Source organism: Acomys russatus, chromosome 26 (genome assembly GCF_903995435.1).
Source record: "Acomys russatus chromosome 26, mAcoRus1.1, whole genome shotgun sequence".
Classification (NCBI taxonomy): Eukaryota; Metazoa; Chordata; class Mammalia; order Rodentia; family Muridae; genus Acomys; species Acomys russatus.
Window position 1 is genome coordinate 49132140 of NC_067162.1, and position 143671 is coordinate 49275810.

The window sequence follows — 143671 nt, forward strand, 5'->3', positions numbered from 1 at the left end:
CAAACAAACAAACAAAGCACCAAGTACTGGTGCCAAATTATGAAGAAGGAGAATTGCCCTAACAGGGCAAACCTCACCCAAGATGGCTACAGTTCACCAAGGAAGCCACGGGCCTCAGCGATATCATGGGACATTGTGGGACTGACAGACCCACACATAGGTTAGGGGGTCTTCCCCAAAGTCCTCCTTTGCCCTACCAACACAGGGTGTCAACTATAGCCCAGCATTAAGGACCACACACAGCCTTTTATACCCATCAAACGTTGAGGGGGGGGGGGACGACGTACAAATACATATTTTCAAAAGTGACAAATACATCTAAGTTTAACTCAACTTACCCTTGTTTCCCAGGAGAATGGGGCCGAGTGCTCATCTTGCCAAGTTATGTCCTGAAATGAAAATTCCAGAGTAAATCTAAGGCCCAAACTCGGACCGTCCTGTGCAGACATCCATCCAGGCATACAGGGGACCTACACACAGGACCTCTCAGTGCTTGACAAGGCCAGCACTGGAAACGGTGCAGCCAAGGCTGCCAGTCCCTCCTGCCTAACAGTATCTTAGTAAACAAACACCAGTGAGACCTCAGCTGACTCAAGCCAGGATGGAGGTTGCAAGAAATGGAATGAAGCCTCTATTCTTAGGAAAGACAGAGTTCAGTCTCAGCCCCACCAGGGCCAACTATGATCCAGGGCTAGCATGCAGCCTTCTGAACCTGTCTCCTTGCTTCTGTGAGGGGCTCACACACCCTTTTAAACCTGTAGGAAGGGCACTGCTAACAGAATCAATGAACAAAGCATCAAAGGCCACGCAGGCCTCTAATCCTAACACACAGCTCAGCACACACAGAACAAGTGCAGAAATCTTCGGAGCAGTCACAGGATTCGGACCCTGGGCTTGCAGGTCCTGTTTGCTAGCTTGAAGAAGGGGCTTGGGCCTTCTTTCCACACCAACAGAGTAACTGTCTGTGCCTGGCTGCTATGGGGACCACCATTTATGGCCGAAAACACGGGGCATGCTGGGTAATACGGAAAGTAGAACAAAAATATAGACAGAGACTCATGTCTGGCTTCAAATTCACTATCTGCCCAGGGATGACCTTGAACTGATCTTCCGAGTGCTGAGATCATAGGCGCACACCACTGTGCCTGGTTAGGTAGCGCTGTGGAGGGAACCCCAGGCTTCCTGCATGGCACGCGAGCATTTTGCCAACAGAACTACATCTAAAATCCCCGATAAAATATGTAAACTGAAAGTGACATTAATACCACGTCCATATCCCATGGTCCCCAAACAACCCCAGGTGATCGGTATCACTCCATGGAGTACCTGGGAAATCATGTTCCTTATCACCTAGCAACCAGGTGACCTGGCTCCAACCTCCATAGAGAGAGCTAGTGTGCCCACAGACAGGGCCCTGGCCCAGACTGGCCTCACAGATGGCAGGAGCTCCTAAGGAACACTTGCAGAGACATCAGCCATCTAGGCTGCAAGCCAGCAGCTTTCCTTAGGCACACCCCTGCTGAGTGTGAGGGGCAGCTGAGGTCCATGGTGGCAGCCTGCTCCTAAGAAAGGGTGATTGCAGAAAGCAAGCTTCACAGAGCACCCTAGCACAGTAAGCCTCTCCCGGGCCCCATCCCCAGAACCCAGGTTCTGCAGCTGTGAGCTCCGGAACTTTGCACAAGCTAGGGCCTCACAAGCCCCGATCCAAACACCTCAGCCCTTCCTGCTCCCAAATCATCCCCACGCAGGGAGTGGAGCCTTGGGTCTTCTGGGATGGAGCTGCCATTTACAGACGGGAAGTCCCTTGTACTGGGGGGATGAGTGGTTGGTGGCTGTATATCCGGTAAGGATTACCCTATTTGTGGGTCCTGGGGCTGAGCACAGCAAGCTCCTGCTCAGGCCTTTCCCCGGGTGGGTGTGCAGAGAATACAAGGACTGCATACTAACACCAGAGGAAGCCTGCTCACTTGGATACAAGTTATACCAAGAGCTCATCACAGAGAGTAAACCCCAGACCTGGGTAGGCTGCAGCAATAAAGTGGGGCCACGTAGTAAGAGAGCCAAACGGCACCTCAGCTGTGTCACAGCTAATACAGCCTGTCATAAATAGCCACTGGTCCTGAGCAGTGGTAATAACACACACAGAAACAGACATGGAGAGAGATATGCACATCTGGCAACATCTGTTGGGTCTTGGCTCCAGAACTGACTTCTGCTGCCTTTTGAAAAAGAAATATTTATTTACGTGAATGCGTGTCTGTGTGTGAATATGCACGCATGAACGCAGGTGCCCGCGGAGGACAGCAGAGGCATCACACTGTCCTGGACCTGGAGTTACAGATGGTTGGGAGCTATTGCACATAGGTCCTCTGCGAGAGTAGCGAGTGTTCCTAAGCACGGAGCCAGCCATCTCTCCAGCCCACTTGGCTACTTTGCATTACACAATCATCAGGGGAAACTTGTAAAAATGAGAACAGGGTCACTGCAATCCACTTAGGAATTTCAGCTAAATCCCAGTTACTTCCAACGTCTAAATTCCGCCTCTCCAAAAATGGCCACGGCTATCCGGAGGAACGCTTGAGTCAAGGCAGATGTCCTCATCCCCGCAGGCCACTGGGAAAAGAGGAAGTGAGTTAAATGGCCCAAAGGCCTCTGAAGTTCTGGGCTCCCGGGACACCATGCACTCCTCACAGCGCAGCATAGGCAGAAAGCACTGCCTTCAGTGGCACACGAAGCAGGTCAGTGGGACAGACACTGTTTATTCTCTGTGTGACCGTGCGAGAGGTGAAGGAGGTTCTCTGGCTAATTCATTTCTCCACTGAGGCCACCAGCCCGAGCCACTTTAGCGGACAGAGGCACTGAGGCAGGCACTGGACCCACTCATGTGCCACCTGGCCTGACTTCCAATGGGTTCTATAAGGTCGGTTGGTCCCTGTGAATCTACAAAGTGAAGTCAGAGGCTGCTGCTGTGAGAGGCGAGTGCCAGCAGGACTCCAGGAAGGGAAAGGCAGGGCCCAGTGCTTGGTGGGGCCAGTGCCTCGGTGGTCAGTCCTGGAATTCCATGGGGGTCACAGGCAGCAAGAGGTCACTGATACTTCTCCTTAACTTAGTGTCAAAGTCTCTTAAGGGGCAGATTCCTTAGATTTCTGTGATTCTGAGGTCATAAAAAATAATAAAGCACTTAGCAGAAATAAATCTGCCAAACAAAAATGTGGCGGGAGCTCTGTCATCAGCTGACAGTGGTTACGCCCCCAGCCACAGACTGAACTGGCACCAGGGCAGCCTCCAAGGCCCCCAGCACAAACGCCAGCAGAATCTCAAAGTGACAGCTCCTGCTCCCACACACAGACACAAACTCACATTCACAAAAAGACACACTCACGTACAGATATTCTCACACACACACTCCTACACAGACACACTCCCACACATAGATACGCTCCCCCCCACCAGCCGTGCACACATAGGCACAGTCACACACACTCCCACACATAGACACACTCTCACACACAGACATACACACAGGCATACTCAGACACACTCCCACACATAGACACACTCTCACACACAGACATACACACATAGACACACTCCCACACATAGACACACTCCCACACACAGATATACACACATAGACACACTCCCACACATAGACACACTCCCATACATGGATACACTCTCACACACAGACATACACACAGGCATACTCAGGCACACTCCCACACATAGACACACTCTCACACACAGATATGCACACATAGACACACTCCCACACATAGACACACTCTCACACACAGATATGCACACATAGACACACTCCCACACATAGATACACTCTCACACACAGATATGCACACATAGACACACTCCCACACATAGATACACTCTCACACACAGACATACATACAGTGACACATACAAACATACACAAATAGGCATAGTCACACAGGCACACTCCCACACATAGATACACTCTTACACACACATAGACACACTCAGATACTCAGACATTTTCACACAGATACACCTGCACACAAACACACAAACATACGCATACTCACAGACACACACACACACACACACACACACACAGACACTTCCATATATGGACACACAGACATATACATATACAAACACACACAGTGCTTCCTCTTCCATTTTCACAGTAAGTAGGAGGCAACCAAAATATGGCCAGGTGCAGGCCTGTGGTAAGATCATGGACTCTCAACTCTAGGGCAGCTGGAAAGCCTTCAGCCTGCCTCTCAGGCTCCCAGAAACAATGGAGGCACCAGCGCGCGCACGCACACACACGCACACACACACACACACACCCCTCAGACCTTAGGACAATGCAGTGGCCTTCCCTCCAGTCAAGCATTACCCTCAGAATCAGAATCCTGCTTAAAAGAGACAAGGGCACCACCGGAAGTCAGGCTGGGCCTCTGTGGAACACAGCACAGAGTGTGCCTACCACACATCACCACAGAACTGAGACCACAGAAGCATGGAAACTGTGGAAAGGCCCAGAAGGCAGCAATCAGAAGCAGGCACTACACAGGAGGCCCCGCTGGTCCTCATGGCACAGCAAGGGCTCCAGACAGAGGCACTAAAGCTAGCTTTACCACTGCCGTCTCGGGCACATCCGCTCTGCCTGTAAAATGCTGATCCAACTCATGTGCCTCGGGAGGAGGAAAGCAGGATTACTGTGTGGGTAACACAGATACGCATACTCTTCACGTTATTCTAAGTGAAGTAAGCCAGACACAAGAATAAATATTCTTCTTATGGTCCCATCTACATGCAATACCGAGTAGGAAAAGTCACAGTGACAGGTAGCAGAAGCTGCCGGAAGCCAGAGGTGGGGTGTGGAGAACCAGCAGTTATTGTTAACTTGTACTATTTTATTGCATAGGATACACAGTTTCATTTCAAAGTAACACAAATAGCCAGGCAGGGCCTGGAGTGGCTTAGGGTGACAACCTCCTGAAACATGTGAAGGTGGAAGGAAGGAGAGAAGCAACGTCCCACAAAGCTTCCTGTTGACCTCCACATGAACACTGGCACACATGCTCACACACATACAACATGCACAATAAAAATCATAAACCAAACAAACGGCACACGGCTGGGGCCGGGATCCCTGTGAGTTCGAGGCCAGCCTCATCTACATAATGAGTTCCAAGCCAAACAGAAGTACAAAGTGCAACCTTGTTTCAAAAACAAAACAAGAACAAATGTGGCTGGGCATAGCAGAGCACCCTGTTCATTGGAACATTCAGGAAGCTAAGGCAGCAGGATGGTGACTTCCAGACTAGCCTGGGCCACACAACAAGACTCTGGGTCAAGAATAATTAACTAAATAATCTGGAAATGGTGAGGACGGTCACATGTATAGAGTAACACTGCACACTCAGAAATGGTTGAAACTGGCTCGGGAATGGCGCTCGCTTAGCTGGCTACCTTCCTAGTACGTACTAAAGCTCTGGGCTGGATCCTAAGCACAAACAGGGTATGGTGGTGCACACCCACAGTCTCAGCATGGAGAAGTGGGGACAGGAGGATCACAAGTTCAAGGTCATCCTCAGCTACACCGTGAGTTCAAGGACTGCCTGGGAATCGTGAGACGCATCTTTTCCTATTTTGTTAGTTTTTGAGACAGTGTTTCTCTCTATAGTCCTGGCTGTCCAGGACATAGATAGACCAAGACAGTTTGAAACTCACAGAGGTCCACCTACCTACCTCTGCCTCCCGAGTGCTGGGATTAAAGGTGTGGGCTACCACCACCTGGCCAGAGAGCCCTTCTTAAAAAAGAAAAAGAACTGGTGGCAATGGAAAGTTTTGGGTCGCAATAAAGAGGTCCTGGAAGGAGGAGGAAGGGAAGACCTAATGACTGCCTGGGAGCTGCCAGCCTGGCAGATTGCAGTCTGTGATTTCAACTCTCCTGGGAGAAGAGCCAGAGAGAGTGTGACCAGGTATGTAAAAGTCACCCTGTGTGCAAAGGCCCTCTACAAACACTGCTCAGCTTCTCGTGGGCTCCCTCCGCACTCCCCTCCCAGGCAGTTCCAAGGCAAATGAGAGCTCTCCCAGGTCTGCAAGGGCGGCTTTGTTCTTGGTGACATTTGAAGATTACACAGTAACTACTGCAAAGCATGCTTAATCACAGTGTTTCAGAATTTCAGTCCATCCTGCCTGTCCACTGTACACACCCTGACCACAAAGCAGACTCCAATGTGTTACAGTTAACGATCACCATCTGGGAGGACTGTTTGGTTTCCAAAAGTGAGAATCCCAACTATTAAGTCCCAGAAATAGGGTCGGTTTCCTTGGTGACTCAGAAGGCAGTGTCTGCAGTCACAAGGTGCCCGGGGAACCATCACTGGTCACTATGGGACAAGCAATGGCACCGTGGTGCAGGCTAAAATGCGCTGTCAGGCAGAGAGAGCAAGATCTGACCGCAGAGAGGAACAGAAAGTCCCCTGTGACAGTGGTCACCCTTGGGTTGACGCTGGGTGGTCTAGAGACTCAAAGACTCAGTGCAAAGACACAGAGCCTATCTCCTGACTCACCCACAAGGACAGTAAGGACAGCTCACAGCTCATCCCGGTCCAGCAATTAAGAACACTTCCTCCTCTTTCAGAGGACCTGGGTTCAACCTCTGCATGCTCGGATTGGCTCTTAACCATCTGTATCTCCAACTCCAGGGAATCCAGCACCCTTTTTAGGACTCTGTGGGCATGAGACACACACATGCTGCACAGACGCACAAAAAGAGACACACAAAAAGAAAATAAGGGCTAGAGAGATGGTTCAGTGGTTAAGAGTGCCGCCTGTTCTTCCAGAAGTCCTGAGTTCAATTCCCAGCAACCATATGGTGGCTCACAACTATCTATAATGTGACCTGATACTCTCTTTTGCAGATAAAGCACTCATATGCAATAAATCTTTAAGAAAAAAAAAAAAAGCCGGGTGTGGTGGCGCACACCTTTAATCCCAGCACTTGGGAGGCAGAGGCTGGTAGATCGCTGTGAGTTCGAGGCCAGCCTGGTCTACAAAGCGAGTCCAGGACAGCCAAGGCTACACAAAGAGACCCTGTCTTGAAAAACCAAAAATAAATTAATAATAATAATATAAAAACTAAAAAAGAAAGTGTTAAAAAACAAAAAACAAAATGGAATGAGAGCTGGTAAGATGGCTCAGTGAGTAAAAGTACTTGTTAAACTAGCCTGGTCAACTTGAGTTCAATGCCCTGAGCCCTTATGAAGGGGTAACAGTCCAAAGTTGTCCTCTTCTTATCTCCACCTACGTACTGCAGTATGCACACCCACACACCACATCATCTTCCTGTGTATGAGCACACATGCACACACACACACACACACACACACACACACACACACACACACAGTGCATTAATTAAAAGAAAAGAAACAGGGAGGAGGCTAGGAATGTAAGTGCCTCAGCAGTAGAGGGCTTGCCTGGCACATACCAGACTCCAAATTTAGTCTCTAGCATCGTAAATAAATGAAGGAACTAAGCAATGAGGCAATGGGGCTCTCCTTCTCTCTGATGCTCACAGTGACAAACCACATCCAGGCCAGCATGGTGGCATGAGTCTAAAATCCCAGCTGCTCTGGAGGATGAGGCAGGAGGATTCCAAGTTCAAGCCCTGCCTTGAGTTCATGGTCAACCCAGACAACCTAGCAAGATCTTGTCCCCAAACAAAAAAATTAGAGAAAGAAAATGCTGGGCTTTAGCTTGGTGGTGGTGAACTTGCTTAACATTCTCCAGCACAGGAAAAAAAAAAAAAAAAAAAAAAAAAAAGAAGGATGGGAGCTCGAAAAGAACTATTAAAATATGCCTTTAAAGAACCCAACTGCAGCTGGGCTTGGTGGCGCACGCCTTTAATCCCAGAGGCAGAGGCAGGGGGATCGAGGGATAGCCAAGGCTACAGGGAAACCCTGTCTCAAAAAAACAACCCTCCCCCAAAAAGAACCCAACTGCCCTTCTGTGTTGACCGGATGGGCATTCTGGTCTCTTAGGCTTGAAGTGTATTTATCTCTGCTTAGGTAAGGGAGTGCAGAGTTGAAGTTCCAAAGACAGAAAGCCCTGGGGACTTAGCCTGGGACACATTCCACTAGGGACACCAGTTCAGAAACAAAGGCCTGGTCAAGGCCAAGGCCAAGGCCGCCCCTCACGGAGATTAGAACATAGACTGGGAGGGAAGTCAGAGGAGGAGAAGGAAGGCCACTGTCACTCTTTTGTTAATTAGTTTTGAGAAATGGCTACATTCTCCCAGCACCACGGCAACTCTCGTCAACCAAAAGATGGCTCTAAGAACTCCAGTGTGCTTCTTGCCCTCGCTGAATGGCACAAACTGATCCTTTCGACTCTGCAAAACCAGTTTCCAGGCTGCCACTGGGTCACCTCCCATGGAAGCCAGCATCGGAGGCGCCTGGGAGGGAAGCCACGTTTGCTGGCTCAGCTCTGGGCACTGGGCCAAGTGCTATCAGGCTGGGGAGCCATCAATCTGCTCTCGGAGCAGGGGGGACAGGGACAGGGCCTCCCCTCCCAGCCTGTGCAACTGCATCTGGACAGTTGTCAGTGCCAGCCTGCAGCCCAGCACAGGGCCCAGGCAGAGGGACACAAGGGACCAAATTTACCTCGTCCTCATTTCTAAAACACACTAGCTATGCCAGACAGGAGGGGGTGGTGATTCACACGTTCCACCTTCCCCACAACTCCAGTCCAGAACATGGAGGAATCACTCTCTCTCTCCCCAAAGGATGAGAGCCAGGTCATAGCTCAGCTGAGAACACATCTACCGCACAAGCAGGAGGATCCAGCTTGCTCCCCAGTGGTCAGGCACGACACTGGTGTGTTAGCATATACACCTGTGACCCCAGTGCTGGGAGGCAGAGACAGGAACCCTAGGGCTCACCAGCTTCCAGCCAGCCTAGCCGAACTGGTGACCCCTCAGCTCAATAGATTGTTTCAAAAACCAAGGTGGGTAGCTACAGAGAAACACCCTAGATTTGGCTTCTGCAGGCGTGTGTGTGTGTGTGTGTGTGTGTGTGTGTGTGTGTGTGTGTGTGTGTGTTGTCGCTGAAGTGGGAGAGGAAAGAAAGCCCTCTCATGTCCGAGACCCAGAAATAAGCATCTGGCTAAACTCACCTAACCAAAAGGACAATTCCAGAAGGATCCAGGAGAGGCCTGAAGCAGGGAGGAGGCAGAATACTAGGAAGGCCCCAGGCTCCTACAGGAGGGGCATGTGGCAGGCAGCTACTCTGCAGGGGAGGTTTGGAGCCATCTTGTTCCAGGGTCTTAAAAATCCAGCCTCTAGAGTCCAGATCCAGGGCTGCAGGGCTGCTGACCCTCACCATCACACCTGCCCAGCTCAACCTACCTCACAGAGAGGAGGCAGAGGCAAGCAGACACACCACTCACATCTCTGCAGGGGTCTGTTTGGACCGGAGAAAAAGGCAGTGCCTGGAACCCCAGAACTCACCAATGTACTCTCAGCCTGCTAGGTGTGTCAAGGAGTCGGTGTTGGGAGCAAAGACTAGATGCAACAAATTCCTGAAAATTCAGAGTTCTGGGTTTGTTGGTTTGTTCCCTGTGCCAACAGTGGAGTGTACAGGTGATCCCTTCTCAATCAAAAACCTTTCCCCTCCCCAGAGAAGGAAGAGAGCGGCCACATAGGTAAAAGGATCCATCAAAAAGCATGTCTTAATGAGCTCAGGAAAATTTGTGAGGCAGAGGGAACATCCCTAGGGTCTCGGCCTGTTCCAAAGCACTGATTGCACATCATGCTTCCCCCGTCAGGGTGGTACCCTGCTGCTGGCAAGGCCAACCTTGAACCCGGGCCCTGAGGCTCCAAGCCTCTTCTTTGCTGCCGCAGAACAGAAGGGAAGGAGTTAAGGGAACACTGCAGTTGGGGAAGGAGGCTGGCAGCCTCAAATAACCGCGGAGTGCACATCTCCGCTCAGATCAGTCCATATAGCAGGGATTCAATGGAGCTGCTGAAAGCTAATGGGGGGGCGGTGCTTAAGCACCCTAATCCCAGCTGCCTCTATGACAGTCTAGAGAAACACTGGCTCAGTTGATTCCCAAAGTAGCTAAAATATTCTTTGCTTCAACACTAAAAGCAGAGACCACTATCTCTACAGAAGACCAGGTTAAACTGTCAAGGCAGAAGGGGATCTGAGTTCTGGCCAAGCACTCTCTCTCTCTCTCTCACACACACACACTCTCTCTCTCTCTCTCTCTCTCACACACACACACACACACACACACATACTCACTCACTCTCTTTCTCTCTCACACACACACACACAAAAACACATGAGGTGTTGGGTCGCTGCACCTGTCCTATGCACACAGGCAAAGGAGCCCCTGACTAAATCCGGAGTCACAAAGATCTGTGATCCTCAGTCTGTAATTAGGGCCCTATTTGTTCCTGAAAGACATAAAAACGACTAGATGATACTAAAAATAACGATAGTAGATGACAGTGAACAGAAACGACTAGACAGTGTTACTATGAGGGGCACAATTTTTTTTTAACAATTTGTTTTTATTTTAACGCATTAGTGTTTTTGCCTACATTCATGTCTGTGTGACAGTCTGAGATCCCCTGGGTCTAGGGTTACAGACAGCTGTGATCTGCCACATGGGTGCTGGGAATTGGACCCAGCTCCTCTGGAAGAACAGCGGTGCTTTTCAGCCCTCCAGTGAGGGACACTGACATTTATTGGCAATGGAGGATACAATTCAAAGAAACAGGCAGCATCCTTTGGGGTCATGGGAAGGGCTGTGGAAGCCTGGCACCCTTTCAGTGGCAATCATTCAGTCTAGTGGGACTTATGGTCCCCTGTGCTGTTAAACTGTGCACTACTGCAAAGGAAACACACACCCTGGCTGATGTTCTACAGACTCCCCTGAGCCTCAGGCGGCTTGACTCTGCTACCTGGGCTGAAGCTCATCAGGGACCCTGGAGGTGTACACCCCCCGGGCCCATCTCGCAGTGCTGTGATTCAGGCTGGAAGGCCCTGAACGGCTTGTAAATTCACTCAGCACAAAGGTTCACTTGACGCAAATGTTTGTGTGAGTGTAGGTCATTGGTCAACCTTAGGTGTTGTCCCTCAAGATGCTGTCTACCTTGTTTTCTGGGACAGGATCTCTCATTAGTCAGGATCGTCACAAATAGACTGGGCTGGCCAATGATCCCCAGGGGTCTGCCTCTATCTACCTCCTAGCACAGGAATCACAAGTCTGTGCCACCAGCTGTGTGGTAGATAGAGATCCCCCAGTGCAGGCTGAGTCTTTACTGATGAACTATCCCCCCCCCCCCCTCCCCATGTGCTTTAAACTAGTCCAAACCAGATGAGGAACTGGATAAAAAAAAGAGTGGTCACAACTCTCCTTGCCAGTGGCCCTGGCTCCAGTGTTCCTTGGCTTTTTGATATACTCGGGGCTAGTGGCAGCCACTCTCGGCATGTTTAAGTACTCACACGGCTGCTTCCTCTTAGATTTATATACCTGAGACACGGCCGGAGAGGAATTGCCTGCCTGCTCCTCACCTGGATCCAAGTGCAAACTCCATCCACATGTCTTTAGGGAGATGCATATTTTCACAATGAAACGTTTCAGCTCCAGGAATATATTTTAAGATTTATATTTTCATCTCCTACCACACCCTTGTTTTTCCTGGCAAAGCCCTCAGAGTTTCAAGTGGGATGGAGAGCAGACGGCGGTGTTGGCAGATAGCTCTGCCTTTACAGTTCCCTGGCAGTAGTGGCGGAGGGGTTCGGACTACAAGCGTTCTCAAGAGTTCTGTAGTTACAAACCTCGATGGATACCTGGCCTGAAAAATCTGATTGAAATCTCATTCTTAACTGGTATTCCTTCCGCCTGGCACAACTTCCCCAGGGAGCGGGGGTGGGGTGGGGTTCGGGGTGGGTGGGAGGAACAACCTAGTCTCTCCTCTCCGCCTCCTAGGAAACCGCCCCCACGCAAATGGACTCCCACAACTCTGGCTGCTACTGATTTTGTCCTTTAAAGCAAAGTTGAGTTCCTGAGGTCCAAGTACACAGGGCTCCAGGGAAACCATCTCCAAATAAAACGCTAGGTCCCTGAGAATCGCAAGCTCCTGGACCTTTGTGCCTACGAGCAGGGTCAGCCTGGAACAATTCCAGTAGTTTCTTTCTTCCTCCAGCGTCTAGGGCCCAGGTTTTGGAACTCAGGTTTGCTGGAGGCATCTAAACTTCTCCTGTGTTTGACTGGGAACCGGGGCTCAAATGTTAAAACCTAAGCACTCTGCACTGTGGTCTCCTAGGGACACGTCCCACCTCCCCCGCCCCCTGAGGTTCTCATACATAATAAACACTTGCAGGCCACTGAGTACCTGGCGATCAGGAACGATGGACGCTGTTCGCTGGAATACTGGGAAACTGAGGCTCTGAGTCGTACGCAAACTCATCTGGGGCCAGGCTGCTAAGGGCCTCATCAAAACCCAGGTTCCCGTGATTTCGTCTCTACGGTTCCCACTTTGTCTTTAAAGATCCCTGCTCCCGGAGATTTCCGAACTCCGCCTCGCCGCCCACTCCGCCCCAAGTGGCCAGTCCCGCCGCACCCACCTCGTCGCCGAAGCGCACCAGCTTCTGGCCCGTGGGCCCGCGCAGGCCCGGGAAGCGCGCCGGGTCCCCCACGTCCCCCGCGTCGGCGGCCGGCGCAGCGCGCGGCCCCACCAGGCAGCGGTCGATGATTTCGTCCTGCTGCGCGGGCGGCAGCCGCGCCCACTCGGGCCCGTACTTCTCCCGGATCTTCTCCTTGTCCTGCATGATCTTCCTGGCCATGGGGCTCAGCGACGAGAAGTAGGTGAAGCGCTTCCGCTCCCGGTCGTCCAGCGGCCGGTTCCCGCTCATGACGGCCGAGCGCGAGGCCGCGATCGCCGCCGCCATCGACGCCATCCCCGGCCCGCGCGTCCCGGGCTGAGCGCCGCCTCCCGGGCCGCCCGCGCCCCGCCCCGGAGCTCCGCCTCCGTCTCCGCCCGGAGCGCCGTTCCTACCCCACCCGCGGCGCCCGCCTCCGCCCCTGGCTGCGCTCCGCCTCCACACCTTCCCGGGACGCCCTTCCTCCCGGCCACCCACGCCCACCTGGTACCTGTCCCGGCCACGAATCGTCCCTGAGCCCTGTCAGTCAGCTCCTGAAGTCCCGCCTCCACTCTGAGGCCCTTCCCCACCTGGAGCCCCGCTCCCACCCTGAGCTCCACTCCCCGAGCTCCTCCTCTCGGGACCCTTCAATTTCCTCCACCGTAGGGACGCTTTGGGGGACCCTAGGGCATCTCTGGGGCGGCTACAGAGTCCCCCGCCCGCACGCTGCGGTTGGAGATGGCTACTGACGTTAACTCCCGGTAAAGACCGCCATGGCGCCACGTGGCACTGATGACAAAGGAAACTTCTTCCTGCACGTGCCCAACCTGGCTCTTAATCATCCTCGCTCCTTTGCGGTCTTGCATTTTCGGGTTTGCGCTGTGTTTGCTGGGCGGCGATCTACCACACTGAGCCGGGGCGGGTGGGGGTCCAGGCAAGGGCACTGACCCACCAGTCGTCAATGAGGAGACTGGACTCCTGCCCCTTATAGGCTTTCAGGAAAACTTCTGCTAAGCCTGGCATACGGGCTCCGGGTTGTAATACCAGCACTGGTCAGACCTAGGTAGGAGGCTCATGGCAAATTCAAGGCCATCCTGTGTTATATATTGAAATCCTGTCTCACTACCACCAATTCCACAGAAAGAAAGATCCGTGCTTTTATGTTTAAAAATAAAAGATATAAGTCAATCAGATAAAATAATAAGGTACCAGATGCCAGATATTATGTTGTGAGTTTATTAAATAAGCATGGGGGGGGAGAAAAGGGGGGAGGGGTACTCCAGAGAGAGAGAGAGACTGAGACAGGAAAACAGAAAGGGGGTCAAGGGGTAATAGAGGAGACCACGTTGTCATTTTATATGGCCGTGGGCAGGGCCACGCCCCCGTGGCAGGTAAGCAATGACGTCACAGGTAGGCCGACTGAAGCAGAAGCAGAATCCTAACTCCTGCTAAAAGATGTCGGTCAAGATGAGGGAAGTGCCCCAAGCCCCAAAGGTCTTTGCTTCTCTGAAGAGCTCCAAACCAAGTCCTCTCCAGGCCCACGAAGCCTTTGCTTTCTGATGCTTGCCGCTGTGAGGCAGCCCCCTCCCGGCAAACACACCCATGTCAGTTACATCTCAGGACTGTGTCTTTAAACGTCTGAAGGTGGAAGGAACCGGCAGTCCATCAGCTTAAGTGAGGGACAAACCAAAAGTTTAAACTTCCAAAAATGGCCACGCTAAGGCTGGAATCTCAGAAATCACAAGAACTCCGGGAGCTTTGCTATCAGCAAACAAACTGAAGAGGATGGAAAGTTTCCACAGGGAAGCAGATGTTTCCCCAATGGGAACCAGGCTTGCTATGATAAAATTTCTCTTTGCAGGCCACACAAAGCTACACAGGGCAGGAAGGACTGTGTTCCCATTTGTCCTTACTGCCTGATTTCCACAAGACTGAAACAGATCCACGGAAACATGCTGTCCATTCCTGAAAAGCGAAATGCCAGCTGCGGCTTAGTCGCCTCTGAAGTAGCCCTCTCCTGACACTGAAGGCAAGTGCAGAAATAACTTGAAAGGCCTTGATCTAAATGGAATGTCACAAACGTGGCAGCTCCACAATAAATGGTATCACCGCTGGCTTAGGGTTTCTATTGCTGGAATGAGACCAAAACCAAAAAGTGAACTGGGGAGGAAAGGGTTTATTTTACACTGCTCTTCATCATCAAAGGAAGTCAGGACAGGAACGCAAGCAGGGCAGGAACCTGGAGGCAGGAGCTGATGCTGCGGCCATGGAGGGTGCTGCTTACTGGCTTGCTCCTCATGCCTTGCTCTGCCTGATGTCTTGTAGAATCCAGGACCACCAGCCCAGGGATGGCACCACACACAGTAGGCTGGGCCCTCGCACATGGATCACTAGTTGAGAAGACGCCTCACAGCTGGATGTCATGGAGGCATTTCCTCAACTGAGGCGCCTTCCTCTCTGGTGACTCTAGCTGTGTCAAGTTGACACACAAAGGCAGCTGGTACAACCACTAAGAATGCTATCAGGGTATGGGAAATGTGGCTCAGCTTGTAGAGGGCTAGACTAGCATCCATAAAGACGAGGTCCATCCTCAGTACCCTCAGACATAGCGACACATACATGTGATCCCAGCACTCGTGTAAGGTCGGGGCAACGGGATCCTACGTTCAAGTACATTCTAGCTACCCACGCCGTCCAAAGCTACCCTGCACTGTGTGACCATCTGTGTCCAAGTGTGTGTGTGTGTGTGTGTGTGTGTGAGAGAGAGAGAGAGAGAGAGAGAGAGAGAGAGAGAGAGAGAGAGAGAGAAAATAGGCATGGTAGTTCACACCAGGGACCCTAGCATTGGAGAGGCTGAGGCAGGAGGACTGCCATTAATTTGAAACAAAACTGGCTTGTACCATGAGTTTCAAGCCATCCTGGGCTACAGTATAAGATTATGTCTCAAAATAAATAAAAACAAAAATCTCATCAGTATAACAGAGAGGATAAAAGCAAAGCCAGCAGATGACAGCTGGTCTTTCAGGATGTGAAGGTATAAGCCACAAACATGGGATGCTGACATTTTGGTATTATTATTAGTGATTTAAATGGGACTGTAACAAGTCTCACAGGCTCAGTACACTGGCCCCAACCCCATGGTGTATCTCTGCTAACCTCCTTTTCATAACACAAATAAAGCTTAAAGAAGTGTTCCTGAACTGGGCGTGTCCAGCTGTGGACGGATCGTCTATACTGACCTAACCCATGAGAGACACAGGGCCACTGCAGAGGAGAGGGCAAGGACACTGTTAAGAGATGAGTGAGAGCTGGGTGGTGATGGTGCACGCCTTTAATCCCAGCACTTGGGAGGCAGAGGCAGGTGGATCGCTGTGAGTTCGAGGCCAACCTGGTTTACAAAGCAAGTCCAGGACAGCCAGGGCTACACAGAGAAACCTTGTCTCAAAAAAACAGAGAGAGAGAGAGAGAGGGAAGGAGGGAGGGAGAGGGAGAGAGAGAGAGAGAAAGAGAAAGAGAGAGAGAGAGAAAGAGAGAGAGAGAGAAAGAGAGAGAGAGAGAGAGAGAGAAAGAGAGAGAGAGAGAGAGAGAGAGAGAGAGAGAAAGAGAGAGAGAGAGAGAGAGAGAGAGAGAGAGAGAGAGGAGAGATGACTGAGAGGAGCTGTGGTCACCTGCATGAGACCTACACAAGATGGAGCCAGTCCAGAGTCCAGCATGGATGGAGAGGAGGCCTCGAGGCCCCAGGCTTGGTGAGCAGTTAGTGGTTGCTGAGGGAGGTGTAGTCACCTCCCCTTTAGGTACGAGGCTGCTGGCGGGTTGGCCACGCCCCAGTGGGTAGCCTCACACCCGTTCACATATGGGTGGCACTGACTAGACTCAGGGTTAAGAAAATACAAAGTTGAGACAGAGACAGGATGTGGCGCTAAGAATTGGGTAAAAGTAATGGTGGATGGATAGTATTAAAATACATGGTATAAATGAATGAAAGGTTTAAATAATAAAGATATTTTAAAAAATAAAGAAGTGTCCTTGCATTTAACATCTGTGTGCTCGCCTTGAAACTGTACAGGAAGGGTCATTAGTTTCAGAAAAATTGGCCTCATGCTGTTTTCAATGCAGCTGTGAGGCTGGGGTGGTGGTTCAGTGGTTGAGAGCACTGGACCTGAGCAGAGGACCTGAGTGTGGCTGCCAGCACCCACCCAACAGCTCACAACTGTCTGTCACTCTAGTTCTAAAGGGTCTGACACCCTCTTATGATCTGTGGGCACAGCAGGTATATGGTGCACTTACATACATATAGGCAGACACTCATATGTACACATAAAACAAAATCCTCTTTAAAAAAAAAAAGCAGTTAAAACAAAGAAAGAAGGCGAGAACACTTTCATTAAGTGTTTTGAAGAAAATAGAATTCATTGCCAGGAAGTTTCTAAAGGAGTAGAGCCCTGAAGCCAGCTGTAGCCCCAGCTACTCAGGAGGCAGGAGTGAGAGAACCAAAAGACCAGGATTGCTCATGCTTGCTGAACAGTGAGAGACGGCTGGAATGGGGAACGAGGAAGCCCTTGGGTCTAAGGCTCCTTTCCCATGAAGCACTCAGCACTTTAGAGTGCCATGCTTGGCTGTACCACTCTCTGAACCCAGCAGTGTCTGCTTTATTCTTCCAGGTTGGGAGGAAAAAAACAACCATGTGAGAACATGCGTTGCAGTTTGGATGTGCACAGGCTTGTAGGTGCCGCTGTTAGGGGGCCTCTGGACCTTTAGGAGGTGGTCATAGTGGAAGGCGGGTCATGGAGGGTTAGCCTCCATGTTTTATAGAGTGGCCTTCTTTATCCTTTGCCTGACTCCTGTTCAATCAAGATGTAAACAAAGCAGCCTTACTCCAAGGGCCATGCTTTCCTAGCTGTGCTGGGCTGTACCTCAAAACGTGGGCTTCAAGCTGCTTGGTTGAGAAAAGTAACTGACAGACCACAAATGCCAGAGAAACACCAGATGTGGGGCTAATTTGGGATAAGGGAGACTGCAACGGCAGCGCAATATGAGGTGAGTGGGACAGATGCACAGCCTCCACCAGGGTGCTCTGCTCATCCTGGGCCAGGACCAGGGCCAGACAGGCAAGGCAGCTGTCCTCAGGATGGCCAGGGCCAGACAGGCAAGGCAGCTGTGCTCAGGATGGCCAGGGCCAGCACAGGCAGGAAAGGCAGCTGTGCTCAGGATAGACAGGGCCAGCATAGGCAGGCATTAGCTGCAAAATTTCCACCAGAGATTTTTAATCACATGCTTCATTCCCATTTTGTTTGAGCGTTGAAGATGAGGGTCTTGCCATGTAGGCTAGGATGGCCTCACTAATGATCCTCCTCACCATCTTAATGGCTAAGGTCTCAGAATGTGCCTCTATGCCCCGTCTAAACTTCCTTTTGACAGGGTCTTGCTCTGTGTCCAGGAGGGCCTGGAATTTGTGATCATTCTGCCTCGTCCTCCTGAGTACTGTGATCTATATCTTAACAAGAGCCTTAGCTATCATGGAACTTTCTAGATTCTGTTTATTTACTCTCCGTGGTCTAGAGGGTGCAGACACAGTTAACACGTTGCAGCAGGCATGCCATCTGTACAGCCGGGAGCTTCACACACTCACAATGTGATCTGGGCTCACCTGGGAATTTCTGATCAGATTGGTCTTTAGTGGGAATCAGGCACCATCAGAAAGCTCAGTGCAGCTGCTGGTGCACTGGCCTAGGACCACACAAAGAACCCCTGTCCTAAAAGCTTCACCTGCAGCCCCATGCCTCCAGCAGGCCAGGACAATGAGGTACCTTACAGCAGTTGGCTTCCGCTTTCTGGTTGCCCTCTGTGATTAGCCCGGGGGATGTCGACAGTGGAGGACAGAGCCTGTGCTGACACTTCTCAGTGAGGCTTAAAGTCAGTCCCTGCACTGCACATGAGCTGCATCACCAGCCTCGTGGCCCAGGCACCGCGTGAGTACTTCACCTCTCACACCTGGCCCTCGCCTCAGCCGTGAAGGGCCAGACAACCCGCCTCTCACTATCTTCCTGAAGATCTCTGCGTGTTTTCTCCCTCATCAAATCAGGCTGTTCTTGGCACCCTGGACCAGGCAATGTGCTGTGCCAGTAGCATCCACATGTCCTTCACTACTAGGAAGACGGACGGAGAGAGGCATGGCCACATGGGGCGCAGCATAGTCTCTTCTGTCTTTTTGCTCAGTGGAAGAGGAGGAGCCCACATAAAGGTGTTCACTGAGCTAAACCTGCGTTTTCTGGGTAGATGTATTCTGCCTCTAGGGCTGGTGTGTAGGCGTAGGCCAAGCACATGTGGTGTTTTCCTTCGGAGTCTGAGACCTGGGTAATAATTTTCCTACTGCACTTGCTGGTTTTCTCTGGAGACAGCTTTTATTTTTTAAAAAGATTTATTTATTTCTTATGCGTACAGTGCTCTGCCTGCATGTACACATACAGGCACCAGATCATATTACAAATGGTTGTGAGCCGCCATGTGATTGCTGAGGATTGAACTCAGGACCTTTGGAAGAGCAGTCAGCGCTCTTAACCACCTCTGAGTCATCTCTCCAGCCCTGGAGGCAGCTTTTAAAGTTGAAACACACACACACACACATAATGTATGCATACGTATGCATATATGCATACAAATACTTTTGAGACAGGGACTATATTTATAGCTCACGTTGTCCCGAACGTGCACAAATCCTCCTATTTCAGCCCCTGATGGCTAGGGTAATAGACATACGCTACCACAGCTGGCTTAGAATCCTTTGTTTTCTTTCTTTTTGACAGAGTCAATTATTCCAGAGTGACCTTGAACTTACCACAAAGCTGAGGAACCATCCCAGTGGTCTTCCAGGAACAAGAGCCCTTAGAGACAGGCCTCAGATCACCCTAGGGTGCTACCTCCTTGGCTACAAACAGAACTGCCCATGATGCTTTGTTGAGCCCTGGGGAATTTGCCCCATATATTCAGGGAGCTCCTGGCCACTCTGCTTCCCAGGCCTTGTAACATCAAGTCACATCACCTGAACAGGCAGAAGCTGGGACAGGAAATACAGACATTGAAATGTCGTAATTCGGGGTCAATGGGCTAAGTCATAAAGAACCATATTCTGAGCCAGGTGTGGTGGCACTCCTCTTTAATCCCAGCACTCGGGAGGCCAAGGCATGCGCATGGCTGTGAGTTCAAGGCTGGCTGGGGTTACACAGAGAAACCCTGTCTCAATAAACAAAAGAGTACAAGGCCAGCAAACAGAACCGGATTCTAGTCTGGGCTGATGTCAGTGTGCGCTCCCCCGCTTTCTGACACAAGGAAGGTCAGGGTTTGGCCTGACTCACAGTCTGAGGGCCCAGTCCATCATGGTGGAAGGGTGGGGCAGCTGGTCACACTGCATGCTGACAGGAACTGAAGCGGGTGGCCAGCACAAGTCCATGGGCTGCTGCGGCTTAAATTCAGGGTGCGTCTTCCCACACTGGGTGAGCCTTTCCGGTAACATCACAGACACGCCCAGAGGCAGGCTTCCATGTGGATTCTAAATTCAGTCCGTTGGGCTGGTGAGGACACGAGGAGTGAAGTGACTTCAGGGAGGGGACTGGCACTCCACAGGAGGGGACACAAGAGCCCTCCCCACCGTGTGGGGCCCTCAGCAGACGGCTCAACTTCCAATCACGATGTTTTAGTGAACATGGGAGGAAACGTCTGATGAGACTGAAGGATTCTGATTTAAGCCAAAGGGAAGTTTAAAGCCCAGATGTTCTGTTTCCCTCTGTAGATGCCATCCCGCCCTCCCACCTCAACTGCAGACAGCCTGTGAGTTAGGCCTGACCTGCACAAGTCCCTCAGAACACACCCTGGGATGGCCTCAGAAGATAGAGGTTTGAACTGTACAGATACAGGTCTGTGCTCCCCGCCCCCACCTTGTGCCAGAACCCTCTGTTAGCATTACCACACAGAGGCCCCTGACTCAGGCCCAGCTTGTTCCCACTGGATTCAGCGGTTTCTCTAGGCCTCCCTTCTGGTTTTTGGGCCATTTGTCAGGAGGGGATGGAGCCATGAGGGCAACGTGACCCCTGGCCTTTGGAGACACTGTTGTTCAAGACTGTGCTAAGCACTGAGTGAAGCAGTGGGAGTCTGGGTCCTCAGTTCCCAGTGAGTCCCCGGCAGGAACGGCCCAGCACCATCCTGTCAGCTCATCAGCGGCTGCGGAGGTCAGAGACCTCTTAGGGTGTGGGTCACCTGCCCTGTCTTAGCGCAGCCTCAGTGAAGATGCCCGGCCCACGGGTATGGACTCTGCCTGCAGAATGAGTTAGTCCAGCTCCCTCGGGTCACCTTGGGAAAGCCACATCTCCAGGACAGGAAACTACAGACAGTGGGGCTGGGCAGACATGCTGCCTCCTGCATAGGCCCTCAGCGGTTCTGCCCTCACTTGAGGATCACCGAGGCTCCGGGTGGTGGGGGTCCCGGGTGGTGGGGCCCAGTGGCTGAGTGCGCTACCCTGTGGGAGGCCCTGTGCTCCATCTCCAGCATCTGAATAGGCCCCTAAATAACACAAAGGCCACAACACAACCGCAAGAATATGAAACGAACCACGGCTTGAAACTGCAACAGTTTAATGGACCGTCTCACTCCATCCTTCACCCAGTCTGAGAAAACAAGACGCTTTCTAACTGTTCTTCACCCGAAAGCGAAGCCAGCTCACACATAAACAATGCAACCCAGCGCCCAGGCTTGGCAACTGACAGAAACTGCCTCAGCTTTTCTTTCCAACACAGAAAAGTTCAGTGACTCTGTCTGGACGCTGGCAAATACTGTCCGTGTTGTGCAGCCAGCGCTTCTGGCCACAGGTTGTGGAACCATGGGTGCCGGGCCCTTCCACATTCTGGGGGGCTGAGGGGCCCACGTGTGGAAGCATGGCAGTAGCGAGGCACCCCACAAAAGCGCACAGGAAGGAAGTCAGAGAGTTCCTCAGACTTCCTTCCTCTGACAAGTAAAGACAAGCCCTGCTTGTTGTTGGCTTTGTTCATCTTAATGATTAATTTTTGGTTTTTGAAGTAAACATTTTCTGCTGTAAGGAAGGAGCAGTATGCCTTACCACACAGGAACCAAGCGGCTGCCATTAATACACATACTTCCCTTCCTGGTCAAGTCGCTTTTCCCCTAAAACCCGTTTTCATGATTTCTGTTACGGTTCAGAAAAAGGAAAGAAAATGTTTTCAAGTATTCAATTCCTATCAAAAATTGGTATCAAAAGTAATAAAGGACCTAATTCCATAATAATCCCATGTTTTAAAAAATAACTTAGGAAGCAAGAGCCTGGCCCTTCACACATCCTCTGTGCAGCTAGAGCTTCTTCAGGCAGCGTGGGGCGGAGTCCGTGTTGAGCACCTCGATCATGGACCTCAGAGTCGGGAATGCCTCTGACACTGACGGCAGGGTCTTGTAGGAAGGAGAGATACTGGAAGAGAAACACAGGGAAACTGTGGCTATCACCACTGCCCCACAGGAGGGCCACAGCCTGGGCATAGGCATTCCTTTGAGGAACTCTCTAGACCTCTGAGTCTCTCATGAGAGACAATAGCAGAAAGGTGGAGGGCAAGGCAGACACCTCCACAGTAGTGGCCTCATGCCCTGAGCTGCCTGGAGGCTCAGCCAGGACTTTGGGGAGAAAATGGCACTTTAATGTGCACATGAGTGCTCACCATACGTCTTCCTGTGGCTGCCATGGCTGCCATGCACGCTGAACCTGGACTCTAAGGACACTGGCCTCAGGCCTGGTCTTGTCCCTCCTGACTGTCACTTCTCTAAGCTCCATTTTCCTTATCTGCAGCAGTTGACAAACCCTTAGCTCTGAGCTCCCATGAGCCTTGAGAAACATTACATACCAGGTTTGCCACCAACCACAACCGTACATGTGGCTGTGTGGTTTGTGGGAAGATTTGCCGAAATTACTAGGTAAAGGAAACAGGACCGGAATTCCACCTTGTCATCACATCCCCAGACCCAGGGTAGACGGGTGAGCTCGGAACAAGACAGACACAGACTCCTCAGTTTTAACCCAGCTCAAACGGCCTAGGAGGTGACAGAATGGGTGTTGTCGAATAGCAAGAGGCATGCGAAGACTGAGCCTTGCTCAAGCCTGTGCACTCTCCCAGCATCCCTGGAGGTCGGGTGTGAGGCAGCTCGCTGGACTGTAGCACATGGTGACAACGGGTTGGGGTGGGGGAGTGCTCCTTCCTGCTGGAGCTCGCCACACAGCCCCTGCCTAGGCTGCCACAAAGCACCAGCTTCTGGGAACTGCAGTGCCATAAAGTACGAGCTTGTGCTGCATGTGGGTCGCGGGAAATGCATGTGGGTCGTGGGAAATGCATGCTTCCAGCCCACTCCTGGACCCTGAGCCAGAGTGAGAGAGACAGAGAGGGAGGTGAGGGGTAGGGGGAGAAACTGGTTATATAAAAGAGACACGAGTAGACTTTCCTTCACATACCTTTTCCCTTATTATCACTCATTTTAAATTAATTGCCGTGTGTGTGTACGCGCACACATATATGTCGTGGTCCTAGGTTGACACTGAGACTCTTCCTTAACTACTCTCCTCTGTATTTACTGAGCCAGGGTCTCCTGCTGAACTCAGAGCTCACAGATACAGGCTAGCCTCACCAGCCACCTTGTTCTTGGGGTCCTCTCTCTCTCTGCAATCTGAGCTCTGAACTTACAAGTGAGCTACCAGAACCACCCAGCACTTTATTGGGTCCTTGAGATGTGCTTTATCCACTGAGCTCCCCACGCCCATCTCCCTCACTCATTTTCACCTGCAGCCAACGTCTCAGGCTGCGCGCACAGCTGCCCAGGGCAGAGGCGGAGGAAGGAGGCCCTTCCCCAGCAGGCCGCCCCCACCACAGGCACAGTTACCTTTTCAAGTTCATCCAGCTTTTTGCTATTTTGCTGAAGGCCTCAGAGCCAGGGGCTGTCATAGCTTCAAAGTCAACTAACTGGAAAAGAAGAGAATCAGGGTATGATGGGGCACAGGAGGCACGGTGTGAGGTCTAGCGCGCCCCATAACCACAGCCCAGGGGCAGTGTGGCCATGCATGCTGCGGCTGTGCATGCATCTCCCGCCGGCCCTGTCTACCTTTCCCTTTGGGATCTTCCCTGCCACTTCTTTGCCGCTGGCCATCAGTGCTCCCACGATGACCGAGTAGGCGATGACACTGTTGAGACAGAACAGACATCAGCCAGCCCTGGTCTACAGTCACCACGCTAACCTCCCTATGGTCTTCCACCAGAAAACAAAGTCTTACATAAGAATTCTTTGGATTGACACTGTAAGTGTTCAATTAACAATAGAACTCAGAAAACAAAACAAAACAAAACAAAAAACAATAGAACTCAGTTGTGTTTGTTTTGAAAATATTTCTACTTTCCTACGGAAAAAGCACAAGGACCTTGAGGCTTGTCCACAGGAGCATCGCTTCTGAGGGACCGCGTGTCCCAGTCAGCTTGTTTCTGAGGGACCGCGTGTCCCAGTCGTCAGCTTGCTTCTGAGGGACCACGTGTCCTAGTCATCAGCTTGCCTCTGAGGGACCGCGTGTCCCAGTCGTCAGCTTGCTTCTGAGGGACCACGTGTCCCAGTCATCAGCTTGCCTCTGAGGGACCGCGTGTCCCAGTCATCAGCTTGCCTCTGAGGGACCGCGTGTCCCAGTCGTCAGCTTGCTTCTGAGAGACCGCGTGTCCCAGTCGTCAGCTTGCTTCCGAGGGATCGCGTGTCCCAGTCAGCTTGCTTCTGAGAGACCGCGTGTCCCAGTCATCAGCTTGCTTCTGAGGGACCGTGTGTCCCAGCCGTCAGCTTGCTTCTGAGGGACCAAGTGTCCCAGTCATCAGCTTGCTTCTGAGGGATCGCGTGTCCCAGCCGTCAGCTTGCTTCCTGCTTCATTCTCTACTTTTGTGAGACAGGCACACACCAGCCTCTCCCCTTGGACTTAAATTCCCTTGACTGCTGGTCAAGGATGTTATCTTTCTGTTTTTCTTTCTTCTTATTTTTTTCTTGAGACAGGGCCTCACTATGTAGACCAGGCAGGCATCAAACTCACAGAGCTCCACCTGCCTGTCTCTTCAGGGCTAGCATTAAAGGCGGGTGCCACTATACCCAACAAGAATGTGATTATTGGGGGTGGGGGTAGAGGTGGGTTTTAGAGGAAACCATGGGAGCTTATGGTTTGTAGTGGGCTTTAGAGCCTGTCTCTGTGTCAGGAAGTATAAGCCACAGTAAAAGCTCAATGTGAAGCCATCATAGTACAGGATAGCACTTACCTAGATCCTCGAGACAGGGGCATTAAATTATAAAAGTAATAAACTAAGGATAAGATTAAGTTGCAGACAGCATCAGCCTCCTAGGAGAAAGGACAGAGGTCATGAACTTAGACTCCCATATCATACACATACGCACACTTAACACACACTTAACACACACACACACACACACACACACACACACACACAGAGGAAAACCTACCCCAAATTCTGAGGAGAGGAGAAGCACCTTCCCCTTTGCTGTCAGGTCTTTATAAAGTGCATCTATCTCAGCGTGGTACAGCTGGGTCCTCTCTTCTGTGGTCTGAGTTTCCACAGAAAATAGAATATTGCCAACCCTGAAAACACAAGCAACTGTCAAAGGTGTGCACGCCACAGACCAAACAGAAACCCGGAACAGCGGTGTGTGTTCTGTGTGTCTGTATGCTCTCAGTGGCTGCCCTGAGCGCCAAGCCCCTGAGCTAGGCCTGCCCAGGCTCTGTCATCAAGTTCCCAGCTACTCTGTCCACAGTGAGGAGCAGGGACTGCAGGAGGCTCACAGAGGCTCACACACACTGCTCCTATCATGAGGAGTGGGGACTGCGGGAGGCTCACACACACTGCTCCTACCATGTCTGCAGTTTAAGCTCTTGCATGTGGCACCACTGCAGCTGTGATGGTAAACTCACCTGCAGAACCTTCTAGTATTTAAATCCTTCAGCTGGAGGGAGGGAGAGGTAAGACCAGGCTTGGGAACATAGCATAACTGGGCAACAGTTCAAAAGGGAAGATTTCTAATGTGGAAGACAAGGGTAAAAGCTGAAAGCTTCATGGGAGAAGTGGCCTGATGTGGGTCTATCCTAGTTCAATTCTACGGGACACGCATGCACGCACATATGCACGCATGAACACACCGTGAAGTAAGAGGGGCCTAGTGGGAAGAAAGGGTCCCGTGGGAATAGTTGGGGGTGGGGGGCAAGTCAGGTAACATGGAGTGAGAAAGATTAAAAGCCATAATATACATGTATGAAACTGTCAAAGAAAAATTTCTTGTGTTTCAAGACAGGGTTTCTCTGTGTAGCCTCGGCTATCCTGGATTTGCTTTGTAGACCAGGCTGGCCTCGAATCACAGAGATCCACCTGTCTCTGCCTCCAGAGTGCTGGGATCAAAGGCGTGCACCACTGCTCCGGCAAAAAAATAATTTTTTAAAATGCTTCTAAATCAGTGGCTGTGAAAACCATCTTGAGGATGTGAGAGTAAGGGCAGAGTTACAGGTCACAAATGACAACTGTAACCTCAGCCTTTCAAAGCTTTACTTCTACTTTTTAGGTTTTTTGTCATCTGTATGCAAACTTTCCACTAAGATGGCACCACCCTGTGGCATGCACACACCCATCATCAGTCCTTGCATAGCAACCAGGCCTGCCTAGATCCGTGATTTCCTGCCACTGGACAAGCTCTCCACAGCCTCTGACACTCAGGCCGAGGGGCTGCGGGGACATAAGGGGTTGGCTGCTTGGCCAGACATACGCTGTGACACAATTCACTGCAGAACACAGTGCCACCTCTGGTCGCACATACTTGTCTCCCGTGATTGTGATGGTGAAGCCGTCATATTCCTTCCCTTGATCTTTGAGGCTGGGAACTTTGGTGTTCACAGTGAACCCGTCCTTTGTTTTGGTATTAAACTGCTTTTGAGGGAAAACAAAAATGTATGTTAGTTGCAGTTATAACACTGCAGCATGGCACTGTCACCTACAAACACGTTGGGCTACACTCGCAGCTCCCCTGGGCTGCATGTAGCTCACAGCGGCAGGCTACACATGTAGAGTTCCAATCTGCCGGAGCTCTGACTCAGGCCTAGGTTTTTCTGAGGCATTCAGATAGAGAGACCACGTGCTCTCTCTTGACAGGCAGTGGCTAAGAACACCTCTCGCCTCTTCAGATGCAGCAAAAGCCCTCAGAACCCCAGCAGCACATCACACATGCACACAGAGCACCAGGGAGCTGCGGGGTGCCCTAGGAACCCCAGCGGCACATCACACATGCACACAGAGCACCAGGGAGCTGCGGGGTGCCCTAGGAACCCCAGCGGCACATCACACATGCACACAGAGCACCAGGGAGCTGCGGGGTGCCCTAGGAACCCCAGCGGCACATCACACATGCACACAGAGCACCAGGGAGCTGCGGGGTGCCCTAGGAACCCCAGCGGCACATCACACATGCACACAGAGCACCAGGGAGCTGTGGGGTGCCCTAGGAACCCCAGCGGCACATCACATAAGCACACAGAGCACCAGGGAGCTGTGGGGTGCCCTAGGAACCCCAGCGGCACATCACACAAGCACACAGAGCACCAGGGAGCTGCGGGGTGCCCTAGGAACCCCAGCGGCACATCACACATGCACACAGAGCACCAGGGAGCTGCGGGGTGCCCTAGGAACCCCAGCGGCACATCACACATGCACACAGAGCACCAGGGAACTGCGGGGTGTCCTAGGAACCCCAGCGGCACATCACATAAGCACACAGAGCACCAGGGAGCTGCGGGGTGCCCTAGGAACCCCAGCGGCACATCACACATGCACACAGAGCACCAGGGAGCTGCGGGGTGCCCTAGGAACCCCAGCGGCACATCACACAAGCACACAGAGCACTAGGGAGCTGCGGGGTGCCCTAGGAACCCCAGCGGCACATCACACATGCACACAGAGCACCAGGGAGCTGCGGGGTGCCCTAGGAACCCCAGCAGCACATCACACATGCACACAGAGCACCAGGGAGCTGCGGGGTGCCCTAGGAACCCCAGCGGCACATCACACATGCACACAGAGCACCAGGGAGCTGCGGGGTGCCCTAGGAACCCCAGCGGCACATCACACAAGCACACAGAGCACCAGGGAGCTGCGGGGTGCCCTAGGAACCCCAGCAGCACAGCACACAGAGCACCAGGGAGCTGCGGGGTGCCCTAGGAACCCCAGCGGCACATCACACAAGCACACAGAGCACCAGGGAGCTGCGGGGTGCCCTAGGAACCCCAGCAGCACAGCACACAGAGCACCAGGGAGCTGCGGGGTGCCCTAGGAACCCCAGCGGCACAGCACACAGAGCACCAGGGAGCGGCGGGGTGCCCTAGGAACCCCAGCGGCACAGCACACAGAGCACCAGGGAGCTGCGGGGTGCCTGTAGCAGCCAAGACCTGGCTCACTGTGGCAGCTGCTCTGCGTTTGTTTTTCCTCCCAACTCAGCTGGCGGCAACCCTGCCTGCCAACAGTGCAGCAGTGCCGGCTCCTATAACCCAGAAAAGCACTCTGTGCTCCTGCAAGCGATCGAGCCCTCAGAGGCGCTCAGCACTCTCTCTCTAGCTGGGGAGTTTTATATGTACACACTCCAACCTTGCAGACCACGGGTTGCTAGGGAGTCCTCAGAGCTGGCCAGGGTCTCCAGGAACACAGCTTCAGGGGCCAGTTTTGAGTTAAAACTGTGACATTCAGAACCGGCAGGAAACAGGTCTGCCTTTACTCTAGAAAACGCCTTCCTAGTTCAGCTACGTAATGCTGTCCATGTTTCTCTAGGACGGGTGGACCTGGAGCAAGGCAAGCAATGACAAAGGCCTTCTCTGGCTTCTGGTGGGAGGGTTTCTCTCACAGCAGGCCACAGGAGTGCTGGCTGGAGGCCCAGAGCAGGGTGCAGCTGGACATGGCAGGCTGGCAGGGCTGTGAGCTGAACCGAGGCGGGGGCACCTTTCTTTCAGGAATGGCTCTCAGAAAACAAGTGCAGGTGCTTACTGTACGACAGCTGGAGCCTTGCCACAGACACGAGCAGGTTTGGACACCTACTCACAGGAAAGGAAGCATGCCTGGCACAGCCACTGGGCCACGGAGTGGCAGAGTGGAAGGGTGAGGCCAGCCCCTCGACTTCGGTCCATGTTCCCGGCTAGTGAACCATCAGCTGGGCCCAACTCCTTCCTTTTCCAAGTCCTCTGGCTGTCTAAGTCGCTCCATGCTTTGCCGAGGAAGCAGAGCTGCATGTTTCCCACACACTTGGAGCACACACAGACCAACACATCCAGAATCTGGCTGGAGCCAGTCTGAAGGGGCAGGCTCCTACAGACAACCCAACCAGAACAATGCTGCCATCCTCTGGCGAGGCGTTAAGACTCACCTTAGCACACTTGGCTTTCCTGTCCACTACTGGGTAAGCAGATTTTGGCTTCCACCTGATGTTTTACTGAATTGTAGTGACTGAAATCCACAAGAAAGTCACTGAGAAGCTGACCCACTGCAGTGCCAGTCTCCTCTCTATGGTGTGTCCTGCCACTGTGCCATAACACTGACAGTCACCACCACACGGTGGGCTTTAGAACCCATCTGAGATTCTTCTTCCAACAGATCTGTCATTGCCCACGATGTGCTGAGATGTGCCACAGCTATGGCTTTCCTCCTCAGCTTACTTTTGCCTCCTTTTGTGAGCTTTTCAGTTGGACTGACATCTTGGTTCCGCCTTTCTATGTCAATGGGGCACCTCATTTCCATCTTTTCAGAGTGCATTTCAAATTAATATAGACGTCAAAATTTACGCTGTTTCTGTTTGCACAGTTGGGATCAAACATGGGCCTTGGGTGTGCTGGGTGAGCGTGCCAGGTGAGCGCTCTGGCATCATTCACAGGGAGGCACCTCTCCAGGAGCAAATGAAGTTGGGGGTGTACAAAGGGGCTGCCCACCGTCAGGGCCGCAGCTCAGCCTCAGGAGTCACAACTGTGGCCACAAGCGCAGTTTGAATAAATCCATTTCCAAGTCCCTCTTGCTTCCTGAACTGACTTCTTGAAAATCAGTTCTGGTTGAGTCTGGTTTGGTTACCGCTTACAGTGTCATGTAGGGATTTCAGATGTCATCCTTTACACATTTTAAAACAGCACAAACATTTGCTTCCCCCCTTGAATTATTGCTTGTTTTCTCTTATACAATTCCTCCTGAAATATATTTTCATTTTTAAAAATTTTATGTGGATCTGTGTTTTGCCTGCACGTATGTCTGCACAGCCTGCGTGCCTGGTGCCTGCGGAGGTCAGAGGGGGAGTCAGATCTCCTGGGACTGGACTGACAGATGAGCGTGAGTCACCATGTGAGGGCTGGGACTGGAGCCCAGGTCCTTGGGGAAATAACGCCAGTGCTCTTACCTGCTGTCCCTGGCGCGGCCCCACCTGTGACTCTGGTGAGACGCTTACCTTCATGATTGGAAGAAGGTCTTCCACTTTATGCACCTTTTCCAGTGCTTCTCTGACCTCCAACAAGCCCTTTGGATTATTCGCCCTTGAAGAGAGAGGGGCGGAGCAGAAGCGAGGATGCAAGAGGTATTAACACAGAATATGACAAGCCGGTCAAATTAAAATGCTAATCTGCTCCTAATGACAAGGAGCTCAGCACTGTGGCCTGTATAGCCCAAGGCTGCTCACGACAGGGTCATCCACCCAGACCAATAACACTCGTGGGAAAATCACATCTACCCACCAACTGTTCAGACTCTCCTGCTCAGTCAGCATTGCCTGAGCAACAGGACGTTGGCCCGGCATCGGTATTACGTGTAGTCTGGATGATGTAAAGCATGTGGAAGCACATGTGTGGGTCTGTGTAAATGTCATGCCATCTAACGGAAGGGGCCTGAACATGCAACCTTGGGATCCACCACTGAGGATACGCAGCAGGATGAGTCAATCAAGCTAACAGGTGTGGGACTGCAGGTGCGGATGCCATTGATCAGAGCGGCCAACACACAGGCGCAGGCTTAGCACAAGCGTGACTGTCCTGTCCCAACTCTGCTGTGGTTTTACTCCTAAAGCTGCCTGCGGGGGTTCCGCACGGGCCTGATACTCAGCTGGTGATTCCACCGCTCGAATCTGAACTCCTGACTAACGGACAGCTCAGCGGCAACGGGGAATGCCGCAGTGCTGCGTGTCAGGCCTGGCCTGTTCAAGCCGGATCGCCAGCAGCCTTTCAACTTCTCGGCTAACTCGCTTGGCTGCTGGTGGTTCAGTTTTCAGATTTCACGGATATGCTATACGTGGGAATCAATGCTTGACAGCAGAGGGGACGAGCGAAGGCTTACCCGTGATAGACAAGGATCCTGTCTTTAATAAAATGAAGTATTTTCTCAAAATATTCCAGATATCGCATATTAATCACTTGACCCCTGCAAGGTAAAAGTGACAAAATTAACCACCATTCTACAAAGGAACGTAAAGATCAGTTAATTCCGAAAGACCTGAGCTACTTGCTCTTATCTCTGTGGGAGAGGCACCGCAGCCGGAAGCAGGCTCTGGGTGCCTGTCCTGGCAGAAAGGGGCCTAACAGGGGAAGGGAAACCCTCAGTGTAAGGCTCCTGGCAGGGGAAGGGAAACCCTCAGTGTAAGGCTCCTGGCAGGGGAAGGGAAACCCTCAGTGTAAGGCTCCTGGCAGGGGAAGGGAAACCCTCAGCGTAAATTGTGGTCAGACCTGATAGCAACTAGCTAAGGGGACGTGCCACTCCCTGGGTAACAGGCCGCCCAGCAGCCTGGCTCTGTGCGCATGTCTGTGTATCTTCGGCCACATCTCCTCACTGTTTAGGCCTGTTCCTTCCCTCTGCCCACGGTAAACACATCCTTTTCACATCCCCACGCCCTGGCTGGTTTTCCTTTAGGCTCTGGCAGGCTCTCTGCCCAGGGACACCAGGCCCGGCTCCCAGAGCACCCTTGTGTCAAGGACGTGATGCAGGCAGGACTTGTCCCCAATCAGGCCCCTCGGTCTCCAGCCCCACCGCGTCTCCAGAGACTCTCAGGCTAACAGGGGACAACATGGCCTCAGCTAGAAGTGGAATGTGTTCCCTGTGGTGCTCTTCCGTCAGGCCCCTCTGAGCCACTGCCGCGTTCCCCGCTGCACCTCAGAGCATGTGCAGCTCCTTTGCAGGCCCCTGCAGGGGTCACACAGATCTGAGCCCCTACACTGGTTCTCAGACCTCAGACACGGGGTCACACGGATCTGAGCCCCTACACTGGTTCTCAGACCTCAAACACGGGGTCACATGGATCTGAGCCCCTACAAACACGTTTCCTTTGTTCCCAGCCTGTTGCCTCCATGACCTTCCACGTGCGCACACCGGTCAGGGTGTCCCCTCTGTCACCACCCAGGAAAGGCTCACCATTCGGCTTCTACCTACCATGCCAATGTCAGTGCCAAGACTTCCTGGAATGCACAGTGGTTGGCAGCTACAGTGGAGGAGTCCCAGTGGGTTCCTGGCCAGGCTGACAGTGGGTTGGTGCACTGCCTCACTGTCTCTCTTGAGACAGTCTGGCCACGGCTACTGGATACACCAGGTGACCCTTCTCGGGACTCTCATCAAATCCTGATCGGGGCCCTATGACTCAAGAACCACTCAGCAAGAACACAGTGGCCTCAGTTACCTGACTAAATCTAGCTAGAAGTGTCACAAATCATTCCGTGAGAAACTGAACGGAGCCAATTACAAAGGGGAAAAAAATGATTTCTAGAAATTAAAATGGTAAGAATAAAAAAGACTTTCACACTAAAACTTAAATGTAAATGTCACATGCTGGCCAGGACTCCAGATACGACACAGTACTATGCCTGCCAATTTATGGACGCCATGTTCACTCAATGACAGGCAAATGCTGTGAGCACCCCTGCCGTGCGGCTCCTCAGCGTGTATGTGTTCATGGAGCTCAGCCCACACAGCAAGGAAAGGCGAGCGTTCACCCAGGTGCCTAGCTCTGCAGGGCTCAGGGCCACGCAGAGGCTCTTGGTTCACCCAACTCTAAGCAAGGAGCAACCTCATTAACCGGCCCTTTGCGCTCAGGGTGGAGCCCGGCCACGGCTGACCCCCGAGGAAACCATGGCAAACACTGGACTCTGTCTTGTCAGTTCCTATGTGCTGTTTCATGGCCTCTTGACACCTGGGCCACAGTTCATGAGTTCACCCTTTGGCATGGCATACACCGCTTGTGTGCAAATGGACCAGCAGGAAGGGACTCATGGGAGCTCATGGGTGCAAAGCTACCCTGGGTGTGGTCCCTACCAAGGCCACCAGGGCCCATCTCATGCTGATGCAGAATGCAAACAGGACAAGGCACGATGGCTCCCACCTGATTAAGTTGATGTGGTTGTTGAAACCTCTGCTGAGACTTCGAGCTGGCATCTGATCCAGCCACAGTACAGGCTGGTCTGGATCCGCGATCCTGTGAAACAGAGCTCATTGAGGGCTGACACCTTACCCACAGCTTCCGGGGTAAAACTAAGGTTGGGTCTCTGCAAAAGTGAGGGAGGAACCCTTCCTGTCTCAGCTTCTGAAAAGAGTGTGCTGCCTCGCCATACTGGGGAAGAAGCTGGAAAAGGAGCCGGGCGTGGTGGCACACACCTGTAATCCCAGCACTTGGGGGGGTTGGGGGCTGGGGCGGCAGGAGAGGGCAGAGGCAGGTGGATCACTGTGAGTTCGAGGCCAGCCTGGTCTACAAAGTGAGTCTAGGACAGCCAAGGCTACACAGAGAAACCCTATCCAAAAAAAAAAAAAAAAGCCCGAATGGTCAGAACCACCCTAGGAAACACCCCAAGGTGGTTCCAGAGAGAACCAGCTGATGGGAAGACCCACCCTACACAGACCTGGCACCATGCTGGGCTAGGGGCCGTACTCAATAGGACAGAGTGAGTTGAGCAGTAGCAGCCATCTCTTTTTCGGGGCTGGATGCCAGGCAAGCAGCTGCCTCACACTGCTGCTGCCATACCGTCCTACCACGATAGGAGGCCTGGGCCGGAGCAAAGCCTCCCTCTCTTAAACTGTGTCTTATCACAGCAACAACAGGAGCTAACATGCTGGGCAGGCACATGTGCACTAGAGAGCCCAAGGCGGTCTGCACCTGAGGGACAGGCTATAGCTAAGGATGGAGGCTCGGGAGGCGTCACCGAAAACATGGTGCTCACACAGGCCATGGAAACTGGGCGCCCTCTATTTCACGAGCATGAGTGGAACGTGTTCTGCAGAACACAGGTGACAGTGATTTCCACAAACGTCAGAGGAAGAACTCATCGTTGGACTTATAGGGCTTAGTTTTGTAAGCAAAGTGGGGATTCAGAGCTCTGGGTGAGAAAAGATGCCTGGCCTGATAGGAGCCCTTCCCTGTGTCCCTCACCCTTAGGCTACCTTCTCCACTTCACGGCAATGTCGAACATGTCCCTCCACTGCATCAGCCTCGTCTTCCCGTTCATGCGAACCTTGGAGTTGGTCCAGGTACGGTGTACAGCCTGCATGACTTCCAGCGCTGCCAAGCCCATGGCTAAGGGAGGGACACCAAGACAGAGCTCACCAGAACCCTTCCCAAGGGGCAAGCTCTCCTTTTCTCTCAAGCCTTGGTGACCACATAAAGTACCAGAAGCAGCTGCTGGGACAGCGAGACTGCGCTAACCACGCTACTCACACTAAGGAGCTGGCAGAGCCCCAGCTCCTCCCACCTCCTATAGGAAGGAGGCAGTTGTCCTGGCTCAGGTGCCCAACTTCAGTGAGGGCTCAAGAGCCTTGCTCCTGTCTGCATGGCAGCACAAGCCCACTGAAGAAGCCTCTTCCTCCAGAACTCACTGTGAACTAATCCTCACACTTCTGTTCTGGCCACGTGGAAAGCCAAGTACAATAAACAATAATTTCTAAAGAAAGATGATGTGGCCTACAGACCCTGGGCCAGAGTTATTCCATTTCTAGAGATTTCCAGCATACCTCTGTGTATCCTCTTGTTGGGCAGGAAGCCAGGGGTTTCGTACTGCATCAGTGAGCCCAGGCGGTCGGCTACACAGATCAGCTCCTGCACTTCAGGCTTGTAGCCCTCAAAACTCTGATGTAGCACATCCCTGCAGGAAACGTCGAGAACCAGATACAGACCTCTGCCGCACACACCTGCACCAGCCTCCTCCACTGGAGCTCTTCCACGACACGCACGGGACCAGGCCGTCTTCCTCCAGCTCCGCATCCCATCACACACAATTAAAAGGAGCAATCTGAGTCATGTGCCCCTCCTGCTGCCACACGCAGGTCAGTACACCACCAAGGAGCGTAAGTGGGGGCTCAAGGACCTCTGACTAGCATTTGTTCTGTCAACTCCCAGACACAGTGTGAAGTGCCCCTTCCAACAAGGAGTCAAAGCTTGCCCAACTATGTCTTTAACCGATCCTAGTTCATTGACACTTATTGCAGTTACCAGAGGTCTGAAGTGACTTCAGCCTGTTTTCCTTTTTGGCCCCTGTGCTGGGTGCTTGTATGTCAACCCCAGCCAAGTTAAAGTCATCTGAAAGGCGGAACCGCAATTAAGAAATCACCTCCACAAGATCAGCCTGTAGGCAAGCCCATAGGATAATTGTTTTGGTGACTGACAGGGGAGGGCCCAGACCACTGTAGGTGAGGCCACCCCTGGGCTGGTGGTCCTGTGTTCTATAAGCAAGCAGGCTGAGCATGCCAGTGAGCAGTGCCCTCCATGGCCTCTGCCTCCAGGTTCCTGCTCTGCTTCAGTTCCTGCCCTGACGTCATATTCGATGATCAAAAGTGCAAGCAAAATAGACCTTTTCCTAGGCAAGTTGTTTTGGTCACAGTGTGTCCTCATAGCAATAGTAGCCTGAACTAAGACAGAGCCCAGCCGGGTGTTGTGGCGCACGTCTGTAACCCCAACACTTGGGTGGCAGAGGCAGGCAGATTGGCGTGAGTTCAAGGCGTGTCTGGTCTACAAAGTGAGTCCAGGATAGCCAATACACAGAGAAACCCTGTCTCAAAAAAAAAAAAAAAAAAAAAAAAAAAAAAAAAAAAAGAGGAGGGGGGGTGGGGGAGAAAGAAAAGAAAAAGAAAAGCAGCTATGGCCTTAAATGACTCATTAGCTTTGGAAAATTCTTGGCCACAATTCTTTCTAACACCGATGCTCATCCATTCTCCGTAGCTTTAGGTGCACCCACTCCTCAGGACTGTCTGTGTCTTCTCCAGCTCATGTCCTCCTGCCCTGCCCATCCCACCACCCTCCGTCCTGCAGTGCTGTTTCCTTGCAGTCACATCTTACGGCTCCTCAGCCTAGTAAAGTCCTTACTACTTCTTCTCTTCTCCTTCTTCTTCTTCTTCTTCTTCTTCTTCTTCTTCTTCTTCTTCTTCTTCTTCTTCTTCCTCTTCTTCCTCTTCTTCTTCTTTTGGTTTTTCGAGACAGGGTCCTGGTCTCACTTTGTAGACCAGACTGGCCTCGAATTCACAGTGATCTGCCTGCCTCTGCCTCACAAGTGCTGAGATTAAAGAAGTGCGCCACTACCACCCAGCTTAAAGTCCTTACTTCTGTGACAACATTTTCCATCCCTAAAACTGGTCACTCATTTAAAACCAACCTGGCCACATCGGACAATCTCCCATTTCTTGTTCATGTTTGCAACTGAGTCATAGGGGTTTTTTTTTGTTTTTTGATTTGTTTTTAAGATTTATTTATTATGTATACAGTGTTCTGCCTGCATGTATGCCTGCAGGCCAGAAGAGGACACCAGATCTCATTGTAGATGGGTGTGAGCCACATGTGGTTGCTGGGAATTGAACTCAGGACCTTTGGGAGAGCAGACAGTGCTCCCAACCACTGAGCCATCTCTCCGGCCCCCATTTTTGATTATTTATTTATTTATCTATTCACTTACATCTTGATCACAGCCGCCCCTGATCCCATCATGGTTTAAGCATTTTAGAGTTATCTTTTGCCTGGTTTCAGCAACTTCAGCGCGTGCAGTCCTCAAGGCTCAGCTTGCCAGTCACTCCTTCACTGACCCATGCACGTGGTGGGCAGTCTGAGGCTTGGATTTCATTCTCGTGGTCTTAGTTTGTGGGACTATGGGGGCCCAAATGGGTATGGGTTTCCTACCAGGAGGAGTTGGCAGCTACGTCTGTGGAGGTCCTAGAATGCCTCCAGCATGGGGTCACGCTAACTCCTCAAAGGCTCCTGTTCTCATGCCTGGCTGGCAGGGACACCATCGGGATGCCTCTCTCTAGTCATTTCTCAGCTCTAAGGCCATGCTGGACCTCTGGTGCTGACCTCAGCTCTGGCTCTGCGCTGTAGCCTGGCTGCCCTTCAGCGCACACTTTTGCCCACTAGAGCTGTTCCTCAGCTGGCCCTGAGCTCCTCGTCATCCTATCCTTCCTCCCTAGCGCTTAGATTATAACTATGTACTCCCACACCTGGCTAAACTTTCATATTGCTAAACAATTTGCTCTATAAGTAGCAAGCAAAAATAGCAATGTTTGTTAAAGATTGCTCATAAGCCTCCATGCATCTGAAGGGTAAAGGCTGCCCACACTGAGTGCCGGAGGTCAGGCTAGCAGGAGAGGCAGCATCTCTAAGGAAGTGGCAAGGTGTCTGATTCAGTAAGAGACCTACCTGGCGACACACAAACTGCCCAAAGAACTTAGCAGGACCAGGGGTGAGACAGCATTATTGATAAGAACTTCAGTCCTGGGGGCTGAGGCACTACGACTCTGAGGTCAGCCTGGAGCGAACACACACTGAGGCCCAGTCCCCGCCCAGGGCCTCCAGCTGGGTCCTGGATGGCTGCCGCCCATGCCACCCTGCACTTACTTGATGTGAGGCTGCAGGCCAGGCTGCTCTTCGTAACCATCGATGAGAAAAGGCAAGGCTCTTGGCCCAGTGGTCCTTGAAGCTGCCTGGGAGATCCGTATCAATGCTGTATTCCGTCAGAGGGGTGTCCAGGTGAGCGTGCAGATACCGGGAGTACTCTGCAGATAGGAAAGGAGCTGCCAAACCCCGACACCGCTGAGGAAGCCCTGTGGGGACTCTGGAGGACGGCTGCAGGACTACAGAGCCTGCCGCCGCCTGGAAGCGGCCAGCTCAGGGTCTGCCTTGACTACACTTTACCACCTTGGCATGGCAGAAGCCCAGAGCCCGCTTTCCTGTCTCAGAACCTGAAGCCCAAGGGAAGCAGCAGACAGAGCACAGGCTCTGTCAGCTCAGACAGACAGAGTGTGCAAGCTCACCACAACCTGACTGACACCTCAGCGCTCAGTAGACAGTGTGCCTGCCCTGTCAGGGTGTCACTCCCACTGGCAGCTCTGCAGAGGCAGGAGCAGCGTGAAGGGCAACCCATGGGGAAGATGCGCTCTGGGCTGGTGATACTTGGCCCAGTCACTCAATCTTCAGTAGGTTTGGGACAGCATGCGTTTATCAATCTATTTTCCCACTATAAAGTCTATCAAGTCCAAATGTTGAACAAGTTTGGCTAATAAAGATTCACCTGCAAACTGGGATGCCCTGTGATTGTAAAATACACCCAGGGAGCCAGGTGTGGTGGTACATCCTGTAATTCCAGCACTGGGGACGGCAGGCCGACTGATGTGAGTTCAAGGCTAGCCTGATCTACAAATGAGACCAGGACAGCCAGGGAAACCCGGTCTTGGTGAGAAAAAAAAAAAAAGATGTTTATTACTTTTAAAATTATATGTCTGGGAATGTGTGTGAGTGCATGTATGTGTGTGAGTGTAAAGCATGTGTGTGAGCAGTGTGTGTGTGTGTCTATGTGTGTGTGTGTCTATGTGTGTGTGTGTGTGTGTGTGTGTGTGTGTGTGTGTGTGTGTGTATCTGAATGTGGATATATGCACAAGAGTGCAGGTGCCCTTGGAAAACAGATGTTGGATCCCCTGAATCCAGGTAGCTCCAAGTTGCCACACGTGTTGCTGTGGACCCACACTTGGGTCCTCTGGAAGAGCGGTTGTTCTCTTAACTATTAAACTATTTCCCTAGACTTAGACCGTGACATTTCTAAAGAGGCCAGTCATGATGGCTCATGCATGTAATCTCGGCCTCAGAAGGCTGGGGTAGGGGGACCAGCATGGGCTGCACAGCGAGTTCTAGTCAGTGTGAGCTACGGGATGAGATGCTATCTCAAAAAGACCAACAAGCAAACACACCCTCTAAGAAATAGGTTTTTTGGTCAATTATATGCTGAATTGAACATTAAGAATTTTTATTAAATTAATTTATTTTTATCAGTTAAATAAAATAACCATTAACTCTACTTGCTTGTTTTTCCACGTCTTTCAACGTTTTCTTCACTTTACAGTTTGGGGGACGGCACAGTGTGTGGGAGCCTGAGGGCAAAGTGAGGACTCAGCCACTCAGAGGATGGGCTCAGTGGCAACCATCCTGACCCACGGAGCCCTCTTGCATGTCCTATGCTTTTATATTTTAATGTGTCTATTAAAACCTTAAAAATATATACATGCTTGCTTTTTTTGTTTTACAATCATGCTCTCAAGAGCTAATGAAAAAGACAAAATATGTGGGTGTGCAGGCAACAAAAAACAGCTTCCTTAATAAATGGGGAAATTCTGTGTGTATGTGCATGTGTGTGCGCGTGTGTGCGCGTGTAACTGAAAGGCACACACATGTGTGCACTGGTCGGTCTCTTGTCTACTTGATACAAAACCTAGACATATCTTGGAAGAGGCAATCTTTTTTTGTTTTTTGTTTTTTGTTTGTTTTTTTTTTGAGACAGGGCTTCTCTGTGTAGCCTTGGCTGTCCTGGACTTTCTCTGTAGACCAGGCTGGCCTTGAACTCACATCAGTCTTCCTGCCTCTGCCTCCCGAGTGCTGGGATTAAAGGTGTGCGCCACCACTCTAGCTGGAAGAGAGAATCTTAACTGAGAGACCGTCTCAGTAGCGTCAGTCTACGTGGCATGATCTTGATTGACGACTGATGTGGAGGAGCCCCATGCACTGTGGGTGGTCCTGAGGTACATCAGAAAGCAGGCCGGCCAAGCCCTGAGGAGCATGGTGAGCAGCATCCTCCATGGCTTCGGTTTCAATCCTGCCTCCAGGTTCCGGCCCTGACTTCCCTCAGTGATGGAATGTGAGCAAAATGAACCCTTCCCCCAAAGAGCTGCTTCCGGTCACGGTGCTCAATGAGAGCAATAGAAACGCTAAGACAAACGTGTGTATGTGCTGGGAGAGGCACGTGTGTGTACTGGAAGACGTGTGCGCGCACATGAGTGTGGAACCATAGGAAAATACGTGTGTGTATAGGAAGGTGTGTGTGTATGTGTGTGTGTGTAAATAAGAATTGTGTTTGTGTGTGCGTGTGTATAGGGAGATACGTGTGTTTATAGGAGGATGTGTGTGTATCCATAAGGTGTCTGTGTACATTAAGGGGTGTGTGTGCATAGGAAGGTATATATAGGAAGGTGTGTATCTATACATAAACGTGTGGAGATGCTTTGGAAGGTACATGTATGTATACACTGGAAAATGTATACGGAGAAAAGGCAAGTTTGTGACTAATTCAAGAATTGCTTCTTTTTTTACCAAACTGGGTCTCTCTGATACAGGAGGATGTGACACATGGGATGAAGGGACAGAGATGCCACGTAACTCAACAATGAAAAGCCTCAACCCACGCAGGTGCTTCCTGTCCTGCAGTGAGACAAGAGGGCATAAGACATGCTATCCACAATGAATCTCACATCCAACTAGAATGTGTTTTCACTCAGGTCAAGCTGTTGTTTTAGAAGACCTGTGGGTAAGGGAGACAGAACACCAGGCCTGCCTAGGAAGACACTGAGGCTCCAATAGCAAGAGACGCCGGGGACAGGACGCCCACCTTCAACGCCATCTCCGCACAGAAGCAGCAGGGCACCCACAGCTCAGCGTGGACTGGAAGTCCCGCCATCCCGCTCACCTCGGAGGTACTTCACCCGCAGGTACTCCGGGCTGGCCTTCTGGCCGGGGAGAGGGTCGTTCAGCATGACTTTTGTCTGTGCTTTAATCCCTTCATAGAACTGTCCCATTGCCACGTGGCTGAGCCCCTTCATGTACTGGCACACTTCGTTGTACGGCTCCAGCTGCAGGCAGCGCTGTGGGTTGAGACAGAAATCTGCAGTCGTGTCACCTGGGTTAGGACAGCTCTTCCTTCACCCCAGAAACCGTCCTTCCAGGTTGAGTCAAACTACACACAGGCTTCTAAGTTAGTACAGAGCCCAAAATGAAGGGCACTCCCTTCTTCTCCCCTTCCCTCCTCCCTTGTAGACAAAGGTCTCAAGGTAGCCCTGGCTAGCCTAGAACTCACCATGTAGCCCAGGCTGGCCTTGAACTTAGCAAGGGTTGCCTGCCTTGGCCTCCAAAGTGCTGGAGTAAAGAGCGCACTGTGCCCAGGTTCCTTGTGTATGTGCCATGTGCAGGGGTCTGTGGCTTTCAGCAAGGTCCACCAAACTCTCCCAAGAGCCAGCGAGAAGCCCAGCTTCGGCTTTGCCTGCTGGTGAGGCTCACCTTAAAGTTCTTCAGGGCCTCCTGCAGGCTGCCATGGTGGTACAGCATCATACCCCGGAGCTGCAGGGTCTGCACGTGGTTCTGGTTGAGCAGCAGGGCCTTCTGGAAGCTCTCGGTGGCTGCTTCAAAATTTCCCAGCTCTCTAAGGATTGAAGGACCCTGGTGAGCACTGTGCAAGTGGTCAGCAACACCAGCATTGGAGTGCAGGGCCTGAGGTCTTGAGGGAGGCGTGTGTCTCGCTACCTGAACACCTCACACAGCTGTGCAGTCTTCACACGTAGGAATCTAACACATTACAGGACTCTAGGAAAAGTTAACTTACTGACTTCCAAAACCAAATGTTTATTCAAAGTCCTGTCCTAGTTCATAACAAGTGCCGGCCTGCAGGATGCTGGTGGGTGACAGCACTCCTCCCACTTTGGGGAAGAGTGCTTGTCCCATAACCATACAAAAGTCAGATCCATAGGGATGAAGCTGCACCTCACTGGCTACTGGGGTTGCTTCAGTGGATGGGAATAACTGTCTATAAATTAGAAATATTTTTTAAAGACACAATGCCTCCTTACATCTATGTAATCATTTTACACACGCTTCCAACCTACTTTCAGTGTATATTCCTAACAGCTCTGTAGTGTAGGAACCTCACTCTCTTAGAGCCCAGACAAGCCCAGGGGCATCTCAGCTAGCGGGAGCCTCTCAAACCATCCCATCATACAGACAGACAGGCTCTGCACGTGAGGGTGGAATTCCGCTGTTTCTCAACAGCTTCTCCCCTGTGACCACAACGGCCCCTCTACAGGTAACAATCCCCGAGAGCCTACACTGTCACAGCCGCCGAGTTCCAGTCTCGGGGGCGTCTAGTTCATGTCTCCACTGTTAACCATGTCGCTTGCCTTTCTGATCAGTGGCGTTGCTTTTTAAAATTGAAGTACTCTAATAATGAGGAAACACACAGAACCAAGAGGTGAGGGCCTAGCCAGAGCTTCCGGCCTTGGACTCCTTCCCACGATCCGGACTTCTCCACCCACAGCCTGGCAAGTGACAACGGTTTCGATGACCCAGGACCCGGAGTGCCAAGCACAACACAATCTATAGGACTGACACTCAGAGAGTTATGTGTGCTGACATGGCCCCTATATGGCGACACACATCAGGGTTCCTGAGACGGAGCTCCCTCACACCCCAGAGGAGATGCCCGCAGGTGTGACAAAGCCTTCAAGGCCCATGGTGGACATTTCTTCTGGGATGCACGTGCCAGTGTGTGTCACTCACCTGTAGGCCTGTCCCAGACTTTTATATGCATCGATAAAGTCAACTTTCTGTCTCAGAGCTTCTTTGAAGGCCTCAATGGCTTCCTGTGGAGAGTATGCAGACAAGAAGCCCGTTTATATTACTCCGCGTGAATTGCTAAAGGGTTACTTATATACTGCGCCTGCTTCTGACAGACATCTTAAATAAGGCCGGGGAGAGGAGAGGCAGGCAGTACAATAAACTGTTGGCAGACTGTGATTCTAACAGTAAACACATGTATGTCCACCGACAGCCACACGCTGCCCCTCTCAAAGTGTGGCAGAGCTGTTGCCTCATCTCACTCAGCAGAACCTGGAGTACTAACGACTTCTCCTTCATAAGGGATCCTCTCCTCAATGCGTAACAGCCCAGTGAACCAAGGACACTCAACAGCTAGCTCTGAGAGGTTACTCAAAACAACAGCTCAGGGCACTTCAAATGAGTCAACAAGACAGAGAAACTGCACGTAGAAAAAGCAAAAAGAGGCTCCTGGGTTGGCGGTCAAGATTCCTTGGATCACAAGGGAACGGTGAAAGAAAACACCTCACGAGGCTGAGGCGCTGGCACAGCTGGTGCAGCACAGCAGTGGGCATGTGCGGCTGAGGCCCGAGTGCTGTGGCACTGAGAGCAACCCGGAGCACACTTGCACCTGCCCAGATCTAATGTGAGAACTGCTACATGAGGGCACCATTCTGCTCACAGCTACACAACCTAAGCATGTGTGCCCACTACACCTGCACTCTCACATGACATCACTGTTACTGTAATAAAAAATTATAGACATGACACTTTCCCAAGGACAAGCCAAATAAAAAGTAGCCACTGCAACTTGAAGAGAAAGACTTGACTCTAGACAACACCTGTCTGTCCAGTTAGCTGTTGGTAGAAGAGCACCACCGCTGCCACATGCCTCGCACATGGGAGGCACTTAGTGGATGTTGGATGGTTTGCACGCTTAAGATAGTTTTGCAAACAGCACAATTGCAAGACTTTAAAGAGCCACCTGTTTCTGCATCCAGGGTCAATAAATGGCGGGGCAGCATGGCCAGAGGGGCTGGCTTCAGACTCTTGCAGCAATGGTGTGGACAAGGAAGTTCTGGTGAGGGCTCTTACGACTCTGAATGTGGCTACCGAAGTGGCCTGGTCTTCATCTTCAAGGGCTTTTATGATACTTTTATTCAACAAACATATATTGAGCACCTACTATGTACCAAAGCAGTGAGCGGGGCAGGTACGAGGGCAGGTCATTATCTCTGTCCTCTGAGAACACTCAGTCTACTTGAGATAGCAAACCAATCATGTAATGAGTTATTAGCATAAATGTCACACGCTAAACAGACACAGGAGTGAGGCTCTGGGGATAGAGAGAAGTAACAGGTGCTTGGTCTGGGGACTGACAGCAGGTAGGGAGAGAACACAGTGCTATGCAGTGCACAGCTCAGAGCCAGGCATGGTGGGAAATCACAAGAGTGCACACAGGTGTGAGTGCACACAGGTGCGAGTGGAGAGAGACAAGGACAGAACCCAGCTGGCTCCTGGCAAGGTATCCGAGTGTCTTGGAGAAAAGAAGGTAACTATGGCAGAGCTGGGGGGGGGGGCGGTGGGAGGATGGGTAGAGTAGAGAAGAGAACCCAGGTTGCGTCAGTGGGCATCTGGGCGAGAGATAATGAAAGCTCAAAGTGAGTGTCCCTGAGGAGAGGACTAAGGGTCAGATTCAGGGACATTTCTGAAGGCCGAGACAGAATCTGCTGTCGGTGAGGTAGGCAAGACAGGGGAGTTCTAGGCTGTCTGGGGAGCCTGAGAGAGGGCAAGTGCAGTGCCGAGGAGTACAGGGACAGTAGGGACAGGGGCTGGGGCGTGTGAAGCCTGCAGTGTCTGTGGACATCACGGGAGATGCCCAGCGAGCATCTGCTGCCCACTCCACTTACAGCATGCGTGGACGCCACAGTTCTTCAAAGTCTGATTCTCTTCAGTTTTAAGTCTTTGGTGTCAGGGTTCCTGTCTAAGCACTGCTCAGCTCTCTACCTCACTCTGCCAAAGAGGGACACAGCAGAATCAAGATTTGAAGCCATTGGGAACAAGAGGCTAGCTCACATATGAGGAGGCCTCAACCGATGCCACCATTTCCACTCCATTGTCACCATCCTCCAGGTCACAGCTTAGGGTGAAGAGCTTAAAGTGTCCTTATGACATGGACTACACAGCTGGGGAGTCCTTGCTGTCACATCCCAAAGGCTAGACCAGCACACTACCGCTGTGTCGTGTGCCTGGCTAGGTATGGAGGCGCTCATGGGAAATCAGCATACGAGGAAGCTGAGGCAGGAAGTTTACAGGCTGAAGATGGCTTGAGCTGCACAGTCAAGCCCCTTCTTTAACAACTTACAGAAATAAAAAGTTTTAAAATGTTTAATATCCTTCCAAAAAGGTACTTCCAAAATAAAAACACCAGCTACTTAATCAATTTCTAGATTGCTACTGGACTGAAAAGCCCTGTGGAGTCTGAGGCCGATCTGTGCATAGCAGGGTCCTTCTTTACGTCTGTAATCACACGGACTACAACTCTGGAGGATGCTGGTGGGACAAGAGGGATGAGTGCGACCCTCTAACCCACTTGGACAGACAAACCAACACCAAGAGCCCACCCCCTCCCACTTTTCCTGCTGTCCCACGTGTGCTGACTCAGCACGGAGGGTAAGGCGGGACGACATGACCCAGTGGCCTGCAGAGACCCATTCACTAGGGACTTGGAATGCTCAGAATGACGGGGCTGCCTGGTTCTTGTCATGGGGACCTGGATAAGCGAAGCCAAGCCTCACTCTTGGAGCTCGTTTCAGGAGACTGCCCCTGTGCTGTGCCGCCTTATCTAAGCAGTGCAGCATGAGGGAACACACGGAATGGGAACTGGGCGGTCTCTCGCATGGGCCTCTTTTCTCCTTCCTGGGGCTGCCTCTGAGTCCAGCATGGTGGCCTGAACCTTTTCATTTCCAGAGGCTGTGAGGAAAGATAAAGAACGGAAGGGGCTTGCTGACTAGATGGGCGCAGGCGAGGGGTCCTCCACCCTCACGGGGCCAGGGGAGTCTTTCTTCTGGATACTCTGGCCTTGCACATGAGATGTGAGGAACATACAAGGACCTGGCAAAGTTGTCTTTTGGTGTTCAGTGGGATGGGAGTTTTTAAAACGCATACATAAAACATAGATTAAGTTTTTCCTGATAAAATAACTGTAGAAATGCTTTTCTCATGGGATGCTACCAAACTGTGGGGGCAGGGGCACTCTGAGAGGAGACAGAAGGCGGTGCCTACTCTATGGATATGCAAGAAGCTGAAGAGCTCAGCTAGGTGCACAGCGGGTGCTTAGCAGGGCGCAGAGCATGAGCACAGCCAGGGCTGCAGGCCACACACAGTGCTCTGTCCCTGTTACTTCTGAGCAGACTATGCAACAAGTGGTATCCTCAACACTGAGGACTTGCATGTGGCCTCGGCCACACCAACCTGCCATCCCGCACACACATCTGCAGTCCTCCCTGGGGATGACATGGATGGCTCTGGGATCCTTGCACATACTAACATGCATAGGGTCTCTGGTCCTCAGATAGGACGGGGCCATGGTTGCATGGGCCCACCATGCAGCCTCCGAGCTCCTTCAGGCTTCTCTGGATGGCCTGTGACAGCTAATACACGGTGGTTGCTGCTGGTGCTGTCACTACATCATGCTATTTAGGCAAGAGTGACAAGAACAAGCCTGTATGCTTTCCCCTGAGTAGGTCAGGGCTGTGGGTGGCAGCTCTCAGGGTAAGTAGCTAGTGGGCAGCGCATGTGTGCAGGGCAGGGTGCATGGCAGAGCTATTTGTGCGGTGGGATGGGCCTTCTTCTTGCTGCAGACACCTCCCATCCTGCACAGTCTTCAGCCCTGTGCTCAAGGTAGCCATCTCTGCACAGCACTGCTCTGTCCCACAGTGTGCTCTCGAGCAAGGCACCTGGCTGTGTGGCTCTCAGGCCAGCCTACCTTTCATCTAGTGCCCTGGGTTATGCTGTACTAGGTTCCAATAGTACTTAAGGCCTTGCATGGCACTACGGCCCAGGGAGGAGAGGAAGCAACTCTGTAATCCTGCTGTGAAGTCTGCTGCACAGCAGGGTCCCCAGAGTTACAAGGACATGGGATGGAGCACCCAGGAGGAAGCAACACACATACATACACACACACCACACACACACACACACAACACACACACACTCATCAGGCTAAGAGGCTTGAGTGTTCACAGTGCCTGCTCGTCCCACTGCCCCGTTACCCTCCCTCGTCCATGGTCAGACCATTAGCCTCAGCAACATTCTCCTCCCACTCACGTGGCCCCAGTAGCTGGGTCAAGTCTCCTCAGCCACAGTGGGAATCTACAAAGGCCTCCTAACCAGCCTCCCATCCTTCTCACCTGGGCCACACTGACAGAACCAATTTCTAGATCCCAGACTTGGTACTCACTATGATTTCCCCCCAAAGCCACAACTTACATTTCCTCAAGGCCCATAAGCTTGAGCCAAAGTGCTCAGCTCTGCTCCAGAGGAAGGCTCGCTCTCAGCTGCCCGCCAGCCTTCTTATCTGCCTTCAGAGCCTCCCGCTTGGCCCCTCCCTCTAAGGACCAGGCAGACAGCAGAGCCCCACAGACTACTTTCTCAAGGAAATAGCTAAGGCACCTGACATGTCATTTTGGCACAATCTAAGTCCCTCTTCCCTGCAAGTGAAGTGTGCATGCACATGCATGAACACACACACACACGCACATACACGCGCACACACACACAGGCACACACACATGTACACATGCACACAAACACAGCTAAGAAACCAGTGACATTCTGAGATGCGTCAGATCATCGCCTCTAAGTGCCCCTCCCCCAAGCGAAGCAGGCACAGCAGCGCGGGCGCGGGCAGCTTCACCTTCAGAAGTCCTCTGTGAAAGAAAGTTAGGCCTTTGTACAGCATGGCTGTGGGCTGGTTCTTGTTCAGCTCCAAGGACTGCTGAAAGTCCTCATGGGCTGTCGCGTAGTCCTAAGGGAGGAGGAGGAAAGATAAGATTGTGCTTGTTAGAAATTGGAACGTTCCGGCTGTGGACGGGCAGAGAGAAAAACCCCAACGGGTCCTGTGCCCTTCTCGGCCTTGACAGAAGCGCCACGGCGAAGCAGTCCACTGAACCTGCTAACTGCTAACTGGTGTACACGGAGGCTGACTTTTAGGCCTTTTGTCTCAACCACAGAAAAAGTCTCCTTTCAAATACCAACGCAACCATCTTTTCTCACACTGGACACTTGTGAAATGACCAGGCTGTGGTGCAGCCTCACTGTGTGTTAAGCTGAAGCTCTGGGCTACACACGCACTGCTGAAGTCCTGCAAGCTCACAGACACCTGTGGTCTAGGAGTCACTGTGACAGAAACAGTCTTGCTGGCTTCACATCACCTAAAAAGAAAGGTCTGGAAGCCTTACAGGTTCAGACTAGAGCGCTCGGCCTGAGAACCAGCTGAACTCAAGATGTACTCCAACTAGAAGCTAGGACACACACTGCAGCCTTCTCATGCCAGTCTAGAATTTGCTACTGCTGACAGCCCAGACATGGAGACACAACCAGCCTTATTATCCTCGCTTGTGTTTAATTTCTGCCATAGACAGTGCTCTCACAGCTACTTTGTGGCACTAACATTAAACTGAGCCCAGTCTAGCGAAGAGCGGCTCTGAGGTGACGGCAGAAGTGAGGTGCGGGGCGATCGCTATGGGGCAGTCACCTCAGACATGAAGTGCAGGGTCCCCCGGTGCCGGTACAGCCGTGCCGAGGGCTGAAGCTGGATGGCTTTAGTGAGATCATTTACGGCTTCAGTAATTCGTCCCAGAGGGGACAGAATCTAGAAATCCAAAACATGCGATCAGGAAAAACCCCGTGACCGGCCCTACACTGTCAGTGTCTTACTTTCTCAATTCCACAGAAGCGTGCACCACTCACACAGCTGCCGGCAGCAGGCTGCGAGCCACAGCCTCCTGCGCACACAGGCGGATGCGAGGGGGTCCACTGGTGCCTGTTTAGCCAGGGGAGGCTGGATGTGGCTCAAGCAGCTGCCCTGCCCTGGACTCCAACCTGGACACACCAGATTCTCAAAATCCTACCCTACGCCAACTTTTTAAGTAAAAGATTGGCACATTTGGCCACTGGGACAGACAGACAGACAAGTCCCTGTGGAGCGAGAACTGAAGGATACTTCCCAAGATCCAGGTGCCCTGTCAGGCCCTAGCTCATCAGCCACACTCAGCATCACAGGGAAATTGCCCCTTTTGGTCCAGGCAGCATGGCAGCACGCAGAAGGAAGTCAGCACGACAGAGGCAAGGCCAGCGGGTCGCTGTGTTCCTGATCCTCAGCAATCATGGTTCCGGCAGCTTTCTACCCAGGATACTCTGGGAAGGCCATGCTCACCACGTGTCCCTAACTGGTCATGGGCCCAGCAGGGGTTCACCACAGCCTGGGGGAGCACTCAGGAGGGCACACCCAAACATCAGCATGGCTTCCAAAGTGGAAAGAGACAGACATATGGTCCAGAACTGACCACAGTGTGGGGTGGGGCTACCACTTGGGAGAAAAATCACCCTTCTTTGTTTATTATATTAACCCCTAGGTAAACTATCACAGCTTGGCATAACTGCCATACCCACAGTAATGGGTTAAAACAGTTTCATCAAATGCAGATTATTTCAGGAAGCACAAGAGCAAAGTGTCCTGCAAATCAGTTCTGAGGCAGGCAAAGGCAGGCTGCAATTTAGCATGAAACTCATGACGCCGCGACTGCTGGCCGTGCCATGAATATTGCTGCAGCGACTGCTGGCCGTGCCATGAACATTGCTATGTAATTTTTAGACAATGGAAAATTATTGTTCTAGTCATCAATCTCACTGTAGATAAACAACTAGCTTTTTCTTGGATGCACAAAAATTTAAAACCTCCAAGTCTTAACTGAAATTCTGGTTTATCAGAATCACTTCAGGTAGCCCCAAAGTCCTGAGGGAGACACCAGCAGGCCCACCCAGACCTGGTGGGACATAGTGGCCAGCCCTGGGAGACACCAGCAAGGCCACCCAGACCTGATGGGACATAGAGGGACAGAGAACCCACCACTATGCAAGGGTCTCTTACCGTGAGGACAGCACCATGGCCACCCATGACAAGACCAAAAAAGGATAGGAGAAGAACTGAGAAAGATTAGATTAAAACCAAGTCCCCAGTGCGACATAAACACACTACAGCTCAAGGACAAGACCTAGATGCAGCCTTGGAGTGACTGAGCACTTGGGGTTCCTGGACTTGCTACTTTTCCCTTCTCAGGAGATGAGAAAGTCACCCCATATCAAACAACTGACTGCATTCACACAACTCCACTAGCACGCGTGACCCCCAACAGCTCAGTCTACTGCAAGAACACAAGGGTTTAAAACAACGAAGGGAAGCCTCACCCCACGCAGCCCAGCACGCTCCCCAGCTTCCATGTAGGCCACCAATGCTGTCCACTTGGCAGATGCCACAGGGACCACAGGGACCCTCCCCCGTGCTCTGCCTCCACCTTGAGATGTGCAGCAAACCTACCTGCTCTGGGCTCTGTGGAGGCAGGTCCACCTCCTAAGAGCTGGACACGAGCATGTGGGTGCACACACTCAGGCACAGTCACACTTTTACATGGGTGCACACACTCAGGCACGGTCACACTTTCATGTGGGTGCACACACTCAGCACGGTCATACTTTCACATGGGTGCACACACCCAGGCATGGTCACACTTTCATGTGGGTGCACACACTCAGGCACGGTCATGCTTTCACATGGGTGCACACACTCAGCACGGTCACGCTTTCATGTGGGTGCACACACTCAGGCACAGTCATACTTTCACGTGGGTGCACACACTCAGGCACAGTCATGCTTTCACGTGGGTGCACACACTCAGGCAAGGTCACACTTTCACGTGGGTGCACACACTCAGGCACGGTCACCCTCTCACTCATTTATTCACTGCTTCTCCCTCCTCCCTTCCACCCCAGTGGGACAACTGCTTCCAAGAGCTACATATCTCCCAGCTGTTAGCCACTTCTGTTAAACTGTGTCACTTATGTCTGCAATATGGGGATGTGATCTCTTTAATGAGTATCCACTGAGGAAGAAGGCGACACTGTAACCACATTTCCACACCAAATGTCACTCTCACATGGTGCTCACTCCATAGCTGCCCGGGTCTGCCACCACACTCATGGGCCTCAGGAGCTAGGTTGGCACGTGATTAAGCATTAAAGGAGTGGTAGAAGTTTCAGCAGTGAAATCAGGGGAAGCAGCCTGGGTTTCAGCTAATTCGTAACGAAGGGAAGAAGAAAACCACACTCACTTCAGCTCGCTGCTCAAATACCTCTGGACGGTCAGGCTCCAAGGCAATTACCCGGCTCAGTTCAAACAAAGCAAGCTCAGCATTCTTAAGGTCCTTGAAAAGGCATTAGTTAGTGTGAGACACACGGCCGCTCAGAACAGTGGCCGTAGTCACCCGAGAAGCCGCTGCTCAGAGGTCAGCGCAAACGTCCAGTGGTGCCAGGTCAGCTGCTCAGCTCACTCAAGTCTCCCCCACCCTTCAGGAAGTGGCACCCTGAACCTGGATGCTCACCACAAGTTCACAGACGGCAGGAATTATCTAAACATAACCTGTCTAGTCCCGTCTAGTCCCCAGGGTGGGCACATGGGTGCCAGCCTGACAGATGACACCCACCAGTTTTCTGTCAGAGAAGGACAGAAAAATATCAAATGCTGATGAAAGCCATGAGCCCAGAACCTCTCTGACAGATTAGCTAAATTCTTTGAGCATGTATAAGCTGATTTTATACTTGAAAATGCACTTTTAAGTTTCCACTAAAGGCACAAACAAGTTACATTTTGAGCTGCAAACTTAAGATAGAAGGTCACGCGGCAGCCTGCGCCTGGCCCTGCTGACCTATGTCTGAAGTGATTTTGTACCTTCAACACCATGGTTACCAAGGCCGAGTTCATCTGGGCCCCCTGTGTGTGTCTCATAAGAACACAATAATAACGGTCCTAGCTATTGTCTCCAACCCAGTAGCAGCTCAGTAGAATTTTTAAACTTTAATAGTTAAAACTATTTAATGAAATATTAAAGGCATGATGGTTTTTGTTTTGTTTTGTTGTTTTTGTTTTTGTTTTTGTTGTTGTTGTTGTTGTTTTGGTTTTGGTTTTTCAAGACAGGGTCTCTCTGTGTAGCCTTGGATGTCCTGGACTCGCTTCCTCTGCCTCCCGAGTGCTGGGATTAAAGGCGTAGCATGATGTTTTTAATGTAAAAGTTACAGATCGATCGCTCTCCCTCTGAGGTCTAGTTCACACGATGCCTTTAGTTGAGAACCACAGAAAGGTTTGTGCACAACACTGTAAATGTGCTGATCTTACGGGCACAATCTTGGGAAAGCACCTTTACAGCGTGGTGGCTTTTTAAAGAACAGGGCTTACTGTAGCCTCCACCGCCTTCCAAAGGGGAAAAGAAGGAATAACTTGAGTGTGGTTACAAAGTCTTCCCTATCTGCAAAAATCATAAGCTGTAGCAAATAAAAATTAACGTCCCAGCCGGGCGTGGTGGCGCATGCCTTTAATCCCAGCACTCGGGAGGCAGAAGCAGGCGGATCGCTGTGAGTTCGAGGCCAGCCTGGTCTACAAAGTGAGTCCAGGATGGCCAAGGCTACACACAGAGAAACCCTGTCTCGAAAAACCAAAAAAAAAAAAAATTAACGTCCCAGCCGGGCAGTGGTGCTGTGCGCCTTTAGTCCCAGCACCTGGGAGGCATGGGAAGGCGGGTCTCTGTGAGTCTGAGGCCGGCCTGGTCTCCAGAGTGAGTTCCAGAAGGCCAGGGTTACGCAGAGAAACTCTCTCTCGAAAAACAACAACAAAATAATAATAAATAATAAGTGCTACATGTCAAAGCAAAGCAAAACAAAGCAGCCGCGTTCTTTATGTAGTGTGCCACGCTGCGAAAGGTCCTCAGGCTGTATGTCCCCCTGTGACAGCCAATCCTGCTCTTGGCATTCTCGGAGTTGTCCTGGGAGTGCAGTTAGAGGCTCGGCTTTTCCTGTGGCCAGCTCTTCCCTGACTTGGGGAACAGGGAGCCTGGTGGGCAGCCTTAACCATGGCACTGGGGTGATCGTCCACCCTTCTTTCTTATCTGTGTTCTGCCAGAGCGGGTGAGTGAGAAGCAGGGTGGAAACAGCTTGGGTGCACCGCGCCACATGGGCACGTGGCACCGCATGGGCACGTGGCACCACATGGGCACGTGGCACGCGTAACTAGTACATACTCACATGTAGTCCCTTCTTTCCATAGGCTATCCCTCGGCCATAAATTGCACTAACCAGATCAGGCTCCTCCTAGTCAGACCAAAACAGAAACACATCAAAAACTAGAAACAAACAAAGCAAAACAAGAGTCAGTTTCTGCTTAAAGCTAATTAAGACCTCAAGAGACAGCACTGTAGCTTTACACTAGCACGACCCTGGGTGCCTCTGCAGTCCCAGATCGGAGGAACCCTGTAACATGCAGCTCGCTGAGGAGACATGCTGAGGACTGCCGTGCACTGAGGCATGACCACACAGCCCTGGAGGGAAAGGACCTGGCACTGCCACGAACGACCATTTCCTTCATGGCGCATCTTACTGCAGACACTGCCTGCTCAACTTCTTTGTGATTGGCACAGCAGCAACCACGTCTCTCAGAGGACCTGGGAGGGTGTGAGCAGGTGGTTTTGTAATGCCCATCCATGCTGCCTTCAACAAACCCAGAGTCCCCTCAGCCACAGGAAGGGCAGCAATGCACTCCAGAATGCACTGACAAGCCGTGAGAATGAGACATCTGACTCTGTGGCCTGCTCTCCCATTCTTCCACTACTTGCAAGTCACCTGCCAGGGCTAAGGGCGAACCCCTGCAGTCCCTCCACAGAGGCCCTGCCGCCATGCTAGGGGCGTGGCCTCTCTTCTGGCTATCTATGCAGAACCTCACTTCTGGACGCTCTGCTACAAGACCCAGGGGTAACTGGAAGAGCTGCACAGAATCGCTCATGCCAGGCCTGTCAGGGGAAATGCTGCTCAGCTTTGGACCTGAGGCCTGTGTCTCCCCACACTAGTGACAAAGCGCACCTCGACATCCAGCCGGTAAACACAGACACATGGAGGAGAAGACACTCAGTTCTTAGAGGCTGCTTAAGCAGAATAAGGACCTGAGACTCAGGGGCCCGAACACCAAAAAGTCTCAGAGACTCAACCCAACAGCTCTGTCCTGCTGGCTGCAGGGGGCGAAAGAGTCAGGCCTGTCATACAAGTCTAGGGAGGACAAGGCAGGAGAATCTGAGTTTGAGGCCAACCAGGGCTTTACATAAGATCCTATCCCCACAAAAAACAAAACAATGACAACAAATCAAAAATCTAAAGAGAGCGGCAAAAAGAACAAGCTACCTTTGTTAATCTTCCATGGCAGAACCTTACCGAGGTTGCTCCTGGCTCCCTGTGATCTTGAGGCTGTTGTCTAAATCCCTGTGTGGCTGCATGCAGGCTGTGTGTGTGTAATCCCTGTGTGCCTGCATGCAGGCTGTGGGTGTGTAATCCCTGTGTACCTGCATGCAGGCTGTGTGTGTACAATCCCTGTGTGGCTGCATGCAGGCTGTGTGTGTGTAATCCCTGTGTGCCTGTATGCAGGCTGTGTGTGTGTAATCCCTGTGTGCCTGCATGCAGGCTGTGTGTGTGTAATCCCTGTGTGCCTGTATGCAGGCTGTGTGTGTGTAATCCCTGTGTGCCTGCATGCAGGCTGTGTGTGTGTAATCCCTATGTGCCTGCATGCAGGCTGTGTGTGTGTAATCCCTGTGTGCCTGCATGCAGGCTGTGTGTGTGTAATCCCTGTGTGCCTGCATGCAGGCTGTGTGTGTGTAATCCCTGTGTGCCTGCATGCAGGCTGTGTGTGTGTAATCCCTGTGTGCCTGCATGCAGGCTGTGTGTGTGTAATCCCTGTGTGCCTGCATGCAGGCAGTGTGTGTGTAATCCCTGTGTGCCTGCATGCAGGCTGTGTGTATAATCCATGTGAACCTGCATGCAGGCTGTGTGTGTGTAATCCCTGTGTGCCTGCATGCAGGCTGTGTGTATAATCCATGTGAACCTGCATGCAGGCTATGTGTGTGTGTAATTTCTGTGTCCTTGCATGCAGGCTGTGTGTATAATCCATGTGAACCTGCATGCAGGCTGTGGGTGTGTAATCCCTGTGTACCTGCATGTGGGCTGTGTGTATAATCCATGTGAACCTGCATGCAGGCTGTGTGTATAATCCATGTGAACCTGCATGCAGACTGTGTGTGTGTAATCCCTGTGTGCCTGTGCCAGGCTGTGTGTGTGTATAATCCCTGTGTGCCTGCATGCAGGCTGTGTGGTGAATCCCGTGTGCCTGCATGCAGGCTGTGTGTGTGTAATCCCTGTGTGCCTGCATGCAGGCTGTGTGTGTGTAATCCCTGTGTGCCTGCATGCAGGCTGTGTGTGTGTAATCCCTGTGTGCCTGCATGCAGGCTGTGTGTGTGTAATCCCTGTGTGCCTGCATGCAGGCTGTGTGTGTAATCCCTGTGTGCCTGCATGCAGGCTGTGTGTGTATAATCCATGTGAACCTGCATGCAGGCTGTGTGTGTATCTGCTAAGAAGGGGAAGGGCCAAGTCATAGGGTCACGGAGGATGCAGGTGCCAACGATATCTTAGAGTAATAGTTAGACCTCGAAGGTGTCTAGAGACATTGTACGCACAGGAGAATTTCCAGAGTAGCAAGGACTCTTGTGGCAGTGGTGAACGCCACACATGACCCCATGTCCTGAGAGCATGTGTTCCTGGTGATCATTCAAAACAAACCAATGTCTATTCACTCACAGACAGAACACACATTTTAAGCAACACAATCTGTAGAAAACCAAGAAGAGCCATGCCTTTCCTGGGCTTATGAAAGACTGTGAAGGGCACCAAGGCTTGTCCCTCCACACTAAGGCAAGAAGCAGAGGAGCTGGGGGGGGGGGGGTCAGACATGGTGCAGGAGGAGGAGACAGGCCACCACACCCCCAGAGGACTAGAAGGAAAACTGCCTGCCTGCTTCCGCAGAGATTCCCACCCAGAGGCAACACTGAGAGGCCAGAACAGAAGTTGGGCCTTGAGGGGTCTGGGACATGTTCACAGGGCTCTCTCTCACAGAAGCCCCGGCATCCTTACATTTGGACTCAAACCTGAGACGTCTCAAGGCAGCAGGCCTAGGCTCAGATTTGCTGAGACTCAAATATACCGAACAAGCAGCTTTTCTGCAATGAACAAACAGTTCACCGTAGGTAACCACAAAGTGAAATCAGAAACAGGTACAAATAAACAGTTACCCTACAGATGTGACTGGCTTCACGGAGCTGGCTCTCAGAGTGCCATCTCATGCCCCTGAAATACACACATGAGTGTGCACACACCCCTCCAGCTCTCAATGTCAGCAAACCCAAACAATATTCTATCTCACACTGCCACCCAGAGTACACATGGGCCCACACAGTGTTTAACACATGTATGCACAGACAGACATACACATGCATACTGCACATGGGGATCAGGGAAGAATCAGTGCGTCAGATTCATCCATGCTGTCCACACGTTACCAGCCTCCTTCTCTTCCCAGCCATTTCCCAGCAGCTGGCCTGGCTCAGGGTGACAGCGTCTGCTCCCAGTCACCTGGGACACACCTCAGCCCTGTCCCCAAGAAGCCTCTTCCATGCCAAGACCTTCCCTGACTCTCCAGGGCGTCGTAGTGAAGTGTAATCTCTCCTCTACCACTACGGTGTGCTCTGTGGGCATCAGTCACTCAACTACTAGGAGCCTGCTGGTGGTGAGTCGGGGTTTCCAGCCAGGAGACAAGGCGGAGCCACAGTACGCCTGCTGTGTGCCAGGAAGAGCCAGTGAAACCAGCACCCAAGGGGAAGGATGCTTGCCGTCTTGGAACAGAGCCAGAGAACCACACACAGGAGCAGGGCTACACCTCACTGAGTAGTGAGTACAGAAGGAAATGCAGAAGGAATCCCTGAAGAGGAGGGGGCTGTCGGTCAGCTGAGGACAGTGGAGAGGGGAGGGCATCAGGAAGAGCCCAGATCTCCACGCAGACAGAGGGCAGGCTGACAGGCAGGACTGTAGTTTTGGTTCAAGGCTTGGCCGTGGAGGTAGGCGGGAGCAGGTAGGGGAGCATACTGCTCTGGGGCACAGCTGGAATAGTGGTGAGACACTAGCCAGAAAACAGCCCCATGGGTCCCTGGCTAGAACAGCACACACAAGCAGAGAGGTCTGGATCTCTGCTGGAGCCAAGCAGGGTGATGGCGTGAGGAGAGAGCAGGTGTGTGGCGTGTGAACTCAGGAACTAAACTGGAAGGACATACAGAGCTGGAGGAGGGGGTGGGGGTGGGGGGTTCAGGGGAGGGAGCAAGAGAGAGCTGTGGAATTCTGAGTAAGATGGCCTTTTGGAAGTCCAAGTGGAAGTCAGGCATGGTGGGGCACTTGGGAGGTGGAGGTTAAGGCCAGTCTCAGCTACACAAGTTCAAGGGCAGCCTGGAACACTTGAGACCCTGTTGCAAAACACCAAACTCACCTAACCACCTAGACTAGGAAGGAAGGAAATCCAAGGGGTGCCAGACACAGCACTTGGGAGACCTAGGCAGGAGGACCCCTCCAAGCTGGATAGTGCTTCACGGGGGGGGGGGGCACAAGGGGGTAGGGGGAGAAAGCAGAGAAAAGATAAAAATGTAAAGATCAGAATAAAAGGGAAAGAGAAAGAAAATGAGGAGAGCTCGGAGGGTCTGGGGTTGTAGCAAGGACTAGGGTCCATCCTTGGTGCTTTCCCCATCTCTTCAAAAAAACCCAGAACAGCCTCAAGTCACACTTTACAGTCAAGTCAAGTGGCAGCGTCACAGGACCTGCTGATATTAAATTGTAAGTCTAGCACATCTTAGCTGGGCATTAGCTGGGCATTTGCCAGGGGTGGGGTGGACGTGGGGAGGGTGGGGTGGGGAGGGTGGGTGGACGTGGGGAGGGTGGGGTGGGGAGGGTGGGGTGAGAAGCACCACCAGCCACTTTCTTTCTCGGAGCCTCCAGTCTCGCTTTGGGTCTGGCTTTTATTTCCACCGACAAAGACCACACCCCGCACGAGGTAGTTCCCCCCTGACAAACACCACTCGCCCTCTCAGGAGGCAGCTCTCAGCTGTGGACAAGCTGGAGCAGCCGCCATATCCCACACCTGGGATTGAAACAAAAACATGTTTACCTATCATAAACCAAAACTTCCATGACAGGGCATGGTGCTCCAGCCTGCAATCCTGGCACTGAGGAAGTTGAGGCAAGAGGCTTGCAAGGCCAACCTGGACTTCACAGCAAGAATCTGCCTTAAACAAACAAACAAAAAACCAAGCGAGCAAGCGAAGGGGCTCCAAGGACAGAGCCTCAGTATCCCATCATCATTTTCCACTTGTACACCTGTTGCCCATGGAAGTCCTGTCTCCTCATCATGCCCAGAACCTAGTACAGAGCGAGTCTTACCACAAGTCATATTTATTTAGCAACAAACACGGGCCATGCATTGGACCGCCAGAGAAACCTCAGAGGGGGTGAAAGACATCAGGCTGAGGGTCTCTCTAAGCCTGTGCTAGCCAGTGTGGAGTGGGGTTATCAGGGGGCCAACTGCAGGGCGACCTGAAGCAGACAGGGCTTTGTCATGGGTACCGTCAGGAAATGGCTCATCGGAGCCTCCAGCTACCACAGCAGAGACATTTTTACAGCAATACAATATTTTAAACCTTTAAAAAAAATGCTGCTCAAAAGCTGGTCAATTATGGTATTCAAGTGCTAATTAAAACAAGAGAAAAAATAAAGAAGAGGAGTCAGAAGAAGAAAAAGAGGAGGAGGAGGAGGAGGAGGAGGAGGAGGAGGAGGAGGAGGAGGAGGAAGTACAAGCACACTGACAACTCGTCGCCTGCAGCAGGCCCCTGGGAGGTTAGCTGCGCCCGTGCAGCCCTCCTCCTCACCTTCCCACATGGCACGCATCCCTGTGAGCAGCTGTGCAGCACCCGTCCACTGAGCCTGCCTTTTAGAAAACACTTTGTAACAACACAGAAGGACATATGACAACTGTACTACTCCTAAATTTAAGTACAGATAGTATTAGTTTTAAAAATAGGAATAACTTTGTATTCTTATATTATCTATCTTTAGCTTTACATGTTAACAAGACAAAGATTTCATTTAAGTAATGTAGTAGTGGCTTTTCTTAAAAAAAAAAAAAAAAAAAAAAAAAAAGGAAAAAAACATTTCTAAAAACAAGTTGAGATCAGAGCATCGAGGTTTCAAACTACTGAGCAAATATGAGCAGTGTAATCCTGTTTTTTAATGTGCTCTTCAGCACTTTAAGTGGGCTCAGTGGAAACTAAATGCAATCCCTATCTTCCTTAGTGTATGCAGCTAGAGCGGCAGGGGATACCTGCTCAGACGGTGCAGTCTACACAACCCTACCTTCCTTAGTCTATGCAGGGGACACCTGCTCAGACGGTGCAGTCTACGTGCCCTTCTCATGCTATAGCTGACAGTGTGGTGACTTTCTGGTGTACACATGAGGGGCTGCACATGGCCCAGAGGTCAAGGGCACTGGCTCTGGCTGTTCCTGCAGAGGCCCTCGCTTTGGTTCCTAGCACCTACACAAGGTGGTTCACAACTATCTAGCACCACTTCTGGCCTCCCAGGGCACCAGCCACACACTGGTGTAGGAATACACAAGCAAGCCCTCACACACACACACAATTCAATAAAATAATCTTAAAAGCAGAGGTGATTCTTTTTCCTACCATGAGGCTTCTAGACGCAAACTAGAAAGTCAGTGTGTTCAGAGTGCACCGGGAGAATCAGCGTATGAGCAACACAACACAGAGCCCACACATAACATGCTACCAACAGCACAGGGTATCTTCAGTTCTATGGGAAACCAAAGCTGCGCTAGGAATTTGGGTCTGACACAGTGGGATCAGATCCGCACAGAGGCTCACGTGGCGCCACCAACTGTCCAGGCTCCAGGACACTGCCCAGCCCTCCAGGGCCAGTGAGGCACAGGAACCGGGCAAAGGCTCAGCATTCCAGCCCATGGAAGAGATGCTGGGACACCAGTGTGGAGTCAGGCTGAGATCAGCATTCCAGCCCATGCTGCTGGCCCGTGTAATTCCAGTACTGTGGAGGCAGAGGCAGGAGGAATGCTACAAGTTCAAGGCCAGTGCAGGCTACAAAGTGAGACGCTGCCTCAAATGAAAGAACAGAGGCATAAAGTAGTCATGTGCAGTGCAGACTGACACTTACTGGCCTGCTTATGAGGTCGGCTGGACAGGATGCCCACACCTGTGATCCCAGGACTCAGGAAGTAAAGGCCAGATGGAGAGTCTGAGGTTACTCTGGGCCACACAGTGAGACCTCTTCTAAAAAATAAAAAGAAGAAGAGGAGAAGGAGGGGGAGGAAGGAAGGAAGGAAGGAAAGAGAAAGAAAGAAAGAAAAACAACAGGTAACTGTGCTCCATTAGAGCCACAAGACACAAAGAGGATTCCTTCCCTTGACAACAATGGGAAATAAAGATGAGGGTCATGGGAACACCTCAGGCTCAGGCCTTGATGGCAAGGAGCAGATGACGGGAAGACGTGGAGCTCACATCTTGGTGGTTTGAATAGGACTGGCCCCATAGACTCCTGTGTGTGAAAGCTTGGCCACAGTGAGCAGCACTGTTAAGAGATGTGGCTTTGTTGGAGGAGGTGTGTCACTGTGGGGGTGTGTCACCATGGGGGTGTGTGTCCCCGTGGGGGTGTATCACCATGGAGGTGTGTCACTATGGAGGTGTGTCATCGTGGGGGTGTGTCACTGTGGGGAGGTGTCACTGTGGGGGTATGCCACTGTGGGGGTGTGCCACTGTGGGGGTGTGTCACTGTGGGGAGGTGTCACTGTGGGGGTATGCCACTGTGGGGGTGTGTCACTGTGGGGGTATGCCACTGTGGGGGTGTGTCACTATGGGGGTGTGTCACTGTGGGGAGGTGTCACTGTGGGGGTATGCCACTGTGGGGGTGTGTCACTGTGGGGGTATGCCACTGCGGGGGTGTGTCACTATGGGGGTGTGTCACTGTGGGGGTGTATCACTGTGGGGGTATGCCACTGTGGGGGTGTGCCACTGTGGGGGTGTGTCACCATGGGGGTGTGTCACTGCGGGGGTGTGTCACTGTGGGGGTTGTTACTGTAGGGGTGTGTCACTGTGGGGGGTGTTACTGTAGGGGTGTGTCACTGTGGGGGTGTGTTACCCTGGAGTGTGCTTTGCGATCTCAGATGCTCAAGCCAGGCCTAGTGTGGCATTCACTTCTGCTGCCTGTGAACGAAGCTGTAGAGCTCTCAGCTACTCTCCAGCACCATGTCTGCCTGCATGCCACCACGTTTCTCACCATGACAATGATGGACTAAACCTCTGGACTGTAAGCCAGCCCCAATTAAATGTTTTCCTTCATAGGCATTGCTGTGGTCATGGTGTCTCTTTAAGCAATAGAAACTCTAAGACAACAGCCAAAAACTCTGGAACTCAACCTTCACATACAAGTGATCTCACCTATATAGCAACTTTTCAACATCCCGCCCCTGTGGTTAGCCTTGCCACTTCCTGTAAGTGGAGTCGGGTGTTGCTGCACTGTGCTGTAGTCCACAACAGTCTAATAGGTCTGCTGAGTGTTAATGAACTCAAGAAAAGCCCACATCTGTGTGGGGATTGCTATCAGCGTGTGATTTACGTAGGATGGTCACTGGCTTTAAAACAACTGCAGCATATCTGGAGGGGCCTATGTGTAATGGGTAGAAGCGGTCAGCACCAGCAGAGCATGGACAGATCCCTTGGAGACCCTTGGCCAGTTACAGCTTAGAGAGGGCTAAAGCTGAGCAACAGCAGGTGTGTGCACTGGGTAAAGGTGGCCTTGTCTGTTCTGCACTGGGTAAAGGCGGCCTTGTCTGTTCTGCACTGGGTAAAGGCGGCCTTGTCTGTTCTGCACTGGGTAAAGGCGACCTTGTCTCTTCTGCACTGGGTAAAGGCTGGCCTTGTCTCTTCTGCACTGAGTAAAGGCGGCCTTGTCTGTTCTGCACTGGGTAAAGGCAGCCTTGTCTCTTCTGCACAGAGTAAAGGCGGCCTTGTCTGTTCTGCACTGGGTAAAGGCGGCCTTGTCTGTTCTGCACTGGGTAAAGGCTGGCCTTGTCTCTTCTGCACTGGGTAAAGGCGGCCTTGTCTGTTCTGCACTGGGTAAAGGCGGCCTTGTCTGTTCTGCACTGGGTAAAGGCTGGCCTTGTCTGTTCTGCACAGGGTAAAGGCGGCCTTGTCTGTTCTGCACAGAGTAAAGGCGGCCTTGTCTGTTCTGCACTGGGTAAAGGCTGGCCTTGTCTGTTCTGCACTGGGTAAAGGCGGCCTTGTCTCTTCTGCACTGGGTAAAGGCGGCCTTGTCTGTTCTGCACTGGGTAAAGGCGGCCTTGTCTCTTCTGCACTGGGTAAAGGCGGCCTTGTCTGTTCTGCACTGGGTAAAGGCGGCCTTGTCTGTCCTGCACTGGGTAAAGGCGGCCTTGTCTGTTCTGCACTGGGTAAAGGCGACCTTGTCTGTCCTGCACTGGGTAAAGGCGGCCTTGTCTGTTCTGCACTGAGTAAAGGCGGCCTTGTCTGTTCTGCACTGGGTAAAGGCAGCCTTGTCCTTCTGCACAGAGGTAAAGGCGGCCTTGTCTGTTCTGCACTGGGTAAAGGCGGCCTTGTCTCTTCTGCACTGGGTAAAGGCGGCCTTGTCTGTTCTGCACTGAGTAAAGGTGGCCTTGTCTGTTCTGCACTGGGTAAAGGCGGACTTGTCTGTCCTGCACTGGTAAAGGCGGCCTTGTCTGTTCTGCACAGAGTAAAGGCGGCCTGTCCTTGTTCTGCACTGGGTAAAGGCGGCCTTGTCTGTTCTGCACGATAAAGGCGGCCTGTCTGTTCTGACTGGTAAAGGCGGCCTTGTCTGTCTGCACTGGGTAAAGGCGGCCTTGTCTGTTCTGCACTGGGTAAAGGCGCCTTGTCGTTCTGCATGGGTAAAGGCTGGCTTGTCTGTTCTGCACTGGGTAAAGGCGGCCTTGTCTCTTCTGCACTGGGTAGAGGCTGGCCTTGTCTCTTCTGCACTGGGTAAAGGCTGGCCTTGTCTCTTCTACACTGGGTAAAGGCTGGCCTTGTCTGTTCTGCACTGGGTAAGGGTGGCCTTGTCTGTTCTGCACTGGGTAAAGGCTGGCCTTGTCTCTTCTGCACTGGGTAAAGGCTGGCCTTGTCTCTTCTGCACTGGGTAAAGACTGGCCTTGTCTGCTCTGCACTGGGTAAAGGCTGGCCTTGTCTGTTCAGATGCTGCCTTCTGCACCAGCAGAGCTCATCACCTGTCTCAGTGTTTTGTAAACACTGTTCTCCATCACCTTCTGATTGGGTGAATAAAGAGCTGACTGGCCTATAGCAAAGTCAAGAGAGGAAGGCAGGACTCTGGGAAAGAATCAGGCATTAAGTGGCTGCCAGGCGGACATGGAGGAAGACAGAAGAGCTGGGACCAGAGACTAACATGGACAGGTAACGGGCCACATGGCGGAACATAGAATAAAAAAAGGCGATAATTTAAGTTAAGAGCTGCTAGTTGGGGAGCACGCCTAAGCTAAAACCGGAAGCTATTATAAATAAATAGAAGTCTCCATGCCATTATTGAGGGCTGGGACAGACATAGAAAGTCCATCCATACGATTCAGGTGTTTGAGAAAGGCAAGGTTCTGAATTCTGGATGGGAAAAGAGATCATGGGATAAAAATCAGTTCCTCTACACCAAGAAATTGGCAAAAACTAAATTTGTCAAAATAAAGAAAGCAAGAGACTGGTTTATGCAAAAATCCACCCAGCTAAGAAAGTTCTGGATAGGTGGGGTTGGCATCTGCTGCTGCCTACTTGTCCAGAGTCCCAGTGCATCAGAAGAACCGACAGGGAACTAACACAAGCCTGATACAGGAAAGCTCTAACAGAAAAGAGGACTGTGGTTTTCACTAAAACTTCTGGGAAAATGGTAGCATTTGTTACTGAATCTTTGAATTTTCAACTTAGTATAACCAACCATATGCTATGAAGAAAAGGGACAAAAAGCCGGGCGAGGGGGTGCACACCTTTAATCCCAGCACTCGGGAGGCAGAGGCAGGCAGGACTGCTATGAGTTTGAGGCCTGCTTGGTCTGCAAAACAAGTCCAGGACAGTCCAAGCTACACAGAGAAACCTTGTCTCAGAACAAACAAACAAAAATAAAACAAGCAAAACAAAACAAAAACAAAAACAAAAAAAGAAAAAAGAACGAAAGAAAAGGGACAAAAACCACAGGCTTAGCTGGACCCTGACCTCTGCCTCCTTCCATATGAGCAAATTCCACACGTCATCCCAGTGTGTGGAGGAGGTTGAAAGCAGCAGGGAGCTCAGCAGGAGACGGCACCAGGCAGCTAGACTCTCCAGCCCAGACAAAATGCAGGACACAGGACCTCCCGGTACTTGCTGCCAGACTTGAGCTGACCTGCAGTGCCCACTGGCTAAGTCTCAGCCTAATGGGAACACTGTACAGCAATTACAGTGTGTCACTGGTTAAGGCTCAGTCTAACCAACACAGCATGTTGCCCCGCTGTCTCACAGAAACATTGTGTCGCTACTCCATTGTCTCACTGGCTACATAGCAGTCTATGTATGGCGTCTCCCTTGGTCTAATGGAAACATCTATGCCTACTAAGGTGTCTCACTGGCTACATCTCAGTTTAATGGAAACATTATATCCCTACTGTGGCGGCTCACTGGCTACATCCAGTCTAATGAAAACATTGTATCCCTGCTATGGCTCTCACTGGCTACATCTCAGTCTAACGGAAACATTGTATCCCTACTATGGTCTCTCACTGGCTACATCTCAGTCTAATGGAAACATTGTATCCCTACTATGGCCGCTCACTGGCTACTTCAGACCAATGGGAACAGTGTCCTTGTAGAGAGAAATTCTAATGGATAAAACACAGGAGTGCTCTACAGCCCCACAGACTGGTTATAGCACTAATTTAAAACTAATACAAACTCTGTAGTACATGTATTCAGATCATAAAACACAAACAGTAATAGGTTTAGGATTTAAATGACTTATGGGTGATAGAGAGGAGTTTTTATTTTTTATTTTAATTTATGTGCATTGGTGTGAGGGTGTCAGATTTTGGAGTTACAGACAGTTGTGAGCTGCCATGTGGGTGCAGGGAAATGAACCCGGGTCCTTTGGAAGAGCAGGCAGTGCTCGTAAGCACTGAGCCATCCCTCCAGAACCAAGAGGGCTTTTTTAATTTAATGTTTTAGTACTATCATCAACCACAATAATATTGTTTTAAAGGCTGAGCAAAATAATTGTATATCTGCAGGCAGCTGGTACCATAACAAATTAATTTTTACTCATATAAATGCCTTAAGTTGCTGGTGTGGTGGTGTACGCCTTTAATGCCAGCACTCAGGAGGCAGAGGCAGGTGGCTCTGTGAGTTCCAGGACTGCCTGATCTACAGAGTGAATTCTAGAACAGTCGGCACTGTTACACAGAGAAACCTTGTCTCGAAAAACCAAGTTAAAAAAATAAATGCCTTTAGTCTGTGACCAGACCACCCTGATGGAGTCTCATCTTAGCTGCTCTCAGAAGCTAAGCAGAATCAGGCCTGGTTAGTACTTGAAGGGGAAAAAAATTCCTCAGGTATCCCTCTGTTCTACACAGGCCTTGTGTCCACTGTCAAGGTATTGCTTAGCATTTGTAATACCACAACACTAAATAGAACTGCAGTTTGAAAACTTATTTAACCATCCATCTTTGCAATTCAAATTCCACTGACAAACAGAAACCTGCATTATTGACTTAAGGACCTCAAAAGCAATTACCAGAAATGTCTCACCAATTTTCTGAGAATACAACCTTATCAACATAATCCACTTGTGGTTTGTTTTTTTAACACAAGCAGAGCTAAAGTTTTAAGATTAAGCAACAGTGACAAATTTACAAAGATGACATCTAAGTAGTGAAAACTCAGAATGCCCACTGAGCACTCTGTCCCAGGTATTGATGACAGGACTCACACACGCCAGGAGGCCGTATGACTGGTGGCGACAGGAGTGGGTGTGGACATGGGGGTGTCTACCTGTGCACTGCAGGCCTTTCTCCTGTAGAGGACTGGGCAGACCCATCAACAACTCACAAACTCCTCCAAAGTGCCCAAGGGAGCGATGTTGTGAGTGAGAGGGCAGCAGCGTGGCAGCGGGCCTCCTGCACAGCACGCACAGGTGCACTTACACAGTTCTCCTATCCCTTCTCCGTGCATGTGTGTACAGGCTGGGCATCTGTAACCAAGGCTGGCCTGGGACTCACAAGCCTCCTCTCTTAGCCTCCCAAGTGCTGGGGCTGCAGGCGCGCGCCAACCACACAGGCTCTTTTCTCTTAACTAGACTTTAACTATTTGTTAGCCTGCCATCAAGCAGTCTCGTGGTCCCCTACTAAAGTGACAGGCAGATCCATAAGCAGGAACCAAGTTACACTCAAGGGTCTACGTCTCACGGAAGGCCCGTGTCTCACAGAGGCTCTGTGGCAGAAGACGCAACCTTGCAGCAAGAGGCCACCTCCGCCTCATGATGGTGCCGACAGTATAGGCAGCTAATTGAGCAACACTGGTCCCATGAAGAATGAAGTGACCCTTCAGGGCCTGGCACCAGGAAGCAACAGGTCAAGGCTCCCTTCTTCACTCGCTGCCACCCTATACCAGGCTTCACTGCAGCCTTGCACATGTGTGAGTTCACCTTGCCTCACACTGAATGCTCACAATCACATGACCAAGGAGAACATTACCTGGAGCATTGTTGAAAAGTGCCTTATTGCTTCCTCATAGAGCCCACTGCCGACCAACACGTAAGCAATCGCTGTGAGACAAAACAGAAAGATAAAGTATTAGAGAAGAAAGGCAGGCAGTCCACAGTCAGCGAGTCCACGCTGCCTTGTCTCTAAAGCACAGCTCTCAGAAAGGGGTGCAGGTAAAGAACCTAGAAGCAAGCACACAAGATGCCACGGGCCCTTCCCACTTTGCCCTCCAGCGCTGGCTAGGCAGCCTTCAGGCAGCATGGGTACTGGACGCCAGCCCCGGGGCACGCCCCATAGTTCTTCAGGCACCAGCAGAGGCCTTTAGGAATGGAAGGTTCTTACTCTCTTGACTGGTTGCTAGGAGGATGCAGACAAAGAGATGAAGTACCCATGGCTGAAGCGCTGACTGAGAACAGTGCTATGGAGTGAGGCCATCAGAGCAGGTCCAGGCTCCAGAGCCACCCTTCCCAGCCTGCCACACCAAGACACAAGACCAACTTTCTAAATATAAGATGAGGAAGACTACTGGATGGCCAGAGCAGGCTCAGTTCTGCCCAGAAATCTCTCCCAACTCCGTAGTTCTTGCTTAATAAGCCAGTGGTAAATTTTCTTAAAGATACCTCTCAGACAAATTTTTAGGATTTCCTATTTTCCCATAATTGGTGTTATCTGCCAAATGAACAAATGAGCTATAAGATAGAACAGAGGGCTGGAAACCCGGCTCAGTGGTTAGGAGCACTGACTGCTCCTGCAGAAGACCTGGGTTCAGTTCCCAGCACCCACATGGTGGCTCACAACTGTCTGTAACTCCAGTTCCAGGGAATCTAGCATGCTCTTCTGACCCCCAAGGGCACGTACACAGTTCGCATACATACATGTGAGCAAGACACTCATTCACAATAAAGAAATATCTTTTTTTAACTATTTAAAAAATAAAGTGAACAGAACTTCAGGGAAACCCTTGGATCATAAGCAAAGATCTGTCTGGGCTCTGGCCACCAAATTTCCCCCAAAAGAGAATAAATGAGGCCCCAACCTTGCCATACCTACCCACAACTTCAAAAACACTAATCTGCATGTCACTCAAATGTAAACAGCTACCAGGATCTAAATTGTACTATGGAGAACCAGGAGAGAGCGGGTCAGCAACACTTCCTGCACAGCTCTACAGCCTGCGGCTCGCCTCTGGACGCTGCCTCTGCCAGCTATGAAAACTCTGTCAGGCAGAAGAGCCTGGCTCAGCTCAGACTTCCTGACTGTTCCTAAGAATGAGTAAAACAGGCTCACACCAGGGTGTGTGATTGATTGATTGATTGATTGATTGATTGATTGACATTCTTACTGCACGTGTATCTGTGCACCACACTCATGCCTGGTGCTCACGGAGGCCAGAAGAGGGTGCCATTTCCCCTGGAAGTGGAGTTACAGACAGTTATGGGTGCCACCTGGGTGCTGGGAATGGAGCCTGGGTCTTCCGGAAAAGCAGCCAGTGCTCTGAGTCATCTCTCCAGCTCCTAACAGGGCCTGGTACCATTCACTAAGTGGACATTCAGATGAACAGAAAGAAGCCAGCCATTCACAAAGACCAGCCATTGAGACAATTCTTAAAGTCACCCCAAAGAGCAGCACAAGAGGGGGCACTTTCCAAAGGTGGCAGTGTTCTGCAGTGACAAAGCAGAGCAGTGACTGTCACAGGAGGGCTGAGTGACCTTGACAGTGGATGGCCACAAGCATGAAATGATCGTATGTGGGACCCTGAGTCCCTCTGCTCCTGTGCTCCACTCTTCACAGGGGAGCCTACTACACATTGGGGAGCCCCCAACACACAGTAGATGCTGGGATCCAGGAATGGCCAAACCATGACCCCTTTGCAGACCTGAGTGAATGCGATCGTTCTGAGAGGCTCTTTCCTTTCACTTCCCTGCTGTTCATGCGTCTAGAGCACAGTATCAGAGCAGCCGATCTTACTAATGTCACTCTTAATTCCCACAGAAACCCGGGGCTGGAACAGCCCTTGCCGACCACTGTGCAAGTCTTTTCTTCCTCCTTCCCTTTCTTCCTCTCTCCTTTCCTTCCTCCTTCCTTCCCTTTGTTTGGGCCAGGGTCTCCTATGCCCCAGCTTAGCCTCAGTCTCACTATTTCGGCAATGATGACCGTGAACTTCTCATCCTCCTCCTTCTACGTGCCGACTGCTGGGATTACACCACACCTAGTTTATGTTGTGCTGGAGGCTGAGCCCAGGGCCTCCTGCATACTAGGCCAGCACTCCATCCGCTGAAATATGCCCCCAGGCCCCACCCAAACTCCTGGTCATGATACACAGTGCATAGAATCTCAGGAAGGCAGGGTGAGCCTAACTGGCTTGGGTGGCTGTGCTGGTCTGCCGGCTCTCCCTTCCACCTGGCTTCCTGTTCTGCAGCCAAGCACAGCTCTGGGCGGATGTTACGGATGCTCCCAGACTGGACTCTCACCTAACTCTTCATTGGTGCTGTCGTTGTCAGTAGCAAACGGGAATCTCTTCTGTTCTGCAATGGACTTGGCCTGGCTCTGAAAACAAACAAACACCTTTTAGCTTCTGATGAATGACAGAAGCCCTGCGTGAAGGCCCTAGTCTTAAGATGCTGGAGCTGAGTTTGAGCTCTACGGAAACGGGAACATATGTGCCACTGTCTGCTGACTGGGTTTCGAGAACACAGTTTGTGGGTGAACGCTTTGGTCCCCTAACCCCGGCACTTCTGTTTCCAGGAGGAAACGTCTTCTCTGTTTTTGAGGACTCTTGAGGCTCCTTCAAGTTTGAACAAGCTTGTTAGCGCCTTTGATTATGCTGAGAAGATCACGTGACTCCTCAGTCCTCTAGGGTGGCTTGAATGCAGAGTTCCAGGTGAAGCACACAACTGCTTACAGCTACGCATTGGACATAAAGGCCTAAGAGAATCTGGCCAAGAAGCAAGACCTGTGACTAAATACTCCCCCACCAAGTAATGCCCACGGCCATCTAGTGCAAGGCATCAGGCTGGGCCTACGCAGACACAGAGATCATGTGTGACCAGAACAGCAGTGGAGGGCACAGACTACAGGAAACAGTAAGTACTCTGTGGCAGAGCATGGACTTTTCAAAGGCAGTATCTCGCTATGGCCCAGGACTCTATGTAGCCCAGGTCGGCCTGAACTCAAGCAGTCCTCCCACGTTAGCCACTCAAGAGCTGTGACTACAGTCACACGCTCCCACACTTACACGAACAGATGCGTCTAAAGTTTTGGAAATGAGTCACATTCTGGTATACAAAGAGCTGCCACTTTTCCAGACACTTTGCCAGCCAACACCAAAGGGTGATACAGGTTGGCCATGGCATTAAAACACCCGCGGGCTGACAAGATGTTCAGTGGGTAAAGGTGCAAGGCTGACTACCTGAGCTCGAGCCACACAGCACACAGAGACAGAACTAATTCCTGCACACTGTCCTCTGACTCCTGCACATGCATCTTGGCACATGTGCACATGCATGTGTATACATGCACAAAATAAGTAAACAAATGTAAAAAGAATGATTACAAGTTTCAGGCTGGAGTTGCCAGAGACACAATTCAAACTCCGAGGCACATATGCAGGAAAATCTGTACCAGCAAGAACTAAAGATCCAATACTCGTACAAAGCTAGAGGGCGGGATCTAGAGACACGCCAAATCTAAGCTTGTCTTTTCTTATCCACAGCGCAGAGCCCACTGGCACACATAACTGGATGGCTAAATAGTGTGACCAGTGAATCACACTGCCAGCCACAATGAACTAATCGCTGTGCTCACTACAGCTACCAGGCATCCTTGCCATAAACCGCGGTGCTCTGTTTGCCTGTGAAGCCAGAGCAAGCTAGCTGGAATGCAAACATACACAGGACAGAGGGATGGCCATAGGAGGCAATCCCAGCACCAAGGAACACTTTACATCCCGGCTTTTGGTCGAACCTTGGTCACAGAGGAGCCTGCAGTAGAAAGTCCTAGGTGGGAGCCTGCCCGGTGTTCAGCAAATGCAGAGTGGAGGAACACATACCAAAATCTTTTCAGTGTTGAGAGAAAGCAGGGAGTCACAGGGTGGTGAGCCTCTCAGTTCGCAGTCAGACTCATGGAAGTTCAAAAACGATGACTCTGCAAAGCAAATGTTCCGTGTCACTCACTCGCCTCAAAGGCTTTGGAGGCTGTGCCAGAGGCTGAAACCTTCAGATGCCCACGGGACCAGACTAGAGGCAAGTTAACAAAGCCCAGAGGCTCCTGACCTCAGCTGCGAGGCTGTACAGGTTACAAGTGCCCTGCTACCTGCCACAAACGACAGTGGGGCTTCTCCATATGAGGTAAGGGTCAGGAGGGAAGTCTGGACTTATCTGAAGCAATAGGCAGAGCCAGCACCTGTCTACAGCCCAGACGCTGGTGGCTGTGGAGCAGCTGAGGTAAACGCCTCCCTGTGTGGTAGCATCTGCCTTAGACTTGACACATGGCAGCTCCCATGTGTGCACATCCCCCACACACATATCAGAGAACAAAGCCTGTCCAGGAGACCTAACATAGGATGACATGCAGAGGGTCCAGGGTCCACAACAGATAAACATGTCCTTCAACTCAGTGGGAAAGAGGCAAGCAGCTTACAAATAAGCAAAGGGCCCTGGGTGGGCAACTCTCTGAAGATCCACAAAGGCTACTGAACACAAGGAAAGGCCATCATCATTAGTTAGAGAGATGCCGTCTCACCCACAAGGACCTCCTCCCAACTGGGTGGCTAGCAGGAACTGCAAACTTTGGGCACTGCAGAAAATGTACTGGCAATTCCTTAAGTCACACACAGAACCCCCACATGACCCAGCAATTCCACCTATGAACGCCACCGAGAACTGAAGAGAGGAACTCAGGTGCTGCCCACGGCTCCTGGAAGCGGCATTCTCAATACCCAGAAGGCGCAATAGCCCAAGTGTTCACAGCAGATAAGCGGACAAACCAGGCTGGACACACAGGAGGGATTGTCTATCCCTCCACAAAGATGAAGTACTCACACACAGAACAACACGGCAAGAGTCTCATACACGAGGCTCAGTGACGGAAGCAGGACATGAAGATCACAGACTGGACAACTCACCCACGGCCAGACAGGTAACTTGACGGAGACAGAAGGGAAGTGATGGCTCCTCAGGGCCGAGGGAACGAGCAGACCAGAAACACCCATGGCGGCGGTTCTTAACCTGTGAGTCATGACCCCTTTGGGAATCAAACAACCCTGTACAGGGGTTGGCTAAGACCATCAGAAAGGACAGATGCTTACATTACAGTTCATAGCAGCAGCAAAGCTACAGCTATGAGGTAGCAATGAAATAATTTTATGTTTGGGGCACCATCACAGCATGAGGAAGGCTGAGAGCCACTGGCATATGGAGGGGAAAAGCCTCCCGGGGAGGGACAGACACGTGCAAAGTAGCTGCAGAGCACGGGAAATGTACAACTGCCAGCTACTCCAAAAAGCTCATCTCACTGAGAACCCCACCCCAGTTCGCGGACTGAAAGTGTGTTGTGATGCCATGGTCATCAAAGGGCATCCAATTTTGCCCTGGAGCCATCTGAGGCAAAGAGTGGACTGGTGAACAGTATCTCAGGGCCATGAACGCTACACCCAGAGGAACACGGGCAGATGACCCCACACGAATGCAGTCTGTGTTGGATTATAACTAACAGGAGGCAGGGTATCAGCACTCTAGTCTAAGGACACTTGTCACTAAGTCTGGTAACCCGAGTTCAATCCCTGAAACCCACAAGGTGGAAGGAGAACTAATTCCTGCAAGTTTTCCTTTGACCTCCATACATGTGCTATGGCACAGGTACACGGCCCCCCCCACCCCTACACGCACTAAGTAAACAGACAAACAAAAAATGTTTTTAAAAGTTTTTTTTTTTTTTTAAATAAAGGAGGCTTTGAATACAAGTTCTAATCCCAGCACTCAGGAGGCAGAGGCAAGAGCTCTTCATGAGTTCCAGGCCAGCCAGAGCTACAAGTGAGATCCTGACTCAAACAGCCAAAACAACAGCCAACTCCTGGCACTACTGATGGTATCTTGCTATGCTTGCAGACAGGAGCCTAGCATGGCTGTCCTCTGAGAGGCTCCACCCAGCAGCTGATGGAAGCACAAGCAGAGACCACAGCCAAACATGGAGTGGGACAGGGAGTGTTGGAGTAGAGTAAGGGCAAGGATGGAGGACTCAAAGGGGCAGGGGCTCCACGGGAGGACTCAGAGAGGACAGGGGCTCCATGGGAGGACTCAGAGGGACAGGGGCTCCACAGAGGGCCAACAGAGCTGACTAACTAGGGCCCAGTGGGACCTGTGGAGACTGGGGCTCCAGCCAAGGACCATGCATGGCCTGGACCTTGGCACCCTGCACAGAGGTCATCATGTGGGTACCCTAGTGAGGGAAGGGGCTGGCTCTGATGTGGACTCTGCTGCCTGTTTGTTGTTGTTGCTTTCCCGTGGTGGGGCTGGCTCACTGGGCCATAGGGAAAGTCACCTCAGTCTTGGTGTGACTTGATATGCTGGAGTGGGTGGGTGAGGTTCCCTTTCTTTGGGGAGGAGGGGAGGAAGGGAGGAGGGGAGGAGGGATGGGGGAAACAGGGAAGAAGGGAGCTATGACCAGGATGTAAAGTAAATAATTAATTTTTTAAAATGTAAAGGTTAAAAAGAAGAAGAAGAAGAAGAAGAAGAAGAAGAAGAAGAAGAAGAAGAAGGAAGAAAGGAAGAAAGGACACAAAGTTGGGTGGGTATAGATCAGGGGAGGAGATGGTCAGTATGCGTATAACCAAAATACAGTGTGTGAGATTCTCAAACGAGACCAAAACAGACAAACAGGAGGCTTTGTCAGTCTAGACTGAGGCGAGAAAGAGCAGCCCGTGCCACCTCATTGCTTCTGTCCAAACGGCCTGGCCTTGCGTACTCCGACTGCAATAAAACTTGTCCCCCAGTTTTGAAGGGCCTCTACCATGGACGCTGCATACATTCCATCCTCACCCACCCCATCCCCGCACACCCCATCCCCCCACACCCCATCCACACATACCCCATCCCCCCCACAACATCCCCCATCCCCACACCCCATCCACGCACACCCCATCCCCGCACACCCCATCCCCCCACCCCCATCCCCCCCCCCCCAACCCCATCCCCCCCACACCCACCCAACACCCCATCCCACAGCACCCCATCCCCCCACACCCCACCCACACACACCCCATCCCCACACACCCCATCCCCCCACACCCATCCACACACACCCCATCCACACACACCCAATCCACACACACCTCATCCCCACTCCCCATCCCCACACCCCATCCCCACACACCCCATCCCCCACACCCACCCACACACACCCCATCCCCACACACCCATCCACACACACCCATCCCCACACACCCATCCACACCCCCATCCCCACACACCCATCCCCACACACCCCATCCACACACCCCATCCCCACACACCCCATCCCCACACACCCCATCCACACACCCCATCCCCACACACCCCATCCCCACACACCCCACCCACACACCCCATCCCCACACACCCCATCCACACACACCCCATCCACACACACCCAATCCACACACACCTCATCCCCACTCCCCATCCCCACACCCCATCCCCACACACCCCATCCCCCCACACCCCACCCACACACACCCCATCCCCACACACCCCATCCACACACCCCATCCACACACACCCCATCCCCACACACCCCCTCCCCACACCCCATCCCCACACACCCCATCCCCACACACCCCCCACACACCCCATCCCCACACACCCCATCCCCACACACCCCATCCCCACACACCCATCCCCACACACCCCCCCCACACACCCCATCCCCACACCCATCCCCACACCCCATCCCACACACCCCATCCCACACACCCCATCCCCACACACCCCACCCACACACCCCACACCACACACACCCCATCCACACACACCCCATCCACACACACCATCCCCACACACCCCATCCACACACACCCCATCCACACACCCCATCCACACACACCCCATCCACACACACCCCATCCCACACACCCCATCCCCACACACCCCATCCCCACACACACCCCATCCACACCCCATCCACACACACCCATCCACACACACCCACCACCCCCCACACACCCCATCCACACACCCATCCCCACACACCCCATCCCCACACACCCCCATCCACACCCCATCCCACACACACCCATCCACACACACCCCATCCACACACCCCATCCCACACACCCATCCACACACCCCATCCCCGCACACCCCATCCCCACACACCCCCCACCACACACCCCATCCCCACACACCCCATCCACACACCCATCCCCACACACCCCCATCCACACACAACCCCATCCACCACCCCATCCCCCCCAACACACCCTCCACACACCCCATCCCCGCACACCCCATCCACACACCCCCATCCCACACACCCCATCCACACACACCCCATCCCCACACACCCCATCCACACACACCCCATCACACACCCCATCCCCACAACCCCTCCACACACACCCATCCCGCCACCCCATCCCCACACACCACCATCCACACACACCCCATCCACACACCCCATCCCCACACCCCCAGCCACACACACCCATCCACACACACCCCATCCCCACCACCCCATCCACACACCCCATCCCCACACAACCCCATCCACACACAACCCCATCCACACACCCCATCCCCACACACCCCATACACACACACCCCATCCACACACACCCCATCCACACACCCCATCCCCACACACCCCATCCACACACCCCATCACCCACACACCCCATCCAACACACCCACCATCCACACAACCCCATCCCCCACACACCCCATCCCCACACACCCCATCCCCACACAACCCCCATCCACACACACCCCATCCCCACACACCCCATCCACACACACCCCATCCCCACACACCCCATCCCCACACACCCCATCCCCACACACCCCATCCCACACACCCCATCCACACACCCCATCCCCCGCACACCCCATCCACACACCCATCCCCACACACCCCATCCACACACACCCCTCCCCACACACCCCATCCACACACACCCCATCCACACACCCCATCCCCACACCCCATCCACACACACCCCATCCCGCACACCCCATCCCCACACACCCATCCACACACACCCATCCACACACCCCCATCCACACACCCCATCCACACACACCCCATCCCACACACACCCCATCCACACACAAACCCATCCACACCACCCCATCCCCACACCCATCCACACACACCCCATCCCCACACACCCCATCCACACACCCCATCCCCACACAACCCATCCACACACCCATCCCCACACATCCCCATCCCACAAAACCCCATCCAACACACCGTCCATCCCCACACAACCCCATCCACACACACCCCATCCCCACACACCCCATCCACACACCACCCCATCCCCACACAACCCCATCCACACACACCCACCACACACCACATCCCCACACACCCCCCATCCACACCCACCACATCTCCCATCCCACCACCCAATCCCACACCCACTCCCCACCCCATCCACACACACCCATCCACACACCCCATCCCCACAATCAACCCATCCCCACACCCCATCCACACACCCTCATCTCCCACACACCCCAGCCACACACCCCATCCACACACCCCATCCACACACCCCCAATCCCCAAACAGACCCATCACACACACCCCATCCCCACACACCCCATCCACACACACCCCATCCCCACACACCCCATCCACACACACCCCATCCCCACACACCCCATCCACACACACCCCATCCCCACACACCCCATCCACACACCCCATCCCCACACACCCCATCCACACACCCCATCCCCACACACCCCATCCCCACACACCCCATCCCCACACACCCCATCCCCACACACCCCATCCACACACACCCCATCCCCACACACCCCATCCACACACCCCATCCCCCCACACCCCATCCACACACCCCATCCCCACACACCCCATCCACACACACCCCATCCCCACACACCCCATCCCCACACCCCATCCCCACACCCCATCCCCACACCCCATCCACACACACCCCATCCACACACCCCATCCACACACCCCATCCCCACACCCCATCCCCACACCCCATCCCCACACACCCATCCACACCCCATCCACAAACCCCATCCCCACACCCCATCCCACACCCCATCCCCACACACCCCATCCACACACACCCCAGCCACACACCCATCCACACACACCCCATCCCCACACCCCATCCCCACACACATCCCCACACACCCCATCCACACACACCCCATCCACACACACCCCATCCACACACCCCATCCACACACCCCATCCCCACACACCCCATCCCCACACACCCCATCCCACACACCCCATCCACACACACCCTCCCCACACACCCATCCACACACCCCATCCCCACACACACCCCCTCCCCACACACATCCACACACACACACCCCCATCCCACACACAACCCCCATCCACACACCCCATCCACACACCCCATCCCCACACACCCCACCCACACACACCCCATCCCCACACACCCCATCCAGCACACACACCCATCCCCACACCCCATCCACAACCCCCATCCCCACACACCCCCATCCCCACACACCCATCCACAACACCCCATCCCCACACACCCCATCCCCACACACCCCCCCCCCACACCCCATCCCACACACCCCATCCCCACACACCCCACCCACACACCCCATCCACACCACCCCATCCACACACACCCCATCCACACACACCATCCCCACACACCCCCCACACCACCCCTCCACACACCCATCCACACCAACCCATCCACACACCCCATCCCTACACATCCCATCCACACACCCCATCCCTACACCCCATCCCTACACATCCCATCCACACACCCCATCCCTACACATCCCATCCACACACGCCATCCCCACACACCCATCCACACACCCCATCCCCACACACCCATCACACACCCCACCATCCACACCCCATCCCCACACCCCATCCACACCACCCCATCCACACACCCCATCCACACACCCATCCACACACCCCATCCCCGCACACCCCATCCCCACACCCCCATCCCCCACCCCACCACACCACCCTCCCCACACACCCCCATCCCACACACCACCATCCCCACACACACCCCATCCCACACACCCCCCATCCCCACACACCCCACCTACAACCAACCCATCCCACCATACCATCCCCCCACCACACCCATCCCAACACACCCCATCCCCCACACACCCCATCCACACACACACACCCCATCCCCACACACCCCATCCCCACACACCCCATCCCACACACACCATTCCCCACCAACACCCCCATCCCCACACACCCCATCCGCACAACACATCCCCCAACCCCATCCCCCCACACCCCCATCCCCACACACCCCATCCCCGCCCTCACACCCCATCCCCACACCCCATCCACACACACCCCATCCACACACACCCCATCCACACACACCCCATCCACACACCCATCACACACCCCCATCCCACACACCCCATCCCCACACACCCCCATCCCCCACATCCCTCCCATCCCCACACACCCCATCCAACACACACCCCATCCCCACACACCCCATCCCCACACACCCCATCCACACACGCCATCCACACACGCCATCCACACACACCCCATCTCCACTTCTTCACTGAGTGTTTTAGTAAGCGTCCATGACCTCCACCTCCACAAACTTACCCAAGTAGGACAGGGCCCAACAACTGTCTGTGCTGAGCCACAGGGTGTGAACAGCGTGAGTTGCTGGCTGGCTGCTGCCCTCTCCATGGTGGCTGGTCGAGAAGGTGAGAGTGGTAACACCTGCCTTTGCCTTTCGGGGACAGGGGCTGGATACTAGCTTAAGGTGGACTTGAACTTTCAACTCTCTTGCTTTGCCTCCAGAGTGCTAGAGTTACAGGAGCTCGTTCACCACCACATGCAGCTTCTTTTGCTCATTTTCTGGCCATGTGACTCTATTCTGACATTAGCATACGGAAAAATTCCCAGCCACCTGCTGTCCGAGCATTCACTCATGACTAAACTATCAATTTGCCCACCATCTTCACACCTGGCCCCATGAGATCTTTTCGATTACTTCAATTTGACTAAAGCCAGGTGAGGTGGTGAGTCCCTGTAATCCAGCACTCGGAAAGCTGAGGCGGGACTAGCAGGACTGGCACCAGCTCAAAGGCAAAGCCTGGGCTACCTGACAAGACTCTATCTCAACAAACGAAACAAAAACCTCTTCAGCTTCCATAGCATGCCTGACAGATGGCTGGCTGAGCTCTATGTGGGTGCATTTTTAAAACACAATGTTAATTCTTGTTAATTTAAGGTATTTTTTTTTAAAGGCATTGAACACTATGGCATTTGGAACAGCCCAAGATCTATTGTGGATTTTTCGGTCACTGCCACTGCCCACAAATTTTTGGAAGTGACTGAGAGACTAAGCAAGCAACCGTACAGAGCAGGGGAAGCCTGGGCAAAGGCCGTTGTTATCACTGGCTCCCATAAGAAGGAAGGTGAGGTTCTGGCTTAGGGTTTTGTTTGTTTGAGGTGATCTTGTAGCCCAGGCAGTGGCCAGAAATGAAGACCCTAATCTGGAGAGGGAAAAGGAGGCACTTCCTGCTACAGACATGAAGGAAAGGAAAAACAATTGGCTGTGACACAGGGAAGAAGTCACCAGAGAGACAGAAAGTCAGGATAGAGGCGAGGGCTAGCACTGGTTTTTGTGTCAGATGCATGGCCAAGGGACAGGCGGACACAGTGGCAGTGCAGACATGGTCAGGAGTGCTGCCATGTGATCTCACGGTGGACCCTTGGATGGACTGCCGTGAGGAGCTGGGCAGCTTCACTTTCTAAGACCCAGAACCAACACAGGCGAGGGAGAAAGACTGAACTTACCGTCTGAAGCAGCTACCCACGCACTGACAGCCTACGTCCCGCTCTTAAAGCCGCACACCTATTCTAGTGACGTGGCGGCTTCACCAAACTCCTTTCTCTAAAGCCAGGTAACTGTTTCCCCATGCTCGTCTCGTCTTGGGGAGGCTGCTGGGTAACTGGCTGTACTTACACAGTGTTCTCACCTCTCCTTGTGCCTTCTCCTTGACTTTAACCTGACTGCTCTGGGGGCAATGTCAGCTGGCTCTGTGCTCAGGCACCGGCCTTCAGTGCTCTAACTGCTGCCTCACTCTCCAGGAGCGGAAGAGCCGTGACCAATAGCTCCCCAGTTAGGACACAGCCCAGCTTACAGAAAGTAACTGTTACTTGGCGCAGGCTGGGTGTTATTTTTTTTTTTTAAATCATCACATTTACTGGTGTACATGGGTGAACATGACACAGTGTGCAAGTGGACTCCAAATGCGAATCTGTGCAACTCCGTTCTGTCATGTGGATCCTAGGATTCTAACTCAAGTCTTCAGGGTCAGTGGGAGCTGCCTCGCTGGCCTGTATATCTCTTATCTGGAATGCTTGGACCGGAAGTGCTTTGGATTGGGGGGGTGGTTGATTGGTTGATTTGTAAAGACCCGTGTGTATGAGTGCTTTGTCTGAACTCGCTGATGTGCACCACATGTGTGCCTAGCACCCTCGGAAGTCAGACGAGGGCACTGACAGGCCAGGAGCTGAAGCTGTGGCCACGAGCTGCCATGTGGGTGCCGGGGATTGAACCCGCGTCGTCTGCAAGAGCAACAAGTGCTCTTACCTGCTGAGCCGTCACTCCAGCCATACACTGGGGATTTTAAAATTCTACATTTGAGTAAGTATGAGCCACTTGGGGACAGAACCCACATTTAAGCAAACAACAACAACAAAAAATTCATGTTTCACACACACCACACACGTAGCCCAGAGGTCATTCTGTGCAGGGTTTTCAGTGACTCTGAAACAATATTTCGCAGTAGACAACTTTTCACTTGCGGCATCACGTAAGGACTCAAAGTTCTGCGTCTGGGTCAGGGACAGTTGACCGATCTATGTACCTGGCTGAACTCCGCCTCCCACCCCATTAATATCTATTTTCCTCACTTCCTTTGAGACCTAAATAACATGTTTTAGCTTCCATATGCCTCACCAGTATAACTCCCTCTGGTTCTCGTCCCTCTGAGGTTCGTAGGACACTCAGTATGGCCACTAGGGCACACACAGTGAGTGTGCTTCCTGCCTCGGCCTCCCAAGTGGGATTACAGACCTGAGCTATTCCCAGACAGTGAGCATAGTTAAGAGCATAAAACAGGGCTGCAGAGATGGCTCAGAGATTAAGGACACTGACTGCTCTTCCAAAGGTCCTGAGTTCAATTTCCAGCGACCACATGGTGGCTCACAACTGTCTATAATGAGATCTGGTGCCCCCTTCTGGTATGTAGGTGTACATGCAGATAGAGCACTATATACATAATAAAAATTTTTAAGTTTTTTTTTTTTTTTTTTTTTTTTAAAGAGCATAAAACAAAGTCACTGTAAATAGAGGCTTCCCTCTGCCGATGACAAAGCAATCGCGTGGTTAGATACGAGTATATTAGGGTGAGGACCCACTCAGCTTAAAGGGACAGAATTTTTAAGCTTGAATGTGACCGCACCACAGGTAGTTGCCAACCTGCTGGGCATGTAAAGGTCATCACCTTGAAAGCTGCAGAAGCCTGAAGGGCCACATGAACTTTTTAAAAAAGAGATCTAACTTACCAGGCGTGGTGGTGCACATCTGCAATCCCAGCACTCAGGAGGCAGAAGCAGAGGCAGGGGGAGCCTGATCTGTACAGTGAGTCAGGCCAGCCAGGGCTACCAGTGAGACTGACACCAAGTGGGTGTACACTGTCTTTCATAGGTGCCTGTGGAGGCCAGAGGGGATGCCCATTACCTAGCGCTGAAGCTACAGGCACCCAAGGGGGGCTGGGAAATGAAGTGGTCCTCTCCAAGAACAGCACGTTTGCATAACTGCTAAGCCATCTCTCCAGCCCCACCACATACATTTTAAAAAGTCAACAACTTTCCCGTAATTCTAGTCACCTGGATTGTGGACCAGCTAGCTCCAGGTGGCAGCAGATGGATTGGTGTCCAGGGAGTACAGCCCCTGGGACAGACTACACAAGCAATGGCCAGAGATCAAGCATCCTTTATGTGTGCAGAAAGTCCTGAGGAGAAGGTGGGCCCAGAAAGGCAGGCCTGCAGAGAGTCCAGGAAAGAGCCTGACCGTGTGTCAGCCAACCAAAGTCCACTGCTGCACGCTGGTCCCAACTCAGACGATGCCACCTAAGATGCCACCCACACGTGATGCCCCTCAGAGCAAAGCTTCTCCAACTACTACAGCAAACCGACAGCTCTAAACTGCCCGGGCTCTTCCTGAGACCTGCGGGGTTAACAGGTGGTGTGCTTTGCCCACACAGACACGAAATCAGCCAGCATCCATGCGTCTGGTGGTCCTTGGACCTCCTAAAAGGAAGCAGAAGTCATAGCGGGCCATGGCGCACGCCTTTGATGCCAACGCTTGGGAGGCAGAGGGAGATCTGAGAGAAGGTCGTAGCTACTCTCGCAGGGCCCAATCATCTCAAAGTAATCAATGCCATTTCCACCCAAATCAAAGGACTTTGAAAGGAGGCTGTTCCCATGACAATACCACAGGCACCAGTCCCTAAACACACAGTAAGCAGCACCTTTACTGTGGGCAACCAATGCAGGTCCATTATGATGACACCTGGAGACCCAGCAGGCCCTGAATCAGGTGAAGCCACACACTGATACTCAGTTCAGAGGAAGCCACGTCCCCAGGTCCGGACATGTGCACAGCTCGCAAGGCACACCAGCACTGGCCCTGCACTCCAACAGTGAAGTTTGCACAGCTGTTGCCAAAGCATAAAACTTGGTTCTCAACTTCCATTGAGTGTCCAAACACCTAAGCATAGTGAGCAAGATGCAGTCATTGGCAAGGGAGGCCTCAGTGAGTCTATCAGAACCGGAGCTGGGCTCATGGCTATGTCCTACTCTCCTGGCAAGCAGCCCCCAGTTAGACAGATAGACAAAAAAACAAAACAAAAACATGGAAAAACCTCTATTCTAAGGCTGAAAAACTAAACACTCACTTATTGTGTGTGTGTAAGTGCATAAGGGCAACTGTGCACTATGGCATACACGTGGAGGTCAGAGGTCAACTACAGGCATCAGTTCACCCCTCCATCATATGGTTCCTAAGACTGACCTCACTTCCTGTTTGGCGACAAGCACCTTTACCTACTGGGCCATCTCACTGGCTCAGTTCTGGGATTATTTATCCCAACAAACCTAACATGTTTAAGGCTGTAAGTCATCATTCAAAGTGCAGTATTCAACATGGGTTGTGCTTAAGTCACCGAGATGGGGGTACCTCATTGAAAATTACCATGGAAGCTGGGTATGGCACTCATCTTTAATCCCAGTACTCGAGAGGCAGAGGCAGGTGGATTACTGTGAGTTTGAGGCCAGCCTGGTCTACAAATCGAGCCCAGGACAGCCAAGGCTACACAGAGAAACCCTGTCTCAAAAAAAAAGGAAAACTACCATGAAGACACCAAGTGCAGGAATGTCACCTAGAAGCAACCAGCTCTATCATTAAAAACCTCAAGTAAATGTTGAAACGTGGCTCAGCTGGCAAAGTGCTTGCCTGCAAGCAGAAAGCCCAGCAGTGCAAAAACTCCAGGTGTGCTAGCACCTACCTGCCATCCTACCATTTGGGGAAGTAGAGGCAGAAGAACCACGAGTTCAAAGTCACACTCTGCTGTGTAGACGCCTGGGACACACGACACACTATCTCAAAAGAAAGGAAAGGAAAGGAAAGGCTCGCCATAGCTCACTGTTCCTGTTACTTCAAAGAAAGGGAAACCAAAGGCATTTTGAAAGGGAATCACAGAGCTGGGTGTGGTGGCGCACACCTTTAATCCCAGCACTCGGGAGGCAGAGGCAGGTGGATTGCTTTGAGTTCGAGGCTAGCCTGGTCTACAAAGCGAGTCCAGGACAGGCAAGATAACATAGAGAAACCTTGTCTCGAAAAACCAAACCAACCAACCAAACAACAACAACAAAACACAAGAGAACTAAGATGTCGTTAGCACCAGCCAGAGTTCCATCTGAATGACACACAATGTAGGTCTGAAGGAAGAGCAGAAAATCTCAATTCTCTAGTCAGAGGACAAGTTCCAACTGCTACAGTCCTTCTTCTATCGGGCCTGTTAAGTGGAGCAGCCAGCCAGACTCAGGGTTCCTCTCCCTGAGCGCCACAGGCAGCACAGCAGCTCTTATCGGGCACAACAGCACCTACGCGGGACTCCACACCCTCCAACTGCTGAGCTGCAGCCCTTGAGTCCAGCGTCTCTGGGCCTACGCTCTGTGCACCAAATGCGGCTCCTCACAGGGCACACAGTCAGCTCATGAAGGTCTAGCACATCCCAGTGATGTCTGGTACACACAGACAGCTTTCCTGCAGCTACATGGCCCAAAACACTAGGATTAGGGGAGCATTCTAATACACATGTAAAATCTGAAACCCTAGGTGTTATTTAAAAATACAAATTTTGGGGCTGGTGAGGTGACTCAGCGGTTAAGACCACTGGCTGCTCTTCCAGAGGTCCTGAGTTCAATTCCTAGCAGCTACATGCTCACAACCATCTATTAAAAAGGGATCTTACACCCTCTTCTGACATGCAGGTGTACATGCAGACTTAACATTCATATATACATTTATTAATTAATTAATTTTAAAAATACAAGTTTCAAGCCAGGCAGTGGTGACAAGCCTTTAATCTCAGCACTCACGAGGCAGAGGCAGGCAGATCTCTGAGTTCTAGGCCAGCCTGGTCTACAGAAAGAATTTCAGAAGAGTCATGGCTACATAGAAAAACTCTGTCTTGAAAAAAACAAACAAACAAACAAATACACCTTTAAACAAGTAAAGGTGTAGAACTTAATATTAATATGTATAGAAACTATGCAAATATGCAAAAAAAAATCTGAGAATATAACCCAAAATCAAATTAATTCCAAATCTGGGCTCTTGCAGGATGAGCTCCCTTTGCTTCTCTGGGCCTCAGTTTCCTCTTGGGTAAAATAGTAAAAAACACTGGTCCAGCATAAGTGCAGGTACAGAATGTTCTGTATTGTGTAACAGGAATGAGAGAGAGGGCTGGGGAAAGGCTGTCAGTATTTCCTCCCACAATTACAAATTAAAAACAGGGCCCCAGGAATAAGAAAAAATTATGTTCCTAGCACACCACAACACCTGTAACTTCAGCTTCTGATGCCCTCTCAATAACCACCCACACCTACCATAAATATATAAGTAAGTCCTTTTTTAAATATTATCTTCTCATGGGAAAATAGGATTGTAAACATTACAAATTATTGTCAGTAAGAAACATAAAAACAGGCCGGGCACAATGATGCACACCTGTAATCCCAGCACTCGGGAGGCAGACGCAGGAGGATCTCTGTGAGTTCGGGGACAGTCTGGTCTACAAAGCAAGTCCAGGACAGCCAAGGCTACAGAGAGAAACCCTGTCTTGAAAAACCGAAAACAAAAAGAAAGGAAGGAAGGAAAAAAAAAAAAAGAAATATACTGGAGGACAAAACATCAGGATGGGCTGGGAAACATACGAACGTAGGGCAGATACACTTGCAGGTTTGAGGGTTCAGGCCGGGCTCTCACTGGAGCCATTTGCACCTCCCACCACTGGGGGCTCTGCAGCAAGAAAGTATGAAGGAGGCTCAGCAGGGGCAGACTGAGACCCAGGCAGCCATCACTTGAGCAACCTGCACCTGAGAATACCTGACAGACAGTTATGCTGCTCTTTGCCCCAAGTCCAGAGTCCCTTTGCTGTAAGCAGGCAAGTAAGTGACCACAGTAAGCACAAAGGTGCCCTCGTGGTGAGATCAGACCTGTATGGTTTTGGAGACCCTGATAGGCTCTGGACACCAAGAATAGTGAGAGCATTTTGTGTTGCTGGTGTGGGGGCTGTGAACAGACCATCAGCTGCCCCTCAGGCTATGATCTTTCTTGCCTATCAGGTAAGTCTCTAGCAAGTGCCCCAGGAAAGCTTCAGAGTCCAATTTCCATACAATAGTCTAGGGTTAGCAGTAACAGAAGGGAGGCATTTCCTACCAACAGCCCTTGGAGGTTAAGGCAAAAGCCGTCTGCAAAGTTGAGCATGGTAGCTGACACTTGCAATCCTGGTAAACTCAAGTTCAAGGCCAGCCTGGGCTACGAGAGACACTTCCTCAAAAGCCTGATCCTTGCTCAGAATCAGGAGGTGTTCACTAAAGAACGCCGGCCACATCAGCCACACTGTTGGCAGCCAAGGCTGAACACAAAGTAACGCAAGTCACTCTCGGTGACTGAGACTTCTCCAAGAAACCAAACGGTGCTCGAAGGAAATCCGATTGGACTAGTCTCGGGACTTCATATAGGAAATTGGGTAGCGTCGGGGCAGGCATATGGTGGGGAACATCACGGGGGATACTAGCAGCATCAGCCAGCTGCTAGTAGGTACGGAAGACGCGGTCTTTCCCAAGGCAAGTCGTGGGGTAAAGGACGGCGCAAGGGCACTGATGGGTTAAAAACAAACAAAAACAAACCCATTCTACAACTTAAAACGTAAAAAGAGTACGTGTATTTTGCCCACAGTTGTCCACAGGCCTACAACGTCTGACTTCATGAATGAGCCTGAGCCGCTGGAATGCACGCAGGATTCTGGCTTGAGCCTCTCTAACCTGGGGTGGGGGGGTTTACAAATGAGGGGCACGGGTCAGTGCTGATGTCACCCTGCAGATCCAACTGGCTTGCATCTCTCAGGGATGGATTCTTGGGGTGGGGACCGAGCCCAAGACTCCCATAGGGCAGGCAGAAAGGAAGTCGGGCTTCCTGGCCCGTGCACACCAGCAGGCACCCTGCGGGCGGGTGCGCGTCCCCGCCGCCCGCCTAAGCCCAGGCCGGCTCTCCCCACCTCCCAGGCGCCTCCACACTGGGCAGGGGAGGCCGCAGGGAGAGGGCGGCTCGGCCCACTCACCGCACTCCGGGTACTGGTCCGCCCAGTCCCCCGACTGCGGGCAGCCGCCGCCCGCCTGTGCCTCCTGCTGCTGCCGGTGCTGAAGCTCCTGCTTCAGCAAGGACAGTGGAGAGTAGTGCTCGGTGGCCCGCGCGCAGGACAGCGCCCCCAGCAGCAGCAGCAGCGGCCGCACCACCCCGGTGCCCAAGCTGCCCCAGCAGCCGCAACCGCGGCCGGCAGGTGCCATCTTCCCGCACGGCGCAGGCGCCACCGTGCCTTGCCCAACGCGGGCAGGTGGGCGCGGCGCGCTCCCGCAGTGCCCGCCGGGAGTCGTAGTCCGCTCCCTGTTAGCCTCGAGCTCATGCCCAGAGTCTGGACTACAAGTCCCAGGAAGCCCCTTGGGGCGCCCTTTAAGTCTTGTTCAGCGTCTTCCGCCAGGGACCGGAAGTAGGATCCCTGGAGTGACCATGGGGACCGGCGGGCGCAGGGGGACGCGGTCCTGGAAGGGCACCGAGGCCGCAGCGGCGGCTTCCTCCGCTTGCCTGTACCGTTGTATCGAGTGCAACAGGGAGGCCCGGGAGCTGTACCGGGACTACAGCCACGGCGTGCTCAAGATAACCATCTGCGTGAGCGCGCCAGGGGCGGGGCGGGGTGCGGCTAGAAAGGGGACCCGAATGCGCGTGGGGAAGGTGTGGTACTTAGGATGGTGGGAAAGAGAAGGCTAGGCTGTTCTTGAGGACTTTGGCTAGACCTTGGTGTTCTAAGACTTACGACTCCCAGAGATGCATTTCTGTGACTCCAGCACTTCACTCGCATGCCAGGCAGGAGGAAGATCACGAATTGGACGCCAGCCTTGGTTACCTAGAGAGGGAGACCTAGTCGCAAACGAATAAACGAGTGATGGAGAGAGACGGGATTCACTTAGGAAGTAGGCGTGGTAGCAGGAAGCGTGTCATTCTCGTGTTGTGCCTAAGGAGATGGAAGTAATGTTTGAGGTCCGGTGCTGTAGAGATTTCATAGAGAAAAACTGTCTTTTCAGGGTACTTGTCAATTAAACAGTAAATAATACAATTTAACCAACATAGAAAGCATTTACTGCTGGCCAGAGATGTTGCTCAGTGGGTAGGGTGCTTGCCTGAAACCCAGCACCACATGAAACCTGGAGTCGGTAGTGCACACCTGTAACCCTACAATTGGGAGGTGGAGGCAGGAGGACCGGAAGTTCAAAGCTATGAGCCTCTGTGTGTGTGTGTGTGTGTGTGTGTGTGTGTGTGTGTGTGTAGTTCCTGCAAGAGCAGCGGGTGTTCTCAACCACTGGCCCGTTTATTTCTCCAGTCCACTGCACAATGACTTTGAGGCCAGCCTGGCTAAGAGACCCTGCCTCAAATCCCCCCCCCCCCCCCCGCTTTCTTTTTCCTTATTTTTTTTAAATGTTTAATATAAGAAGAAAATAAGGTAACAGATGTCAGATATTAGGTTATATGAGGTTTATTAAATGAACATGGGGGAGAAAGAAAGGGGGAGGGGTGCCCCAGAGAGAGGGAGAGAGAGACAGAGGAGATGGGGAGGGGCGAGGTACATAGTCCTGGGCAGGGCCACAGACACACAAACACACAACACACACACACACACAGGTAGGTAGTGACACCCGCAGGTAGGCAGTGACATCACAGGTAGGCAGACTGCAGCAGAGTACTAACACTTACACTCCTCCGCTGCTGGTGTTGTTTCCTCGTTATGCGCAAAGCGAAGGCAGGAGGAAACTGTAGAGGGGTGCTGGTGACAAGGCAGACCCTGCTGACGAAAGTCAGCTGACCTAAGTGCTCGCTGGGTGCTGGGTGCTACGAAAAGAGGGTAGACAGCACACAGCACGCAGCCTGGTACTAGAAGTAGCCTCTCACTGTAACCGTCTTCAGATGGCAGGGTGGCGTGCTTTCTTACCCTTCTAACCTGTAAGGACCCCGAGGTTAGAGGACGGTGGCTCCAGGCTTCTTGAAGCCCGTGAAGCTCTGAGGAAGAAGAGCTCTTGTTCCTCAAAACTCCCTGCTGCACAGGCATCTGGCTAGGAAGGAGCAGGAGCTGGGAGCGCCCTGGTGCTGGTCTTTCCCCTCCTGTTTCCAAAACTTGTCCCTGTCCTAATCTTACACATGGGTGCTGTGCAAGGCTGGATTTAGATGGCATTTGAAAGGCACACAACGCTTTCTTTTAACACTGATGTTGCATTTCCGGCCTTGAACCTCGGGCTCAAGGCGAAGAGATGGCTCCACATCAGTGGCAAAGGGAGGGACTCTGGGAAGGAGGCTTTGTCCTGAGCGTGTTTTCTCAGTGTGGTTACTCTTTAACTCAATCTTTGCTCAGAGAACTGAAAAAACCATGAACCTCTGTGCGCCCATTTTGACAGATAGATTGACATTTGAGGAACAGTACAGCCCTGTTTACCCAGAAACTGGACTGCATGGTCTTTCTTACAGAGGTGTGAGTGAAGTGGAGGGTCTCTTCCCAGGTGAAAGCAGATCTGTTTGTGTTGAAGTACAGGGTCACAGTTCCCCAATGCACTTGGCTTTTTTCTAGGTTTTGATGTAACTAGAAGGTGGTCCTGGTCTGTTGTGTGCCTGTTACTTCTGTTTCATCCTGTCAGCCTTTCAGAATGGTCACTTTATTGCAGCCACTTGCTTTTTGCAATGAATGGTAGCGTTGGTGCAACTTTGAAACAAGCACTGTTTAACCGTCCGTGGGTTGTCAAACAACCTATGGTTCGGTATGATTTAACAACTCAGTTCTAAGTCTTCTCCCACAGTACAGGAATATAAGAGGAAGCTGAGGGAGTCTTGATTTGGGTGATACAGACTAGGGCTGCACAACCCAAGTGCATACACGTAGCACAGCACGGTCCACTGTGTCTGTAGTAGCCGACAGACATTTTCTTTCCAGGTTCTTGATCTCATTGAAGAAAAGCCCAGGCTTAGGATTGCAGACAGGGTACCCTGACCTCTATCCACCTGCTGCTCTCAGAAACTAAGAGATTAAAAAAAAAAAAAAAAAAGAAAGAAAGAAAGAAACTAAGAGATAAAAACTCCGTTGAATACCTTCCTCCAGATCCTATGCACTCTACCACAGCCTGTCAGCCAAAGTGCATCAGAGATTTGCTTTTAAGAAATTATACTAAAGCTGGAGGGATGGCTCAGTGGTTAGGAGCACTGACTTACAGAGGTCATGAGTTCAATTCCCAACAATCACATGGTGGCTCACAACCATCTATAATGTGATCTGATGCCCTCTTCTGGTGTGCAGGTAGAACACTGTATACATAATAAATAAATAAATATTTTTTAAAAAAGAAAAAAAAGGAAGCAAAGAAATTATACTCCCCAAAAGTGGATCTGAAAGTGGGATCTTCTGAATTACTTTTGTGCCTGGAGTGGGACTTTAAATCGATTTCCTTTCTGTTTGATATTGTTTCTGAGGCAGACCTCCCTGCCCAGCCCTGCTGACTTTACTCAAGGTCTGCCCTCCTCTGTGTCTTAAGTGCTGGGGTTAGTCACCATGCCTGGCTCTCTTCTCAGATTCTTGAATATAAGTTTAAATATCAGTATTTCTAGTTAGAAGCCTCTATTTAGTCGTCATGAAGCCACTACGTGGGTACCATCTGTAATCTGCTGATTTTAGATAGATGCTGATACACTTTGTTGCTGGGAAAGTCCAAAACAGACTCCAATTTTTAAGTTCTTTAAATTTTCAGAATGTATTAACTTGTTTGCTCTAATATTATTTTATATTTTTATTTTCAGAAATCCTGCCAGAAACCAGTAGACAAGTATATTGAGCACGACCCTGTCATCATCTTGATTAATGCCATTTTATGCAAAGCGCAGGCCTATAGGCATATTCTTTTCAACACTAAAATAAATGTAAGTTGTGGCGTTTACATTTTCAGGTATGTGTGTATGTTCCAGGAGGATGTGCGGGTGACAGGGGAGCCGGAGCTGAGTTACAGGCAGTTGTGTGTCCCCAGCATGGCTTCTGGGAGCACAGCTCCTGTCCTCTTCAAAACCAGTGCACCCTCCTGACTGCCACACCCCTCTTTCCAACCTTAGTTTAAAAAATGTTTAATGTTACTTGGTGTTTTGCATTTAAAAGGAATAATAACAGTTTCAATCAGAATGAAACAATATATGACCATTCTAACTGGAGGATTTATTTTTTCCCCTCTCTCATCATGTCCGGAAGTTTTTCTAGAAGCAATAGATAAAATTTTAAGCGTGTACAGTGCTAGTGACTGTCTTCGAGGGTGTGGTCACAGCAAGAAGAGGCAACTGTAGTCTGGATTGCCTCTAGTGGATTACCTCGTAAAAATGCTGACTGAGCAGAGTAAGCTAAGCACACCCGGTAGGGGCACAGCTCCTGCCTCATCGCTGAGACCTAACCCTGAGAAGCAGCAGCGTGGCTCACAGTTGGGAGTCCGTGTGATGGCGAGGCTTGTCAGTGACAAGGTGAGGCCACTTGGGGGCTGGGATGCAGGGCTTAGCTGCTTCCTGGCTTCCCTAACACCAGCGGGCTAGTGCTGTCCACATTCAGGCTTCCCTCTTAGGTTGCTACTCCTGTTTGCAGACACTCCTAAAGCACACTTGGAAGTGTACCTTATTAGTCCCATAGGGAGTTGGTTTGGTTTTGATTTTCTGACAGCTAGTATTTTATTCAGATAAGCAGTCTCATTACAGGTGGCCTAAGAACATTCAAATAAGAACTCAAAATCAGATGTTAAAGATTGGTCTTCAAACATCATAGCCAATGATGCCAAGTTTGCCTGTGATCTCTCCAGTATACAACCTCATTCACACCTCAGTGGCCACCAAACCATTCAGCGCAGCTTCCTTAACTGTGAGCTGTTTGAAGCTACCAGTTTTAGGACTTTGAATTCTCTTTTTCGCCCTCTGAATAGCTGTAGGGACTTGGGGAACGAGCTCAACCTTGGCAAAGTGCCAAGATGTAGCCAGTCAAGTGAGGATGACAGTGGCCACCAGTGCCAGGAACCCCCAAAAAGTTATGGACAAACTTGGCCGTGGTCTAAGGTGGAAGGTCTGTCTCCCCAAAATCCAGTACACCGTAGGAGACAGGTTTACCTGGACTTAAGAAGCAGACATTGAAAGAAAGACGTTTGTTTGTTTGTTTGTTTGTTTGTTTTAGAGACAGGGTTTCTTTGTGAGTCCCTGAAACTTTGTTTAGTCCTAAAACTCGCTCTTTACACCAGGCTGGCTTCAAACTCACAGAGCTCCACCTGCCTCTGCCTCCCAAGTTGTGGAATTAAAAGTGTGTGCACCACCATTGCTGAGCTAAAGAAAAGTACTTTTTCTTTTTTTTTTTAAGATTCATTTATTATATACAGTGTTTTTGCCTGTGTGTATGCCTGCGCAACAGAAGAGGGCACCAGATCTCATTATAGGTGGTTGTGAGCCACATGTGCTTGCTGGGAATTGAACTCAGGCCCCTTGGAAGAACAGACAGTGCTCTTAACTGCTGAGCCATCCCTCCAGTGCCAAATTGGCATTTTTCATACTAAACTGTAAATGGTGTAATAGTGTGGGTAGAACGGACAGGTAAAATGCAAGACATCCTGTTAAATTTGAAACTGGGTAACCAGTGAAAAATGTCTAGCGTTCAGTGTCCCAGCTATTGCATGGAATATACTTAAGACAGGTGATTTGTTGTGAATCTAAAACTCAAATTTAACTGGGTGTATGTTTTTATTTGCTTAGTTTGGCATTCCTAACCATGTGTAGGAGTAGACCATGCAGAAGCCTGCCCTTCTGGTCATCAAGACCCTTCAAGTGATGACTGTCGGTTTCCAGGCTGCTTAGCCACTGAAAATGTCCTGGGGTGTGGGAGTCCCCCCAGCCCAGCCCAGTTAGCGTTGTGGATGGCAGTGGGGAGTGTTTCTAACACCCTCCCTGATGCTTCCAGAGCGCCACCAGAAGCCAGAGCCAGCTGAGGAGGCTCAGGACCTGAGACTGGGTTGGGTAGGGTCAGGCTCACACACATAGCAAACACGCTTGGGGAAGCTCGGTGTGAGGGAAGGTAGCCCCATGGGGAGTTGGTAACGACTGCAGCATCTTACGAGCTTCCAGCTCATCTGCCCTATGTAGCTTTCTCCTTCATTGGCCTAATAGTCATTCAGCCAGAAGCTTATTTTCTCTTTTTTAATACCTCTTCAGACTAACAGTTTAGGTGGTTTCCTAAAATCTGTAGATGAGGTGGGTGTGGTGGTGCACACCTTCGATTGAAACACTGAAGGCAGAGGCAGGTGGCTTTCTGAGGGCAGAGGTAGGTGGCTCTCTGAAGTCAAGGTTAGCCTGGTCTACAGAGTGAGTTCCAAAATAGCCAGGGTAACACACAGAAACCCTGTCTTGGACAAACAAACAAACAAAACCTCAAACAACAAAAACAAAGGCCCTTGAGATTAAATTCATTTTCTTCGACTGTTCCTGCCTGTATAAATCACTTGAGTGTTATATTTGGCTGTGTTGGGGGGATGAGTGTTAAAAATATGATAAAGGTGAACTGTTGAAAGCAAGGGTTCCTAGCTGGGGGAACACACTAGGGTCTATTCAGGAATTGCTGCAAAATACACCTGGGTTTTACTCCTACAAATCTGACTGCAGACTGGGTCCTCTGATGGTTCAAGTTTGCCATTGCCCCACGGATCCCAATAGATACCGCCAGTTAGGAACTTGTGACTGCGTAAGGAATATAACCAGGCAGTTAAAACATTGGAGGAACCACACGGGGACCGAGTGGACCGTGGTGCATGTCTACAGTCCTACTTGGAAGGCTGAGGCAGGAGGTCTGTCTGTAGTTCCAGACTGGCCTTAGCTACATAGCAAGACCTGATCTCAAAAAACTGTAAGGGGCTGGAGAAATGGCTCAGAGGTTAAGAGCACTGTCTGCTCTTCCAGAGGCCCTGAGGTCAATTCCCGGCAACCACATGGTGGCTCACAACCATCTATAATGAGATCTGGTGCCCTCTTCTAGCATGCAGGTGTACATGCAAACAGAGCACTCATATACAATAAATTTTTTTAAAAACCTTAAACCCCACAAATGCTTAGCTGCGGTGTGCCTTTGGCAAGCAGTGAGCCTGGCGCTTGTCCACCTGACGCAGTGGCACTGTGTTTGACTGGCAGATCCACGGGAAGCTCTGCATGTTCTGCTTGCTGTGTGAGGCGTACCTGAGGTGGTGGCAGCTGCAGGACTCAAACCAGAGCACAGCCCCCGATGACCTGATCCGATACGCCAAGGAGTGGGACTTCTACAGGATGTTTGTGGTCGCGTCTTTCGGTAAGCAGGTGCTCGCTAGCTAGCACCTCAGTTCTGACTAAAGCCAGGACGCATGGTGAGACAGCCGGTGGCACAGCACTGGAGACTGTTCAGCTCTGCCACTAACCTGCCTTGTGAGTTTGTCTAAATCGCCTGCTTGCTTTGTCTTAAATGTGTAATGCATTAAAACACTTTAAGTTCTTACTGTCCACCTTGAAGGTTGCATCAGTCCTCTCATGCAGTGCATTAGGCTGACTGCATCACGCAGATGTCTCACAGTGAGTTTGCTGCTGTGGGACTAGGAACAGGGACTCCCCATACTTCCCTGTTTTGGGGAGCCCCTTCCATTAAATTCAGATCCATGGCTTTTCCTCTAGGGTCTGAGTTGCATTGAATTAATTTCTGTAACAATTTGATTTCTAGTTTCTATCCTTTTCTGCCAGGCTGTGGTGCACATCGGTATACCCAGCTACTCTGGAGCCCTGAGGCAGGGGCATTGCTGGAATCTAGAAGCTTTGAGGGCAGGCTTGGCAAAACAATGAAACTCCATCTCAAAAGTCAATTCAGAATAGCCCTTCAGTTAGTCACGAAGCACCATTCTAGGAATTCTCCAAGTGTGGTGCCGTTCACATCACAGTCTGGACCATTTGCTCTCTTCTGTCTTCTCTGTCTGGCATCATCCCTCCCCTCCCTTGCATCTCATCCATCATCTCAGAACGCCCAGGTGTCCATGTCTGACCTAGACCTTCCTCCTGACCCTGTATCTGCCTGCTTCTTAGCAGCCCAGCTGTACAGCCAGTGCATCGCCATCTCTAGGCCTGTTCTTGCTCTCCGTCTGCCCACACTCCCCCACTGCAGGTTGCTAAGACAAAGGGCTTGGTGTCCTGCCTGAAGCCGCCTCCTTTGGAGTCCTGAGCTCACTTACTGAAAGCCACACTCACTCCACCTTCAGAATAGCCCTACCCTGCTCCCAGGCACCTCCACGTCTGCCTGGGACTTTATACAAGCTGGAGGCCTGGCTTGGTTCCCCAGGGTTCCCTTTCTGATAAGCTCAGTGCTTGTCCACGATGTCCCTGTATTTGACTTTGTGTCCCTGGGGTCTTCCAAGTATTGTCCTGATAACACTTCTGCCTCCTCCCTGACAGCCTGACTTCCTGCCTTGCTCTGCTGTGTCTCTCAAGGTGCACACCGTCTCAGCTGACGCTAATGCTATGGTTATTATTAACTTATCATTGACTTGCCCTTCAACACTTACATTAAACCCAGTGAGTGTTTGATGTGTGTGGCTGCTCGGTAGGCATTTGGGTGGCTGAGTGAAGGACACACACTGTAGCCCGAGTTTCCCCGTGGGACTGCTCATTCACCTGCCCAGCATTGCTGGCTTAATTAGAGCTATTCATGGTCACGGGGTAGACGCTGGAGACGCGCTGACGTTCTTATCCTTTGTACCCCAGAGTTAGGATGGCTTAGACTTGCTTTACATGGGCTTTAGTGACCCTGATACACATGCAGGCCATAATTAAGATGTAATTGAGACGCTTACAAGTTTGAAAAATGTGAATGATTTTTGTTATCTGTATAACTAAAACTTGAAATATGCAGGCCTATTACCGTGTACATCTTTCAGTAAGATTAAGGAAATACTCAAGGGGCTCAGTGGTTAGTCAACACCTATCTGGCAGTTTGGTTCCAAGCACCCACACCAGGTGTCTCATAACTACCTGGAACTGCAGCTTCAAGGGATCAGATGTCCTCTTCTGGACCTCCACAGACATGGGACTCATGTGTGTATACCCCACCACACATGTGTGTGTACCCACACAGGCACAGGTGGCTAACTGGTACTCGTGTGTGTACCCACACAGGCACAGGTGGCTAACTGGGACTCATGTGTGTACCCACACAGGCACAGGTAACTAACTGGGACTCGTGTGTGTACCCACACAGGCACAGGTAGCTAACTGGGACTCGTGTGTGTACCCACACAGGCACAGGTGGCTAACTGGGACTCGTGTGTGTACCCACACAGGCACAGGTGGCTAACTGGGACTCGTGTGTGTACCCACACAGGCACAGGTAACTAACTGGGACTCATGTGTGTACCCACACAGGCACAGGTAACTAACTGGGACTCGTGTGTGTACCCACACAGGCACAGGTAGCTAACTGGGACTCGTGTGTGTACCCACACAGGCACAGGCACAGGTCACTAACAGTAAGATAAAATTAGAAGGATGCTCATGCATATCACACAACACAAGAGCCAAAACATAGTTTCAGGTTTTAAAGCAAAGCTTTCCAGGATTGATGGCTCACACCCATAATCATAAATCCCAGAACTTTGAGGTGACCAACCTGGGCATTGTAGCAAGGCTCCAGCCCCACCTCACCAAAAAGAAAAAGAAACCTCCAAAACGTATTGAATCTATTTGTTAAGTCATGCCAGCAAGGTTGAACAGAAAGCCTGGGCCTGTGTGTGCATCTGTAAGGAAATGGTGTTGTATTACTGTTGAGCTGTTTGCTGTGACATCGACTGAGTTCTGTGTTGGAATTGGGATTCTTTTGTTTTTCAGGCTTAGATTTGGGTGAGACATCAGTATCTCTCTCATTTGCTCCATAGAACAAGCTGCCTTTTTTACTGGCATTTTTGCTTTCCTGTGGGTGGAGCAACCCAAGACAGCAAAAAAAGCACCGGACTTTGTTCTCCTGCTGAAAGCGCTGCTGCTGTCCAGCTACGGGAAGCTGCTGCTGATCCCGGCGGTCATCTGGGAGCACGACTACACGCCGCTGTGCCTCAGGCTCATTAAGGTGTTCGTCCTGACCTCGAACTTCCAGGCCGTCAGAGGTGAGTGTGAGCCTTTACCCTGGGGCCTCACTGAGCTTGAGCTCTCTGTAGACCAGTGTTGGTCCTGCAATGTCAGTGCCCGCACAGCAGGCACTTAGGCTCCTTCAGTTCAGCCGTGTGGTGCTCTGGGTCTTCAGAGCGTATCCATCCACACCATACACCTCTCCTGTAGGCCGCAGCGGCCTTTGTCACCTGCCCTTCAGGAATGGCTTTAAGGGCCTATGAGGAGTAAATGGCTTGTCCAGAGTTACAGTTGTCTGGCCGAGAGAAAATGCCTCCCGTATGACGACAGTTCCTGCCCGCTGACCGAGTCTTCACTTTTTAGGCACCATGAAAAGCGTTATTGTGAATGAAGCTGCTGCCTGGTGTTCCTGAACTGTGACGCTGCAAGTGAAGATTCCTTTCTATTAGTCTCTTCAAACCTTCAAATTGGATGGTGGTGGTTGTTTTGAGGCAGTCTCCCTGTGTAGCCCAGGCTGCCCTTAAACTTGTGGCAAGCCTTCTGTATGACGCTTGTGAGAGCTGGGGTCACAGGCGGGAGCCCCACAGCCAGTTTTGTTTTCTCTTTATCTCTTGGCCTCTTTGTCTGAGAAGAGCTTGTTGCTTGTGGTAGAGCAGGGACAGTGTGGACTATAAGAACAGAGCAGCTCTCCTCAGCTCAGCTGCAGTCCAGTCCTCACAGCCGGCCATGCAGCTCACAGACCCTGTCTTCATCGTCGTCATCGTCATCATGTCACGAGAGTTCCTAGCCATTGGCTGCCTTTGTTTTCTAGTGACTCTGAACACCAGCCGCAGACTCTCACTGTTGGCCGTGCTGAGCGGCTTGATGCTGGAGAGCGTCATGGTCCATGTCTTCCAGAGGATGGAGTGGGACGTGGGCAGTGACTGTGCCGTCTACAAGTCTCAGGACTTCTGAAGGTACCGGGAACTTCTACTTTCCCTTGAGTTAATGTCCTGGGAGACATGAATAATGCCATCTACTCATCCCATATAAGCAGTGACCAAGGAGGTGATTCCACCTATGAGCTGGGATGGCTGACAGAACATGGCAGTCTGCTGGTGGGCAGCTGTCCCACCAAGGAAAGTCTCTTCAGCATCTGTTATGTGCCTGTGCATCCTGGGGAGGGGTGGCGCCCTATGACTCTTCCCCAGTGACTGCATGTTGGTAGGCCTGCCTCAACAGGGTCATCACAGCTGCTGAGAGCTGAGGGCCAAGGCTGTGTCATGCCTGGCGGTCAGCATTCCAGGGAAGTCCCGTCAGGCACGGCCCTCTTCTGCTACGTGGTAGCAGTGTGGCTGAGCTGGTGCTCTGCAGGCCTGTCCCCCAGCACCCTTTTCTTCAGGATACTATATCTTCCAGGAGGGCTGGGGTGCTGGGCTCCCTGTGTTCCTCACGTGACCCCACTTTGCCCTGCCTGTCCTCAGAGTCTGACCCTCATCCATCTGTCGAAAACTGTGGCTGCCTTTCCAGAGGTTCCCCCTTCCCTCCTGTCGCCCAGTCTCTTCCCTCCAGATCCCCTCTGCTTCCACTGGCTCTGCACCTCTCAATCACACAGGCTCTGAGGGAAGCTGCCGAGTGGTTCTCTGCCAGGCCCTTGAAATGCTTCTGCTTCCTGCCTTCCGTTTTTCCTGCTGAGCCTTTTGTGTCTACACAAGGTTCACACTTCTTGAGTGGGTGGTGTCTGCGAGCGTGTAATCTCCCAGGACTCAGTGGCCCCTGAGAACTGTCTGTCTAAGACCTGAGCCCTCACTGCTCTTGGCCAGGCTGCCTCATCTATCATTCATGGTGTTCCCTGCTTTTCTTGCCTTGGTTTGTGCTGTGTGCAGCCCCTCTGGGCCTGTTTCTGCCCTGTGGGCCCCTAACTCCATGTGAGGAAGCAGGATCCTAGGATGAAGAACTGCAGAGGACGCACAACCGGGAAGGGAGGCCGCACTGCCCCGCACTGCCTCCTCAGTCTGTCACCTTGCCGGGGGGGGGGGGGGGGGGGGTGATGCTCAGCCTCTTCCTGGGCCTTGGGGGCGGGGCGCCATGGCTGCAGGGCCTGCCCTCCCTCCCCCATGTACATGTCTAGCTCTTTATTCTGGACATCCCGTGTGAGCGGCTGCCTTCCCTGTCTTCCCCTTTGTGAACCGCCCTGTCCATGCCCTGGGCCCACAGTCCTAAACGTCACGGGAGCTGTCGCAGCTGTGACCCTCATGATCTGTTTCTGTCAGACCTGCTTCCCCATTGATGCTGGAATTCTAGCCTGCTTCCTTCCCTTCCTTCCTTCCTTCCTTCCTTCCTTCCTTCCTTCCTTCCTTCTTCATGTGAAAGGATATGCCTGCTCCTCCCAGAGCCTTCTCCTCTGCTCATTGCTGGTCCTGTCCCTGCCTTGACGCTTGGTGATCTAAGAGCATGGCCCTCCATGTGTACGCTCACACGCAACTGCTGCTGTGCTGGTTCCCCCTACAAGACATGCCACATTCACTCCTGAGGTGGGACATCCCTCCCCACCCCTCCCGCAAGCAGCTGCCTTCAATATTCTACCCTAGGTGCCCGGGGCTATGTTCCCTCAGTGCTTCTGTGTATCTGGCTGTCATGAAAATCAGCTCGTGGGTCTTTAGAGCCTACTGGAGTGCAAACAGGGTGCTGGTTTTACTTACAGATACTAGGCCATGTAGCTGGGCTCTTCTCTGACTAGCTCATAACTTAAAATAACCGATTTCTACCAATCTTACGTTCTGCATGCATCTGTCCTCCTCAGTTTCCCAGGCGAATGCCCTGCCTTAGCTCTACCCCAGATCCTTCTTCTGCCCTGCATATGTCCTGCCTTATATCTTCTACCCTTTCCTATAGGCCATGGGCTTTTTAATTGAATGTAATGATCCACATAATACACAAGATACTTCTACAACAGAGCCAGGGTCTTCCTTGATAGCCTGTCCTTCGTTCTGTCTCTGTCTTCTTGAAAAATCACACCAGGGAGAGGAGACCTTTGGAGTGCTCCCCTGCGCCTGCCATGGCTCCCAGCAGCCTTGGAAACAAGTTTCTATGGCGATCAGAGCAAGCCCTACAAACGTCTTCCTTCTTGTCCCACAGCTTTATTCTCCACTCTCTGTGGCGGGACCATCTACCTCAAAAGAGAAACCAAGGTTCCCTGCTTTGTGTTGAGTGAAGCCAAGACTGGGGATTTCTGAGCATAACTGGACCCGCAGAAGACCTGAAGCACCCAGACACAAGGCTAAGGGCCCTGCAGTCCACACCCGAGCAGGCACCAGGGTTCCCCAGTAAATCTAAATCTACATTGCTGCTTTAAAACTGTGTTTTGTGTTTTGCTGAGAGAAACACTTTTATGTAGTCTTTCAGAATAATCAAGTTTTTTATACATTTTGATTCAGTCACTAAGATCATTTTTTGAATTGTCTGAGCCCCACAATAACTAAGGTAAGTGTCTCAGTTGATGCTGTGATGAAACACATGACTAGGGTGCTTTATAAAAGAAAGTGTTATTTGGGCTCATGGTTTCAGAGGGTGGAGTCCATGATGCCGATAAGAAGGCACAGTGAGCACTGCCCCCAGTGACACCCTCGAACAAGTCCACACCTCCTAATCCTTCACAAATAGTTCCACCTATGGGAACCAGGTATTCAAATCTATGGGCCTACTGAATGGTGGTCCATGCCTTTAATACCAGCACTATGAGGGCAGAGGGAAGACTTATGAGTTCAAGGTCTACAAAACGAGTTTCAGGACAGCAGGGGTGTTACACAGAGAAACACTTTCTCAAAAAACCTACACGCCTCTATCCCTATGCGGCTGTTGGTAGACGTGGGATGCGGCAGTAGCCCCACCACTTGATTAACGCCCCCTTCCCATTTAGACAAGGTTTCACTGTCTCATCCAGACCAGTCTTCAGATCCCTGAGCTCGGCACGTTTCTCCTGCCTCAGTCTTCCGAGTGGTTGCAAGTGCTGCTCAAAAGAACCTAGTCAAGAAATCAGAGCCAGCTGTGCTGGTGTAATCCAGCTACTCCAGGCTGAGGCAGGAGAGTCAGTTCCAGGTCAATCTGGGCAACACAGGTCAAGGTCAGTCTGCGAAACTCAGGAGACCCTGTCTCAAAAATAAAAGGGCTGCGTGGAGCTGAGTGCTAGACACTGCGCAGATTGTGTGAGGTCCTGCGGGCAACCAAAGAAAAAGCACAGCAGTACTGAACAACGCTAAGACCAGCCAGCTCCCATGGGCTGCTTGTGAGGAGAGGGGTCACTGTCCTTGATGTTGTATCAATGATGTCGTGGTGGTGTCCTCCCACCCCCCACCCCAGCTCAAAACAGTTCACCTGTGCTGTCAGCCAACAGCCCCAGTGGTTCTCAGCATTGTTAATGAAAACCTTGAAAGGCAAATATGTTGGAAAAGCCTTAGTAAGAGCGCACATCTGCTCTGGTTGTTTGAGTTTGTTGGTTGGTTTTGGTTTTTCATTTTGTGTTTTGCATCCTGGGTTGGGCACAGGGACTTAGACATAGTTTATTAAAGCAGACATTGGTAAGGTAAACACACCTGCCGTAGAGCCTGACCCTACTGAGTCCCGCGCTTAGACCCACACGTTGGGAAGAGAGAGCTAGCGTCTGCAAGTGTGTGTATGTGCTCGTGTGTGCACACCCTCATGAGAAAGGAAAGCACATGCACTCCCGCCCTGGTGGAGGACTCCTGCCTCATGACCCAGTGATGAAACAGGTGAAGCCAGGTGTTGCACTCCTGTATCCGCCGTTTCGGAGGCTTGAGACAGGAGGAGCAGAGTTTTAAGTAACCTAGGCTGTATAGAATGACCTTCTCAGAGGATGAACCCCTAAGTGCTTGCCAGCTGACTGCCAGCTCCTGTTTTCAGTGCCGAGAGGCAATGCTGCAGATGTGCCGCCCACGAGGAGGGGACAAGTGCTCTCTGTTACCTGTCCGAAGCTCTTGGCTAAACTGGGAGGCAGCGCAAGTACACAGGAGCTGCCAAAGGGTGTTTGTAGGTTTGCAAGGCCGCATCCATCAGGAAGCGCAGCAAAAGTGTTGAAACCACAAAATGGTCACTGGGAGGGGTTAGGGTCACATAGTCCCACAGCCCTCATTGTGAAGGGAGAAATGCGCGATGACCCTGACATCGTAAGGGTGGAGGTGCCTCCCTTATGTGAAGGGAGAATCGCGCAGCGAAGGAAGCTACGGTGCTCCTGGCTCCTGCAGCCTCACAAGACACAGAAACACCAAAACCAGACCTCCGACATGGAAATAGGAATCAGACCTCCCTACTCCATATCCTGTTTTAGTGCCCTACAGTGATGGCGTCTTTAATTGCCGGTCGGCTTTGCTGGTTCTTGTGGGTCAGAGTGTTTTCAGTGTGGAAGACGGAGGCGGTTGCCGGCTTCTTGGGTTGGATAATGATATCTCTGGTGACGAGCTATCAGAATTGTGGGGGTGCCCATGGGGTCCATCCCTGCATGGGGAGGAGGCAGGGAGCCTAAAAGCAGGGTTCCTGTGTGTTCTCCAAGCTGTGTGGCCCTGGAGGTGCTGACATCCTGGCTTGTCACTGGCCAGCATCAAGGTGTCCCCGTCCCTCCTTGTGAGGACCACAGGTGGCATTACCCACCTAGTTCAGGGTCACTAATGAACTCTACAAGGTCACATGGGCTTCAGATACAAACTCCTAAAATTCTACCTTACACACCTTTGGAGAGCTGTTTCCCACCTCACTAGCTGTGCCCGCCCACCAACGCATCAGTGCTCACTGCCAGAGTGAGTGTGGGGCTCTGGCCTGTGGGTAAGAGCAATGCAGAAAGTTTTCTAAAACCTTAACCAGTGACCCTCATGGGCGGCCTGTGAGGCCAGCGATGCGGCATCTATAATGATGGACTCTGTTCTGACCAAGGGGCAGATGACACAAGTCCTACAATCCCCAATGGGCAGCTGAGGCAGGACCTCCATGGCAATTTTATTGTGTCATGTGAATTTTTACAAGGCAGCTATTGGGGGAATAAAGGTTATAGATAACACTAGACTATTTGCAATAGAGAGGTGCGTGGTGGGACATGCCTTTGCTGACCTGTACCTCCTCTCTGCAAGCAGACTCAGGCCCTCCAGCACTGGTGGCATCACTCACTATTAAGAAACAGGTTTGGGGGTTGCTGAAGAGATGGCTCAGTGGTTAAGAGCACTGTCTGTTCTTCCAAAGGACCCAGGTTCAATTCCCAGCAAGCATATGGCAGCTTACAACTGTAATTCCAGTCCCAATGGCTCTGGCACTCTCACATCAATGCACATAAAATTAAATACATTATTTTTTAAAAGATCCAGGTTTGGGGTGGGGCACTGCTGCTGGAGCTCTCCCCAGGTGACCCTAACGCAGTCAGAGATGAAGAAGCCGACCTAGGGTCCGTCTCACAGTTAAGCAGGGCCCTGCAGGTGACTAGATTTCCTGCTTTCAACGTCTTGTCCTGTCTGAACCATCCTGTCACCAACACCCTTCCCTTCTCCTCTGTCTAACCTGGTTTCTTAAGCACAGGCAGGTTAACACGTGATCAAAGCACCTTGGGAGAGGAAAACATTTGTTTCTTCTTATACTCCACAGTCCACCAGCAGGGGCGGCAAAGACCCCGGTAGACGCAGGCTTGGTCCCTCTGACTTAATTGGCTACCTTTATCATGCGATCAGGACCACCCAGGGGCGTTCTCCAGCTGGCACTCACGTCCAGGATGGTTCATGCTTGTACTGAATTGTTGTGCTGTCCCCCCCGGCCCCCCACCTCACCCCAGCACAACAGTCATTATTGTCTTGATGAGACCCCTCACAGGGAATCTAATGCCCTCTTCCTTCCTGTAAAGCTGGCCCAGCCACGGCAATGCTGGCTAGTCTCCTGGTCCTGGCAGTGAGAGAGCACAGAGTGAGAGGTTAGCTTCTGGGTGGAGTGGAAGACCTTCATCCACACAGCCATGGGGAGGTCACCAGGCATCCTGGAGAGGGACTTTTCAACGATGCAGCTGTTTGGGGGTCACCCACACTTCAGTAAGTGGCGTGAATATGCTTATTGGTTTGCCAGGGGTGAATACATGTAAGTACACAGGGAACATTGGTTAGAATTGTTAGGTTGCACTTCCCCAGGCTGGCCTCCAGAGGGCACTGATGAGCAGACATGTCACTAAAAGAACAAGAACTTGGTACGCTCAGAGGCACAAGGTGAAACCTTGCTGTAAATGTGCTCTGGTACCAATGAAATGACTGCCCAAGCTTAACAGAGAAATTAATCTGCCTTAAAATTTATTTAATGGCCAAAGACTCCTAAATTTCTTTTAATGTGCATTAGAATGGACCCACATTCAGGTTGTAGGTCTGAACTCAGAATAAGATTTTTGTTTTGTTTGAGAAAGGGTAACCCAGGATGGCCCTGAACTCTCTGTGTTGCCAAGGATGACCTTGAACTTCTGAGCCCCCTGCCTGCACCTCAGCACTTGGATTACGGGCATACACCACCATGGCCAGCTGATAGGATAAAGGCCAAAGCCGTACAGTGGTTTAATAAATGCATTAAGACTTCAGGTGACTACTGCTTGGCTGCCTTGCTTTCCAACACTGGAGTTTACAGTCAAGAGTTGTAACCACAAACAGTCACCATCTTACAGCGAGTGTGGCAAATATTAGCTTGTCCCGGGTGGGTCTTCTTTCCTCCCTCCATTCAATGTACATTCGTTCGTGTTTTCCCCTGTACCTATGCCTGATGTCCGTTTTGGTAGTTGCAGGAAAGCGGTTGACCCGTGTGGCAGACAGAATATCTCCTCCTAGAAAGTCTCACAAATCCCCTGGAAAGTCAGTGATGCAGCTTTCAAATAAATCTGAGCAAAGAGGCTAACAGCTCAGGGACAGCAAGAAGAGATGCAGGCTGCCTTGGGGGTTCGCCTTGGGGGTTCTGGGGCCAAGAAACAGTGCTTTTCACATCTCACCTGCCAGAGCGCACTCCTAAAGAAAGGACATACTGCACCAGCCACCTACAGAGAAGCTGCTGAGAGCTCGCGCACCGAAACGCCCGTGGTGAAGGCTTTCCACGTGGAACCCTTTGTCATAGCTTCCGGCAGGTGCTACTACAGGCACCAAGGATATTCTAACATGCCTCTAGGTCACTCAGAAGACCCAGCAGCCAACTAAGCAGGCTGTCCCCCTGTGTCAACAAACCCCATACCCACAAGTTAGACAGGCGGCACCACTGTCCACCCTGAAGAGACAGAAGTACTTTCTTGCAGGAAGAGAGGCACGCTGCTGGTCAGCCTGTGTTGACAGACTCCTCCAGAGGCTAAATAGACTCCAGAATCCAGTCACTGCTGGAGAGGCAGGCAGCAGGCAGTGACAGGTCCTGGGGGGAGCCCCGGCCCTGCCCTTCCTGGAGAGAGCCATGCTCCTGGAAGTCTTCCTCTTCGTCGAAGAAGCCGTTGTCCAGCGCACAAGGGCAGTCCTGGCTGGAGGCCGCCTGGCATGCTCCCTTGTACTCCTGAATGGACTCGTAGAGGTTGTACAATTGGCAGAGCAAGGATATGTCCAGTTGTCGCAGGCCAACCTTGAGGGAAGGGGGTGGAGGGGTTGAGAGCCAAGTCAGTGCTGGAATTTCATCTTACACCCACCCAGCAATCTGCCTAGGCTAGCACATTCTTTCCCTCAGAAAGGCTTGAGGCAGTATCAGCAGGATGCTCCGGAGTTCCAGGTAGACGCACTCTTCCACTGTGTCATGCCACACCTCAGACCTGAGTGGGTGAGTCCGTTCCTGAATTCGCCCTGGTGCTCCAGACACACCCAGTGAAACACAGCAGTGCGTGTCCTAAGCACCTCAGCTAGTGTCACAGTAGATGACAAGTCCCAGACATTGCTGTCCCCACACCCAGACTCAGAGAAGACCCACAGGTGATTTCTTTGTAACCCTGGCAAGACCCCCATATTCTGTCTTTCCTAGGCAGCAGGCTACCCCTGGCCAGACAGGATCTCACTGGTCAGTGACATGCTACCTGCTGTGGCACCCCCATGTGCCTTAGGGTTATCCAGGCACATGCTGGGTATCCATGTTCATATGATCACTCTCCTAGTCAGGGTTGGTGGGGTCCCCCCTCAAGACAACGAACTATGAAGAAACTGGAGGGTATCCTCACACCAGCTTCTGGAAGCTTCACAGAAACAAGTGTCAGGGGACAAAGAGTGTGTGGCAGTGTCACGCGCTTGCTCATCTTCACTTCCCTCCTTCCCCACTGCCTGCCCCATGACAAGAAGTGGCCAGGTCCGGAAAAGCATGGGCCCCAGCAATTACAAACCTAGGAGGGTGATGGCTCTCAGAACTGCAGGAAAGCCTGCACACCTGGGCCTCTAACAGGACAAGAACCACGCTAGAGAAAGCACTACCTGCTCCCTGCACAGCGGCTACCTGTAGGGTCAAACAAGATGAAAGCTGCCACCAAACCACCCAGGGAAAAGGGAAGGAGTCCAGCAGGGCCAGAGCTGGGATGCTAACCTCAGGCTCTTGGAGGGCATCCCACCAGTGCTATCTATGGGATTTCAGAGGCAACCTGGTTACACAAAGTCACAACCTCTCAGCGTCATCCTGCAGAGCCCTCTATGACAGGTGTGGCCACCCACATGCAAACAAGCCTAATGTCACACTTTCCTAACCACATGTTAGATACTGTAAGGTGGCCTCCACCCTGTGGCACAGTCCACTCACTCGGGCATGGTAGAGCATGGCTGACAATGCCGCACTGGGGAAACAGGACTGTGAGAGTGAGGCCAGCCTGAGCCACATAGCGATAGCATCATCAGAAGACAAGACAGCCTGTGGGCTGTTTTCACTAGGATGCTCTGGCCAAATTCTTCCCCTGCATGGCTCCTAAGTTCCAAGATTCTGTTGCAGATATGGGCACAACCTGACTGGCTGAAGTACTCCTGCCTGCTCCTAGCTCAACTTTGACAAAGCTACACCTTCCTGTGTTTGCTTAAGAAGAGGCTCACATGACACAAGTCTCCCACCCTGACACTGCCTTACCATCAGGGAAAGACACTATACTCTGTTTCTTGTGTCAAGAACAGAACACAGAAAGACCAAAGGAGCTCTGTGCTCACCTTCTGGGGCCCCATGGGGTTGGCCCACAGTGAGACAAAAACCTCAGCTCCATGGGTCCTTAAACTCTGTTGGATGACAAGGTCATGACCTCGTGTCACCCAAGACTCACGGTGCCAGGTTTTTCTGAGAGAAGTCTCCCCAGATACCCAAGGGCATACCCAGCACAGGGTGGCAAGCAGAGGAACTGACTGGACCTCCCTGCACAGTCACACAGGGATGACTCACAGGGCTGCCCTGTCGTTGGGTGTTGTCACTGGCCTAGAAACAACTGACCCACCTAGAGACACAACAGGGTCCCAACACACTTGTTACACGGCCCTACACGTGCCCACGGTCCTGACACACCTGTTACACAACCGCACACGTGCCCTTGCACAGGTAGATTTCACCTAAGTGCTGGAGTGCAGGATCACACCTGCCTCAGCTCCTATAGCAGCTGTTCCAGGCACCAGGCTAACTTCCTCCCTCTAGGCAGAATTTCCCTGAAGTACAGAAGTGAATGACACTGGTACTCTAGCGAGGACAGCCTGCAGCATGGGTGACTCTACATAACTGAGAGAGTACACAGATCTGTCCTGGTCATGTTACAGTGAGAACCCTAGCCACAAGCCTCGGGTGGCCTACAGGTAGTGCTGTGTGCTCACAGCATCAGAAGGCACTGCTTAAGAGCAGCAAGGTAGGCCAGCCCAGGCTCCCCAAGAAGGCTCTCTGCTGAGGGGTCTGGATAGAGACGAGGAGGGTGTGTGCCCCAGGGCTAAACAACAGGAAGCTCCCATGTTTGAAAGTGATGTCTAATTGAGTGGCAGAAAAGGTGACGAATCAGAGAAGATTTGACAGACTAGAGTCCCAGTTTTACCAGGACAGTAACAGAGAGATGGGTTGCAGAGAGAGAACTCAGGTGAAGATGGAACAGGCCAGAAAATGAGAAGAATTCAGATCAGAGCAGATGGCTGAATTAGTTTGAGGCCAAGCAGAGCAATTCTCGGTGAGAGAGAAGCCAGATTAAATAAGTCAGCTGGGATAAGAGTCTGAGCCAGATTAGCTGAGTTGAACCAGGCAGCCCAGAGCTCAGAAAGAACAAATAAGGATGAGTTCTTTAAGCAGAAAGTCTCAGAGGCTGAAAACATTCTAGGCCTAAGTTAGATCGTACGGAAGCTAGAAGCTTTCAGGACTAGGCCTAGGTTAGCAGAAGGAGGTAGTAAGTCTCCCAGACAATTGAGCCAGGAGAATAAAAGTTACTTTTTTTTTTTTTTAATATGCCTTGAACTCCTGATCCACCTGTTTCTGTCTCCCAAGTGCTGGAATGATTATTGCTCACCGTCATCCTCTGCTGACAGCACTCCTTTTTAAAAAAAGATTGATTTATTTAGTATGTATACAGTGTTCTGCCAGAAGAGGACACCAGATCACATTACAGATGGTTGTGAGCCACTGTACAGTTGCTGGGAATTGAACTCAGGACCTTTGGAAGAGCAACCAGTGTTCTTAGCCTCTGAGCCATCTCTCCAGCTCCTGAGAGGCCTCTTTAACAGGACCCTTTTAGGACTAGGAAGATGGCCATGCAAGCATGGTGACATCAGTTTTGATCTCACTTATAAAACCCACAATTATAAAAGCCGCTTGTAGCCAGGCATGGGTAGGGCACAGCTTTAATTCCAGCACTCAGGAGGCTGAGGCAGGTGGTTATCTGTGATGAGTTCCACCTATAGATACATGGTGAGACCCTGTCAAAAAATAAAAAATAAAAGGAAGGAAGAAAAGAGGTGTCTTTAATTCCTTTATTTCAAGAATAAGCGTATTACCTAGCTATGTATGCCAGTGTGACCACAACCTCCACCCAATGGTGTGCCGAACACAGTGTCTTGAGCTCCACAGTATAATTTTTTTTCTCATTCAGGGTTCAAAATAAGACAAAAAAAAAAAAAATCAAGAATGCTCTACTTTATTTACAAAAATAAACATGAAAGTGGCCTCTTCCCAACTACTGTGAAGATTCAAAGCAAAACCAAAGCACTGGGAAATGCTCTTGCTCCTAGCCAGGTGTGGGAAGAGGAAAGCAGGTAGACTGGGTGGTGTCACAGGAGAGTCCAGGAGGCAATGCCCGCTGTCCCCTGGAGTCACAAGCCAACCTGAACAGAACCACAGGTTTAAAATGTCACTGTGCAAAGGATGAGAAAGACCTTGCCCAGGAAGCATGCCGACCTGGGTTCCCGGAACTCAAGTAAAAGCCAGGTGTGGAGGTGCACATCTGTAATCCCAGCTGGGTAGGCAGAGGCAGGGCCCCTGGGGCAGCTGGCCCCGCCAAATTAGCAAGCTTTCAGTGAGAAGCTTGTCTTAAAAAAAAGGTGGGGAGGAACTTAGAGAGATATCTGAACTCACCATCCGGCCTTCTTATACGTGTGTACGAGTACATGTGCACCTACATGCACACAGGAACACACCCGAAATCATGTGGTACGTGCACATCATGTGCATACTCTCAGGCACATACTCACAGGCATTGATTTGTTTTGTTTGAGACAAGGTCTTTCTATGTCCTGGAATTTGCTATGTAGACCAGGCTGGCCTCAAACTCACAGTGATCCACCTGCCTCTGCCTCCAAGTGCTGGGATTAAAGGCGTGCACCACTACACTCAGCCTAAAATAAATATTTGTTTTTTTTTTTTTTAAAGCCCTACAGTTGGGTGTAGTACTGTGGTGTGTACCTGTAATTCTAACTACTCAGGAGGCTGAGGCAAGTTGATCATGACTCACAGGCCAGCCTGGGTAATATATTAAAACTCAAGACCAGGTGTAGCAAGTTTATGTAGCTCGTCCCTCTAATCCAGGGGTGGGGGTTGAGGCAGGTGTTCCAGGACAGCCTGGTCTACAAAGCAAGTTCCAGGACAGTCAGGGTTGTTGCACAGAGAAACCCTGTCTTGAAACACCAAAACAGAAAGCAAAACAAACAAACAAACAAACAAACAAACAAAAAACTCAGCAAGAAACCAAACAAAAAACAAACAACACAAACCTATAGTACCCAATCATGTAGGAGACTTGATACTCGCTTGTGTGAAGAGGAGAACACAAAGTGGGGTGTGGGGTGTGGGTGAGGGGAGGGTTGGGGAGGTGGAGGGGTGTGGGGTGAGGGGAGGGTTGGGGAGGTGGAGGGGTGTGGGTAAGGGGAGGGTTGGGGAGGTGGAGGGGTGAGGGGTGAGGGAGGATTGGGGAGGAGAAGGGTGAGGGGAGGGTTGGGGAGGTGGAGGGGTTAGGGGTGAGGAGGGTTGAGGGGTGAGGGGAGGGTTGGGGAGGTGGAGAGGTGTAGGGTAAGGGGAGGGTTGGGGAGGTGGAGGGGTGAGGGGAGGGCTGGGGAGGTGGAGGGGTGAGGGGTGAGGGGAGGGTTGGGGAGGGGAGGGGTGAGGGGTGATGGGAGGGTTGAGGGGTAAGGGGGGGTTGAGGGGTAAGGGGAGGGTTGGGGAGGAGAGGGTGAGGGGAAGGCTGGAGAGGTGGGGGTGAGGGAGGGCTGGGGAGTTGGGGGGTGAGGGGTGATGGGAGGGTTGAGGGTGAGGGGAGGTTGGGGAGGTGCAGACTCCAAGTCCTTTCCACCTCACCCCAACCCCAGGCCTCAAACCTGAGGCGACATTACCCTGAGATGGACCTGGAAGGAGAGCCTCTTGTCCAGGAGTGTGAGCTCAGTGCCTGTGGAGTTCTGGGATGACCATGTGGGGACATAGAGCTCTGATCATCAAACTGCAATGTCCAAGGCCCCTCGGGCCCTTCAGAAACGGTTTGCAGGGCTGGGGAGCACTCCAGTCCTGAGGAGAGGGCTTGCTTTGCAGACAAGGACCTGAGTTTGATCCAGAACCCATGTGCAAAAATGCTGGGTGTGGTACAGGAGTCCGTGACACAGAATCCTGGAGAGACAGAGAGAGGGGGACCCAGGGGGTGGCTGGCCAGCCTCGCCTCTTCACTGAGATCCAGGCCAGTGAGAAACCCTGTGTCAGCAGCAGCAGCAACAACAACAAGAAGTCTGCGGCACTTGAGGAACACCTGAGGCTCTTCTAACCTCCGCATGGGCTCAGGGCTGAGAGACTCCATTCACACAACAACTTTCCCTTGTGTTTTGCTAAAACGCCATTGTAAAGGTTTTTAAGGAAGTGGAGTTACAAGGCCAAAGGGCAGGTGCTCATTCATTTTCATGTGCACTGTGAAACTGTTCTCCAAACCGAGTGCACATGCCTCCACCAGCCAGGCAGGAGAGGCCCCGCCACCCTTCTCCTGTGAAGCTTTTGCTAGTCTTTTGGGCAGAGCACAAGCATTTTTATATCTATCCATTGTAGCACTTTCACTTGTTTGTTGGAGACAGGGTCTCACTGAGCATCTCAGGCTTTCATTTGTTTGTTTTGGCCTTTTGAGACTGGGTTTCTCTGTATAGCCCTGTCTGTCCTAGAACTCACTGTGTAGACCTGGCTGGTCTCAAACTCTCAGAGATCCGCTAACCTCTGCCTCTTGAGTGCTGGGATTAAATGTGTGCGCTGCCACCACATGCCTAAGTACAACTGAGGGTCCTAAGGAGCATCTGCATGTGTGTTTTCTACCCATAAACTTGTGAAACCATCCTCACACACCTGGACTGGCCACCTACGTGCCTAGGAATTAAAACATCCTCTTAGCCAGGTGTGTGTGGTGGCGCACACCTTTAATCTCAGTACTCGGGAGGCAGAGGCAGGTGGATCGCTGTGAGTTCAAGGCCAGCCTGGTCTACAAAGTGAGTCTAGGACAGCCAAGTCTACACAGAGAAACCCTGTCTTGAAAAAAAAAACCAAAAAAACCAAAACTCATCCTCTTTTCTTTTTTGGGGGGGGGGGGGGTTCGAGACAGGGCTTCTCTATGTAACCTTGGCTGTCCTGGACTCACTTTACAGACCAGGCTGGCCTCGAACTCACAGAGATCCGCCTGCCTCTGCCTCCTGAGTGCTGGGATTACAGACATGCGCCACCACCGCCAGGCAGTAAAACATCCTCTTTTCACATTTTCTCTTCAGTGTGTCCTTCCATCTCCCTGCTTCTGGCTGGAAGGGGCCTGGTTCCCACAGATGGCCTGTACTACGGAGCTCAGCTGCTCTGAGCACGCACATTACTTCCCCTTCCTTCTGCAAGACTTGGAATCTACAGGCCTGCAAGAAGAAAACAGAGCCAAAAACAAGGAACAGAGCTGGGCTGGCAGAATAGCTCGGCGAGTCAGGGTGCCTCTTGCCAAGCTTGGTGTGTCCTGAGTTAGACCTCTGGGGCCCACAGGGTAGAAAGAGAGAAGTCACTCTTGCGGTGTTCTTCGAGCACCACCACAGGCCTGGCTTTTTGTCCCCGGGGTCCCGAGGACTGTCTTGTTGTCACACATCTGCAGGAACAGGGACCAGCACAGGAAGGAATGAGGCAGTGAGTGGGCAGAAGGCTCAGCTGGCATGGGCACTGGGCATGTTTCTGACTGGCTGGCTTCCTGCTGTCTGCATGTGTGGTTTCTGTCACGGGATCACGGAAGTCTGGAATCCGCAGGGAGCTCCCGCTGACACTCCAAGAGCAAAACCTCCAAGCTCTCAGCTGCCTTTTGTTGGAAGTGACCTGCCAGGGGCTCACCCCTCCCCTCCCCCACCGGACATTCGAGAGCCGGGCTGCTGCTCCTCAGAAGGCTGAGCAAATGAAAAAACGCGCAGTGTGCCAGGGACCTCATGCAACCGGTGAGCGCTTTAACCTGCTGGGGAAGAAGCCGCAGTGCAAGTGTGAGGCACTTGGGAGTTTGGTGGTAAACAGGAGCCTGAGGTGCTGTCAGGTAGGTAAATAGGGCAAAGTCTAGTGGCCTGGGGCGAAGTCTCACGTTGCTGTAAAGACACCCATATCTGCCTGCATCTCTTAACTTCCTGTTTGCTCTTAGCAGTCTGCAAAACGCTCAAGCAGGGAACACACGGAGTGTGAGCTCTCCGTAGCAGAACGTGTGTGTGTGTGTGTGTGTGTGTGTGTGTGTCGGGCATGGTGGTGCACGCCTTTAATCCCAGCACTCGGAGGCAGAGGCAGGTGGACCACTGTGAGTTCGAGGCCAGCCTGGTCTACAAAGTGAGTCCAGGACAGCCAGGGCTACACAGAGAAACCGTGTCTCAAAAAAACAAAAAACAAACAAACAAAAGGGTGTGTGTGTGTATATGTGTGTGTGTGTGTGTGTGTGTGTGACATGCCTGTGTGCTTGCCAGAGGTCAGAGGTCGACATCAAAGTCTTCTAAGTTGCTTCTGTAGCTTACTTTCTGAGACAGTCTCCCCTTGGGCCAGTGAGCTTCAGAGCATCTTCTGCCTCTGTCCCCCAGAGCTGGAATTCCAGGTTCACACTGCTATGCCGGGCTTTTCAGCACGGTCTGGGGAATCAGGCTCAGGCTCTCATGCTTTGCCCCGGCAGCCATCTCCCCAGCCCTATACCCAATACTTTTAGACAAGACCCCTCAGATTGGGCGTCACCATGGTGCAGGCCTATGATCCCAGCATTTGGGAGGCTTAAGGCGAAAGTTCTCAGTCAGGCTGCCCTACACAGTAAGACTCCGTCACAAAAGGAAGGGAAAGGAAAGGAAAAAAGCAAACAAACAAAAATGGCGGTGCGTGCCTGTCATACTAAGGCCACAGAGGATCAAGGGTCAAGGTCAGCCTTAGCTGCATGGTTCAAAGTGAGCCTATGAGCCTGGCCTATTTGATGTGATCCTACCTCAAAAATAAGAATATAAATAAATAAATACGGTTAAAATAGTATTTATTCTAGGAGCCAGCCAGTGGTGAAGCATGCCTTTGATCCCAGCAGTAGGCAGGTCTCAGGGAGTTTGAGAATACCCTGTTCTACCGAGTAAGTTCAGCCAGGGCTGTCTCTAAAAAACATAAATAAATAAATAAATAAATAAATAAATAAATAAATAAATAGTTCTAGGCCAAGGCTACATGGTAAAACCATCTGAAAACAAACAACCACAAAAACTCAATAAATAAAATGAGTTTTTAAGCGACCGCTTTTACGGTCAATGAGCACTTAGTTTGACCTTTGACTCTTTCAAAATGGACTTTTTCCTGGAGGCTACAGGAACTCAGAGTGACACAGTTTCACAGACATAGGGTTACTAGAACAGGAAGTAAAACGGATTAAAGCCGCAACTCTGAGCAGAGGACAGTGTTTGTTAGCCGAGCATAGGACCACAATGGCTCTGAGCAGAGGACAGTGTTAGCCAAGCAGAGGACCACAGTGGCTCCTGACTCTTCTCCTCTGCATAGCAGCCCCCCTATCTCTTATCACTAGTGCCCCACCTTAGAGGTGACACTGGCACCTCAGCTCCAGCCAGCCCCCCTCTGGCCTCCATCACTGCGTCTGGAATGCCCGGCACACTTCTCTATCACAGAACACCCCCACAACAGGAGCTATGCTGCAGGAAACTTGCTTGCGGCCTGTCACCAAGGTTCGGAGTGACACAGCACTGCTCACTATTCACACTCTACATTAGCCAAAGACCCAACAACGCACAGTGACAGGAACATGTGTGCAGCACGCACCTTCCAGTATACGCTGCACTGACCCACGTATGTGTGCCTCATGTGCATATATGAACAGAACATACGATGCAAGGATCAGACAGGGCTGTAAAGGTGCAGAACAGGTTGTGATCTCAAGGGAGTTAAACTCTGAGCATCTGGGTTTTGAAAATATAATTAGGATCTGGAAAGATGGCTCAGAGATTAACAATGCATACTGTTCTGGCAGAGGGCCCAAGTTTGGTTCCCAACACTCAGGTCAAATGGCTCAGAACCACCTGTAATTCCAGTTCCAAGGGACCCAATCCTCCTGGTCTCCAAGGGCACTTGTACTGTGCACATACTCACTCACATACATACACACACACACACACACACATACATACACACACACATACACACACATACATACACACACACATACATACACACACACACACATACACACATACACACATCCTACCCATGGGTAGTATCTTGCCATGAGACTGGAGAAAAAGGAGAAAATCAAGCAAGAACTGACACTCATCTCTCCGTGTCCTGACTGACGACAGAATAATGTCACCAGCCACCTCACGTTCCTGTGCCATGCCCTCCTCACCAGGACGGACACCACCCTGAAGCTGTGAGCCAAAATAAACCTCCCTTATGCGGCTTTTGTCCAAGCAGCAGGCCTCATGAGTGCTAGACAGGCGCTCTGCCACTGGCTGAGCGTCCCAGGCTTAGGACTGTGATTTTTTAACCGTTTTGTTTCAAAATACTTTCTATTAGTAAACTAACTAACTAACTGACTAACTGAGGCCTGGGTCTTCTTTGATTCATTTCTTTCTTTATCAGCTTTGAGGACCTATGAGCAATTCTTGTGACTTTTTGGGTTTTGTTGCCAATAAACTGGCTTCCACCGTGCCGGCCACTCCCAGATGCACCTTGGCCGTTTTCAAGGAGCCTCCTGTATCCGCTGCACACCTTGAAGTCCTTACTTCTGCGGTGACACCCAGGCTCCCCACAGCCACCGGTCCACCCTCCTAACCTCCTTCTTGTTCAGACTCAGTCAAGCTGGAGGCTCTCTGCTCCACTCTACTATGTTAGTGTCCTCTTCCTGTCATGTGAGGCCTCCCCACCTCTGACTCTGCAACCCCAGAGGAGTGCCCCCCCCACCCAGGGGACCCTCCCTCTGTCTGTGCTTGGAAGGGGCTGTCCGCCTCTATTTCTCTCACTCTGTCCTGACTTAGAATTATACCGCACTACAGACCTGGCCTCAGGTCTTCAAATTAAATAGATCAATACAGACATCTGCAGAAAGCCCTAGACAGAACACTCATCCGTTGTTGTTGTTGTTGTTTTGGGGTTTATTTGAGGTTTTTCTTGTTTTGTTTTTCCAGACAGGGTCTTTCTGTATAGCCCTTGCCTGTCCTGGACTCGCTTTGTAGACCAGGCTGGCCTGGAACTCACAGTGACCCACCGGCCTCTGCCTCCCAAGTGCTGGGATTACAGGCGTGCGCCACCACACCCAGTAAGCAAAGACATGAGTTGTCCCGGGAACCTCACCAGTTCCCTCGGGTCAGTGAGTCTCTCGAAGAGCTGCAAGACAGACTGAAAAAAATCCTTGTGGTGGTTTTCTGAAAGGGCCTGTCAGGGCCTGTAGCCAAACCCTACCTTTAACACTGTTATCAGGCAAACTGACAGCTGCTCTTCCCTCATTTCCTCTGGCTGAGCTGCCGAGCTACTGCCCAAGGCATAATTATAAGGTTCTGTACTTTCGTCACAGTGGGAGGGACCTGGGAAATACCTTGGGGAAAGCAGCTGGGCTCCCAAGCCTCCTTAGCGTGTTTATAAGGCAGAGAGAGCCTCACAACCAGAAGTTACCCGCACCCTGCATCGTATGCAAGACAAAACAAACAAAAACACCCTCATACACCTGGGGGGCCAGTCTTATTTCACCCAGAGAGTTCGGGTTATGTTCAAATCCAGGCTGTAAACACTCAAGGTATGGATTTGTCTAATCAATTGCCAGATGTGTTAGGCGCAGGGTAGTGGCTGTTAATGAACAAAAATTGGTAGTTTGGAACTCAGGAGTCGGTAAGAAACTTGGGAAATGTTATTGGAGAGAATTAGACATCACTTCCTTGATGAAAAAGCATTAGGACTGTACACCGGATTCAATTAAACCTTACTTTGCAGAGCAGACATGATCCTTTAAGAGGAGGCAGAGACCAAATTTTTTCTAAGCCACATGTCAAATGCACTACATGATTAAAGCAGTCGGCCCCACTAACTTTTTTTTTTTTTTTTTCAAATTTACTCTTAGGATACAAGGTTTTTTTATATTAGATTTCTTTAGTATTTACCTGTCCCCGTGGGTTTTGGACGAGGGGAAAGGAAGAGGGAAGATTTGGTGAGGTGTCTCAGTCCCTCCCTACCTGGCCTGGCACAGGAAGCAAGCGCGGACAGGGCTCTCTCTGCTGCCCAAATCCCTGCCCTGGCGTCACCCCGAACCGTGCATCCTGATCCAAGAACACCTACTGCGCTTCGCAGCACGGAGAAAAACTGAACCCCATTGTTTGGGACTAGACGGACGGACTTCACCCGGCTAGAGCTCGGCTTCCGTGCCGGTAATCGGATTCCTGGCGGGCGACCGAGGAGGGGCCCGGCCATCCATCTGTTGTCCACACCGACCCGCAGGCGCACAGGAAGCCTGTTCCTCCTGGGACCCGACAAGCCGACCACGCCGCGCCCTGGCCTGGCCCAGGAGAACCCCAGCATCTGAGGCTGCCCTGTGCGTGGATGTCCTGCCGCGGAGCACGGGTTTCTAGACGAGAGGGGAGACAGTCCCCCGACGGGACCCACGGCGCCTCGTCCTTACCATCTCCTTGCGCAACAGTGCCAACGCGGCGTCCAGGTTGGGGGGCTTGGTCCGCGTCCCCGCAGCCCTCGCCAAGCCGCCGCCCGCGCCCCCTCGGCTCAGCTCGTCCTGGATGCGCGACTTCTGCGCGTACAGCCGCTCCAGGTGCCGCCAGCCGCCCGACGCGCCGCCCGACGCCGAGGCAACAGCCCGCTCAGGCTTTTGGGTAGCGGTGGCAGCCCATCTACCCGCAGACCCCGGGCCGCGCCCGCCGACCCTGCCCCGCTCATCTCGCCGCGGCGCGGACACAAGCGCGCGCAGCTTAGCCCAAGTCCCTAGAGCCCCACGGGTCCCCACCCACTTCCCGCCCGCCGGAGTCCCGCCTGCTGCCCGGCCCCTTGGTCTCCGCCCCTCTCGAGGCCCGCCCCCTTCTACGGCTCCTGACTGCTAAGAGGCGACGCCCTGCAGGGTCCCCTGGCCTCCAGCTCCATCCCACCCATCTGTGCCGCGCCCCCCCCCCCGACTAGCCCTGGGGTCACCTTAAGTCTCAGCTCTGTGAACCTCACACGTAGTCAGTCCCTTCCCTTCTTCGCCACACCTCCTGGGGGTCCCCACCTGTCAGTGTCCCGCCTCCACTCCTACCCCAACCCTGTGCACCTCATCTCCATCTGGTCACTTTCCTCTCCCCCCTGAGCCCCACCTTCAGCCCCAGGCCCATCCTCCCATTCTGCATCCTCAGCCCCAGCCTCTTTCTTCCTCTGCTCCAGACAGGCTCCTGCTCCCCTCCTGTCTATGCTCCTGGCCTCCCTGGCTTCACTCTGACCAGCCAATGAAACCGTTTCTATCTACCAAGGGGGCCCAGTGCCACCACCGAACCTCAGGGCAGAACTCCTTCACGGGGGGGGGGGGGGGCATCACTTTGCATCCTCTGAGTGTCAGGGTTCCCCGAACTTCAGCACCAACGAGAGGGCCGGCCTCACTTTGTTCACTCATTTACGGAATGAACCAACTTGTCTTTCAGACCTTGGCTGCTGAGCTTAATTATAAAGAGAAGGAATGGTTCTGAGCTAGTTCAGCAGGAGCAGAGCTACCAGAAAAGCATCCTCTAGCTTTGGGGGGGAGGGGGGCTTTCTGGCGCTGCGCATGAAGGCCACGCCAAAATCCATCTCATGAGAAGTTGATGTTAGACCCAGCCAGACAGTGAGACCTCAGGGCACCCAGGAGCCCACCTGCCACTTGCCTACATTTCCCTGTAGTCCAGGGTGTCGCCTTCAGTCACTACCCAGGCAATCCGTCACAGTCCACCTATTAGGCAACCAGGAGTCTGAGCTTGTCTGTGTGGGAGGGAGGCAGGAAGGGAGGGGAGTGGAGGGGAGAGGTGGAAAACATTAGATCCGCCTTTCCCAACCTGCCCTGAATTATTTTTCATCTGCCTCCTTACCGCCTCTCTAGAACACCTAGCAGAACTGTCAAGGGAGCTGACAAGAGCAACAGGAAGCGGAAGCATTTCAACGGCATCTGAGGCACTGATGTACCTCCTTCCGAGGAAGGAAGGCGGAAGCAGGAGGAAAGGGCGTAGGGGCAGCTAGAAGACAGCCTGGGGCTGCTGGTGTCAGGACAACCCGGTCAGGTCCAGTCGCAGGTCTCAAGGCAGGCTGTACCTTCTGGCATGTACTCCAGGTGGTAAACATATTAAAACCCCCGTCGGAAAACAACACCCTGAGATGGGTAGAAATCTCGACAGAATTTACCCAGTACTGATAAGGACTAACATGAACAAACCAGACACAGTTATGCAACAGTCGACCAAATATTTTGACAGCCCTGGGGAGTGCCAGCGCTTGCTGCTTCACTTATTTATTTATTTATTTATTTAGCCGTGCCAGGGATTAAATACTGCTTGTACCTGCTGGAAGCCTCAGTTCTCCGCCACTGAGCTATGGCCGTGTGTGTGTGTGTGTGTGTGTGTGTGTGTGTGTGTGTGTGTGTGTGTGTGTGTGTGAGAGAGAGAGAGAGAGAGAGAGAGAGAGAGAGAGAGAGAGAGAGAGAGAGGCGCAGCCATGGGTCAATGTCAGGTGTCTCCACTGTATGTTGCTTTATTTTGTGTGTGTGCACTTGCAGAGGTCAGAGGACAGCTTTTAGGTAAGCCGCTGTGTGGATCCCAGTTGTTAAACTAAGGTTGTCAGGCCTGCCACCAGGCACTTTCACCTTCACCTTTCCTGAGACAAGGCCTCTGACTGACCTTGGGCTTTAGCAGTCAGCTGGTCTAACTCGCCAGCAAGCTCCAGGGGCCTTCTTGCCTCTGTCTCCCCACTGCTGGCTTTATGGAATCCAAAATTAGGTCCTCCAGCTTATGTGACAAGGACTTTACTGACTGAGCCCTGCTCTTGGCCTCCTCCTATTGCCTGTTTCTAACATACGTGCTTATCAAAGGAAAAATAAGCGGCCTTTGCTTTCATCTCCTAGGACGCCTCGGTTGGCTGGAGGTGCTCTAACTAAATACCTCAGGCTTGGTTACTTAGTAACAACCAGCTTTACACTCCTAGTTCTGAGGTTGGGCATTCCGAGTTCAAGGCATCCAGAGAACCCATGCCTTGCACAGTGTCACACACAGAGGGCTTTCTGTGTGTCCTCGCAGGGTGGAGGGCACTCCCTGGAGCCTCCTTCATGAGGACACTAGCTCCATTCATGAGGTTTCACCCTCAGAACTTAGTCACTCTGTATAGGCGATCCATCTTGCCCAAGTGCTACAGGCACTGTCCTCTCAGGGAACAGCAAGAGCAAACACATCCCAGCCATCCTTACTCCAGGTCACATGACCAACCGGAAGCCCTACACTGTTGGTGGTCTCTTCACCTCCCCACTTTCTGGACATCAAGAGCTCACAGTTATTTGCTCAGAAGGCCAGGTGTCAGAAAGGCATCAGCTTTGCTTGACAAGTCCTGTGCAGCCCCAGGCTTCTTCCCAAAAGTACCTCACTGTGAGCTGGCTGCTTTCAAAGCTTGAGTTTGGTTTGTGAGGGGGGCTTCACACCCTGAACAACAGCAAGCTTTAACCCAGCTGCGGTTTTAACCCTTTCCAGGGAAGCTGTACAGACCCAAAGGGTTAAAACCTACAAAAGGCATAGCACTGTCATTTTCTATATTGGCTTCCACCATCTTTGTTTGCCTTTCTAGGGTCCTAACTGGACAAAGCTATTTAAACCTTATTGTTTTGTTTATGTAACCAAGCCCACCTAGAACTCACTGTGTGGCTCCGGGTGGCCTGGAACACCCCTTAACAGTGCCAGCATGGCACTCTCACACCCTGAACTTCCACTTTTTTCTTTTTCTCCCCTGCCCCCCCCCCCTTTTGAGACAGATATTCTTTGTGTAGCCTTGGCTGCCTGGACCAAACTGGCCTTCAATTCAGAGAACTACCTGCCTCTGCCTCCCGAGGGCTGGGATTAAAGTTGTGTGCCACTGCCCAGCTGAACTGTGACTCTTCACCTATTTTCACACCCATCTTCTTCTGAACTCTTGCCCTCTAAATTAATGACATCATTACCCACCATGCTGGTGATCATGGCAACACTGACTGTGCTAAGGCTCACTGTGCTCTGTGTGCTGTGTGTTTTGCAGGCGGCATCTGGTTCCCTCTTTGTGGTGCTCCTTGAGGTCTGTGAAATGATTCTCATTTGTACTTGATGAAACCGAGTTGAGAGAGCAAGCATCCCCAGCCACGGCACTCCCAAAGCCATCGCTGAAATGGTAAGCAAGATGGGCCAAGGACAGAGCCATGTGCAGGAGCCTGTGCGCTCCACTCTGGCAGCAATCTGCTGGTTCCTATCTCTTGAGTGTATTAGCTGTCGCTTGACTGTGCACAATGCGGGCTAAAGAAAAATGCCCCAAACGAAACCATGCAAAGTGATGGTGAGTACCCAGGGGACACAGCTGAGTCCTGGAGATGTGGCCGGTTCCAGTGATGCACACGACTCATGGTGGTCATCAAACATAAGATGTCTCCCTAACACCTTTTTATATGGGTGGCACATTTTAATGCTGTTTAGATATTCTCAATGTATATTTTCATCTCATCTGCCTTCTTTTAATAGGTCCAGTTTCTAGTAAGAAAGGCTGGTAAGTCATGCAGGGTCCGTGTAGGAGCCACAACTGTGAGTGGGGTAGGGGAGTGGATGGTCTCAGGGCTGGGGGCACCTACAGTGGGATGCATTCAGAGATGTGAGAATTACCCTCAGACTCCGCCTGTTAGCATCCTCCTTTTAGAATCCCGAATGAGAGTCCCGTACAAAATTAAAGTTGTTCAGTTGATGCAAGGCCAGTCTTTGAAAAGTCCCCTCACTGACTACTTACTGAGTCCAGCTATGCTTTAGATATGTGACAACCCTGTTCAGGTAACAGTTTTGCAGAAACTGAAAGCCTGGAATTCCCCACCAGGCACCACTCACAGTTTCAATGAACACCAGTCAGATTACGGGGACAAATGTCCCTAAACAGGAGAAGATGGAGGAAGGATGGAAGTCTCCAGGCCTTGTGCACAGCAGAGGCACACTAACGCTTCCAGCATCCACCCATTGAGAATTTGCACACCGAGGGAATTGGGCTGTGAATAGAACTGCAAGGCTAGACAGAATTTATTCAGACGCGGTAATCAGAGCCCCACATGGCAAAGCAGAGGAAACTGTGCCCTGTGCAGTTCCACGGATTAGCCAGACTGGACTCAGCTGTCAATCGCTGGTGACAACAAAGACCTATGTGACTTGGCAAACAGGTGTACATGGTTTTCATTCTTCTCCTTAAAAGTCTGATTAACTAGTGCCCTGGCTAGTTTTGTGCCAAGACGTGCGCTAGAGTCATCAGAGAGGAGGGAGCCTCAGCTGAGAAAACGCCTCCCCATGAGATCAGGCTGTAGGCAAGCCTGGAGGGTATTTTCTTAATTGCTGCAGGAGGACCCACACCATAAGGGGGGTAGGGGGGCAGGGGGAGCCGTCCCTGGGCTGATAGTCCTGGAATCTATAAGAAATAAGCCATGGGGAGTGAGCCAGTAAGCAGCAGCCTCCATGGCTTCCTCATCAGCTCCTGCCTCCAGGTTCCTGCCCTCGCTGCATCATGAACTGTGAGTGAAATAAACTCTTTTCCTCCCCAAGTTGCTTTGGTCGTGGTGTCTCACCACAGCCTTAGTGACCCTAAGACAACTTAGCGAAATGAAAAGAAAACTAAAGAGACTATTAAGGTCAGGTGTGACAGAGAAGGAGCGATGGGGGGGGGAGGGCATTGTCTGAACTCACTAATGTTTGTGTGTTGTGTCGTGTGATGGTTAGGATCTCTTGCTTTTGATGGGACCACCCATGCCTCAGACTGAGCAAAACATAGGAGGCAAAAGCGCTTATCTGGAAGGTAAAGAGCAGCAGTGGCTGGGCTTCCTGACAGGATAGGAACAAATAAAGTCCACCCTACCAAGTGTGCTGACTTTTTGCCTGGAGAGCCACCCCACCCCAGAATCCAGGTAGAGCCTGCAGGGATCTTTGCTGAATAAGTTGGGGGTCTCCTGACAGCCAGAGCCTGGAAGAGCGTGGGGAGTCCAGATACCCACCTGTGCCAACCTAGGGTGCCAGGAAAGGGACCGCTGCAGGGCTGCCAAAGCTCTCGGAGCCAGGGCAGGGAGGGCTGTCCATCCCCCCCCCCCCCCCCAGGAGAGGGAGAGACCTGGACAAACGCTCCAGGAACCTTGGGAGAAGCCAGGCCGACTTGTTCGCAGGGCCCCGGCGTCCCTGTTAAAAACACGTGATGCAAAAAGTGAACCAAGTCTCCAGGAAGTGACTCTGCTTTTAGGACCACAAGAAATCCAATTTATATTTTTCTGTTTCTGAGTTCACAGCTTAGCTGTTTCCGTCCTTTCTTCCTTTCTTGACTTGCCTTCCCCCCTCCATCCCCCCCTGACCCCCCCTCCATCCCCCCCTGCTCCCCCCGCCCCGCCCCACCCTACAAGGTCTCGTGTATCTCCATCTGACATCATGTTCACTATACAACAAAGACTGTCTTTGAACTTCTGATCTTCCCATCTCTACCTCCCCAGGGTTGGGATTACAGGTGTGTACCATCATCCTGGGCATCAAACCCAGGCTTCCTGCGTGCCGGGCAAGCACCGCACCAGCTGAGCTGCACCTGGCCTCTAGGTTGACTATTTTCTGTGTGCTCAGATAGACGTTCTCACAGCATCAGTTGGAGATCTAAAATTAGCAATTTTTTATTTTATTAGAAAAACAGCCAGGCAGGGGCAGAGGCAGGAGGATCTCTGAGTTTGAAGGTAGCGTGGTCTACAAAGTGAGTCCAGGACAGCCAAGGCTACACAGAGAGACCCTGTCTTGAAAACAAACAAACAAACAAACAAACAAAAAAGATAAAATTAGGGCTTAACATAAAAATAAAACTTTCTTTCTTTTGTATTCACTCATTCATAGACAGAGTCTATGTTTCTCTGGCTGATCTAGAACTTGCTGTGTTGACCAGGCTGACCTCAGCCTTGTGGAAATGATCTCCTGCCTCTGTTGTTCAGGAGTGCAAGTGTGGACCATCATGCCCTGCTAAAAGAAGATTTTTAAATGACACCTAATATGTTTGTTATTACGTACATTCTTTGAAAAATATGTACCTTTTTTTTTTAATTACTTTTTTTTTTAAGTGCTGGTCACAAATAACAGGAAGAAGAAAGCAAAGGCGGCCTGTACTGTCTGCATGCAGACAGCCACTCAGTCGGCCCTGATGCCCTTTTAAGGGCCACTTTCCATGCATTATCTCCGCCGCTCATCACAGTAATGACTGGAAAGCATAGTGCAGGCTATTATCCACATGCCATAAGTGAAGTTATGTGGTTGTCTGAGCACACACAAGATTTAATGGCTGGGAAACCAGATCTGGGTCCAGACACCCTGACTACAGAAGCTTCCAGGCTCTGGCAGGCACAACCCCCAGGGGAAGCAGCCTAGACTGTCTTCGCTTGGCCAGGCCCACAAGGTGCAAAGAGGCCAAGAAACCCTTCCTTTGTGAATAGCAATTGAGCCCTTCAAGGGCTCTGCGGAAACTCTGAGGAGAGCACGAAGAAGCATCCTTAGTGAGCCACTGCTGTGGGTTAATTCTGAATTGTCCCCACAGGCTCGGGGATTGATTCTTGGTCTCCAGCTGGTGGCACCTTTTGGGAAGGTTCTAGAAACTCTTGGATGTGGGGCTTTACTGGAGGATGTAGGTGCATGGGGAGGCCTTCTGTGGTCTCAGTGCCCACCTCCTGTTTTCTGCTTCCTGGTCCTCCCTGACGAGACTGTCCTATCGCACACGGTCAGCTCTGAACTGAACTGATGAGCCTTGCTGCCCCCTCCACGACAGACCGAAGCCCTCCTGCCGTTGTGAGCCTGTATAAACCTTTCTGCCATTAAGTTGTTTCAGTCAGACGTTGTCGTCACAACGACACAGAAGCATCTAACACAGTCATCTTTCTCCAAGTCAAGCAGATACTGAGTCCCCTGCTCTTCCGCGTGGGAGATGCCCAGAAGGGCCGGAGGATAATAGAATTTAAACACAGGCCACCAGGGGTGTAGCTCAGTGGAAGAGTGCTTACCACGGTGGCCCTGAGTTGGATCCCCAGCACCCCTAAAAATAACACTGAGATAATTTGGGGAGTGTCACAAGTTATATGATAGGAGGCTCTTGATACTTAAATGGAATTTTGGAAGTCTAAGAGAACTAGAAAATCTCCAAAACTGCATTAAAAAACTTTTAAGTTTTTAAAAACAATTCTTGTGCACATCTGTAATGTAATATAGGCATATTCCTTCACATTCCATTACCCTCCTCCTCCTTCCCCTCCCCCACTAGTCCCTTTGTGCCCCAGACAGTCTCACTTCTACTTTCAATCTGCTTTTTCAAGCTCTTTCAAGTCATTCTTGTAACAGTATTTAAGTAGGATTTTAATCTTCATGACCTTTGAAGTACAATACGGGGAATTCTGAATACCTCAGGTCCTTCCAAGGCTGTGGTTAAAAAAAACAAAACAAAACAACGGATTTGTTTGTTTGTTTTTTGGTTTTTCGAGACAGGGTTTCTCTGTGTAGCCTTGGCCATCCTGGACTCACTTTGTAGACCAGGCTGGCCTCGAACTCACAGCGATCTGCCTGCCTCTGCCTCCCGAGTGCTGGGATTAAAGGCGTGCGCCACCACGCCCGGCTTGTTTGTTTGTTTTGAAGTCAAGATTTCTCTATTGTAGCCTTGGTTGTAGCCTCTGTTGTAGACCAAGCTGGCCTCAATCTCAGAGATCTGCCTGCCTCTGCCTCCCAAGTACTCAGATTAAAGACGTGAGTCACCACCACACAGCAAAAAGATATATTCTTACTATTGAGTGCTTATGTTTGTGTGTATGCCTGTGCCATAGGTTCAGGTGCCCATGGAGGCCGGACAGGGCAGCAGGTGGGTGCTGGGAACCCGACTCTGGTCCCTCAGTGTTCTTGACTTCTGAGCCTTTTCTCCAGCTTCAAGCCTGTGATGTTTTAAGTACTTAGAGCCTAAAACATGTTCTCAACTCGTGAGGCTATGCTGCCAGCCAGCGTGAGTCAGTTCACAAAGGCCACAGAGTGTTTCAGCTCTCCTCAACCATTTCCCCCTCCTTCTCCCCCACCAAAGCACCATACAGTAGCAAGCCCATGTCCAGGCGGTTTACAGAAGAGCCCTTAGGTGGCAAGTCGACAAGTGCCCTCTGCTGGGGTTTAAGGTCTCCATGTCCCCCCAGACTCCACTACCTGGGGCTTCTTCCATACCCACAGACTAACCGACATGTCCTCTGCCTCCCGAGGAACTCTGGGGTTGCAGCTGAGAGGCGCTGTGACTGGCCCACTGGAATCCTTGCTACAGGTTGGAAGTAGCCATGGATGAGGACTTTTTTTTTTTTTTTCTTTGCTTGGTTTTCAGCTTCTGGCTTTAGTCTTTCTCTCTAGCTCCTGGTGTAACCAAGAGTCAGATCCAGGGTTCTCGGCCTCCCTGACGCTGGGACCCTGTAATGCGGCTCCTCATGTTTTGGTGACCCCTAACCATAAGATTAACTCGTGCTAATTCATAATTGTAATTTTGCTGCTAATATGACTTGCTCCTGGGGTTTTATGAGCCTGAATAGAGAAGAGTCATCAAGAAGGAAAACAAGCAGCCGGGCGCGGTGGCGCATGCCTTTAATCCCAGCCCTCGGGAGGCAGAGGCAGGCGGATCGCTGTGAGTTTGAGGCCAGCCTGGTCTACAAAGGGAGTCCAGGACAGCCAAGGCTACACAGAGAAAGCATGTTTTGAAAACTGAAAGAAGAAGAAGGAGGCGGAGGAGCAAGTGGTGAGGGAGAAAATGAACATCTCTGAAGCACCCACTCACAGACAGACATCCGTTTAGACCCACAAGCTGCAACTTCTGAGCCTGGTGTGCACATCGGGTGGCTTTTCCAGGCTTTCTGTCTGCAGAGGCCTTAAGTGCTCGTGGAATCCACTTAGTCTTTATTCAATGTTCCTATGCATTCTATTCATTCTTAAGTGTCAGTAGGAAGTGATATGAGTGCATCTCCGGATTTACCATAGTTGGAGTCCCCCAACGTTGTGTGTGTGTGTGTGTGTGTGTGTGTGTGTGTGTGTGTGTGTGTGTCTGTGCCCTTATGTGTGTCCATGGGTGGAGGCCAGAGATCAAGGTCAGGTGTCTTCTGTAGTCATTGCCCACTTTCTGGGTCCCCTCCCTGAGCTTACCAGTTTAGCTATGCTGGCTGGACAGCAAGCTCCAGAGCTCCCCCTGTCCCTGTGTCTCAGTGCAGGGACAAGCTCTAGGGCTCCCCCTGTCCCTACGTCCCAGTGCAGGGACAAGCTCTAGGGCTCCCCCATCACTGTGTCCCAGTGTGGGAGTTATAAACATGCGCTGCCATGACCAGCTTGTTACATAGGTTCTGGGGTTTGAACTCAGGGTCTTCTGTTTGCACAGCAAGCACTTTACCAGCTCAGCCATCTCCTCAGGCCTCATGCAATGCTATGACAGCTGGTTCCCACTGGACAGAGGGAAAGCTCCTCCGCTGCTCAAATGGGCTTTTGTTTTCAGTTCTCAAAGGCATTCTTCATATCAGAAAGGGCTAAAGTAAAAAAGACAGCTCAAACTTTCCTGAAGTCAGGGTTGGAATTCTATCTCCCCCATCAACTTCCTGTTGAAGTCATCATCCACTTCCTCAGTGTGGAACAGCACTGGGAGATGGGAGACCACCAAGGTGACGTCACCCAGTAGGACTGGGGGTCCTTCTGGGAAGGAGGAGACCACCGAGGTGACGTCACCCAGTAGGACTGGGGGTCCTTCCGGGAAGGAGGAGACCATCGAGGTGACGTCACCCAGTAGGACTGGGGGTCCTTCCGGGAAGGGGGAACTTGGGTATTGCAGAGAGAAGACTGTGCAAACAGCGAGGGCGCCCCCCCCCCCCCCCCGCCCTGCAAGCATCACCACGGAAACATACCTGGCTAGGCCTGTGTCTCCAGAAAAGCTTGCTGAGGAAGACCCACCTGGATGTAGGTGACGCCATAGTCTGGGGCCTCCGAGTGGGTAATGGGAGACAGTGAGGTAAGCACAGTGCTCATCTTCCTCCTCTTCCCTCTTCCTCCTCCATCATCATCTCTGCTTCCTGACTAAAGACATCCCGCCGTGATGGATTGCGTAGCAGGGCCTGTGAGCTAAAATGGACCTTTCTTTGCTTAGGTTGCTTCTGCCTCGCTATTTGGTCACAGTAATAGGAAAACTAACTGACAAGGCTTCTGTGGCTGCATTGGGGGTGCAGTCCAGCCGGCTATGTTTTCACAGCGTGGTCTATTCAAGGGGAGCCAGCTCAGAGATGGCCGCCTTCCATCCTTATGTGACACAGGAAGTGGCTTCTTGGGTCAGGAGAAAGACAGAGCTGTCTTCAAGGGCTGGCAGGCAGTCATCTGTGCAAAGGCCGAGCGGACAGAGGTGGCTGTGTTTTCAGCACACCTTTCCTCCCACCGCAATTCTCAGATTTCCTTCAGTGGAAGCTTAGTGACCTGTCACCTCAGAGTCTGAGCCTCATGTGAACAGGCCCACATGTTGGGTTTGAGTGGGTGGGGGTAGGGGAGGGGGAGGGGGAGCGGGGGAGGGGGCTGGTGGTAGGGGAGGGCATAAAGTGGCCAGTGAGCAGTGCCAAGATAGTCTCCTTGTCTGCCTGGCCTGGGGTGAATACCCTGCTGACAGAGGGCTTTGTGCATCTTCCGCCTGGCGTGATGAAGTCCCTTTCGGAAGCCAAGCCGGCAGGAATCTGATAGCGGCTTTCTGTGAGTGTGCTTGCTAGGGGAAAACCGGGGCCTTTGATTTTGGAAGATGTGCACAGGTGTGGTCATCTGGGATGTAACAGTGATTTCCCCTCTGTGTAGTTCATAATTCTGGACTCATTTCCCTTTTCTTTTTTCTTCTTTTTTCTATCTCCTCCTCCTCCTCTGTTCCCTCCTCCTTCCTAGGCGACTTTAATAGTCCCATCCAGAGAAGTAAGACACCACCCAGCCCGGCTTCCTGCTGTGCTGTCTGTTAATTCTGCCCAGAGGTGGGGTCTCAAAAGCAGCTGTTGCCCCTTGACTGACCTGATGTCCCAGAATATTGACACAAAGCCCTGAGGTCTTAAGGACGCTGGAAGGGTGGTAACCAAGGGTCACTTCTGCTGTTCTAGCCACTGGGACACTTCTATCTATCTATCTATCTATCTATCTATCTATCTATCTATCTATCTATCTATCTATCTATCTATCTATCTTTGAGAGGGGTCTCATGTAGCCCAGGCTGGCCTCAAACTTACTATGTAGCCAAGAATGACTTTGAACTTCTGACCCTCCTCTCTGCACCTTCCAAGTGCTGGGATGGCAGACATGAACCACCACCCTGCTTTAGGCAGCAGAGCAGGGACAGATAGACCCCAGGGGCCTCATGCATGCCAGACACCTCGTGATGCAAAGATACAGCAGTCAACGTGGACGACAGAGAGTTCATTCTGGAACCAAATACGAGTGAGAACACAGATTCAAGTTCCCCCAGAATTTTACGTTCCACCATAAAAGGGGTCACATAGATCTTGTTGGCTATAAAAAATAGACAGTCGTAAGTCAAAGCGTTCGCTAAACACATTGGTGGATGGGGGGACACGGGTAGCTAAGTTACAGTGACACAGGGAAGTCTCTATTCTCAGGCGTTTGAGTACTTGGTCCTCAATTGCTGATGCTCTCTGAGGAGGCTTCGGAGATGTGCTCTTGATGCAGGAAGTATGTTACGCAGGCAGGCTTTGACGTTTCAAAGTCTCCCACCATCCCATCTTCTCTTTTGGCTTCCCACGCTTCCCCGTATGGAACTGTGAGCCCCCGTTAAACCCTCCCTTCTATAAGCTGACTTTGTCATGGCTTTATCATGGTTTTATCACAGTGATAGAAAAAAGTAATGAAGACACTCGCCCTGTGGGTTCTGGGAATTGAATCCGGATCTTAACCACTGAGCCATCTCTCCAGCCCCCAATGAAGACACTCTTGTTCTAGGTTTCGGATGCTACATGATGGCCTCCTTGCTTCTGGACTGTTGGAGAACTTCTGGTCTGCTATGAATACAACAGTCACAACAGTGCGGTCAGACATAGGGACAGGCAGTTGAAGGCTTTCAAAGGACTAAAATGGCCCCCAGACACCTTGGCTCTGGTTGGAAACAGTTGAATCCCTGGAATCTCTAAGTTCAATCATTTGATTTTATAGAATCTTTGACGTGAGTGCAGCCCTCTCTCCCTCCCTCCCTCCCTCTCTCCCTCCCTCCCTCACTCCCTCCCTCCCTCCCTCCCTCCCTCCCTCCTTCCCTCCCTCCCTCACTCCCTCCCTCCCTCTCTCCCTCCCTCCCTCTCTCCCTCCCTCCCTCTCTCCCTCCCTCCCTCACTCCCTCCCTCCCTCTCTCCCTCTCTCCCTCCTTCCCTCCCTCCCTCACTCCCTCCCTCCCTCTCTCCCTCCCTCCCTCTCTCCCTCCCTCCCTCGCTCCCTCGCTCCCTTCTTTTTCCTCTTTTTCGTCCTTTATCTTCTGGCACTTCGGTTCATATTCTATCAGCTGAGCTATATCCCTGGCCTCACTGCTGTTTTCTAATCTAGGCCAATACCCTTACCTGAGTTCGGAAACCAAACTCCTGTTTGCAGCGGCCTTTTTCAGTATTGCCCCATCCCGCTCTTGGCCTTGGATGATCTCTCTTAGAACCAGGCAAAGGGCCAGTTGTGGACAGAACGCTCCCAGGGATGACCCACCTCACGTTCTTGCAGGAATGGATGCACAAGATAAAACTAAGGTCAGGCCCCACGGGACTCTGGAGGAACCCAAGAGGGAAAGGCTCGGTCGGTCAGGCCAGCCATTATGAGGAGAACAAAGACCCAGGGCTGGCCCCTAGTCTGCTCTTCCGCAGAAGCCCAGCCAGCTGGTCTGAGGGACTTCCTACTTCAGTTAATGCTCTCGGCAAACACCTCCACAGCTACACCCACACCACAGCTCAGTCTCCTCTGCTGCTGGGAATAAGGAAGCCAGCCTTTCCCTGGAGATTGCACGATGGGTTCAAGGCATTTGCCACCAAACAAGACCACTAACACACCCTCCAGACTCCATCCCCAGACTGGAAGGAAAAGCGCTGACCCCTGAGAGGCCTCCTCTGGCCCTCAGATGCTTTCAGGGGCAGGTGGCATGCCCTCTCCCAAACAAACAAACAAACAAACCTCAGCCTTTGTTTCTGCCTCCCAACAGTGAGTGGCCATACAGAGTAAAGATAGGCCTGTGAGGAGGGAGGCCAGGGACCCACAGTACCTTGGGCAGAAAGGACCCTCAGGCAAGGAAAGACCGTGGACAGTGCAAACCTGGCCTTACTAGTAGGGGAGAGACTTGGGCATAAGCATCTTCCGAGCGGCATATGACCCCCAGATGTAGGAGAGTGAGGCAGCTTTCCACCCATTTCTTCTTCCCTCTAAGGTGCAAAAATAATGCTCGGGCTGGGCGGTGGTGGCCCATGCCCTTAATCCCAGCACTCGGGAGTCAGAGGCAGGCGGCTCACTGTGAGTTCAAGGCCAGCATGGTCTACAAAGTGAGTCCAGGACAGCCAAGGTTACACAAAGAAACCCTGTCTCAAAAAACAAAACAAAAAAAGTAATGCTTGGGCAAGTGATTGCTGTCCAGGCACCCTCCAGGACAGCCCAGTATTTTCTTCAGTCCTGGGGTGGTACTGGGAGATTGGCGCTGCAGAGGAGAGCATCTGTAAATCCCGCACAGCCAGAAGCAGACAGACAAGATCTGTTGGTCAGCCGTCCTTGTCAAGCTCCTGAGTCACCTTCACAAGTGACCAGCACGTGAACCATGGCTGGCTGGCTGGCAGCTAGTCAGATGGAGGAAGCCCTGGCCTTTCCTTCTGTAGGTTGGTTGATTTTTCTGTTGGAGTTTTTGATGCTGTCTGGCTGGCTGCCTAGAGAGCTCCAGCAAATGTTTGTGGGCGCCCCCTGCTGGGGCCTCAGGAGGACGCTGCACTCACAACACACATCCTTAGCTCAGCCCCCCGCCCCCACCCCACCCCAGTGCACAGTCAAGGCTTTCCCCTTGGGATGTAAGAGAGCGGCTGAGACGTCTGTGTCCGAAGGCTATTTGGAATGGCCAAGGGGTTTCATGTAAGTCCTGGTGTGTGCATGAGTGCAGTCAGACCTAGGTGATGTGCCAGGAGCCACACCACTCATGCTTGCCCCGCTTTCTCCATGTGCTCTCACCAGGAGTGCTTAGTGTGTGCTCTGACAATTGTCACCTCTAACATTTAGGAACCACTAGGACAGATAATTATCTCCATTCGTCCCCTGGACCTGGAGTCACAGTCCTTGTGAGCCACCCAACATAGGTGCTGGGGACCAAACTCAGGTCCTCTGCAAGAGCACCAAGCACTCTTACCCACCAAGCCATCTCTCCAGATCCAAGAGCAAATCTTCTCTCTCTTTTTTTTTTTTTTAATTTTTGTATCCCTGGTTTTCTTTCTCGTCCTGGAAGGGAACTGCTGCATAAATAACATTGCTAAAACCATCACGTGATCTCCTTTACTTCTGTCCCCTTGAAACCTCCTAACTGGGTCATCTGACTCCCAGATCTAGGGGAAATGTCACATCAGGACAGCAACCCCGGGGGGCATCTTGCATGGGAGAGCCATCCCCCAAGGGCACCTTCAGAGAAGACACAAAGAAAAGAAGGGAAAACCAGGCCCGGCCGTCTCCCGGGTCGTCTTCCAGGGCACAATCAGCTAGTCCCTGCTGACTGCTCCTCCCTGGTGGCAGCCATGAGATGCTGGGCAGCGGGGAGGGACCTGGCTGGCAGGCACCATGCTGGGCTGAAGCTGTCTTGCATTCGGCAGCATGTTGATGGATGCCCAGATGGGAAATGATCTTTTAAGCACCCAGATTTCTTCGGAAAGGCAGTGCAGGCAATGTGACGGTTTATATGCTGGAATATGTGTGTGCGCGTGTGTTTAAGTGTGCATGAGTTTGGAGGCATGTGTGTGTATTTGATCACGTGTGAAGATACGTGCTAGGATATATGCAGGAGCATATGTGAACATGTCTTTGTGCAGGTGTTCATGTGCATGCACAGGTATGTATATATGTATGTGCACATATGTTCTTGCATGAGAGTTTGTGCTTGAACATATGTTAGGATACATGCATGTGTGCGTTTGTGTGCTATTTGGGTACATACATGTACATTGGTATACATGTATGCTTCCGTGCATGTATGTGAACATGTGCTCTTGTATATGCACAGCTATGTAAACATGTATGTGCCATGTTGACCATGCTGGTGCTAAGGTGAGAGGGTGACTTAGGGCAAAGTTCTCTCCTTTCACCTTGTTGGTCCCAGGATTGAACTTAGGCCGCAGGCTTCATGCGAGAGCCCTCACAGGCTGCACCATCTCCCAGCTCAGCCTTTTCTCTTGACCTCTGCAGGTGGCTCTTCAGGATTTCTCTTTTCCTGTGGACATGGTTTTGGATAGTTTCAGTGAAGGGATGAGGTTATTGAAAATGACTCCCCAAAGGAGTAGTCACGGCCTGACCCGGGAGAATCAAGGCTGGGGTGCACTATAGAGTGCACATGCGGTCTTTTTAGCTAAGACGATAGGCAGAGGGCCTTTTATCCTCTCATCTCAATGTAAAGACTACATACATCCCCTGGGTATCATTTCGGGCAGAAAAAAGGAGTGGCCTGTCAGTCAAAGAGAGCTTGGCTGCACACCCGGCGTCTGACTTGGGAAGCACACTTGGCCTCCCTGGTGACATAGAGGCTGCAATTTGTCTCCCTGTCAGGAAGGTTCAGGCTTGGCTATAAATAGAACCCGGCCTCAGACAGCAGCTTCTTAATGAGGTCATCCCCCAGTCAGCAGCATTTCTTCTCTTGGAGGCGCTGCTGTTCTCAGCCAGATTCAGTCCTTCTGTGATGCTGAGGCAGCTGAACGGAATCACTCCAGACTTCCCAGAACGGGCCCTGTCCTTGGCCCGCTGTTTCCGTCTATCTCTGCCTGTGTATATATCTCTTTGTCTCTTTCTCTCTGTCTTTATTCTTGTCTCCATCTGCCTCTCTCTTTGTCTCTTTCTCTGTGTGTTTCTTTCCAGTCTTGTGGCTTTGGGAGCGGAGCTCAGGACCTTTGCAAGCTAGACAAGCCCTCTGATGCTGAGCTGCGCCCTGCCCCTCGCTAGTTCTCTCCCTGTGTGTCCTGGCTTCTGTGTCTCTTCTCTGTGTGTGTGTCTCTGAACTCATCTCATTGTCTCTATTTCTTTCTCTTTGTCGTTTTCCCACTCTCTCCCTCTTTTAGTGTTTCTGTCCCAGGGCCTCTCTGTCTGTCTCTGCTCCCCTCCACCACCGCCACCACCACCACTTTCTCCCCCATCTGCCTCTTTTCTTTGTCATCATTTGCATACCTACTCTCAGACTTCTGATGATGTGGGCCTGAAGGCTTCCATCACCTGTTCACCACAGATGGGGGCCTCGCCTCATCAGGAGGCATCACAGCTGGCTTGCCCAGGACATTGTTCATGGGGCAGGAAGAAGGCTTGTGACAAAAGCGAGGAGCAGCACAAAACAGTGTAGGGAATGCAGCTGAGCAGGAGGGCCCCCGTTACACACATACGCTGTGCCAGGTCCACACTGGGTTTCTGAGGCTCATGGGAGTCTCTCAGTCTGTGTGACTAGCGTGGTGCCGAGGAGGCCCCTCCCACCCAGGTCCCAGTGCCTACCTCTTTGGTCTGTGTGACTAGCGAGGTGCCGAGGAGGCCCCTCCCACCCAGGTCCCAGTGCCTACCTCTTTGGTCTGTCTGCCTTTTGTCCGACACTACATTGTTTTGACTTCTGTAGCTGTGTAGTACGTTTTGAAATTTAAAAATGTGAGACATCAAGCTGTTCTTTTTCAAGACTGTTTTGACTGACCAGGATTTCTTGAGATTTCATATGAATTTTAGATTATTTCTATTTATGTAAAAATGCTTCTGGAAATATGGCTCCAAGCTTAAGAGTACTTGCAGCTCTTGAGGGAACTGGAATTCAGTTCCCAGTACCAAACTGGGCAGCTTACAACCACCTGTAATTCCAGTTCCTGGAGACCTAGCACTCTCTTCTGGCCTCCAGGGCCAGCACTTGGGAGGCAGAGGCAGGCAGATCACTGTGAGTCAAGGCCAGACTGGTCTACAAAGTGAGTCCAGGACAGCCAAGAAGGATGCACAGAGAAACCCTGTCTTGAAAAACCAAACCAAACCGAACCAAAACAAAACAAAACAAAAAACCAAAACCCATAACTGAGCTGGAAAGTTGTGCCCTCACTTCTACGCTTGGAATAACTTTATATAAGGTTGCTATTGTCTTCTAAAAGTTTTGGTGGCCTTCAGTAGTGAGGTCACACAGGCGTGCGGGGTCCCTATGTCTCCCAACCCTCCTGCCTCCCCTTCTCAGAACACTGGGATTAGAGGTATGTGCTACCATGTCCAGTTTCTGCAGTGCAGGGGCTCGATCCCTCAGCGTCCTCCAGGCTAGGCAAGCGCTCGGCCAGTTGAAGTCCATCTCCAGCCCTGCCTCATCCTCTAGATCTGAGAGTTCTGCAAAGACAGGAACCGTGTTTGCCTCCTCACAAACGCATCTTACATGTGGCAGGCCAGCACGCAGTTCCAAAGACTGTGTGATGGGAAATTAGAGGTGTAGGTCACACTGCATGTACTCAGGATAGCTCAAAGCTGAGCAGACTCTTGCTCCCCCTTTCCCCCTCACTCCTGTCCGTGAAGTGGAAAGGTCAAAATCTACTGTGTGGTTATGCTAATTAAATAGTGGAAGATCGGGGCTGGAGAGATGGCTCAGTGGCTAAGAGCACTGACTGTGCTTCCAGAGGTCCTGAGTTCAATTCCCAGCAACCACATGGTGGCTCACAACCATCTATAATGTGATCTGATGCATACTGTATACATAATAAATAAATCTTTCAAAAAATAGTGGAAGATCTAGGTCAGACATGAACTTTATACCACACATTTAGGGAAGAAAAACTCTGTGTGTGTGTGTGTGTGTGTGTACAAGTGTCTGTGCAGGTGCATGTGTGGAGGCCAGGTGTGTCACGTCAGGTCTCTTCGATCTCTCTCCACCTTGTGTTTTAAGATGAGGTCTCTCCGTGGCTTGTTTAGACTGGCTGGCCCACCATGACGCCCCAGGGATACACCTGTCTGTGCCTCCCCAGCACTCACATTACAAACACATATGACCGCTCTCCCTGGTGCCAGCCAGCGATCTATGCCAGGTCCTCATGCTTGTACAGGACGTACTTAGCCTCTCTCCAGCCCCATAGGAGAGAGTAACTGGATTTAGCTCTCACCAGCCGCCATTCTTCTACAGTGTGGTGGTCAACAAAGTGTTCCCTGGGTCTTTGCCAGGAAACTCTTCCCCTCCCCCCTCCTTCTGGGACAAGTTTCCCATCTGTAGGGTTTTCCTCTGTGACAATGTGTGTCTGTGTGGGTGGGCTAAGCACTTGGGCTTCTGCTACTGTCACCTTCATACATAGGCATCTGCTGAGACAGCTGGCTTACAACATGGCTTCTTGTCACGTGATTCCCATAGATTCCAAGTAGAAAGCCACTCTTGGCTTGTCAACTTTCTGGACTCTGTCTGAGCTACACAAAAGACATTCTGGCCTTTCTGGGGTATGTGTAGGGAGCATGCAGGCCCACCTGGACCCCTTGGCTTACCTGCCTGGATCTGGTTTGCAGTATTTCAGTCCAAAGGTCTCAGAGCCAGTCTGGCTCCCTGATGGAGCTTGTGACTCCATAGGTCCCACAGTGACATGGAAGCCCAGGGCTTTCTGATCTGTCTCTGTGGAGTGGACAGGGGACAGGAGTGACAGGGTTTCCTCTGTGGAGTGGGCAGGGGACAGGTGTTTTCCTGTTCTGTGTTATAAAGACACGGATACCTCACATTGTAAAAAGGAGCCGTCACACAATGTTATTAATGCTTAGTTTGCTGTGAGTTAACCCCTGCAGCTCAGATGCTACTGGAGGAGTACAGTTTGTCACCAGCGGGAACTAACTTGTCCCCATGGTTCAAGAAGTAACACAGGCACCCAAACACCCATAGAAAGAGAGAAGAGGGAACGAGAGAAACAAACAGGGACATTGTAAACGGTCACGGCTGAGCTCTAGAGTGATGGTTGCGCTTGTGTCCACAGCGCCCTCCTCTTTTTTTATAATCTGCAGGCTGGAGATGGGACTTGAGATGGAGTGCGGACCTCCTCAGAGTGCAGCACTTGGAATAAAGCTGAGTGATTCAGGTCCTATTGCTCCTTGGCTTCTGAAGAGGCCACCTGAACCCCAGTTTAAAGGAGCTTCCGGGTTGCGCCCCTTCCCCAGGGCCCCTGGGAGGATGTGCTTCTCGACACAGCTGTCTAGCTCTCCTGCCTGTTTCCTCTTCTGCCAAGGAAGTGTTGTTTGGTTGGTTTTTGCTTTTGTTGCTCTGGCTCTGTCTGATCTTATTGCCACTCGGCCCCTGGCTGTCGTTCATGACGTAGGTTGCATGTACATGGACCCAGGGTGTTTTATTTACCCACACTTCAGGTTTTATTAAAAGTATTTCTTGTTGGTCTGATGTATTTTGATGTTAATTAATAAAAGGCTGTCGCATCTGGGCAGGGCAGTGAGGTAGGCGTGGCTAGGGGTCCTGGGCTTGGGGGAAACAGAATCTTGGGAGGAAGAAAGACCAGGGGAGAAGGGAGGAGGAGAGGAAGGCCGCCATGGGTTAGATGGAAGAGAAGCACATGGCTGGCGTGGATGGAGGATTCAGCCCTGATGAAGAACATTAGCAAGTATTTGGGATTATGGATGGGAGGGAGCTTGATAGAAGTTATTAGGAGCAGATGGCGTGGGATTGGGGCAGGTATCCCATAACTGCCTCACTATGGGAAGTAGTTTAGAGGATTGATGTCTGCTCTGCCCCAGGTTAGGTTAACTAAGGCTATTTTTAAAATATAACAGGTGTCTGTGTCTTGACTGACCGCTGGCAGGTTAAACTGTCATAATAATTATAGGCCTGATAATAAACATTACTAAGCAATAGTGATAAATTAATAACTACAACAATTTCTTCTAAAGTCTCCTCCATTAGCCGGGTGTGGTGGTGCACACCTTTAATCCCAGCACTCGGGCGGCAAAGGCAGGTGGATCGCTGTGAGTTCGTCCAGGACAGCCATGGCTACACAGAGAAACCGTGTCTCGAAAAACAAAAAACAAAAACAAACAAACAAACAAACAAACAAAAAAAAAAAAAAAAAAGAAAAAAGAAAGAAAGAAAGAAAGAAAGAAAGAAAAAGTCTCTCTTCCACATCATAAACTTGAAGAGCACACTAGGGAGCCAGGACGAACTGTCCTTCCTTCTCCCTGGTTCTGTTGAGACTATTTCCTCTATAATAGGTGCTGAATATAAATGGAAGGAGGGGAGGGAAATCTTGAATTTTAAAATTATTGAGACTATTTTAGCATATAAACTCATTGCCCTAGTCCATGTATATAAAATATGAGCAAATATTAGTTGGGCAAAATTTCTTTGTGTAACATTCTTTCACCAAATGCTTTATAGATCAATGCACACAGCCCTTGGTCCATAGATAGTGTACTTACTCTCTGTCTTCTCTGTGGTTGTGCTTTTGTTCTGTTTTATTTGTTAAAATAATTAATTCCAAGAAAGCATTTTGTGTAGCCCAAGCTGGCTCAGAACCCAATACGTAGCCAAGGATGACCTCGAACTCCTTGGACCCACCCCCATCTCCACTTTCCAAGTGCTGGGATTACAGTTATCCGCTACCACACTCGCGTGTTTCATTTCTTTCTTTTTTAAAATCTTTCTCCAGCGCCAGTGAACTGGCCAAACAGCTCAGGTGGAGGAATCCTATGGCCAAGGCTAAGGCCTTGGTTTCAACCCCTGGGACCCACATAGTGAGAGAGACCAGCTCTCACGGCCTCCGCGTGCCCGCTGCATATGTACCATGACTCGTGAGCACCCCCTTCATGCACACACTAAGCTTTTGCAGCAATACTAATAAACCCTTGGTCTCTAGTCTCAGAAACTCCATCACTTCGCTGTCTTTGTCTCTTACTAGGGCACCTGCAGGAGACACTGAGCGTTTCCTGAGCCCAAACGGTCTTTTCTCCACTTCCTCACATGGCGGCCTGCCACTGGCCCCTCCCTTCCTCCCTCACCAGGATGGGTGGTTTACTTCTCCTTGACCTGGACATGCAGTACATTAGTCACACATGGCTGTGGAACTCCAGCCATTCGGCAGTTGCCACCACATGAGTGACAGGTCTGGGATGGAGAATTAAAAGGCAATTCCTTGCCCCCCACAGAGCACTCAGGTTTGAAATGTCCCAGCTTTGATATCCATGTTTGCTATTGTTTGCATTTCATAGCTGAGGAAGCCAGAGCTCTTAGAGGCTCAGCATCCTGCCAGAATGTTCCTGGCCAGTGAACAACAGGGCCAGAGTTCCAGTGGTCCCCACCTCCATGTCACCTCCAGACCAGGCATAGGGGGATAGGGTTGCCAGGCTCTCAATCTCAAGATTTGCTCTTTGTTTCGATGGAGGTGCTGTTAGACCCAAATGCATCCTAACATCCCATTGATTTCCTGTCAAAGAGGACACCGAGTGGAGACAAGGGCGTGGTGAGGCCAGGTGTGGTCAGGAAGAGAAAGCCGGAAGCCCAGACCAGACCAGCAAATGGGTTTCCATTAAAGCAAATGGTCAGATGGAATCAAAGGGGAGCCAGAGAGCTGTGGGCAGGAAACAGTATGCGGAGAGGAGATGGGCAAACCACACATGAGTCAAGGTCAAAAACTAACTGAGACAGGCTGAGCAGAGACAGACAATCAGAGTTGGGTAGCTGAAGAATCTGACAACAGGGGACCCCTCGGTTACCTGGATGGTTAAGTGCACCACCACATAACCCTGAGTAGGTTTAGGAAAGCAGGGGAGGGAAGGGGGAGCAAGGGAGAGGGGAGAGAGATCATGAGAGTGGGAGGAGGTGTCAGAGAACCCTCCATGGCCTCAGAGACAGGCAGCGAAAGGTGGCCCGTCTCTGACTGATTCAGCTAGACTTGACTGGCCACCGAGCCCCAGGAATTGCCCCCTATCTTGGCCTCCTAACACTTGGACACAGGCATGCTCTGCCACAGTCTGCAGGAGTGGCACAGGGTGACACTCCTACTGTCTCAGCCATCTGAGAGCTGGGATTACAGGCCTGCACCACCATGTCTGGATTTCCTCTACTCCCCACTCCCCTGACAGACAGCATTCTGACTGGACCACTAGTGGTCAGGTCCCCATCCATGAATGAAGCCACCGTGCCTAGGTTGCCTAGGTGATTGTCTGGCCAGAACTTACCCGGAGTCAGTGCCTATCCATCACCATCTCCCAGGCCAGACTGTGCTGCATGAAGATCAAACAACAGAAATGAGAGGATGCCACAAAGACACGGGGTGGGTGGGTGGGGGGGTGAGGGGTTGGGGGGGGGGGGGATTGGGGGGGCTACTGCAGTTCATCTAGCCTCAGTTTGATTCCTAGGACCCACATTAAACAAACAACTAGGCACAGTGACATGCTTGCTATGCCAGCACTGGGGAGGTGGAGACAGGAGCACCTCTGGAGCTCATTGGCCAGCCAGCATAGCTGAGTCTATGATCCTGGGGCCAGTGAGAGATCTTGTCTTTTTAAAAGAAAAAAATTTTTTTAAAGTAAGGGCTGGAGAGATGGCTCAGAGGTTAAGAGCACCAGTTGCTCTTCCTAAAGGTCCTGAGTTCAATTCCCAGCAACTACATGGTGGCTCTAACCATCTATAATGAGATCTGGTGTCCTCTTCTGGTGTTCAGGTGTCCATGCAGGCAAGCACTGTATACGTAATAAATAAATCTTTTTTAAAAAATCATGATGGACTTGGGAGGCAGAGGCAGGCGGATCTCTGTGAGTTCAAGGCCTGCCAGGTCTACAAAGCGAGTCCAGGACAGCCAGGGCGACAAGAGAAACCCTGTCTCAAAAAACAAAAATCCTCAAGATGGAGAGCAACTGAGAAAGATAGGGAGGTTCATCTCTGCCTCTGTGAACACGTTACGCACCAGCTCACACGGCATGGACATATACGCACAAAGCTAAAATATGATTCTTGGGGCTGGAGAGATGGCTCAGCAGTTGAGTTGCGTCTGCTCACTGGGCAGTGGTGATACGCACCCTCAGCCTGAGCCCTTGGGAGGAAGAGGCAAGTGGGTCTCTAAGTTTGAAGCCAGCCTGGTCTATAGAGTGAGTTCCAGGACAGCCAGGCCCATGCAGAGAAACCCTGTCTCAGAAACAAACAAGCAAAACCAACAACAAAACAGTGTGGTGTGTCTGTTCTTACAGAGGACTTGAGTTTTGTTTCCAGCACCCACATCAGGCAGCTCACAGCTCCGGGGACCCAATGCCTTCTCTCAGCACCGCCAAGCAGCCGTATTCAAGCAGGTACAGACACACATGCACACACGTAAATGGAAATTTAAAAATTCTTAAATATGATCCTTATGCACCAGACGATAATGTTTCAGGTAAATGGCTAGACTTTAACGTTACTAACTAGCGTCTGTTATCCGGAGAGGATGTCAGCTACTCGTTGCATGGACACTGATGGTGGTCCCTCCTCAGCCCTGCCAAGAGGAGCTCTTGCTTACAAGGTGCAGACATGAGACAGGCACCCATGAAGAGCTGCGGAAAGCCACTGACTCCTGGGCTATCCGTGTCCGGTTTCCCCCGAACCTTCCCACTTCACAACAGAACCAAACAATAACTATAAATTAAAAAAAAAAAAAAAGAACTCAGAGTGATTCTACACATTTTCACTTAAAATTTGTTTTAGAATTTAGTTGAGAATTTGGAATTCATAGTTGAGACCACAACATCAACTTTTCTGAGAAAGCCTTAAATTCTGTTCAACTGCAGCTTGAATTTGAAAAGGTTCTAAAGGCAGCACAGTGGGACCACTTTATTTCTGCCTTGCTGTATTGGCTCGGGGTAAATTATTTAAGTCATTTGTGCTGTTTTTATAGGGGAGGTAACCCGAGCCCGCCTCTTGAGGGTTGTTAGGACACCTGAGAGTAAAAGCCATGGTATCTGAAGTGCTCAGAGCGTCAACCTACTTTCCTCTCCTTCGGTGGCTATGGTTTGTGGAGCATTGACTACTAACATGCTCTGCCCAACTGTTCACCAAGAAATGCCTTAGACAAAGATGGGAAGGCAAGTGTGGGGCTTTGATTCACTATTTCCCATTGTTAACATCCATATATGTAAAAATGCGTGTGTCTGAACCCTTTGGAAGGACGGAGATGCTAGACAGGGTTCTGTGTGACAATGTGGTTTCAGACTGTTAGTCCTAGCCATGTGAATATTGTTAACTTGCCTCAGCTGCTCCAAAGCCCGGACTCTTAAAAATGCACTGGAAAGACAGGCGGTGGTGCACGCCTTTAATAACAGCACTAGGGAGGCAGACGCAGGCGGATCTCTGAGTTCGAGGCCAGCCTGGTTTATATAGAATGAGTTGCAGGACAGGCAGGGCTACACAGAGAAACCCTGGCTCAAAAAACAAACACGAAAACGAGGAGAGGAACGGAGAGATTGCACAGTGGGTAAGAGCTCTGGCTGTTCCTGCTGAAAATGTAGGCCCAGCTCCTAGCTCCCACAAAGTGGCGCCCAGCTGTCTCCGGCTTCAGTCCCAGGGGGTACAATGCTGTCTTCTATCCTCCACAGATATGGCATGCATGTTGTATGCTCAGACATCCAGGTAAACCACTTAGACACATAAAAAGAAAATAGAGACTTTTAAAAAATACATAAGTGGTGACTTGGGAAACTGGATTATAGTACTGGCACTAGGACACATTTTTTTTATGAAAGTAACAATTATTGTTGTTTCTATGGTTAATTGAGGTAGAATCTTATACTGTAGGCAATACTAGATTGGAATTTGTTACGTAGACCATGCTGACTTCAAATTAGCAGCAAGCCTACACTCTCAGCCTCTGGAGTCCTGGCTTTACAAATGTGAGACTCCAACCCTGGCCTAAGGTAATTCTTAAAAGTGGGATAAATCATTTTTAAAAAATTCGGCGCATGTGGGTGGGCACATGCGTGTGAGTGGAGGTTCTTGTAGATGCTGGAGGTATCAGGTCCCCTTGAGTTCTGTGGAGTTCTAGGCAGTTGTGAGCAATTCAGCCTGGTGCTGGGAACTGAACCTGGGTCCTCTGCAAAAGCAGCAGGTGCTCTTAACTGCTGAACCATCTCTCCAGCCCTTGGAGGAGTCACTCTTAGAAACAACAAATACACCAAGATTCTAAAATCAGAAGAAAATGAATTCTGGTTTTTTTTTTTTTTTTTTTTTTGAGACAAGGTCTTTCTGTGTAGCCCTGGCTGTCCTGGACTCACTTTGTAGATCAGGCTGGCCTCAAACTCACAGAGATCCACCTGCCTCTGCCTCCCAAGTGCTGGGATTAAAGGCATGTGCCACCACCAGCTGGCTTCTGTTATTAATTTTGTAACCTGAAAAAAAAAAAAGTGTGTGTGTGTGTGTGTGTGTGTGTGTGTGTATACACTGTGTGTGGAAGCACTTTTGTGGACATCAGAAGACAACTCTGTGGAGTTGGTTCCCTCTGTCCACCTTTCCCAGGGTTCAAAGGTTTGAGTTCAGGTGGCCAGGCTG

At 51.5% G+C, this 143671-nt stretch overlaps 4 protein-coding genes across 5 annotated transcripts in view; 1 reads left to right on the forward strand and 3 right to left on the reverse strand.

Moving 5' to 3' along the window:
• C26H1orf198 (chromosome 26 C1orf198 homolog) overlaps nucleotides 1-12974 on the reverse strand; it is a 21683-nt gene extending 8709 nt beyond the window's left edge. For both annotated transcript variants that reach the window (XM_051168902.1, XM_051168901.1), the window contains exons 1-2: nucleotides 12636-12974; nucleotides 339-389 (exon numbers count right to left, since the gene is read on the reverse strand). In XM_051168902.1, the coding sequence (XP_051024859.1) occupies nucleotides 339-389; nucleotides 12636-12968 (384 nt within the window). In that variant the 5' untranslated portion in view covers nucleotides 12969-12974. The remainder of the gene's footprint in view (nucleotides 1-338; nucleotides 390-12635) is intronic.
• An 8552-nt stretch (nucleotides 12975-21526) lies between these two features.
• Ttc13 (tetratricopeptide repeat domain 13) lies at nucleotides 21527-86979 on the reverse strand. The gene is given in 24 exon segments (XM_051168604.1): nucleotides 21527-22119; nucleotides 23574-23653; nucleotides 23793-23871; nucleotides 24971-25050; nucleotides 25173-25308; nucleotides 26532-26638; nucleotides 30180-30264; nucleotides 31058-31141; nucleotides 33087-33179; nucleotides 34139-34271; nucleotides 34706-34836; nucleotides 37569-37624; nucleotides 37626-37726; nucleotides 40681-40855; nucleotides 41268-41409; nucleotides 42540-42622; nucleotides 47494-47604; nucleotides 48334-48450; nucleotides 50966-51058; nucleotides 52929-52994; nucleotides 66586-66656; nucleotides 69066-69141; nucleotides 70643-70737; nucleotides 86754-86979. Coding segments are annotated over 24 exon segments (2535 nt in total). The 3' UTR covers nucleotides 21527-22004.
• A 201-nt stretch (nucleotides 86980-87180) lies between these two features.
• Arv1 (ARV1 homolog, fatty acid homeostasis modulator) lies at nucleotides 87181-100025 on the forward strand. Its single transcript, XM_051169100.1, has 6 exons — nucleotides 87181-87358; nucleotides 90521-90640; nucleotides 93911-94064; nucleotides 96664-96888; nucleotides 97662-97806; nucleotides 99968-100025. Exons 1-5 carry the CDS (start codon nucleotides 87200-87202, stop codon nucleotides 97802-97804), a joined length of 801 nt encoding a protein of 266 aa, XP_051025057.1. The 5' UTR covers nucleotides 87181-87199; the 3' UTR covers nucleotides 97805-97806; nucleotides 99968-100025.
• Nucleotides 100026-105071: 5046 nt separating this feature from the next.
• Fam89a (family with sequence similarity 89 member A) lies at nucleotides 105072-117700 on the reverse strand. The gene is given in 3 exon segments (XM_051168719.1): nucleotides 105072-105445; nucleotides 117387-117568; nucleotides 117571-117700. Coding segments are annotated over 3 exon segments (528 nt in total). The 5' UTR covers nucleotides 117656-117700; the 3' UTR covers nucleotides 105072-105184.
• Nucleotides 117701-143671: the final 25971 nt, after the last annotated feature.

What these genes read in the sequence shown, in the direction of transcription:
- Arv1 (XM_051169100.1), top strand. Translation starts at nt 87,200, where the DNA reads ATGGGGACCGGCGGGCGCAGGGGGACGCGGTCCTGGAAGGGCACCGAG. An exon ending in TGCTCAAGATAACCATCTGC is followed by an intron (nt 87,359 to 90,520) that starts GTGAGCGCGCCA and finishes TTTTATTTTCAG; the next exon opens with AAATCCTGCCAGAAACCAGT. An exon ending in TTTTCAACACTAAAATAAAT is followed by an intron (nt 90,641 to 93,910) that starts GTAAGTTGTGGC and finishes TTTGACTGGCAG; the next exon opens with ATCCACGGGAAGCTCTGCAT.